This window comes from Schistosoma haematobium, chromosome 2, assembly GCF_000699445.3.
Source record: "Schistosoma haematobium chromosome 2, whole genome shotgun sequence".
In the NCBI taxonomy this organism is placed as follows: Eukaryota; Metazoa; Platyhelminthes; class Trematoda; order Strigeidida; family Schistosomatidae; genus Schistosoma; species Schistosoma haematobium.
This window is the reverse complement of record NC_067197.1, coordinates 27,280,250-27,402,145: the sequence shown is the minus strand read 5'-3', so window position 1 is coordinate 27,402,145 and position 121,896 is coordinate 27,280,250. Positions and strand designations below refer to the sequence as shown.

General features: G+C 31.4%; 1 protein-coding gene across 2 annotated transcripts; it reads left to right on the top strand.

The window, feature by feature from the left end:
* Window positions 1-2,655: 2,655 nt before the first annotated feature.
* Window positions 2,656-71,313, top strand: CLSTN1_1 (Calsyntenin-1). 2 transcript variants are annotated; one of them, XM_051214777.1, is made up of 15 exons: window positions 2,656-2,737; window positions 2,769-2,915; window positions 2,953-3,136; window positions 38,463-38,677; window positions 43,571-43,726; window positions 50,701-50,925; window positions 52,251-52,565; window positions 54,699-55,026; window positions 57,182-57,347; window positions 58,980-59,164; window positions 62,503-62,855; window positions 64,785-65,173; window positions 65,515-65,727; window positions 67,973-68,200; window positions 69,920-71,187. In XM_051214777.1, exons 1-15 carry the CDS (start codon window positions 2,707-2,709, stop codon window positions 70,460-70,462), a joined length of 3,678 nt encoding a protein of 1,225 aa, XP_051067962.1. In that variant the 5' UTR covers window positions 2,656-2,706; the 3' UTR covers window positions 70,463-71,187. The 2 variants fall into 2 exon arrangements, with proteins under 2 accessions (XP_051067962.1, XP_051067961.1); XM_051214776.1 differs by having other exon boundaries at window positions 2,656-2,734; window positions 2,769-3,136; window positions 69,920-71,313.
* The last annotated feature ends 50,583 nt before the right edge of the window (window positions 71,314-121,896 follow it).

Here is a 121,896-nt window from a genome sequence, read left to right as displayed (position 1 = left end):
CTATCACACTGCCCTCCATGGATTAATAAGGAAACCCGGAAGCTGTTAAAGCGTAGGAAACATTTCTGGGACTTATTCTTGTTGACAGATCATGAACCTTTTAAGCGTGACTACCAAAAATTCCGTAATTACTTTAAGAAAATCATAGCCAAATTTGGTACCACCTACAAACGACAGTTAGTATATGATAGCCGTACTTGTCCGAAACGATTGTTTTCGTATGTTAAACGGCGGACGAAACGTAGTGATGGTATTCCCCCGTTACTGTTACACGAAAATTCAGAATTACTAGCTGAATCAGATCGAGCAAAAGCTGAGACTTTTTCAAACTATTCTTGGCGAAGTCTTCTTTACGTTTATTATAACAAATACTTGACCCACTCACACAGAGATACCAACCATGGAGTCTGTACAGGTGACTGAGGAAACTGTCCTTCCACTGATAACTAACCTCAAACCGAGTAAGACACCGGGCCCTGACGGGTTACATCCATGGTTGCCGTCATCTCTTGCGGACATTATTTCAAAACCGCTTGCGACACTCTTCAACATGTCCCTTTCAATCGCTCAACCCCCTAGAGATTGGAAGGACGCTATAGTCAGTCCTATATTTAAGGACGGTCAGAGACATATAGTATCTAACTGCCGGCCTGTTAGTCTAACCAGCATAGTCGTTAAGTTACTTGAAAAGATAATTCGGGTTAGGTTACCAAGCCACATAGATTTACACAATCTGTTAGCTCCCGAGCAACACGGATTTATAACAAGTGTTCATGCTTGACTAACTTGCTTATTGCGAGGGAGGATTGGACAGCAGCTCTAGATAACGGTCTGTCTGTCGATGTGATATTCATATATTTTAGCAAAGCATTTGACAAGGTGTCACACGTAGGTCTTATGCAGAAGCTCACGAGCTTCGGAATAATAGGTACTGTACATGAGTGGATAGGAAATTTCTTATGTGACCGCAGACAGAGAGTGAGGGTCAACGGAACGCTATCCGATTGGAAGCCGGTCAAAAGTGGTGTACCCCAAGACACCATCTTAGGCCCTCTGCTCTTCCTTCTCTACGTTAATGAGTTACCGCTGTTACTTAGGTCGTCGACATTATTGTTTGCGGATGATGTAAAAATCTGGAGAACAATAAAAAGTGCGGCTGATCATGTGGATCTTCAAGCTGACTTAGACGATTTAGTTAGATGGGCTCGAGAGTGGGGCTTAGAAATCAATGCTAGGAAGAGTGTGGTAATGCACATCGGTCACGGTAATAGTTACTGTTACACTATTGAGCGTAAACCTCTTCCATGCGTTCAAGAGCATAAAGACTTAGGAGTAGTATTAGGTCATGATTTAAAAACAACTACGCATTGCAAAGCAGCCTCTGTCAAAGGTTTTCGTACGCTATGGTCACTTCGCCGAACGTTCAAATCTTTTGACGAGGAAACGTTTCGAAGTTTATATCCCATATATCTTAGACCACATTTAGAGTACTGTATCCAAGCAGCTAGCCCGTGTCTTGTAAAGGATACTAACTCCCTTGAGCGTGTCCAGCGTGTGGGAACGAAATTAGTGAATTGTCTTTCTAGACTCCCTTACGATGAGCGTTTAGAACGCCTAAATCTTTTCCCCTTGTCGTATCGTAGGACACGAGGTGACCTTATACTGGCATTTCGTATCTTTAATTATGATTTGGGTGTTAATATGTCTTATCTTTTTGCCCTCTCCAGCACTAATAATCTCCGAGGTCATAGCAAGACGGTTCATAAACCACGATCTAATAAACTTAAAGTGGGGTCCCGTTTTTGTCATCGAGTAGTCAATGATTGGAACGCCTTACCCGAACAAGTGGTATCAGCCCCATCAGTGAATACTTTCAAGGAGAAGCTGGACTTTCACTGGAAAGCAATGTGTCAGGATTAATACAGGTTCATCAACCTACTATCCTTATCACTGAAGACTGAAGACTGAACCTTATAATGACATGTATATTTACTGCATATATTTGACCGAAAAGTACAATGCTTTCGCTCTTTCTAGAAACTCTAGAAACGCTGTTAAAGTAATACTTTTCTTCTCTTTGCCGGCTTCAAGTACGCAAAAGAATATTAACTACTCTTCTTTACAGATTTCATACTCTGCACGCACTCCCGAGCATCCAAAGTGCCTTCAAAACAGATGCTATTAGGAGGGACATAAATATGCATAGTTTAGTGACTTAACAATTTTACAATAAAAATAGATAGTATTAGTCTATAAATGAACCTCGACAGTTAGCATTCCTTATTCTCATCAGGATATATAACGAACAATTTAGCTTGCAAATATGAGAGAAAATTCACCAGTGACCCTCAACAATTCATAGCATATGATGCCAGAATCACATAGAAATCTGGTCAAAAAGCATTATGACGACCTTTTCAGCCACTTGTTATTAAGTCAAAACACGATACAAGTAATTTTATTACCTGACTATTATTCATGAGACACGCTCAAAATGTACTGCTTCGGACGGTAAAATACATCTGGAATATTACTTAAAAAATATATAAAGTTAGCTAACATTAAGATATTGTAAAACCTTCAGGCTTTTTATTTCGTTTTGCTTGTGTTCATGTGGTGTGTTTATATACATCATTTCAATTTATTTCTGATCAAGTTCTTTTTTGACCTAGATTTAGCTGTTGATGCCTGTTAGCGCGAGGAAAAATGCTGTTAGCTGTTTTCTTTGCTTTGAGTAGTGAGTTCATAAATATTTTAAACTCTGTTAGTTTTACTTGAATCCGGCAGCTGCACTGAGTTCGTATTTCCATGTGGCCAACCAAAAATATACATTGGATATTTATGGATTAACGCAACAGTTGTGCATGTAATTCCAAGAATTCAAGCAGCCCCTGACAAACCCAACGATAATTTTGGTATAATTTTATCTCTTACTAACGTTTTAAGGAAAAGTTTGTCGTTTCAAAGTACATAGTCCTGAAAGCTCGCCATTTTATGTGGAATTACTGGATCAAAAATATGGATTCGCTGAGTTGCGTGTCGATCCAAAAGTGTCATCTAATATCACAAAAATGTCATCATTCATTCTGGAAATAGAAGCGAGCGACTGTGATGAACATTATCGTACAACTTCACGGTTTGTTTACGATATTTTTTAAATATTTCACTTTACTTTGGATTTTCTTATTGACACAAGTAATAGATTATGAACTTCTTAAGCCTTTACAAATTATTGGCATGAGTTAAAATAATAGTTTGCCGTCAGGTATCAACTTTATTTGCTAAAACCAACCTTACAACCTTACTCCGCAAATTATAACATATCTAGCCTAATTTTCAAATCTTTCCGTGTCTATCCATGTTTTCAGTCAGGTTACATGACAAAAGTGCTGTCAAAGTGCACAAAATCCGCTACTTTGTCTTGAAAATGGAATGAATGATGAGTAAAGTTATGCGTTTGAGTGCATTTGTTCATGATATAAGAATGTTCCTATGTAAATATAAAATTTATTCTTGGTTTCTACATTTGTATTTCTTGCGGAAACGATTTCTTAGCTTTCTGTTGTATGCACTTAATATTGGGCTAAAATAATTTAGCATCTAGGGAAAAAGTAAGTCAACACAACGATCATTCATCATTGTTCGGAACTGATATTCTTGAATAGTTAATAAAGCTCACGTCTAAAAGAGAGGTAGGATAATTTATAGGCAAAATAACAAAACTTAATGACACAGGCAACATTCAAGTAATCGTTTCACTCGCTTGGCAATTTAGGAGCACTGAAATTCATAATTCATGGGTTTAGAAGTTCATATATGTTGCTGAATTATTATAGACAATCTTAAAATTCACTTTTCCGTGTTACATTAGAATTTAAGTACTGATAATGCCGATCACTATCAACATAACAGACCTTTTAATCCAATAGGTGACCCTTATATTTAGTTTTCAAGGCTTTGAAGACCACCATTTTCAAAAAAAACGTAATTGCGCTTACATCGGTAGTGATTTTACGACTGAAATCCTGTTGGCTCAAGTTCTCAAACCTGTCATATCTGTTAATTATCACTTCGGCAGTCTGTTGAAAGTAAATTATTACCCGTTTGAAAGTTATGCACCTTTTTTTAATTTATCCTAAAATTTACACCCGACCCAAAAAAATATATATTTATATTTTCTTTCTTATGGGTCATGTTTGAGAAACCTTATGCTGTGAAAATTAACTTTAAATAGTGATGCCATGTTATTGAGTTATGGTAAACAGCTTGCTGTTCAAAATGTTTTCCAAGCGGTTGACGTAGGCTACTGAAAGATTTAAATCAACCTTCCAAAATTGTTACGTTATCTTCATCTTTATTGTTATTGTTCCATCAATAAAATCTCTTAAAATTTTCACAGCAACTAGTAGTCTATGAAGATCCTCGATTGCCTTAGTCAAAGTTTTAGATTGTTCGATTAATGTTCGTGGTTATTAATTGATTAAACGCCACATGCTCTTGACATTCCGTAACTAACCAAGACTATTAGAAGAAAACTCAACAGACACTACCTTAAACATGAAAATAGTGCTGCTAAATATTGTTTTTCTAACCTCTTGTAAATATACTAACTATCTTTCAATGTACTTTTGAATCCTATGATAATAAAGATACAGAAGAGACACTATTCACTTATGCAAAACGTTATGCCGCAAGCTTTTAACACTTTTGAGATCGGATGGCTTCTACCTACGTTTAATACCAAATGTTTTCTGGACATAAAACAAACCTCTAGGCTCGATGTAACTTCATGATAACTGCATATTTGTTAAATGATTAACTTAGGTCAAAGCCAGCAATATGTAGTTTTCCCAACACGCTTCTAGGTGTAATGAACTAATTTTTAGCACGCTTGATGAAAGTACCACATATTTTTAGCCTAAAGTCATACACGTCTTTGTGATCACGAATCGATCTTAGCGAGACCATCTATAAAACCCAAAAGCATTGGACGGTCATGTTGTCCAATTATAGGGCCCTTCAGCATACCAGATCCACGATTCTGCGCTCAGAAATCAAGCTCTGGGTTTTTGATCTTGTGTCCGAATGCTTAACCTCTAGACAACTGGGCTGGCACATAACAGCATTCATGTCTAGTTTCAATCAATCCACGAGATTGAGCAACCCTTCGTTCATTGCCTGTAGTGGATAGCTGTCTCACACCCGAGAAGGATTAAACTCCACTGATCATGGATTCTCACTCAAACTTCAAGAGTTACGTATCGACGTTAGTAACTAGCAAGTGCCTGACTGTTAGTAGTATAGGGGATTTATGGAGATCGTAAAATTTCCACGTTTCACGTTACTACCTAGAAGTCTCATACTAGGATGAGATGATTTCCCAGTGCTTCCGGCTTTTCAACGGTGGTCTGCCTAAAATCACCGTCTCATTTCAACGGTGAAAATATCACAGTCTTGATAAATCCCCTAAAATCAACACGTCATCTAGTGATGAAGATGATGACTTAATAGGGCTTAACGAAAAAAGAAACATTTTCACCTCTTTTCCACTGAGTACCGGAGTTGTTTTGCAACTTCACATAAACTAACAATGCAAGATCGTTCTGCTCATAACATTCAGTATCACAGTAAGAGACATTAAGCATCTCACTGTTAAGCACTTTTGTATCTGCAAGTGACAATGAGTATTGTACGATTTGAAAAAAATGTGATATTTTCGCTGGGCTTTTTACAACTTTCAGTCAGAAAAAATACACTTGTCTAATCAAAAATAAGCAATCAAGGTTTTTAAATCAAAGATGATTAACAAAGAGATAAAGTGTCCTATCTCACAAATGTTTTGTAAGCTATTTAAATTTGGCTCAGGAGTAGTATAATAAATAATATTTATCAATAAATTTACAGTTCAATCCCAATTCTTACGTTAACTTAAATAACTGATAGTTGACTAAATACCCCAATTAATTGATTGAACAAACATAAGTTAAAACTTGATGCTTAATATTTGCGTGCATCGGTCTAACAATGTGCTCAAGTTTTCAGAATACATGGTTATATAACGACATGGCTTTATCTGTTATTCAAAATCAAGTTTCTCGTTTGTATATTCGGTTATATCTGTATTACTTTGGGAGAGTTTATGTAACGTAATAATATACGTGTCTGAGTTTGTTTATTTATATAGCATACTTATAATATTTCCGTAATTTTTCTGATATCCTTGTTCAGTATTAAGAAGAAAAATAAATTTTGTTTGTGGCTTCGGTAGATTAATGGCTTACGCCTAAGTAGGTAGTTTTTGCAAGAGCTTACCATCAATTTGGGAAAGATTAAATGTCATCTAAATGCAGTTAATGTCTTAGGTATAAACTTACATTTCCGGGCTATTTGCACCTTTAATCTTTCCTAGGATGAAACCAAGACTTACTCATTTCTATAACCAGCATGAAATCGTTATGTCATCACATTCAAGTGAATCCATTGACATTTTATAGCTCAGCAATCTGGCGTTAAAACACTTTTTCGTGATGAGAAAATCTTCCATTACAATTAATACTGTCAATACAATATTCCTCTCTGGCTCGTTCCTAAAGACTACTGCTTAAACATAAACTTAACATTGTAAAGGATAAATTTATATATTTGGATGAAGTGTCGAGAGAGATAATGAGGCACTTAAGTTCTGTTATTAAACTATTTTAAAATTATTTATAATCTACGTCTTCTATAAACCTACCCACTAAAGTTTTGTATACTATCACGGATATATTCAACTGATTATTTAAGGTCATCTATCTATTCAAATGATATCATTGTGTATTTCGCCTCATTGTAAGTGTACCACTCACATTAAAATTGTAGTTTTGAAATAATTCATTATTTAAAAAAGTGATATTTTACATCCCAGCAAACAACAGTTATGAATTGGTGGAAGTATTTTTACTCATGCTCTAAATATTTCGTTAATGTAACGAAATGACGTTAGGTAAGAAGTTACTCTGTTAAACATTAAACGCTAGTATATTCATTAAAAATCTTCATAATGAAAGTATGATAGTACAAGTTGTTTTTCTCGTAAATGTAATGGGTAGATTTGTAGTTGAATATGATTTTTCAACCAGAATTAGATGCAAATTATCTAAATACCATTTAGTTAATCAGTTTACTTGTTATTTTTCATAAATTGATGTCAACTAAAATAATATTGGAAAACTAAGAAAATTTGAGTGCATTTATTTCTTTTTATTTAAAAACGTTTTTGATACACACCAACGATGCCACGTAAATTCAAGTCAGTGTTCAGTATTTAGTTTCAGTTTATCACTGACATTAAGGAATGTAAAAAAGAATCAGATAAAAACTGTATATATGCTTTCTGTCGATGTGCTCATACGTATTCAAAGTATACAACAGTTTACTTACTTGAATTAACTCACATACAACATCTATCTTCAATCAAGACGCCTATGCTTCCAATTTTAAGCAGTTGATTTGCAAGTTGCGTCTAAAACTTATTATTAGTTGTCTCTAAGTAAATAACGATAAATAAAATGACTTTTTTCCCGGAACCTTGATGATTTCAATTGTCCCGTTGAATGAGGACTCAACACAGAGGTTGTACAGTTGTTATTTTATAAAATTACGCCAACTTATTTATGTTAATTAAGTGAATTTTAAGGGTTGTTTGCTTTTCTAAAACCCTCTTTGGCACTTTTGAGCATACGTACCTATTAAAGAGAAGTGAGCTGTTTTTTGCTCGGAGGTATTCGTTAAAAAAAACTCTGAACATTTTCTGTACTGGTTGAAATACATCAACAAGGCAAACTTGTAGTCTTAAGGGGATTGATGCTTCTTGTCAAGTTCAAACCATTACTACGCAGCTCTACTGTAAGTGAAGTTACCGTCGAGCTATTCAGTGATCAATTGACCTGAATATCCGAATCTTCATCTTATTTGCCACATGACCTGTTTACCAATTACATTATATATATACCGTAATTCATTAATATTTAGGTTATAATCCTAGTTTAATAATAATTTATTCTCCGGACAAGAGTCACTCATTTTGCAGCCAGTTTATTCTGTTCAGCTAAGTAACTTACAGGGATTAGTTAGTGTCTGCCATGAAGCAACATTAGCTGAAGTATGGTTAAAAATTGCAAGAAACCGTACAACCACCATATCTTAATTTGAGAATTATAAGTAATGTAAACTTCACAATGTATCATGTAAAAGGCATTCAGATCTTACGCATAAACCGAAATTTTAAATCCAACTATCATTATGGATGGTCCTATCAGTTGCTAAGACCACCGTTTAATATTTATCGAGGAAATTCCTAAAACTAGAGTAGGGTAGATTGGCCTACACTTCAAACAATACTGTCTGTTGTCGAATTCCAAAATATGTGGATAGTTTCTTAATGAAAAGTAATGACGCTGTTTTATGACATTATAGTTTTAAAATAAATAGCATAGTCACCATAATCATTTAATATATTATGTTAGACAGATTCATTTCTGAGAACACAAGTGACAGAAGTTAAGTGATGAATTATGTAATCTAATTCTTAGAACATATTGTCATTCACCCTAACAAGTGGTGAAATAAAGTACACCCTTTTTTGATTGGTCATGTTTTTATGGCCTTATAAGAAGACAAATATCGAATTTTCATAACATAAACCATGGAATGATCACCATTTGAACTAGGAAGCACTGGATAGCTATTTCGTTATAAAATGCGATTCCACAGCGGTACGCATCCAAAACAAAACTAAGGATCTAACTCAACACAATCAGTTTTCACCTGGCCTGACATCCAATGGTGTACATCGATAATTTCGACGTGCTCAGGCATTCGCTCCATCAATAACAAGTAGGTAATTGTTTTACATCCAACATGTGTTGATCCCCCTATCAGGGCTTCCCGCTAGAGTTCCGGGAATTCAACGGTCACCATAAAACCCCTATACTGATAAATATAGAATTAATAAACTTTTTCATTTTTAGTGGCTGGCTGAATCTTCAAACATTTACTTTAGTTTACTAACAGTTCACTAGTTCATGTATGATTTGCACATAATATGTCTGGTGATTCAGAAGCTTCTTTCACATATTCTATTCATTTACAACACTTTATAAGCTTTCGCTCTCATTACTCCATCATGATGATACTTACCCATTTCTACTGTAATAACAATGTAGACTTTACAGTAATTTTGATTTTTAAATATTATAGCAGCTTATGGGAACCTTACGTGGTGAAATAAATTCATGTTCTTCTTCTCAGTTCTTTGTTCTTGCTCTATTCAAGATATTGATTGAGGTCATGAACCGATTGATGTTAGACCACCGTTGGAAACCTGGAAGCACTGGACGGCCGTTTCGTCCTATCGTAGGACTCCTCATCAGTGCTCATCCACGATCCAGCTCGCGGAATTCGAACCGAGGGCCTTCAGTCTCGCGTGTGAACGCTTAACCCACTGAACCAGTGAGCCGGCATCCAATGGTATTAGCGTCTAACATCAACCAATCCACTCTATTCAAGATAAATAGAAGTGTAAATAAACTACTGATGTCCTTAGGTCCCTTTCCTTCTTTAGCATTACTTTCTTATTTGAGATTGACAAATCATAATAATATTTTACAAAACTTGAATTATCTTTCTAAATTGATGTTTAATAATACTCGTCATAGTTTTTATTTAATTATCTAGTTTAGCCTGTTTTCGTAAATTAATATGTTTTGTAGAAATTTCATTATATTGTATAATAAACGAAGTTTTATTTCATTTTGTTTTCTGAAGAAAAATAAAAAAATTATAGATTTTTATTCTCCCTTAAAAGATATTCATTATTCTACCGTTTTTCTAACTAATGTCGATAATGATTTCGTTTTATTTCGAGTTGTTTTTCTCTACGTGTACAGATTTATGTTATTTTGCCTAAAGAAATCTGAACACTTTTATATGTGTCCACAAGGTGTTCAATGATTTTATTTTAAATGGAAAATCTGTTCATTATTACATTTACATATTTATGAAATAATGGTTTATATCAACCATATAAAAGAAATCTTATTTGATAATAGATGTTTTTTTCTATTAAATCCCTTGTTATTAATCTTTTTGAAATCTATTGAGAAAAAGAACTAAACATCCATCTTTACTTGTAATGCTTGTGACTTAAGGCAATATCGAAACAACCAGCTCAGGGTGCACAGATGCCAATAAGTGACTGATCATTTTCAGTCTTACACATCAGTGGGAAGATTTAAGCAACCAATACAAAAATGAATTAAAATTCATTCCACAATTTGGTGGCTGTCAGGACTCGGTAGCTAAGTGGATAACGCGATGGCATTTGAAGTGAACGGTACTGGGTTCAAATTTCAGAGTAAACACCAACTCTAGTATGCAGGTATATCACGCTGGTGAGTACCAAATAGGATGAAACACGCACCCCGGATTCCACTGCAAGTCATCAACTATCTCCACTCATAAAGAACTAAGCAGTTTGCCAAATGATGGTCATAGATTGTTTAATTCAAAAAGTTTAATCACCACTTTTTAACACTAAACAAATATATTTAAATTTATTCATATTTGTAATGATCAATGATTACTTTTTAAGATCAGTAGTTGATAGACTATTATAAATATTCTAATATAACATTATGTTTGAACGTCTTAAAATCAGTTTAATTATAAGTGTTGTACACAACCAAAACAATGTAAATGTAGTTCTTAAGTTATACTACTGATACTCAGTCATTTAAATGGGATAGTTGTTCAGATGCATGATAAAAGCATCTATTTATAGACACTGTTAATCTTTGAATAATAATTAAACTAGTTGACACTTTACCTAAGGAAGCAATGAACAGTACGGAAGTTCTCACAAATTGTACACTTACTGATTTGATCAAGAGTTATTCGAAAAGATTATGAATATAAAATAACTCTGAAAAACAGTCACACATTTTAATTTAATCAAATACACTCTGCATAAGATATCCCCATAACTAGATATTCCTAATAACTAGTGAGAGTACGAAGTTGATTGGAAGGTGTGTAGTGTATTTAAGCAATTTTTCATCCATTTTCATGACAAGGAGTGGTGTAAAAACTTGAAATTCTTTTCATATTATACTATTTTTATTTTGTACATTTTTAATTATCACGTTTTATTAATCTGATCTTTTCCAGCTTCATATAAATTAGTTATGAAACAAGTATATAATTGAAATACAATGAGTACAAACACTATATTTTGCAGATTGTTTCTGTTCTTTTACTACACCACTTTGTAATTATTCTAAATAGAGACCAATTATTTTAAACCATGAATTTTCCAAACAAAAATACACTAAAAAATAAATTTGAAAGTGACTATATATTATCACGTCTTGTTATGATACTCTTGTACATTATTCAACTTAATGTTGATGCTGTTGAAATTTACAAGATGGATCTGTAATAAACATGAAATGTTTGTATAATTACTGGTATCTGTTATATATATATATATATATATATATATATATATGTATATATATATATATATGTATGCTCGAATACAAACGTACACATGATTGAAAACTTTACATCTTTAAATAAAGTACATATTGATCCGAGTATGATCGAAAGGAATTCTCTTTTTTCTATGTAAATCAATAAAGTTTATATTTCTGTAAGACTAAATACTATTATCTCGAGATTTTTATTTCATACATAGGACTATGTGAATATATACGTAAGTATCCACATAGTTTCTTTTTAAATGCATCTGTAAATGACCTTAATTTAATGAGTAGTGATGCGACATAATCAATAAATTCAACATTATAATCTGTTTTTCATTTCAGTATTAGAAAATATTTTGGTTTCTGAGTTTATTGTTTACTTTATTGATTTTGTGACAGGAATAAAGGAGTTATGATGTTTTGGATGATGTCAGATTTCTTTCAATGCCTTTTTGAAGAAATTTCTTTTATATATTAGGAAAACAAGATAAAATTCTATTACGACACCTAAAAAGTTAACCATGAACTGAAACGTTTACCTTTCGGAGTGAATTCCTCTTAAAATAATTATTTGTTTTTTTTCCACTTAGATAATCAAAACAAATTCTAATATTTCTTGATTTCAAGTACTGTTCTTTATCGTTTAGATTCTGTAACCCGTAAACTACAGTTCACATTGTTCTAGTTCATTAGTTTGTTTAAGAGGTTTATAAATTACATTAATTGTAAAAAAATTGAATATACTAACTAAATGCTGAAATAGAAGATGGATCTAAGTGCAAATTAACTTTACCAGACTATAATGAGAAACTCAACTATTTAAAACATCAATGAAATATGTATGGACTTTATTTTTCGATAAACTCAATGAAAAGACTAAACGTAATTAATTCAATTAATTTTGGTTTGTTGTTTATTTTTGTTCATGTATTTTCTAAAAATCTCAATAATTTGAACACATTTGTTGTTACCGAATGTTATTCATTCTTCTAATGTCTCTTTCCTATTTCCTGGCGCAGTGTGTTCATTAATCTTCCTCTTTTCCAGTTACTTTCAGGATTCCAAGTTAGGGCGTGTTTTGTGACTTAGTTTGATGATTTCCAAAATGTATGCTTTATCCACTTCCATTGCCTATCCCTAATTTTCTTTTTAGCTTGAATCTGTTTTAATCTCTGTCATAGTAAATTGTTGTTTATGGTATCTGGCCAACGGACATAGAGCATCATCCGTATGCAACTGTGCTTTTTGATGATGGTTGTAGTAGTTTTCTAAGTTTCAGTTCCGTACACTAAAACTGTTTTGCAGTTTGTGCTGAAAATTCTGACTTTGACCTCGGCTGACAGTTGCTTTGAGTTTTATATGTTTTTCAACCGTAGGAATGCTATCGTTGTCATACCGATCCTTGACTTCACATCTGCATCGGATCCTCCTTGTTTATGAATGTTGCTGCTCAGGCACGTAGAACTTTTCATCTCTTCCAGAGCTTCTCCATCAAGTGTGATTTGGTTGATGCACTCTGTGTTATATTTCAGGATCTTGCTTTTTCCTTTGTGTATGTTGAGGATCACTGATGCAGAGACTGCTGTTATTCTGGCTGTCTTCACCTGCATTTGTTGGTGTGTATGCGGTAGAAGAGCTAAATCACCTATGAAATATGAACTGTCTGGCTGCAATCGAGCTGTCCGTTGTATTGTGTGCTTCACCGCTGATGTCAAAGTTTTCATAATCCAATAGATTACCAGAAGAAAAAGAAGGAGTGAGAGTAAGCAGCCTTATATGACACCGGTCTTCACTTGGGATGCATTTCTCGGCTGTTCTCCATGCATGACTTCGCAATGTGATCCATTGTATGAACTCCGCATGATGTTGACAATCTTCTCAGGAACATCATATTGTCGAAGAAGGCTCCATAAGGTTCTCCTGTCCACGCTGTCAATTGCTTTCTCATAGTCAAGGGATTTGATGTATATTGATGTGTTTCATTCAACTAACCATTTAACAATGATGCGGAATTTTGACATTTGGTAGGTACGTGAATAATTATTACGAAATCTAGCTTACTAGTCGCCAAATTAAACGATTTGTAAGTTCTGATGAAATAGGTGGATTTTGAATTGTCATAACATCTAGAAGCAGTGTTTCCTTGGACTTTGGACTCTTCACCTAGATGAACTTGTAACCCAGTGTTGACACACACATCTGGACCCAACTCAAATACTTTCATCCTAAATGCAAATGAGTTGTTGGCTGAGTTACTGGGTTCAGATAGCCACCAACTCGTTCAGTGTATTTTTTTTCGTATTACACTTGCAGAAAGAATGTTTGTGGAATCTGACTTACATACATACGCTTGTCGCTTTCAGATAGTTATATGGTGCTCTATCAACTAAATGTTTACCTAGAAGTTGTCTAAAATCTTTGATCCACTTGGTTTTAAATATTACAGTTTCTTTTCTTTTTTCGGCCTCTGAGTTCAGGGTCAATGTGCAACACCATTATTTACTATGTGTATTGAAACTAATTTATCAACAATAACGTAACTACATTTTTATGCTGTGATCATTACTGCACTGATATATTTTCCCATTTTCAACAGGGAATCTTAATGTTCAGATCTAGTCGTTCTTGAAAGAAAATTATTTTTTTTTTGGAAGATACTTAAATTATATTAGAATCGTCGAACGTATTTGTAAAACAGTTGTACTATGTCTTATTAAAAAAACACAGAGTTTAACGATAAAATCATTTTGTTGTCGATATTAACAACAAACTAATAGTGATTATGATAATTCAGAATAAACAGCTATATTTAAATGAAACCAAATCTTGAACATATGGTATTAAACAACCTTTTCGTATTACTCTAGGTTATTTTGAGTGTGACTGGAAGTATGTAGTCAGTTGAGAATATCAATTTACTACGAAGACCAACATTTCGGAACTGAATGGATTTTGAAAATGAACAATTATTTTAAAGGTGTTGTACAAGTTTTCGTATGTAGATTACTTTCAATAATTTGGATCACAAATTATATAGTTTTTGATCGGGAGAGTGGTTCGAACTGCTAGAATATTGACTGAAATCCAGGTATTTACTAAAGCTAATGTTTACCATTGAATGATTATTAAAGCGGACTCCAAATAAAATGCTAATTTACACGTTTTAATTAAGCAAACACAGGTAGAAATAACTGTTTTTTCGGTCAACGTTAAGCCATCATTGAAAGCGCGGAATCACTGAACAACCGTTTCGTCCTAGTATTGAACTCCTCAGAGGTGCACATCAACGATCTCCCGCACAAACACTTAGCCTCTCGACCACTGAGCTGACATCTAACGGTGCTAATGTCTAACTTCAACAAATTCATGATATTGCGCTACCATCCTTCTCTGTCTTCAGTGAGTAACTGTCTCACGTCCGACACGGTCGAACTTCACTGATCACGGCTTCTCAGTAAAACTCCTAGAATTACCTCTCGAAACTAGTCACTAGTGAGCACATGATAATTATCAGTTTGTGGAGGTTGTTGAGTTTTAATTGTGATCATGAACCGATTACTGTTAGACCAGTATTGTAAACCTCCACAACCCTATACTGATAACTGCTTATTCACCCATTGATTGAGAGCTTTTTATAGCTTTGAAACTATTTATGACTTTTTACAAAGTCTCATAATTACAATTTTTAAAACGCATACTTATGTTTCTATTATTCCACTGTCAAATAATTTTACCGTAACTTTTTCTTTGCATTTAAAAAATTAAAACTATGTACATTCATCATACGACTTTAATATGACTGAGTTCTATGGTAGACATATGCATGGTTAAGAATACTAACATTCAATTCAAGAAATATGAAAATAAGCAACGGCAATAAGAGTATATCACTGTTAGAATATAAATAAAATATATGTATTTTATTTTGAGTGGTTGGATACATTCCATCATTAAATATAATTAACAGTACACAAGAAATCAATCAAATCATTTTGATATGTTACCATTAATTCATTCAATGTTCATTTATTCTTTTATTCATTTGATTGATTGATTAGTTAATTGATTGATCTATAAACGATTACTAATAGTTACTCTTTTAAATGAACACTGTTTTATTGTTAATTTTTGTAAATAAGTTATTATTATTATTATTATTACTTTTTATTTGTGGAAACAAAATTACTACGTCTAGCGGTGGTATATATTTGTAACTTTAGACTTTAAAATTGTTTTGACTTTAAAAGTTTGAAGTATAAATCAATCAAATTGAATTGAATGGTTACCTGATAAATGGATTTACTTTTCATGATCAATAATTTCAAAATAGGCTGTTATTGTAACTTAAAACTAACGTGTCTATTAACTAGCGACATCATATTTCACATATATTTTAACATAAGTGACTATATTTCGTTATTACTCACTATATTTAAAACAGTGTTTCTGTGAACAACTGTTTTAATTGAGACATTGGTTTCACATTTTTTGGTCATAGATTTTTCGTACTTAGCAAAGATAATGTTAATTGAATTAAAGCTTGTACTAATATTATTATTAAACATGATAATATTGAATATTTTTAAACATATGATAGATGATAATGTCAAACATTTACTAATGGAAATAGATTCACTAGATAGCTGCTGTAGTGTAGTATGGGACTCATCAAAAGTGCGCATCCCCAACCCCACTGAGACACTTTTCTGATCCCTCTTAATTTTCAGTAGTGGTCTAGTTCAAATCAGTCTTTTCTGCTAACCATGAAGATTCAAAAATCCCAACTGAGACTTATGCCAATGATAGTCCTGCGCCCACGAGCGACTAACTTCTAAAGATAACTTCAAATTTTTAGTTGTGTTCCACTATATCGAGTGCGAGACAGTTAACCACCTCAGCTAAGGAAAAGTGGTCTTAAAGTATCTCGACTAGATTTGAGTTAAGAATATAAATCACTGAATTCCGGCTCAGTGATCTAGTGCGAAACCGAAGTCCTTGAGTTCAGTCCCCGATGGTGGGGTCGTGAGTGGGCACTCTTGTGGATTCTGATACTTGAATGAATCAGCTATTCACTCCTTCCCGTTTTTCACTGTTGGTCTAACGAAGACAAGTCCATAATATAGACTATAAAAATAGGTTCACTCATTTTTGTTATTGTTGACGATGGTGGTGTTATTCTTTTTTTATTAAACTATTGAACAGTACTTTCACTTTGTCTCTTCTTCCACCTGTTTTGTTTATTTTACTGTCAAAATTTACAGTAATTTGGCAATGAAATGAATACTAATAAACAGAATGTAAAATAGTTGAGTGTTCTGTAGAAGAAAAAAACACTATATAAGATATCCACAACGGAATGTATATATTCATTAGTATTATCAACAGTGGGTAATTTTAGCAAATTTTCTATTAAAAGCTGGTAAGTTATGTACTTTTTCGTAAGAACCATTTCTGAGTAAGAAATGAGACGTATGGCACAATAAAAATGATGTGGTGAGACAAATATTGCGTTATTTTGCCATCAGTTTTGTTAACCTAATTACCAGACTATAGGTGATTCATGCAATGGCAGTTACTCATAACTCGACATTCAACTACATAGAAAAATCATTTCAGGCCGTAAAATTTAAATCCGTGGTTTTCAGCTGAGCGACATAATATTATCACATTCGTTGCCAAAGCAGAAAGTTATACATTTAAGTCTTATTTATAACGATAAGTACAAACTATCGACAGATTGTGAAACTAACATAAAATAGTCATTCTGTGTTTTATGATTTTCGATGATTACCGAACTAATCAGTTTTCGATTAGAACTATCTTTAATTTGAAAACTTGAAAATTTTGATTGCTGGCCTCGATTTTTAAACAATACTTTGGGTCTTTTTGAGTAAGAACTTAAATAGCCACCTACGTTATGGTACATTTTACAGTTTATTAGTTTATTGAGATACAATTTATCGTGTTCTTCATAAAATATGTGTACCTTAGTGATTGGTGTATCATAATTTACATCATCCACTGATATGAACTATTTTATCTACTGGTGACGATATTGAATTGTCCTTCTTTAACTTTCGAGCAATCATGAGTAATAACCAAGTTATTTTATTTTGAATTATACAAACGATGGGTATCATTTATTCGAATACATATTTTTAGGTAAACATACATCACAGTCGAGGAATTTCAAAGAGACAGAGAGTGCTGAATGACTTTTAGACGAGTTTTAAACCATTCACGTTCATAATATGGCATGGAATAGGACTCAAGAATTGACAAATTTTTCAAAGCAATCACAATACTTTCGTCGACTTAAAACTTAATAATCTGTATTTTCTAACCTGGTTTAATTTCTGATACAGCATGTATTGTCGGAGTCTTAAAATGAGAGGAAGAATTCGTTAAGTGCTTCTTACTTTTCAGTGGTTTTCCAGAAAATACTGATTTATGCATAAAAACTAGAAATCAGTGTGTAATTATATTAGCTTAAATGAGAAATGTGATTTAATACAATATTGTAAAACCACACTACACTAACTACGGTTTGTTGTTTAGTGTTTAACGTTTTGTTTGAATTTCGTTTTAAAAGGAAGACAAAATAATAAGTTTTGTTAGGTTAAAGCATTATATGTATTACTACACACAGTTTTGTTCAATTAGATGTATTCTGAGTGGTAACGAATAAAACCATGCTTCAACGCCTACCAGTCAAACTACAAGACACTGAATGGCTGGTCTTTGCTTTCTTTCTTCTATGATGTTTTTTTGGAATAACCTTCAACTTTGAAATGTTGACAGTGAAATGCACAATCATTATATTAGATTCCCCTCTCTAACATGATTTACAAGGATCAATCGGTATATTCTTCATAGTCTCATTGAATTTCTATTGGTATCCGATCAAAATAATGTGTTATCTCAATTTTGCACAAAGTAGTTCGACATCATTCATAGAAAAGTAGTGAAGGAAATCAGAAAATTTCAATTTAGTAAGTAGTTTAAAAGCATTTCATTTAGGATTTATGGGAAAAGCCTTGTTTTCAAGTGAAATTTAGTTTTAGCGAAAGATTAATTTCTTTCTCCAATCCTATACAAAACGCTTCTGTTTTTCGTTATACTGATTAATTGATTAGGGGTATTTTTTCTCCTCTTTGTCTTAATATTATTAATCATAAATAGTGAATGTCGACCTTCTGTATACATGTGAATAGAAACTGTCAGAACAAATTGCGAAATAATACAATGTCTTCACATAAGCATATCTGATTTTACTAATCGGAAATGTATGAGAAAAGTAGAATTGTAATTAATTATTCGTTTATTAATTTTTATATGAACGCTTACATGTATACCTCAGTCTAACTTTCTTTACGTTGAATGGAACTTCTATATTAAAAGAAATGTATTTTATGTAAACTACCGAACTTTTCATTTTATAAACTGTATTTAAAATAATGCTTATTTGTTGTTAATCATGAAAATGAAAATCATTCGAAGACTTTGATTGTATCAGTATTACACCTGTTATCCTATTTTATACATTAATTTAAATACAAGAAATCCAACATTTATAGTTTATATCACGAACCGACCTATAAATCATCATTGAGAGCCAGGAGTTCCATACTAGGGACAACTTGATTAGATGAAAATGAAGTCGAAAGAACAATGATATCAGTGGTTGAGGAATACTCAAGGTCAGAAACATAATTAAAAATTAATCAATGAAATAAAAAGTAGATGCTATATAGTTTGAAAACTTAAGACGCAAACCGACGAATTGATAAACGAGGCAATCTTCGTTACAACGACTGATCTTCAGCCATTTCATTTATAGTCTTTAGTTATAGATTCCATTTATACAATGAACCTCTGAAAGTAGGTCTACACCTAATTCATCTTAACACTCATTGACTTCAAAAACTGATGTCCCAATATATGACTTCTGGAAATTTTTTACTTTATTCTCAGTAATCATTATCAAGACATCTTAAAGAAAGCTAAACCTAAGATTATATGATCAGTTAATTATTTCTAGTGGATAATTTAGTATTAAATTCATTCGATTTCTTTCCATAATATGTGTGTAAACGAGTTTTGATTAAATTTAAGGTTGATTAACTTGATAACTGATGATATCAACAATGAAGTTAAAACCATGTTACATGTGTTTTTAAATGCAAAACTCTCCTAAATTGAGAAACATCATTTTGAGCGTAAACAACGTAAAGTTACTAAATTTCCAATTTTTCTTAATGATGATCTATACATTTGAAGCCTACTATTTTAATAAGCTTTCATTCATTAATCTATTTCAAATATTTCACTTCTCTACACAAATATTAATAATATGTGTACCTTTTATAACAGTTAACTAATCAACCGTAATGTTGATATTATATTTATTCAACTCTGTGAAGCATGAAACTATTATGTCATGGATAAGTGGGTTAGTTGCTTCTAAGTTTTATGTTTATCATCCCGAGTTTAGATGACTATATATATATATACTTAATATCCTCCATATAATTGGTTGTATATAGCCATTAAGATTCTTACAGATATAAGAATATTTCATGAACAGGCTGCCACTATACTCAATGACTGATATTTATCTACAGTCACACTTATTCCTCGGTTGTTTTTTTAGTTGTTCAATGTATTAAACGTTTATTTTTTCGTTTATACATCTCTTAAGATAGCGTTGAAACTGATGTCAACTAAGATATATTCCTTCATAAAGACATATAGCTTATTCATATATTTGTACAAAATAAAGGTAGTTTATTTATTCAAATGATAACAACTTAGTACATTCTTCTAAATGGTAAATTTAACAAACTTTTAAACACTTTGAGATGGTGGAGAAGATTTGTAGCTCAGGTGGATGATTTTGGTGGAGTTTTGTTCTCTGAGCTGGATGGTTTGGTCCATCCATCCAGCTCAGAGAACAAAACTCCACCAAAATTTAAACACTTTATTACATATTATTAACATTCTTAATACACGTTTAAAGTAGTCAGTATGAAAAAAAGAAATAAAATTATACTGTAAATATTTCTCAATAACCTTTTGAATCACACTAGAAACAGGTTATACATACAAGCTGGATGGTATTGATAAAACCACCATAAGGAATTGTTCATTTTTAGCTATTCACTGATATATCAATTTATAAATCAAATTATATTTACTACAGCTGCATTGTATAGTTCATCGCTCAGATATGTTCTCTGTTATGTTTAACAAATTACATAAATGTGTCAAGATTTTATCTAATTTCATTTTAGATAGGGATTTTTCACTTAAGAAGAATATTAGTAAGATAAGTAAAATCAGGTGATTAGTTTTTGGTCTTTAAATGAAAGACATCAGTTCATTTTAGAAATGCTAGTTGACAGTGAAATCCTACGAAATTTAAAATATATAAGACACCGTTCAATTATTTCTTTATTATGTAATTTTCATGACTGGCAAGTGAAAAGAAAATAAAACTTAGGCAAGACTTTTTCATATCAATTTCTATTTTATGTTAATAACTTAGTCGAGAAAAGTGAATTACATTATTTTGTTGTCAAAATAAGGTGAAGCTAGTTTACGATGCATTATGATTCGTTTGTTTATTGGCTGCTTAGTGAACTACTAAGATAACTTGCATTATTCACTTCACAATTTAGTAATTACTTTATCATTCATTCATATGTGTAAACAGGTGAAAACTAGTGTCTACCTACCTGAGCTACAAATCCTCATTATTTTACAATTTTACACGGTAGATTCCATAATATTTCTTTAATATTCATTCTTTAATAAAAGAATAAAATGCATTCTGAAATGCTCTACAGATTGAAACTTGAACACGAATCAGTGGTCAAGAAATGCTGAAAAGTAATAAATCAATTTACACCTTTTGGTGACTTCCAGTGTTTTACTAATCTGCTTGGTTAAACTTACAGATCATCATTGAATTTACAATCTTTTATTGGTTTTCAGAATCCTGATACCTTTCATTATTGCATTCATTAGTTCTGGTTTCTGGATGAAAGTTAATTCTAAATTATATTTTGGTTGTATGAGCGCCGATTTTGTCATTCAACTATCGAAATTCACAACATAATGAGAGTCAAGAGATCAAGTTGAAAGTCATTATCTCTAGAGTTCAGTATTCATATTTTAAAGATTTAAAGCACATAGTAGTTATGGCCTATTAACTTCACGATTTTCAGGTACTATGTTTGTTACATAATTTGAAATAAATTAAGCAAATACACCGGTAACTGGAAAGCATCTTTAGTTTGCCAACTGCAACAGTACACTTTCCATACTAAAAATTTAAGTATTCTAGCTATTAAAACTTGATTAAAATCATTCGTATTTCAAGTCTTGCTAGGAATATTTCTTATACTGTCCTTAACACTCTGGCATTAAGAGCATTAATCCCATTATAGAACATTTTATTGACATGTATGCTCATAAACTTCAAATTAACACAGAACTTAGTGATCATTAATGAGTACTTAAAATTCTCTTTTATGCCGTTTGTTAAGATATTTTTTCTATCAAGTCTATATTGTGATAATTGGCTGAAGTCTGACCACCAATAATGAATAAACACAAACGAAGTTAGACATCTATTAAAAAACAGGAAGCAATGAACAGCTATTCCTCCATGGTATAAGGCTCCTCAGAAGTGAGCATCCACCATCCTACCGTGAATCGAACCTAAAGTCTTCAGTTCTCATGACAAGAAGTTCACCCTTTGACTACTGAACTTACACCCAATGGTTTACGTGTTTAACTTCAATTAATTCGCGATCTAACTCAACCATCTTCTAGTTTGGGAATATTTCTAACTTCATTGTTAGCTTAAGTTTGCCTATTCCCTAAAAACATGAATCGAGTTTAATAACGTTTCAGTAATTTATGAAAACGTTACCAAGATTTACGTTTACTTTTTGACAACTACAATTGCAAACGGCATATAACAAAAACTGGATTATATCTGTTAGGTTTGCCGATAAAAAATACATCGATAGTCCAGAGTGCTTTCGATCTATTCGAAAATAATTAGATTACTTCTTCAACTTATAAAAAAGTTTATGCATTAATGTAGGTCAATTTATGCTACCAAACAATCACTGTATAAATCATAACGTGAGTGAAAGTAGTTACTACTAAGCAAGCAATCGTTTACAAATAACAGCTTATTAGATTACATATAAAATAAGAATGTAAACCGCCATATTAATATTTCATCTTTGCTGTCATTATAATGGATCTATTATAAAAACGTGATTCAAGGAAAATTTCATTTTTCGTTGATTGTTAAACTTTTGTTGGAGAAAAAAGTACGTGTCAACACGGAATTGTGGAGATCGTCAAATTTCGTTGAAATCGTGATCCGGTCTAAGTTAGAAAACCATCGAAAACCTGGAAGCTCTTCACGGTCAATCCATCCTAGAATAGCACTCGTCAGAATTGGAACCGGAAATTGAGCCCGGTACCTTCAGTCTCTTGTACGAACGCCTAATCTTTAGACCATTGAGCCGAGATCTGATGGTTTACAATATTACGGCCGTCCAATGCTTTCAGGTTTTTATGCTTATGTAACTTAGATTGGCTTGTGGTTTCAATGAAATAAAGTATGTTTTACTATTAAACTATAAAATTTGTTTATTAAACTTTTTACACATAAAATATAAAATGTAGAAAGCTCCGTTAGACATTTTTTCTACCAGTGCTAAAACACAATAATATCAAAATGATAAACACTCAACATTGTCAATCAATTTAGGCTAACAAACACACTGATAGTCATAATCTTTATATTTTACGCTAATGAGTGATTAGTTTTGTCGCTACAGAATTAACTACATCAAACAATTTTTGTTTATCTTAGAAATATCACTAGGTTTGTGCATGACTTTAACTATACATTACTTTAATTTAGATAATATATTTCCAAAATACAAGATACGTCTAGTATAAATATGCTTATAAACTTAAAATTCAAGTCTTTTATACAACATTGGTTTAATCTATCCATTTACCAACTTTTAAATGCGTTATACGATAGCATAAACTATATATCTATAGACTGTTTATGTCAGCCGTTTGTTAATAATATTTTTTTTAGGTATGTTGATGGTATTCGTATAAAATTTTAGAGTTATTGATAAGTTTTGAGGATTGAACGCTATATTCGTCTCCTCGGCTATTCTGTAACCCCCAAGCTAGAACTATACAGTGACTTGAACACGAGTGAGAAGACTCAAAGTATGTGTGAAGTAGTCTACTCCAAGGTTCATTTTAACACAGAAAATATAGGGTTTTATAATATTTTTAGATGTCCTTGGGTTGCTCGAAGATTCTAGAATGCTACTAAACATAGTGGCAGTGTAGCAATCAGCCAATCAAAACCTCTGCATGTGACGTTTTGCTTCCTTGATATTTTTGGTCAAGACTTCAAGTGGGCGCTGATTAGATGAAACGCTTCTTAGTGTTTCCTGATGCTTGCTTGTCTTTTGCAAGCAATTTTCTGGATCGCTCCAACAGTTATAACTATTTTAATAAACTCGGATCAGACGTAGACCTTCTGTATCTAGAGAGCAAGTGACATAAATCTCCCAACATTTAGTAAAATAAGCATATTTTCTAATCACTACTAGCTAAATGAGAACGAATTTGTTCTGAAATGAATATTTCTTCTACTGAAATTATAAAATGAACACTAATAGAAAATAAAGATAAAAACACCTAAGTAAAGACTAACCATTCTCTTGCAGTTTACGAGATTTTAATGGTTAACTAAATGAAAATACTCCCCAAATCATAAAATATTAAATACCTGGGTAATTAGATAACAAGTATGACCTGTACAAGAGACCAACTTCAATAACCAGTAAATGAAGAAAACAAATGGAATGAAATAGTTTATTTCTAAGGTGTTGGCAAAAGATTTGTCAAGTACTGATTGTGGAAAAACAAAAAATCATTCGTAATCGCATCAATGGTCATTCATGATAGCAAGATAATAATTTTATTTTCACTTAGGAACCAAGTAACGTAGAAAAAACAATCCAGATTCAACCCACAAAGTTATATTTAAATCTTCGGAAAACACAAATCACTTAATACACGTCTCGCTCTTTTAAATAATTCAAATTATTTAACAGAAATGTCAAACTCATGCTATGATTTGATATTAGTGACTTGGCTTAAATAAATTTTCGTCCACGGCATTTATTGTCAGTTATACGTTCTGTTATCGACGACAATTTTAATAGTGCATAAGTCTTTTTGTTGTCGATCGGTTTTTTATAGAACTGGACAGATTTACTATTATATACAATATGACTATCCATAAACTTCCGGGAACCATTAACCAGGAGGCTTATAGCATTGTTTATTCTTTATTTATTGTTAATAAAAACATTGAATTTAGGATCTATTACCGTAAACAAATATGGTTTATTATATATGCATCAATTACAAGACGTTGAAATACAACCAACAGGAATGAAAGGATCTGTCTATTTTTACTACTTAAAAGTCTCCTAATGAATATTATCAAATTTAAGGGATTACAATCGCATTGTCATGTTATCTTGTTTCCGGAATTTTTGTCACAGACTAAACCAATAAAAATCGAAGAGTACTGGACTGCTGTTTCAATCTAACTTGCAATTTATTAGTGTAAAACAACTATCATGTCAAACGGAAACTGACTCATGATATGCAAATGTTGCGGTAAACACACTAACTTCAGATCAATAAAATCGAAATTCAATGGTTTTTATTTTGATTTACCATCAACTCGACTTATTAACGAACAATGATTTAATAGTTTAGATTACATACGTATTGCTTTGTAAATTACCAATAATTAGATGGATCACAACAGTAGTCGTTGGTCCACTAATTGATGGGTTTGTACCGTTTGGAAGTCAACACATCAGGAAGTCAGGCACTTACGTACCGGTTGTGTCACTTGACAGTCGCGCTATATCATAAATTGACATTCAAAATCTATACTGCCAGATTTTAACCCGAGTAACTAAAAATACAATGATCAGAGAATCACCCGAAGACACCGTACTCCATTTAGTGAGTAATTATGAATGAACACTCCATTGAAAGTTCAAAACTATGGTCAATAACTCTCTGAAGTTGTCTAATTCCAGTGACCTCAAATGTTACGTCACTGGACTGAATCTACTGACCTTGATTAACCATACAATAAAGTCTGTTCAATTGTTAAAATAAGACAATTATCTTGAAAGACAAACTTTCTCGATATCTTTATCATTAATGGTCCACCAGGGTGCTTGGTACCTGTGTGGTTGCGCCACAGGATTGAGCTACACTATTCAGATTGTAGCGTTAAAGCCTTTACGGTATGTGGTTCTCCAGGGAAGCGGGATTGAGCTTTACTGCTCGGTTTATAAGATTTAAGTCTGGGTGGTGTCTGGCTCTCCTGTTAAACGGGGTTGAGCTGTATTGTCCGAGTTGTCACGTGAAAGTCCAGATGGTGTCTGGCTCTCCTGAAAACCAATGTGAAATTACCTTGGCCCACAAGGGTATATTATATAACTATAACTAGAAAAGGATTGGTAATTGAGTGTTTGATACACGTTTTTATTGTAACTTAGTCTTCATAACCACGTGACTATACTTTTATTTTATATAAAATCAGCCTTATGTAAATTACCATCATTTTTAAGCTGGATTCATTTATATTCAGTTAAATAACGTGAAAATATATAATCTATAACCTATAAATCTATAGTTTCAGAAATAGATTGATATAAATATTTTCGGGGTTATTGTCCCTTGTAATTCCATGTATATGACATAGTTTACCAAAAATAGTGCTCATTTTTCAGCTATTCTCTGAGATTGCTTCAAAGTACTCACGACATACGTTACAGCTTAATAGAATATCATAACCTATCATCATTTTTACACAACCACTTAGAGGGTTCCATTCTAGTTTCGCCATCAATATATTCAATCAACAAACTATATGATACGATTTCTCCTCAAACTGAAATATGTAAGGATAACTTCATTACAACACAAAATTTGTCATGAATTTAGTATAAATTCGTATACTGTAACAGATCGATTATATATCATCCAGAATTTCTGAGAATTCAGTCTATGGATTACTGAATTTAAATTATGCTAATTACTAATAAAGTTCCATTCATCTACTCTCAGTAGCTACAATTGAAAAAGGAATATGCATATGGTTTAAAAATATTGTATCCATCCTTACAAATAAGATCACATACATCTAATTGAGAAGTATACTAATATCAGAAACCTGTTACAACACTGGCTCTTATAAGATTGGTTGACATAATCAATGTATCTCTAGTAATTTCGCTTTGTCAACAAATAGTAATTTTATAAGCAAAGATGGTTAGTGACTGGCAGTGGAATCCAGGACGCACGTTTCGTCCTATTTGGGACTCGTCAGCTGAATGTACCTGTATGCTTAGTAGTATACCGACTATCAGGGTAACAGTTGCAATCTTTCCTAATAATCCTTGTAGCTAAACTAAATTACCTAACAGTTGGTTTTTGACAATTTTAAAAACTGATAAAGAGTTATAAAGTTTTAATCTTATTTTACCTCATTGAAATAAAACAACATGAAATAAATATGAAATTGTTTTCAGTTTACAATAAGACTTAAAATTTGTATTATGTTCAATATATTCGTACATTCACAAGTCAGGTGAACTCATATGATGTATGCATAAGACTGGTTTTACACACACATAATATCCATTCATCTAGAAGCACTATATACTAGTACTGAACTCAAATGCTAGTATATTTTAAACTGGTAAATATTTAGTAAATGTGAAGACAATGGTAAAGATGGTTGGTGTGACCAGTAATCTTTTTTTATTTGTTTTCCTTGTGGATATTTTTTTATAATTTATCACCGTGAATTTCAGTAAATTGATGTTAGGCATGTCTTATATTTTAGAGTAACTAGACGTCAATACTTTTAGTTCTGTTAGGAGACTGATTTTTTACTTGAATTCTATTTGTTAAATCACTAAAAATCTAGAAGCATTGTGCGCCTACATATACACTTTGACTGATTTATGGGCTTTCGTTAATTCATAATCTCACACAAGATGAAACCTACGATCTTCAACTGCGTCTGTCAATACAATATTTTTAGAAATATGATTTCGAAATTTGATTGTCCAGCACAACTTTACTAATAATACATGGTGAATGTTGTCCAATACTCTTAATCAATAGCTGTCTTATTTCCGACCTCGTCATCAGATTTTTATTGATTCTCCTTCTATTGTCAACCCAAGACAATTTCAGAGATTTTATTATTTGACAATCGTTGACTGAAAACATGTCCTAGATATGTTATTACTGTAACGCTCGTCAACGTAATGCGTTCATATGCTAGTGACTGAACTCTTATTATCAAAGTAGACGATCTGAAAAATAATATTCATTTTCTTGAACTTAACACTAGATAGTTTTCGATATGAATAAAAATTAGTATAGGTCAATAGAAAGAAATAATGACTAGGCGACATATGTAAATAGATAAAATAGATCAAAAAAAACTACATTTGAACATGAGTTTCATATTACTTTATTTACCCTGATTATAGGTCAAGTTTTGGATAAGTTAAACTGAGTAGTATACGACACTGGTTAAATGAGTGACTTAGTTTATAACCTCAGCTTATAATGTCATAAGACTAAACTCCTACTGTAGTGAACGAAGACTTGGTGGGAGTAACCGACTTATTATTCAGTGTAAAATGACACAGTGTGTTGATAAATTGTGAAAACCATACATTAAATACGTTATTTGCATATCCTCATTCAGTTGTCCTTTACATACTTCATGATTCTTCCAATCCTGTCGTTATTAAAATTTCTCTCTGTTTCCTTTCTTGTTCTCTTTAACTCAGTCTTATTCTGGCAAACGTTCTACTTTCAGTTGTTGTTACATACCACATGTACCTTTCAGAATAAGTAGCATACACCACACTAGTACTAGATAATTCATTGAGTTGAACAATTACTCCTTAATTGTTATTATTTGAACTACTTCAGTACAAGTGATATTCAATGTAGTCATAGTATAGAAAGAAAGAAAGAAATAATATTTTGGAAACAATTACAGATTGCATATTAAGTTTTAGACAGGATGGAAACATAGACATAGGACGCTTTACTTTTTTGGGATTATTGCAATGAAATTCAGACCAAGTATATCTTACTAGAAGATAGATTATCGAAATAACTTGTATACTTCACAAGAACGAGATGAAGCATCCCAGTAGGTAAGTGAGAATTAGAGTATGAACAGGAAAGACTTGAATAGAAAACTATTAAAAGTTGTTGAAAATTCAACGAAATTTATTTAGGTTAACTTAATTATTTACGAGTCATGACACTTATAAGCAACCTTTGTCCTACTTTATAGTCCTTTATGTACTTCGATATCAGGCTATTTAGGATAATGGATACTCTGCGAATTTATTCACATATTTTGATCAGTACTAAGAATTAAAGAATAATTACATGGGTTACAGCTAAAGAATCAGTTAATACAATTATTGTAGTCCTAGAAGTACCACTAGCGCAGAAACATTTTAACGATAACATCTCTCACTTTGACAAATAGTGAGATGAGTTGTAGTTTGAAGGAAAACATCACTGTTACTTAGAACTTCAGATTTGCCTTAATGTTAAGTACCAAATAGAAAAGACATATCCAGGGCTCCTCACTGGTTTCTCCAGCTATCAAACGTATTCATAATGTTCACAATTAAACTGCAGGGTGCACTAATGAAAGTTGAGGAGGACTAGACAGCTTTCTCGTTTCAGTATATGATTCTCCATGACCCCACCGGAGATCCAACCTACCACTGTCAGGTTTCGTGAAGGGCAGTAAACCATATGAATAGCTAAGTTAGCGTCCAATTTCAACTTCAATCAATTTATGATATAGATCAACGATTATCCAATACCATTTTCGACAATTATTTGACTCGCCATATGTGTGGATAAGCTCTTAAAAAGGCAATACTTTTTCTTAAAACAAATGATGACATTTGACTTACATTTATATTGACTTTTTTCAAAAAAAACTAATAACTCTTTCATTATGGTACATTCATATCATGTGTATGAAAACGCTACAAATGCCTTTATGCGTACTCAATGTTTTTCCCATAGGTTCATTAGATCGATAGTTGTACATTATTTCATTTTACTCTACTTAGATGAGCTGTTTTTATAATTCTGAGAAATTCAAGTTAACGTTTTTTTGTATGCCCATACTTGTATCTACATGTGTGTGCTTCCGTACATACAATAAAGTCGATCAATGATCGAAGTAGAAATTACATTGTAGTATGGTAAAAAAAATCTATGTGTATAATAATAAACACTTAAATTTGATCGAAATTATAACAATAAAAGTAAACCTCTACTTAGCAATACAATCTTTTTACAAACAAGCAAACAAATTCAATTTGTGTTTATTTACCTATATTAGTCATTTTGTGTGTGTGTGTGTGTATCTGCGTTTCTATATTAGTGGTAATTAATAGTTACGAGTATTTTCTGTATTGTCATTGTTATCATATTAGGTAAAACTAACCTATTTTGTTAAGGAGTTATTCAATGAAATTCTAATTTATTATTTTCTGTCTTTTATTAAATATCTACACATATTTCTATGTGTATATGGATATATTTATATAAATAATTATCCATGAACACTGATGACAAGTACTAAAAACTATATATATAGATTAATTAATTCGAGAAATATTCTCATGACAGAACACAATCAGCTTTTTAAGTAACCATTACTTGTCACAAACATTTTAACAAACATTGTGATAATCACGAAGTAATGATATAAAGTCACGCAACAACAAACGTAGGAGAAGACGACCAGTGTAGCAGCAGCCTCAGCAGCACTAGGTCTCAATATACACAAAGGGATAAGCAAGATTCTCCGATACAACACAGCATGCACCAATCCAGTCACAATTGACGGAGAAGATTTGGAAGATGTGAAAACCTTTACATATTTGGGCAGCATCATTGATGAACACAGAGGATCTGATGCAGATGTGAAGACGCGGATCGGCAAAGAAAGAGCAGCATATCTACAACTGAAGAACATCTGGAACTCAAAACAACTGTCAACCAACACTAAGGTCAGGATTTTCAATACAAATGTCAAGACAGTTCTACTGTATGGGGCAGGAACTTGAAGGACTACAAAAGCCATCATCCAGAAGATACAAGTGCTTATTGACAGTTGTCTAAGCAAAATAATTCGGATCCATTGGCCGTACACTGTTAGCAACAGCCTACTATCGGAAAGGACAAACCAGATGCCAGCGGAGGAAGAAATCGGGGAGAAGCGCTGGAAGTGGATAGGACACATATTGAGGAAAGCACTCAACTGCGTCACAAGACAAGTCCTGGCCTTGAATCCTGAAGGCTAAAAAAAGAGGAAGACCAAAGAACACATTACGTCGAGAAATGGAGACAGATATGAGAAAAATGAACAAAAATTGGATCAAACTGGAAAGGAGGGCCCATGACAGAGTGGGTTGGAGAATGCTGGTCTGTGGCCTATTGGGAGTAACAGGCGTAAGTAAGTAATGATATAAAGTGTTTAATAATTAAATTCATGAGTCGATATAAGCTAGACCATCACTAAGACGAAACAACCGTCCAATGTTTTCAGGTTTTCTATGGTAGTCTAGCTTAAATTAACTCATGAATTCAACTATTAAATTACTACAATCTCCATAAATCCCCATTCTGATATGAAATGCTTATTGTTGAAGGAGAAAAAAACAAAAACGAAACAAAAACAGGAACACTTATGTTAAATCTTATTTATCTTCATTTTTGTTAAAATTATTTTCTATGATCAACTTTTATTTTGTTATTGTCTTTTGTTTTATATTTATAAATAATTCCCCTATAAAATTAAATTAAGAATAAACTTTCTTTATTCTCAATAGTTTTTGTCATTGAATCATTATTTAATTAAATGATTGTAAATTATTAAATAATCCAAAAAAAATTTTGTCCAAATTGCTTTCTGACTATTAGAAATCATGATAGAAGATTTATAGTTGAAAAGGATTAGTAAAGCTATCTTGTCTAAAATGAAGATGGTTCAACAGGTTAAATCATCTCTAGTTAAATAGATGCAACTTTATCAAGATTCATTTATTATTTAAAGGTAATTTGTCACATCAATACTGACATCAAATAGAGAAATATTTTAAAACTAAATAGTATCAAACCGCTAATTTGTTTTAGTTTAACTCTGTTCAGTATAATGTGAATATTCCATGGTTTTGAAAACTTCTCTAACCAGTGTTAATTCAGAAACAGTAAAAATTACTTTCAGATGATAAAGGCAATTTTCTGAAGACCATTTTTGTATACGACTATTAATCAAAAAATAAGAATTGAGCAGAGACATAATTCTTGTTCATTAGATCACTATATTGGCTTGGTAAAATATATATGATCGGTTAAACGATTATGCTAAACATTATTCATAACTGGCGACTGAGTCATTATTAACAATAACTCACTTCTTCAAACCACAACGTTTTTTAAACTTTAAAGTTTACCCTTTTTATGCAGCTGAAGTCATCAAGAATTCTCGTGGAAACATCCAGTCTTTATGTCCGGAAAGATCTACACTGGTCTTTTTATACCCTGATCATCTGCTTATATCCCAAGTTACATTTACGTTATTTAATTTCATTCTTATAACTATGCTTAGTTTTGATAATTAGTATTTTTTATCGCCTGCATACAGTATTTATAGAGATTATAGAGTTTCCACAGTTTCATATCACAAACTAATCTTAACTAAATCACTACTGGAAATCTAGAAGTACTGAATGGCTATTCTATACTTGTGTAAAACTGCTTAGCAGTGCGCATCCATGACACCGTTTTCGGGATTTGAACTCAAGGACTTCAGTTTCGCGCGCGAATGCTTGACCTCTAGACTACTGAACCACCACCCAGTAGTGTTAATGTTTAATTTCAATCGTTTGACAATATTGCACGATCCTCATCCATTGTCTGTGGTGAATAACTGTCCCACTCGAGACATTGATTGAACTACACTGGTAACTGCTTGCCACCAGAAACTGTGAAAATTAATCATTTGACTAATAATAACTTAATTCAGTATTATTTTGACAGTTAACCCTGAAGTCAGATATATACACAACTGATTTTTCACTGAAAAGTGGTCAGTATCATGTTTGTGTCAACCTTTAGTATAGACCGAATTCTATCTACCAAGTTGAAATATGGCCACTAGTCTGAGTGAATCAATATCGCGTGCATTATGTTGAAATGTTAAGTGGCTGAAAGTAATCATGATTTTATTGACCGTGGAATTAGTTCCTGTACAAGTTTACATTTGCTATCAATACTTTGATGTCGGCTAGTTTCTACCACCTGACGTTTAAAATCAGATATATACTGCTAAATTAGACTGCCCATATTTAATTGTAATCAGTTATTGATGGAAAATTAAATCAAAATAAGAAGTAATTGGTTACTAAAAAATTAATCAGCTTTAAAAAATATTTTTTCCCAACTAGTAATTAAATCCTTCGGTGTGGCCAGTATTTTTTATTTCCAATGTTAAAAATCATTTGTAAATTAATTTTCATATGTCAATATATTTGGTTTTTGTAGTAAATGTATATTATAAGTATCAGTCTTTTCCATGATGCTTTGAACATGTTTTTTATTGACCAGTGATAAAACGTTTCTTACGACATGTCGTCTGAATCTCAATTTTAGCATTAACACTGAATTTCTGATCCATTCACAAATCTCAAATAGGATAAGACGCACCACATCTCGAACTCCACTATTAGCCACAAACTTTATATTTTAAATCATTTCCTGTTAAGCTTTTAATACCTTCTTATCTTACACCATAGTATGATATAAATCAAATTATAATCAGATAATTAAGTAATCCCTTGTTATAGTTTACTTGATTCAAAGAAAAATTAATAATATGGGGTAAGTATTTCTATTTCGAGTTTTCTTCTACTTCTAAATCAAATAATTATTGATAAATATATATTTTTGTTATATCTTAATGAGTAGAAAAATTGCAGTTCTAATATTTCGTAACTTAATGTAAGCCACTTCTTCAAAGTGAATTAAGTTAACTTTTATTTTCTTTCTTCAATAAATTTATTATAGAATAAATGAAAACAATTAATTAGATACCTTTTTATTGTATTTAAATAAAAACAAGCTAGAAACAATTTATTTATTCAGTGAAATGTTCAAACATACATTCATATATACAGAGATACACATTGTGTGTGTACGTTAGATTCATACACTGTGTGTTATGGCATCTTAATTGATTAAGTTTATTGATTCAATATGATTCACATTTTGGTTTCTATTTGTTTACTCATAAACGGATTTTTTTTGTTATATATTGTTTATGAATAATGTATGTTGTTTTGTGATCTGATAATCAAACTGAAAGGAGTTTTGCTTTAAATCATTATTATGTTTTTATAAAAAAAATAAGTACTTAGTATAGATGATATAACTTTTACTGAATGTAATGACTTTTTATTGATAACTCTTGACATAATAACGAAAAGTATATAACAATAATCTGAATTCAATTGACCAATATTATCAACACATATCAAGTTGATCGTGTTCACAGATCATGACTAATTTAATTTACATGAATGTGAAGAGGATATGCATGTTAAGGTTCTGGTTTGTAAATTAACTACTTTGGAGGTGCATATTTTAATATAAAACATTCACACCGATTTATCGATTGTTATCTGACTGTAAAACCTCTTACGTACCAATAATTAGTAAATTCAGCTTTTCTATTTATTTATTAAATCTCTGTTTCATCAAGGAAGTCACTCGAACACCACTCTACATCTGATTATCAGTACTATCATAACAGTAGGTAGACCTTTGAAACGCTAGAACACTATTTACTTAATCATACTTAAGTTTATTATTCACCACGTAGGGTTTCCTTAACATGAACATGTTCTAATGTGATAATAACCAGCTTTTTTCAGTATTCATTAAGAGGTTCAAGACATAGAATTTTCTATCATTATCCTGTTCATTTACTGGATCGATACTTCACGGAAGAGTAATTCACTATGAATGTTTCATTTCAATCATCTAAAGTTATCTATATATGACTTTTATGAACACCCCACTGTATTGTATCTCAAATCTCCAAGTGAAAAAATAAGGCGAAAATTAGAGCGTGAAGTAAAATCCTTGGTGAAAATTATGCTTTTATATGCAGCATCTGCTTATCAAGTAAAGCAAAACAGAAAGATGCCAGATGCCACTCATTTGATGAGCAATGAAGAACAGAAGCGCTATGAATCTACGTACACGTACCCTACCCATATGGTTTATCCATATACCGTTTGAAATGATTTCATATTAAGAATAATTAGCCAATGCAAAAAATGTTTACTTCAAATACAATGAAAATCTTAGTGCATAATACATATTATTTCATAGATTCAAACACTGTTCTATCAACCTATCATCTGGTAGCCCATATAATAAGCAAAAACCAACTGAAATCTTACAACTAATAAGCTTTAGCTGTCGTCGGTTATCACAGAAAAATAGATGAATTTGACTTTGTATAATGGTGTTATTTTCATGTTTTAGTTTTGCATGCAAATATGTATTTAAATACATTAGATCTCATTTTTCAAATGAATTTTACCTTGTACTTCTGTTTATACTTACATTTGATGATTCTTCGTTGCTTATTTTTCTTATTTACATAACTTAATCATTTATGATGTTTAATACACACAGAAAAAACTATTCATGCATTGATTATACACAAGTGTGTCTTTTTATAGGAACTTCATCAGGCTTTTGATTAACAAACAGGACTGAAAGAGGACAAATAAAATTTGTTCATTTTAATTTCTTATAGTTACAGAAGTTTCATAACTGTTACCTGGTTTTATTGACACGGAAATCATTATCCTGTTCACTTTTCTGCAGTTTGTACAGGGAAGAATTAGACTAATTAGTAAAATGGGAACATTTGCGACTTAAAAAACAAATATTGCCTTCTTGTGAGTACTTTGATGTAATAAGTAAATATGTCTGCTGATAACGATTTTATTTTCTAATTCATTTTTACATTTTTACATCATTTCATGTTGAACAACGTCAAACTGTAAAATAACACAAGACATTTAGCATTCTATTTGTGTGTTTTCTTACCATAAACGAGTTTTCTTGATCAGGACCAGTAAATCGAAATTATTTGTATTTCATTTTATATGACATTTTCTCTCGTAATGGATTGTTTTTTATCAGTTTCTACTGTCATATGGATAAATGAGACAATGATAAATTTATGCTATAAAAATGTAGATTGTTATTCAGTTTATTCATTACATTTGTAAATAAATTGTGTTTCATTATTGTCGTTGCATAGTTGAACATGAAGTCCAGAAAAAAGTGGATCAGTAAATGTTGTAGGCTGTGCGGCGAATAAATTATAGGTGTATTTCTTGTTGAATGGAGGACTAAATGTGAATCAGTGGTAATTTTTATTCTTGTTGGACGATGTGTATCTAAAATAAATACCATAAATGTAATTAAATATGAATATTTGACAATCTCCTCACTTCAGAGGATCAATCCAATCAAGCAAATTACACAATCAGTATAGGTTTATATAGGCATTAGAATTGACTTGAACGAGGCTTGAAAATTGCAAATTACTACTTACAGCAAATAAAGCAGAGTATGAATATGAAACTTATAAACAAAGAAGAACTATCACTCTTAGCTGACCCAACGATGCAGTTAGATTGTATTAATGAAATGTACAGTGCTTCCTTGTTAAAATTTTCAAATATTATTTATTTATAGTAACAACATGAATTTTCATTAGCCGCCCAGTACAAACATATGAACCAAAAAAGCCGTAGTTGTTTTACTTTTCCCCAGGTCACTCACTGATCATTATTAACTTCACAAATGATTCATTATTCAAGATAAAATTGTTAATTAACTACCTAGAATGAATAGAATATTGCTTGCAGTGTAAACGAGGATGTACATTTCACCCTATTTAAGACACATCAGATGGATGTACCTGTATTACAGAGTTAATTTTCAAGCCAGGATTCTAACCTAGTATCTTGAACTTCTAACGACAACATGTTATCAACTTAACTACTGATTTCAGATAAACAGTAACCTGTTCAACATTTATGGATTTTATTTAATATGTAGTGGTTTGGACTGCTTCGTTTTTAATATTTCGACTGCATTTCTCTCACTCTTAGTTGGGATATGTGCATCTTGTGCGGACTGCCTCGATATAGCTATTATATACCGATTTTGTATGAAAGATATTCAATCAAAATATCAACACTGAGATAACCCAAGCCATTTCAAATTCAATTTCAATGTTACTTAACTAGTTTGATAGGTCGATTACGGCCTTCTAAAAAAGTTAAGTAAGGATTTGTTAAGAAAAATCTAGTCTTAAGAAATGTCAATATACAACAGAATTAACGGTATTTTTTCTGAAAATAATTTCAAATCATAAATTTTTTCAATGTAGTTGTATGTCGTTTATTTTTACTGAAGCTTTTTCAAAGAATCAGTAGGAATTAGGCCTATCACAGTGTGTCATACTCAGAATAGGAATTTCGGGTCAACTCAGTCTATTAAGTGTAATAATTGTACTAAACAGTTTTCTTAAATAATCGTAATAACCATTATCGTAAAAACATTGGAATTCTATAAAAATTAAAATTCTGCACAGATATGTAAATACTCAGTGTTTTGCAAAATGAATTTCTCAGTAGCTGTCATGTTGTTGTTAGTAATTAACGGAAGTTTCACATGAAACTCAAGAATTTAGAGGTTGATAAGAAAAATGAAGAAACCTATACATCTAGGTCAATGTTAGAGAATTTGAGCCATGTCATTTGAAGTATTTTTAATAAAACTGAATACAAACGTATTTATTAGTTCGATATTAATGTTTGCGAGCTACATATTTCAATGTGCGTATCGGGATGTATATAAACATATATACCATTCGGTTTAGAGCCGATAACAAGACCTGTAGGTCATATGATAATGAACACAGTAGATGCATTAGCCCACATACATTTAATTTCCTTCAATACAGGATATAGGAAGTTTTCCATACAATATTTTTAGTTGGTAAACATTTTTACATAATTAAAAATTATCAAAAAATAATCAGGTGTTTATTCAATTCCAAAGTAAAGCTTTTTTGCTTATTTATTCGATGATAATTATCTTTGATCAGAATTCTTTGATTAAAATCTGTTTCGTTATCATATTTACCCGACGATACATATCACACAGTTTAGATAGTAGGTTTAGACAGTATTATCAATCATTTATAATACTATTCGATTAATAGAGTTTTCTGCAAAGATCATTTGTGATAGTCCTATGAACTATTTACCTTAAAGAGCTGTCTGTATATTGAAATAAATCGAGAAATTAAGTCTCTCCACATTTGTATGTTTTTTTTTCTCAAATACACAAAAATAATCTTTATTCACCGAATGCTTGGGTTAAAGTTGCTTTATCTTTGTCTAAACATTGCACTCACTGAAGATTATCTGAAGAAATATATTTTTTCCTCTGTTTGCCTAAAATGAAGCTCATTTTAATGGTTTTGCTGTCAAAACTTTAATTTTTAAATTCTTACAATGTTATCAAAGCAAAGCAACCTATTTTTACTACAGGATTTATTCAGATTTGTGTTCTTTCCCTCTTTTATATCTACCCTATATATGTATGTAGAGTTCCCATTCAAATACGAGTTATAGATCGTCATGGACCTGTTTTTGATAAACCTCACTATAATTTTAAAATTGGTCAAAGAAGTCCAATCGGTAGTATAGTTGGTCAAATCCAAGCTATTGAAGAAGTGAATCAACCAAGAGAGTATTCGAATACTGCCATTTGTAGTTATCGTCTTGAGCCTGTTGATAGTCCGTTTTCTATCAATAATTATGGTGAGTTCATTTTATCCATTTAATAAAAACAAGCGTAATTTTATTTTACATTAACTATAAAAAGCAAATGATCTTTATAACTACTGATTCATATTTTCCTAATTATTATGGAACGTTATATATGATGATGAAGACTGTGAGTCAGAATTAGAACTCGACATAATATTGACTGAGTTGATTAAAAGGAAAACAACTTTATGATGAAAAGAATGCCAAAGAAAAAAGCAGAAGTATGGACAAAACAATCTTTAACCAACTTTATTATATGTGTTGCTTCAGATTCTTTTACAGTCTGCTTTTCATTGATATACTTTTGCATTCCTAACTTTTTCTAATCTTTTGTTAAAAAAAACAACGCTTACATCACTAACTTTAAATTATATTCTAGCATTTAAAATGTACCCAAAGCCCTTGAGTACCATAATATAGAAGGCTATGGGAATACAAAGCAGCCACAGATAGTTGTCAGTATGAGTGGCTAAAGATCAAGGAGCACATCAGCACAGATATGATATCAAGAGGGTTTCACAAGCAAAATTTCAATAAATTTCTAACTAATTAACATCATTTATGAATGAAACCAACATCTGTTGAACCAATAACAAACGTTAACAGAATTAATTTATCAGTAAGATAATTATTAGTATCTATATTTCCTTATCAGTGTATTGTAATCAAAAGTGATTCGTTTATCTTTATACTGTATACTGACCATAAAGTTACATTTCATGGTTATGAATTGAATTAGGACTTGATGGGATTTATGCTTAAAAAAGCTTGTTTACAGACGTAATAGTGATACTAGTGTGAGTAATAATAACAGCAGTCAGTAAATTAAACTGTAACCCTAACCCTTTAAAATTTTGAAACTCCACAAAAACACACTCTTTGGTACTATAATCTATTAACTATATTTTTGAACAGATCCTGTAGAGATTAATCTTCGTGCCCCTTTTCAGCAGATGATCTCAATGGAGTTCACTAATTTTTTCAAACGGTAGTGTTCATTGGATTTCAAGCACCATTTCCTAACATTTTAACACGAAATGTCACGTTCCTCTCGTTTTTTACGTAAGCAGTGATGAACATTTCATCTTTTTCGTCAGCTTGAGTTAATATTCGACACTCGAACCTGATGTAAAAAAATAGCTATCTCTAAACTTTATAAACCCATGCGCAAATTTCAATTTTTAGCTAATATTTAAACCCACAAAGCGACTATCATCTAGAAATAAATTTATTCAATCTACAGATAGCTTTCTGTGTGAGCTGATTTTGTTAAGAAACCGATAAAAACGAATAGGCACTGAGCTATTGTTTAAAAATTTACAGCAATAAGCAACCAAAAACCAAACCAGGAATAATAACTCTGAACCGATAGTTAGCATAGTATGCACCATACAATTGTATATTGATTCATATTTGGTTCGTTAAGTTGTCAATAACAATAAAGCTTCCAGTTATTTTACATACTGAAGGTATATTAAACATTAGCGAATTTCATATTGTTGTCAAGATTATTAGTTGTGCAACAGTTTTGCTCATTATATTATTGCAATTTGAAGTAGTTTGGATTTTCCCGTTGTTGATATTTTTGACTGTAATATAATTAGTCCTGGCTGGTATATGATCGTCCAATGTGGATTGCCTCAATTTAACCACTGGATACACATATGCTAACCAAGATTAATCACATTTCAGTCAAAAATATCAACAACGGAGTAATCTAAACCATTTCAAGTAGAATTTTAATATCATACCAGTCACAAAAATGAGTGGCTATCTGGACTTAGTAGTTAAGTGGATAATACGGTGGCATTTGAAACAAATAGTATTTGTTTTCTGTCCCAGAGTAGACATCAATTCTGAGATGCAGGTCCATCCAGCTAAAGAGTCCTAAATAAGGGGAAACGCGCAAGCTATATTACACTAATAGCTATATTTCATCTAATCTACGCTATAGTTATGGTTATATTTAACTTTCTTATTTAGTATCTACTATTCTCCTCTAGTTTGCTACCTTTTATTTCTTCAAGGCAATTAAATTCTTACAATCAAATACTTAAAAAACAAAAGCCTTTTTAATAAATCTAAAATTAGATTCTTATTTCATAGTCTTTTTTGTCTGTATCAAAAACACCGCTACTTTTAATTTCTTACTGAACAATTAAACAAACTTAACAAAACATAGATCTGATTACAAAACATATTCCGGATGTAATTAAAAAATTTACATATAAGGTAAAAATTTAATTAAACCTTGAAAATGGTTAAATATATATCTATATATATACACTTAAACAAGCAGCTTGAAATAGATTCTATGCTGTACATTTTCTATTGTTTTTCTATCCTTTGAAGGAGAGTAGAATAGTTTTTCTTTTTCAAGAATTGTTATCTATGAAAATGACAGATTTTTTGGATGTGCGAAGCTCATTTCTAATATCGATTTTCATTATGATTTATTGTTGCTTTTCTTTAAACGTATTATTAAGGAGACACTCCTCCCTAATTTATGCTTAACTGGTCACCTTCTAAATGGAAACACTGAATAAATGATTTGGTAATTTATTTTCAGCTTCTGCTCTATTGATGCTTTTTCTTAACATTCAGTTTAGTTTTTTAAGTACTCACTTTTTATCCATACATTCCCGAGAATATATATATTTATGCATCCTTTTTCACCCATTTATTATATTAATTTACTCGATAGTTTAACAGAACATAATGCAAATAGCAAATAACGGTAGATTCTTATCATGACAAACCCTGTGTTACTGATCTTCATTGAATGATACATTCCATTAGTTCTATAAAGTTTATAATTATTTATCATGTTTTTATGGATGATACTTTTGACAATTCATGTAATAACGCTGTATAGTATATTTTAACATTTAGATGTTGTTTGCAAGGAATCAATAGTTAAAAATTATGAATGGACTTTTTTTTAAAACGAAGTTTTCGACATGAATATCAATAGAAGTTTATTAAATAGAAGGTTATTTCGCCAAATGAACAGTTTAATATTTATGAACATTCTTTCATACTCTTACTATGCACTTTCGTTAGTCTAAGTGTAAGGTGGTCATTGAGAGTAGTCAACGGGAATCCTTGGACCTAGGTTTGAACGATTGAACTCAATCTACACTGAGAAGGACGTGACATACATGATATTGTCATTGTTCGAGCATCAATCAATTGTAAATATATCTCAGTTATATAGGAGGTCAGTCGAGAGTAAGTAGCTCATTGATAACGTTTCTGACTGTAACTGAGTAGCATGGCGTCGAATAAACTATAGATGGTCAGTTCCCTCAAGATTACAGGTTTACGTTGATGATGAATGCCAAACAGCATCCAACTTTAGTCCAGGTTTTCCCGTCTATTACTTCTAGCCACCTAGCCTCTCAACATGGTGAACACAATGTCAAGTTGTTTAGACTACCGACCAGGCTACAACCTGAATGACAGAATTCAATGAGCATTAAGAGGGAGTCGATATATGCATGACAATTATCATCGCTAAGTGATCAACTAGTTGTAAACTATAACTAGTTAGCTCTTTGTTACTTGAAAGCATATGTTAATAAGGTGTTTTCAAATAAAAGATCTTAGGCTAAAGTCTCCCCTCCCAACGATTAATTTTGCAAACAAACTTTGATTTCTACTGCTGAAAAACATTGATTTCTATCATCTTTTAGAGATATCATTGTAGAGATGGAATATAAGATAACATTTAAGAAGTGGCATACTATATCTCTTATGTTTTCGCATATCTATGACATCTATGATAAGTTTTATAACATATTCAACAATAATTTACACTACAAGTTAAAACAATTAAACAGGTGTCCTAATGTATTCATTAGTACTAAAATTTGACCAACTAAGTTCATGAAATTGTCAACTTCAGTATGACTAAATAGGTTTAACGGAAATTGTTGTATTTCGTAATATATCTCATAAATAACTATATGAACAACCATTAGTAACCAGGGATCACTTTAGTATTAGTTGAGTTAAGTTGAGAAATAATGCAGTATGTTTGTAGAAGGGAATTTACAAGTTTTTACATTACAATTGATTGATCACTGGGTGGTGATCAATGTCATGCTTGTCTAGTCCTTATTAGTGCAGATCGAATGCTATCGATCATGTTGCAATGCGGCCACCAGTCTAGGTGACTTGACACTGCGGGCACTATGTATTGAGATTTAGATGGTGGTTGGAGGTAGTCAACAGGAAACCCTGGGCCCAAGTAGCACGAAACCCGGGTCCAGGGTTTCTTGTTGACTACCTACTACCACCATCTAAGTGTTTACATTGTCATACTACGCATAAAAATTCATTTCTGTCAATAAAATATTTCATTTCAATTAGTCTAAAAATTATTCCATATAAACAATTTTCTAATGAGTAGTATATTTATTGTAAATATTCAAAATCAGATTATTTTGACAGTAATTCGTTAATAAAATATTTGAAATTTACTTTCAGAATAATAGGAAACTTCGAATAAATTGGAATGATGTAAAAATACCTTGGGAATCTTATCCATTTATGGAACTTATCTGATTGTAAATTGTTATATACGTTCTGTTTTAAAATACTCATATTGATACCACAATCATAACAACAATATAACTTACCTAACATAAATTCATTTAATTTATATTGAATTACATTGTCTGTATATAAGCTTGTAATATCAGACCACTTTCACAAGCTAATCTCAGTAGACCGGGATTCAAACTGCAACCTAATATTTGACTCTCATGGGCCAGTAGTAGGGATACTACAAATGACAATGAGCATATTGTTGTATGAAAATGTAATAGATACTAATTTTATATCATATCATACCTACACTTTTGACATTATACTTTTTAGGTGTTATACGTGTACGTGAAGCACTTTTATCTCTTGCACAAAGACCTTATTCACTACAAGTTATTGCCGAGGATTGTAGTCGTCCAGTACCACATAGAGCATCAGTCAGTGTAACAATTGAACAAATTCTTCTTGATTGCAAACCAGGCTGGAAAAGTAAGTTATTTTGTTCTTATGTTATACATTTGTTGGTATTCGTTATGGTCATTATCATGTTTTCAGTTGACTTTAAGTTAAATAATGCCTTCATATCATTAAATTTTGTATTATAGACTGTTGTGTTTCTCTGTATATTTTTATCTTCTTATAGAAATTCGTTATAAAAATGGCTTTAGTTATCTAATTGTAACGTTAAGAAGTTATCTAAAACTAGTTTTTCTCTACTGATCTCTATGTCGTGTTTTTTTTTAAAGCTTTTATTAAATAAACTGGCTACATTGAAAATGTCAATCCTGATTAATTCAGACATTACGCATCCTTTAGTTATTGAATTATACAACCATTAGAGTTACAACTGAAATGTTATCATCGAATATATATTCAATATTTCTATTATGTCAACAGATTATACTTCAGAAGTGATTAGTAAACTTAGCAAGATATGAATAATCTATACTAACTACCTACCTTTATCGTCATCTTAAATTTGACAACAAAATACTTTTACATTATTACAAATAAACTTTTGACAAACGATAGTAACATGTAGTTGCAAATCAATCCTTTTTAAAATTGTAGAAATTCAAACTGAATCTAAACTTTATAGCCATTTACAATTTATACTGTACGCAAAACAAAATAAGAACTCTACTAAAAATAATACCTAAAGTATATACTACTTGGATTAAAGACAACTATGATATAACACTCCTAAAAAAATAAAACATTAAATAATAGATTTGCTTATGTTATATACTCTACTAATATCTACTTAAAGCTTCAATTCTTTCTCTCCGCTAAGAACTTTTTTTATAACTGAAATAAAGGTCATTCACTATTCCATTGGCAAGCTTACTTTAGGCTGATTAAATATTGGTCTGATATTTCATAATTTAAATTTAAGATAATTATTTTATGTTCACAGTAGAATGTGTTCATTATATTTGTAGATAAATAATAAAAAGAACAGTGGGTGAAAATATAATTTATGGATGACCTTTGAGAGATGCTAAAGTGACCTTGAGAGTGTTCACCTAATAACCAGGACCAAATGAGGGTTATAAACCAGCTTGAAGAATTAGTTATGATTTACAGTTGATAGTTAGGGTTAGGAATTAGATTTAGGGTTTTATATCTAGAGCTTATATTCTTGATATACCGCGTATAACTTGAGCACTAGAACACTAAAACCTTTCCAAGTCTCAATGAGAAGATCGAAGACTACTGAAGGGAATTTTATTCCAGACAGTGCCAAATTACACTACAAAACTGTCAGGTATTTATAGATTTTAGTAAGAAACGAAATCATCATTATAGCTATTCGATTCGCACACAGGGGGTTATTAGCATTGTGCAATCGGGAAGCTACACGTAGAGAGTCTATAATATTCTTTCAAAAGATGATTGAATAGAATATCTTCGGCTCTTTCTGAGCTTTTTACAGCTTCCTCGGGTTCACCCATGGACCGTCCTCACACATTACGAACTGAGATCAGCTATAACACGAAAACTCCATTTATTCAAATGGATGAGCGAATTTCGCGCCAAAATCCGAGACCTGTTATCTTAAATCTGATTGGTTCGTCCATAAATTATAGTCTCGCCGAACAGTGAATTCTTAATAAAGTTTTGTAGTTTCCTGTTGTTGTTATTCAAGACTACAATTCATAAGTCTATGTTTTTATATTTTCATCTATATTGGGTTATCCCTATGCAGCCTTTAATCACAATTCTCAGTTTATTTGGTATTTGGTTATCAATGTTAATATGGCTGACCGGTTTCATCCTTGAATGTTAGTAACAGGAAATTACAAACTCTTACCAACACCTTCATTCCCATTAAATAAGTTATTGTCTACCGAAACTCTTGAGTTGAAAACTAATAGGTTTGAGTCCTATTGTGAATATCAACAGTAAAGTGCAATCATAATCCATTGATAAATCTTGAATAGGATGGAACACACATCTTAAATTTAATTGATAGCCACATCGTAAATACATTGAAAATAGTACTGAGTAGTTTTTTTGTTACGAAACCTGATATTTATGAATATGTGCACGCACAACTACCTTTTTTTATAGAACGTACTGTTAATGAGTAATTTTTGTTGGGATAATAAATTCTGAGTAATAAACATTGAACTTTCAACATTTGAAAGGAATATTACGTAATGAAATGGATAATTTAGAGTATGGGAAGACAACATAGAACAGATAAATAAATGACATTTATTAAATGTAAAAAAAATTTCTAGGGCACTAAAACTGATAGATGTGGTATTAACTTCTGTCAGACTGATAAGATTGTCATCTATTAGGTAATAGAAAGACACAATCATTACTAATTCTAGTAAGGTCATTAATCTACATACGTTCTTTTCTAGATATTAAAGTAATCTTATAGGTTATACAAAGCATATTTGATCACATTTATCAACTAAGGTACCAACATTTGTTAAACAAACTGAAATTTTAGTAGAATTTGTTTGACTAAATCAGTTTGTATCAGGAATATTAGTTGTACACATAATACGACAGAATAATACAGTAATTTATCTAAACAAATGCGAAGTTACCCATAATGATATCTGAGATAGAACAACTAAGTTTGTCCAATATTTTCAGATTAAGCCACAATTCATCAGTTAGATTCGTTTGAAATTCATTTAACTATAGACTTGGAATTCACTTTAGTTATATTGCATTCAAAATTGCATATTTATCAGGAAGATCTGACGGTCATTAGTTTAATCCTATATGTTATTATTTCTGCTTATAACAAAGGAATTCTATACTAATATGAAACAACTGTCGAACTGCGCTTGTTTCTCATTTGTTCTCCAAATGACGTCATACATTGAAATCCACTTTTGTATTGTAGAATATCACAACAACATTACTTCATTAAATGATATTTCATTTGTAAATATTCTATTGACAACATCTTATGATATAAAAATTAATTTATGTTATCTAAATTACAATGTAATTAAAAATCATAACATTCGTTATTATGGAAACATTGTTTTGTCTCTATGCATGATGTGATAAAATGCACATTGATTTTCTATAGGTGATTAATCATGTGTTCGAAATAATTTTACACTAAACTATTAAATTTTCAGCATTTTTCTTACAGTAGGATAAAAATGAAAAGAAAACATTTTTGTATTTATTAACGAAGTGTATATGTATAAAACTTCTATTCTCTATCCCATTGATGTTTGCGGATAAATTAAACTTTAGTCATGCAATAATTTTACGTTTCACTAACTTAATTGTGTAAGTTTTTTAGTGTCATAAAATTATTTTTACTACAATGTAGAAAAATTCTTATCTTTTGATCATGAATGTCTACTTATAATTGTTTGTTTAAAACACAGTAACCAGTTTACATGGATTATGTGTATAGAACACGCTATTGACTACTGTAGTGTCGGTTATTATGTTAAGCTCATATACCTTATTCTGGCTTTCGAACAGCCCATTCTATTCATTCCACTTGAGTCACATTCTGACCTTGTTATTTATTCGCTTATCAATCTTGACTGTTTTTATATGAGAGCGTAGGTGTGTGCACATTTCTTATTCTATTATTCATCACATGTCTGTAACTTACTTTTGTGTAACTATAAATATTGATTAACGCTTGGTTGAATGGGAGTTGGCTTACCAGCCATCGGCACTCTGCGTTGTTCCTCTTCTCTCTATTCCATTCGCTTTATATAAGAAATACATGTGTTCACAAATCCATTCTCGTTATTCGACTTATTCAATTCCGTTATTGACTAACGTAGTTTAAGTCGATGATTATATGCGAGAACAGGCGACATATATATTTCAATAACAAACATTCATTACGATCTTCTTGAAGTCAGATCCACGAGCCACGAAACTACTCATATACTTTTAGTATTATATATCGTTATCATATCTTTGTGTTTCTATCCCAAATTCTTTCAGAGAAAAAGTTTTTTTAATTTTTAACGATGAGTTTTATAAAAAAGGATTAATTAGATGGTTCAAACCATAAACTGAAGTTTATTAAGTCATATGAAAACCCATGTGATGAACTGAACATTTTTTTTCTCTTATTCTTAGTTCAGGATTGGTTGACAAAACTCACTCACAACAAAATATGTTTAAATTCTTTTGTCACGGTAACATTTGTAATAACTCATCAGATTAAATTTAAGATAATAATTAATACAGACATTCGCACACTTTTATTTACAATGTTCAAATAAGATTATGTACAACAATTTGATTCAGAGTATATTAGCCGTACATATTATAAATAAATGTATTACTTCTTAAAAGAATCTCAGAAAAATAGGGTGCAGTAAAAGACTCACTTTACTAAAAGCAAATATTGAGGAGTGACAAGCAAACGTCTTATTTAATGAATCCGCTTCTTTATAAAGAAGTAGTTAAATTATCTCCGATACTATAATCTTGTGTTAAGCAGTAACTTACTGCAAGTTCAACTCTTGAAGTTCTAGTGAGTCACTCTGATTTCCCTCATTCCGGGAGTGAAACAGTCATTTTGAATGGCATCAGATCGTCAAGTGTTTCACGTCGAATTATGAATCTTCGTATGTTGATCAAGTGTTTTAGTGAGTGATAACTTATTGAGAAACTTGGAGGTCCTGAAATGTCATATAAGGACAATGCTAGAGAATTTCATACTGGAGAAAAGCAGCTATACAGTGTCTCTTGGACTTCGGTGGTATCCCAGCTGTGGTCAATCTATGATGAATATCATCCGCAACCTAAATGAATCTCCGGAAATTCTCTTCATAAGTGACTTGAAGCCATACTTCGATAAATTCACTTCTGTCTAGCTTGATTAGATCAATACTTAATCGGTAATTTACATTATTTTTACCTCCACTTTGATTATACTTGGTTTTACTACTCATATCGTTATTTCATGACCCCACCTGAAAGATTATCTTCATTTTCTGTTAGAGAATGATCACTAACGCTATATATATATATATATATATATATATATATATATATACTGGTTGCATTTTATTATTCATGAACCTATGTATATGCATATGCTTAAGGTATATGTATGATAGAAATAGTTTACGAGACATGAAAAGAATAGTTGTACACAAATAATAGCTCCATTGATCTATTTTGTAAGCCTTCTGGTTATTCTCATCATAACTTACAAGGTTATACCAATGTGGTTTTTTAAACTGTGAGCCATCCATTTGTTTTGTTATACTTATCAGTTTTAATTTCTGACACTTTATACAGGTCAACTTTATCGGTTGATGAAGTCTGAAGTTTTGAAACACCAATAACGTCTTTTTATATTCACGTTTACACTAACCATTTTCAATAAGTTATTATTAGAATAAATTAAAATATCTTATCATAGAATGACCTTGGTCAAGCGACCAATGAGAACTAAGAATTACTAAACAAATATTTTATCCTATTATGAGATGCTTACTTCTAAGGAGCTTAATATTAGGATGAAACAACTGTTCTGTGCCTCCTCGTTTTTTAGTAATTGTTTAACTGAAGTTAATCAGTAATGTAAACTATGAAACTCAATAATCTATACAAGCCTCTTTTGGTAATAAATATGAATGATTAATCTGATTCAACTTTTAAATGTGCTTGATTTATCCTTCTACTGTTGTAAAAATTAACTGTAACGCTCGACTTTTTGCACTAATCTTTCTGTGTAGTAAGTGAGCTTAAATAAATTCAAAATTCAAATACCACCGTATGTATGTATCATTATCCTTTGAATATTCGTTCGATAATCAATAAATACTTATTCTGATATTTCAATGAAACAGCACCTTACGTACTCATATTGTAAAACTAAATGCACAAATTTTTCATACAATAACAACATTATTCAGTAGGAATACTGGTGCGGCAATGTGTTACCACGAGATTCTGATGCACTCAACTTGGTGTGAATTGATATTTTTCTAAAACTGAATCATTTCAACTATATATTATGAATGGGTCAGTAATGTAAAATTTCCCCTATTTGGTGTAGGCATTGATTTACATTGAGTGCAAACTATACAATCCAATTCCAGGGTTTTCCGATTGATTGTGCCATAATGGAAAAAAATTAATTGATTCTTAAAGTACAAAATTCATTTTATGTTCAGTGGTACCTAGGCGAGATTGCATATCAGTAGGTCATATAACCAGTAAGTTATAATAGCGTTTCTCTTTATTTATGCTTCTAATCAGCATCCAGTGAAAAGTTTACAGAAATTCTTATCAAATGATCAGTTTATTCGCTACTGGAATCCTCTAGAATGTCATGGCCACCCATAAACCCGTAAGATACCTTGATGTCTCTATATAAACTAACCCTGGAACCAGAGTTTCTGTTCATACATCCTTATATATTTTGAGTGACTCAAGTCTGGAGAATTCTGAGTGAATAAAAAGCTCTCAAGAAGTCATTATCACGCGTTCTAGTGGTGGACATGTGATTATCGAGAGAACATTCGATTCAGTAATCAATCAGTAACATAGAAGATAAATAGCTGTTACATATTTCACTAAAATAAATCTTTTTTTGAATTAAACTAATGGGTACCTTAACTAGTCAAGAGAATAATTTTGAATATTAAATACAGTATAGAGCTAGTCTTTGTTCCAAAAATTATTACTCATAGTCAAGGTAAACCAGGTTATGGCATATTATTTTGATTATAGAGATCAAAACTATTATGGGTGTGCAATCTATATCTGTCATTTGAACTTTATTGGTCTCAGATGGGTTTATAAAATGTTATATAGTTTGTGAAATACATCATATTATTACAAATTAATTGGTATCTGCATAAGTAATTAATAAGAAGTTCCTATTAATTTCATTGTATATACTGAATCCTAATTAGAACTTTAAAGACGTAATGTGTTCAGTAAAATCTATTCTGTGAACTACATTTTCCATTGTTTTTGATGAATAGATTTACCAAGTGATATTGAATTTCTTGGATCTGAAGAAAAACCTGAACGTTTATTTATGCATTCGAGTTTACACCTGGAGACATGTACTGGTCCATGTGCTAATCCATTTATAGAAGCTCGGTTGGAACTTAGATCGCCTGTAATCGGTCAGAATCTCGTTACAGCTAATCCACAATCCTGTCGACATGAACCAACAAGTATAAAAAGACAGCAGAAATTTTGCGGTAAATTCCTTTATAACACTATACGGAGTTTAAATATATTGTTTAAATGATACAAATGACTTTAATCAGATATTCTGTAATAAAATATTGATCTACTTCTTCATCCTCGTTGAATAATTTGTTTATGTACCTATGATGATCATTTAATTTTATATTTATAAAAATTTTATATCCTATCTTACCAGTTCGCATTTATTCCTAAGGCAACAATTGAATAATGTGACCATGGATCATAATTAATTGAACATCGTTTGGTAACAGAAACATTACAACATAAATAATTCAAACTACTTTGCAATTTGGATCAAAATAGTTCATAAAACTGACAATTATACTTTTAATTTTTTTTAGATTACAAGATATATTTTTCTCTAGATTTTATTTATTGTTGATTGAGTAAAAGATATTTGGTAAATGAGTCATGTACTATCATATTATCAAGTCATATGGCGTCGTTGACAGGATAATTTGTAAAAATTTCTTTCTAATAATACCAATAGAAGCTGGATATATAAAACGTTAGTTTATTGATTTAGATTTTATTTTCAAACCATTAGTTCATAGGTTGAAATCTGGCTCCGCCTACTTCAAATTGATAAGTCAAGTAGGATCGTTAATCTTATCACAAACAGTGTTTCTGGAAATCAAATAGTTAACCCCTCATTTGATAAGATGATTTACATAATATCATTATATATTCACTATTCTATCGTTTGAAAGCTAGCTTTATATTCGCGTCTACATTAGATCGACTTGGAGAGACTGATTTTTTTTTATAGTAGATTAGTTTTGACCAGCTAATCACGATTTGCAGTAGACTGAAATGTATATAATTATACAACTTTATAAAACTTACAAAATTCGACTAATTCGTCTGGAAATAAAAAGTATCCATACTGAAGTTTGTGCTTTGCGTGAAATAGTTGAGGGTGTTTAGTTCCTTAGAACAAAAGCCTGGAAGTTACACTTATGGTTTATAGTTCTGTATCATATTATCGAATTTTCAGTTTTGCAGACTTTTGCTCAATTCTCTCCGTTTTTTTTAAATCTTTTGTTAAATTCCAAGTCTTTAACTCGGTTTCAACTCATGGAACGTGTTTAATAACGGGAATAATGTTTATCATTTTAAAATGTTGCATCCATTTCTGTGTTTACGACCGACGATTATAAATATAAATCTTTATAAAAAAAACACTTCATGACATTTAAATAAATGTGTAAATAATGATTACCTACAGTGAAATTCAGTAAGTATAATTTTACAGTTAAAATGTTCGCTTTGGACCGAACTCGTCTACAAAAATGTATAAATATATTACATTTAGGTCTCGATCCAACAACCATTACAAATCTCCTTCCTGATCCTGAGTATGATTTAGTGAACCAGTTGATTGGACCAGTGCTGAATAGTCCACCACGTTTAATTCCATCAGTGCTTGCTTGGCGATTTGATCCAACCTTATCGACTGTATGGGAGATTGATGCAGATCGATTGTTCAATAATACAAGATTACCAATTAAGTGGGATTCAGATTTTACCATATCATTTTGGCTTAGACGACATCATTCTCAAAACAATTTGAGAGCATCAAATAATGACGAGAATGAAGAATCAATACTTTGTAGCCATGATAACATTGGTTAGTGAATATAAAATAATCACTTTGTATGGTTGTCTAATCTTTAGATGTGATTCCAAATGTAATTTTATAACTTACCAAATTTTATGTCTAGCAAAAGTTGAGTTAAAATAGAAACTGTGATCATTTTATTTGCAAATGATTATTAATTAATACACAAATGGGATAGAAAAGAGAAGACATAACTATCAGGTGTGAATTGATTCGTTTACTGGAATTTGTTGTAAAGATATTTATTTAGCTTGGAAATTTTTCCAATCATAAACTAAAACTGGCAGTAGAACCATATCTAACCAGTTAATTAATCTATACTAGTTTGAGATTCGTTGGTGGTGTGCACTAATGATTTGATTTAGAATCGATCATAGGATCTTTAAATCTATTAAGGATAATGATACTAATGAAATAATCAGTCATGACAAGCGAATGCAATCATGTTGAAAGCTACACAGATATTAACGATGACATTGAACAGTGGTTGTGTTGTATCGCTAATAGTCCGAAGTTCGAAGTATGGACTACCAAATTCTGGCTCAGTGATGTAATGATCTGTGTGTAGCTTAAAATTTGAAAGTCATGAGATAGATCTCAATCAAGATCCTGAGTCCTAACCGCTGGAATGCCCGAAATTACGACAAATCCTTTACTCATTTTTACCTAGTTAACACAAATTCTCTTGCTGATACTAGTTTGCCAAGAAAATCACATTCAAAATACATGTTGCTTCGGTCAATTTTACTTACCTATTCTTTGTCTCATAATTCATTGATAGGGAATAGTTCTCTTGAAAATGTGCTTGTTGTGTTCAGACGAAAGTGCCATTAGAAGTAGGAGGCACTTTTTGTTGATCAACTTATCAGTAACACCTTAAACATACTAAATAAAAGATTACTTGTGTGTTGGCATTTTTCTTTTATGACATCGTAAGATAAGTAACACTGTTCTTAAGATTCAAATTTAGTTTCATAAAGGCATTATCACTATGCTTTTTGGTCTGCAATCTGCATTCTCTGAGACCTAAATATTCACACTAATCGATCCCTTAACGGTAGCCAGCGTCGAACTTGCTGGACTTAACTGAATTTATATTAGTCAAATTTGAAGCAGCTACCAAGCTGTATGGTTGTACCACTAAGTGTCACATGATTGAACCCTGAAAGGAATACCAGTTCTGTTAAAACTATAGATACTTTTCACTTATTAGCGCTAACTGGTCATAAATTCGTATTCATGAGTTTCTATCAACTGCTTCCAAGTACATAATATTTAAGAAAGAGAATCTTGATTTCAAGTTACTTCATAGAATGGACAAGTTGAAAGCAGATCACTAGCTTTCTATCAACACAGAATATTGACTGGTATTAAATAACTAATTTATATACATTTATATGCGAAATTATCTTGTGTTCAATGATATGTTCATATATATTCTCCTGAAAAGAGCGTGTCAAATTACCACTGGACACTCAAATAAGCATTACTTTTCAAATCTATTTCAAATAATAAAGCCAATTTATACACATATCTGACAAAAAAAAATAGGAATCATTTATTCTGACTGATATGCAACAGATGAACTTTCAAACCGTTCAATACTAAACCAGTCTCATACATATCATGAACACAGACATTATTTTGTTAACTGTTCAACTGAACATACTTTTTACAGTATTTTATATTTATCATTGTCTTAAGCAATCTCAATCAGATATGAAACTGTGATTTTTAAGCTAGGAAGTTCTAAGATATCTTTTTTATACATCAGCTTTAATTTTCGAAATATAATTCAATTTATTAAAAAAGACTTGGAATTAATAACACGATTCACTTATTACTGTGTGGTCTTTAGTTTTATTCTCAAATGTATAAAGGTATATTATATTGATTAGTAATGAAAAAGATTGAATTAATTTTATTCATTAACAATTGTTTCTCACTTAACAGTTCTATAGTTGTTACTGTCAAAAGTAAAAATGATTAAAATGTGTTATTCTATCTGTATCACTTTAAATGATAAATGTATCTAGTGGATTAGTTTACTTTTTCACTTGATGTTAAGTTGAGTTGATAGAATAATTTACGGATAAAGCATAAACTGAGTTAATATAGACTACGTTTTTTTTTGTGTTAAAGAATCCGAATGGAGGTATTTGTCGATCAATTTACATGGATGTCGATTTATAGTAAGGATTATGTCGTCCACAAGTAGTGAACTGAAAAAATCTACACTTTTTATATTCGATCCGTTACCAGAAGAGATTTGTTCTCATACTACCGGTCATGATGATGGAATATGGCATCATTATGCAATCACATTCAGTTCATCGTCATCATCTGCAATAAACAACGATCCGATTACCATTTTAATAGATGGACAAGATTTGGATATTAAGGCCATGCCTACTGTTTATGAATCCTTACAAACCGCTTCAAATCCTTTCGGCTATAAAGGAAAACCGAGGTATGTTTTAAATGAAATCTAAGTCTCATAACTTAAAATTTATTTCAACCGTTAAACATGTTAAATTCGCTTGGTATTGTTTAATTGAATTTTCCTAATGATATTTGGGACTACAATTGATCAGTCTCTTATTGGCACATGTGCATACTGTGTGTATTGCCTTGATATTGCCTTAATTCACAAGTAATATAAGCAAAGATGGAAAGTGGCTAGCAGTGGAATCCAGGACGCGCGTTTCGTCCAATTTGGGACTCATCGGCTGGATGTACCTGCATCTCGGAGTTGATGTTCACTCTGTGACTCGCACAAGTAAGTGGTTATCAGGACTTAGTAGCCAAGTATGTGACGCAATGGCGTTTGAAGTGAACACTTTTTGCTCGAGTCATGGAGTGAACATCAACTCCGAGATTCAGGTACATCCAACGGACGAGTCCTAAATAGGAAGAAACGCGCACCCTAGATCCCACTGCTAGGCACTATCCATCTTCGTTCGTCATGTTAATTTATAAGAAGTATTAAAAGCATAGAAAAGAATGAAACTAAAGTTGTATGTAATAAATAAACGGGAATAACTTCAGTCTTCAGAAGCTAAAGCATTATGAACAGATCTGGATGGTGGCTAGCAGTGGAATTCAATACATTTTGGACCTATAGGCTGGGTGTAGCTACATTCCAAAGTTGATATCCACTCCGGAACTCAAATCCCTTTAAACCCCATCACATTATCCACTTAGCCACTGAATCCGGATAAACAGCGGCTTGTACTATCAGTATGTATGAATTAACAGGATAGTGGTTTCAGTAACTCAAAACTGATCACTTTTCTACTGTACATTCAAAGATCAACTATTAGCCATTTCAGTTATTTCTTCAATAATATTTTGTTATCATACGTTGAAGCATGGTTTTAAAATAAATAATCAAGTAACGTGATATTTTGAAGAGCTACCAATAAATAATAATATCAATAAATTCACTTGCTAAATCCACTAAAATGAACGAAATCACCGTAGATATAACAAAGCTATCACCTTTTATCTCTGAAACCTCATTTAGCTTTTCCAAATAACTGATTTTCGTTTTTTATATTTATACGAGACTACTCAGTTTTTCTCAGTTAAAGAAAACATAATTTATGTGCAGCAGTAGTCCTGGTAACATATAACCTATTAGTATATGACTCCATTTTTTCACATTAAAATAGGTTGAAGTCGGCATTTGTAACCTTCTTTATATGTATAAAGATTCCTTATTAACAGATGAGAATATGATAGAGATAAATGGGAGTGAAAATTGCAAATTAAGAAGTGGTCTTTTTGCAGATTTGAAATATACGCTAAAAGTATTACTTTCTATGAATTTTCGACAACTTACTAAACACTTTTTTGCATCCTTTTTGTATATCTCAGTACATTTCACAGATAATCGGGTTACTGAGAGTCTGTTCTTACTTATTTTACTATCTCTTAAGTCTTGTTACATTACTTACTAGCTTTGAGAAAAATAATCAAAAACTACATCGTACTGTAAGAGTTACTGAGATGTCGATGGTAAACCTAATTAAGGAAACAAACTAAAATAATTATCGTTACGAGATGAATTATTTTACCAGATCGCTCATTTTATTTCATACTGTCTTGGAAATATTTCCTTCATGAACTAATCCATTCGAAGTGATAAATAAATAAATAAAAATCAAGAATAGTATACAAGTAACCGACAAATCCTCATTAATTTGTAGTCTTTTTCCAAGTGATATTGTATAGAATAATAACTACTACAACTGTAGTGAACAAGAACACGGGTGCGGACAAACGAATGTATTTAGCACAAAATTACAGACTATCTCAATAAAATGTGAATACCATAAAGTCAATCGTTAATTTGCAAAATATCATTCCATCATATCAAACTGTACTGTTCCCGTTGCAAACACTAATCCATTGTCTCCCATTCCATTGTACATGCGTTTTCTTACAAATTCCATTGTGCTCTCGCTCTTCCTTTCTTGATCTTCGCCATCTTCTGCTGCCGGACATTACGTTTTTAACTCGCGTCATATACTACAAACATCAATATAAGTAGCACGCACCACACTATCACAATTATTATTTCACTTTACTAAATATTATTTATTTGCCTTAAATTTTTACAGACTTACAATTGGTGCATGTTATGATCCTCAAACACATTTAACAAGACAACATTTACATGGTGATTTAACAGGTTTCACATTATTACGTGGAAAAATTGAATCCCCGAATACGTTAAGATGTATTAGTCAATGCGGTGAAGCTTTATTCATTCCAAATGTTATGGAGGTAACTTTTAATTCAATCTTATTTAATTTTCAAATATTATACTTCATTTATTCTACAACCGATTAAATGATTGTAAATGTTGCAATATTTGTAGCATGATGAAAGCTTAAATTTATTCTAACAGTGTTTTTTCACTTTAGAAAAGAGGAAATTTATTAGATAATTTTCTTACAGAACACAATATAGATTGACCTTAGTTAGACAACCACTGGAAATCAGGAAATCATGAACAGATGTTTCAATATTGTATGGAGCTCCTTACCAATAAGTATGAACGAAATCATCATCGGTGATCGAACCTAGGATATTTAGGTTTCGTTCCGAAACCTTAACCTTAATTCCATTTACTGGACATCCGATAATGCAATACTACAACGCAACGAACCTCTACACTGATAATTTCTTATTCTGATTTTTTAATGGTTATATTTATGAACTATATTATGTGACATAACCAAGTTCGATAATTTGGACTTTGTAATTTAATCTTGTGAAGTTGGAAAAAGTTAACCCTTAACATATCAGTCTTAAATTACTTGAAAAAATCATATGACACTAGTACAATACAAAAACCGATAAAATCCATTAAAACTATTAAAATTAACTGGTGAACTTATTGTAAGGAGTTCAAATAGAATTAGCGACTTGCTATTGGGTGGTTCGAACAGAAAAATTACATTTATTTAATGTTGTGACTCTATCAATAAACATTGGTGAATACTAATGACACTTACTACTATGTCGAATAGATCAATACCGAAAAAGGATCACCGGACGGAGTAAGAATTTACCGTAGTGTACAACTGCAACTTTTCACTGAAGAGTATCTCCCTAGTGTTCATCGTTTCATCACCTGAATTTAATTTACTACTTAAATCAATGTATATCGATTTGGCTAAGAAGAAACAAACCTTAATAAATGTGCTTTTTACACTACACAACTTAATATCATGAATCAAATCTAAATGAAGTAAAAGCAATCGATTAATGTTAACTTCAATTTATGTAAAATTATCAGTCACTTATTCAGTCAGACATGTACATCAATATGAATATCATACGACGTCGAAGCGTTAATAAGAGAAAACTAATAAAATTAAGCAAAAACACTTGATTAAACACTACTTTTGAGAAAATACAAACATTTACCTGTCATTTATTCACCTAGCTAGATGAGAGCAATATTCGAACATTTATATAAGATCAAGAGTTGTTTTATTATATAATGTGTTGTGAGTCAGTAGAGTTAATTAATGCAAGGGTTTGTTTTCCAGTTCAAATGATACAATATTAATTTACTGATAGACAACCAAGTTTGTATGATTTAACAACAAATCTTTAAAACCACCAATTGTTTTAATCCCTTTCTGTATTGGTTGTTTGAATCTTCCCATTGATTTTTAGGACTTCAGTTTGTCAGTCTCTTATTAGCATATGTACATCCTATGTAGATTACCTCGATTTTGCCTTAAGTCACATACAGGTACATCCAGATGATGAGTCCCAAAATAGGACAAGACACACGTCCTGGATTCCACTGCTTACCACCATCCATCTCTGCTTATTAATTATTTTACTACTTTTGTTACATTGTTATAAATTTGTATATTTCTACAAATCACCTTTTCATAGGTATTATGTCCAGATATTGACATACATTTAGAGAATGATGTAATTACCGTGAGCGGACAAAACACAATCCATTTGACTGATGTACTGACTTCAATTTCCTATGCTAGACCACAACCAGGAGTTAGTGTGAATTATGTACCTAATGTGGCACAATCTCGTCTATTGAGATTGTTAACATCATATAGGTAATTGAACTTTATTTATTTTGTTTAAAGTTGTTAACTGAATAAGTTTTGGATGAATAAATTTCTTCTCAACTTCTATGTAGTTGTCTAAAGTAACTTATGACAAGTCCCTTAGTCCTGGAAATGATCTCTTTCAGAAAGCTTAACTCAGTGGATTGCATTCTTAAAATATTCTAAATTCTTTATGCTTATGTTGTGGTGTGGGCTACTTATATCCACATAAGTAATATATAACGGTAGTCAGGCATAGAATATGTTTCAGCAGAAGATCGATAAGGAAAGAACGGAAACGGAAGGCAATTAGTATGAAAAGGCATGAACAATGAAATCTGAGACAATGGACTGATATTTGCAAAAGGAACAGTCAAGTTTGAGACGATGGGTTGACATTTTGCAAATTAACTATTTACTATATGGTTCTCAGATTTTAGTGAGATGATCTGTAATTTTGTACTCAAATACATTTGATCGTTCCCATTGGTGTTCTTGTACACTACAATGTAGAATAAATTAATCAAAAGTGTGAAAAACTGCATAAAATTGTCCTGTTAGCTTGAGAATATTAACAGCTTGTTCTACTCAAATCAAATGTCGCTTAAACGTGGAAGTATGCGATTTCTCATTAACATGTTGATGTTTATTTACGAGGAGCACGTTTCAATAGGAAAGTACAAATAAATATAGGATTTCTTTAATTTGAAAAGTCAATAATCCGTCATAAGACACTCAGCAGTCATATTTAAACAAGGTTTTAATTTGATTTACTTTATTAATTGTTAGTTAACTCAAACATATACCCCACTTCACTGACGTAGTTTATACGACTTTTTTAACCTTCCAACCTTCTGTGAATTATTTTTTCCTTTCAATGATCTATTCATGATTTCTTTCAGTCATGAGATTAGACATAGATCATGTATTGTTATAAGTTAGGCAGAAATTTGCCATCCTGATTCTATATTGTTTACAAGTAAACTTAATTACTAATGATAATTAGTATTATATTCGACCTAATGAGTGAATCAATGTGATGTTAAATGTTATTATGATATCTATTCAAATATTGTTTAAAATGTTGCTGTAACCAATGAGTGACTAATTTACATCTTAATTATTACATCATGATTTTTTAATTAGTGAGTTTTGACTTTATTCAGTCATGTAGTATTGTAGTGAAGGCGAACAAAAGTGGGGACAATCGAAAGTATGTGAACACAAAATTATAGAATATCTTAATAAAATCTGAGAACCATTCAGAAAATACTTCATTTGCAAAGTATCAGTCAATTGTCTCAACTTGACTGTTTCTTATTTTCCATACCAATCACTTTCTGTTCTTGTTCTCTTCTCTTCAAATTTTCTTAACCTTCTGCCACTGGGTATTTCATTTTCGATTGATCATTTATACTACTTATATCTGGTGACATCAGTAGCACACACAACAGTATAACAAATCTATCATTGAAAGTGTTCCATAGGAATAATACGTTTTGTGTATATTTATTCAGAAATCTATTAGTAGTCATAAACTGCATTTACAGTAAATCAAAATTGGATATAACACTTGTTAAATTATAGAGATATTTATTTTTAAACCGTTCGACGTGTTCAATAATGTGACTAGATGTGTATTAATTATAGGAGTTTTTGTCAAGATTATTTACATTAAAATTGTACCCAGTCTAAATGTACGTATGTAGTGTAATTAGATCTGATATAAATTGAGTAATGCATGTTTTTATTTGAACTTGTCATTTTTAGTTAAACATATGTGAAGATGGATTTAACACTAGAAACCTTGTAATTAAACAGTATCATGCTTATTGTCAATATGGGACATTCTGAACATTCTATGACAATACAAGTCAACTATGATAAACAGTACTCAAATACTCCATACCAGGATGTAATATGACCAATTGGTTTTCTAACCATTGTTAAACAAATGCAACTTAATTTGTTTAAAGATTTGTTTTGTCATATTGAAAGATACCTAGAAAATAAGTATGATAATCCATTAGTCTTTCGTATGGTATGCTTCTAGATTTTCAGTGGTGCTCTAACATTGATCAGTTGATGATTTCAAGGAAATTCAACAATTTCTACAACCCCGTACTTAAAATTACTACAGTTGAATAATTTTTCTTCAATATTATCAAAATTATTTGATAAAAATCTATTTAGAATGTAATTCGGCTTCTAAAATTATACTGTATATTTTCTCATCACTTAAAAATCAGTTTTGCGATAAAATTGATAGGAAATTACAACTGATAAATATTCTCATGTATTATCTTAGACATTTACAGTAGATTTTTAATTGTTGCTTTGAGTTTATATTCTTTTCGGATAACTTCAAGTAACTTTCCACATGTGCATAATATATGATTTACAGTAGCATGATGAAACTATTCCATGTTGACGACGCCAACTACCAGTTTTTTCCTGCACAACCCAAAAACTAATACTAACTGGCCTTGACCTTATAAAGATCTATATAAAATGTAACTTGTTTAATGGTTACATTGCTTAAGACTGATAAGAAAATGTTTAATGGGTCATTTCTCAGTTTGAAATTACATAGTCTGATAAAAAACTACTTTATCTGATTTAAATCCTAGACGAGACAGTTTTAATTAATATATATTCTCAAAAGGGCTTTGTGGAGATTTTAGAAATTTCACAGATTGAAATCATGAGTCAGTTGAAGTTAGACCACCATGGAAAATCTGGAAGCACTTGATGGCCGTGGAGTTCAACCAGGTCTGTTGTGAGATATCAGCTCACTGAAGACAATGGTATACGGTGGCGTAACTTCGTGGATTGGTTGAAGTTAGACATTAACACCGTTGGATGCCAACCGGCCCAGTGGTCTAATGGCTGAGTGCTCGCGCGCGAAACCAGCAGGTCCTGGGTTCGAATCCCGCGGGGTGCGGGGTGCGCACTGCCGAGGAGTCCCACAATAGGACGGGAAGGCCGTCCAGTGCCTCCAGGTTTTCCATGGTGGTCTAGCTTCAACTGACTAATGATTTCAATCAGTAATATATATTCCTTTTCCCCACTGTTCAAGATAAACAATCAAATAAATTATTTCATAATTAATGTACAAAATACCAACTAAGATTGTTGTGTACATACGTTTTAAAATATAAAGAACCTTCGCCTACGTGGTTCTTATATTATGGTCACATTACTTCATTAGTTGATCTTCCTGTCAGTCTGCACACAAATATTATCGAAACAGTACAAATACTTAATGAGGAACACAAATATATCTTTTTTGACGTAACTATTTGAGATTTTTCATTTGTTTTTTATTCCACTGTTAACTAAATCAGATGCTCAGGAGACCAGTCATTTGTCATACCAACTGCGGAGATCAGGTTAAATGTTCTACCTATGACGGTTACGGACATCTTAAGAACATCTCATCATGACTTATCCGACCAGATCTCTCAATCAACTAAGGATACTTCTTTATGGGTTCCTGCTAATATGCATGTTCTTGATCGCCCAGGTCTATCTCAGGCTATAGTGGGAACAAAAGCCAATTATGATAAAAATTCAAGACCACTTCAACCTCCATCGTTAATAATTCTTGGGTCAGACATTGTAACCACTGAGCCACCTATTAATCCACCTGGAATCCCTTTATTTTCAGACCTTCGTTTTGGGCTTCCAACAGAACAAGGTAATTTAATAACATACTGTTTTTCTTCGCACTAGTATAAAATGCCATTAATTTAGCAGAATGACAGTGTACTATAATTTATGTGGTCGTACTAAACAACTTGACGGAACAGAGTTTACCACTTCTCTCATTTTTTTTATTTGTTTATCATTTCTTCTATATCTTTGTAGGAGTTTTTTGGTGAGTGTTTTACATTCTCACGATGTACATATTCGCCACATATTACAATGCAACTAAGATAATGATAAGCTCATTTAGTCCAATTGTTAATCTCTTCTTTAAAAGGAACATTTCGTATTTTGTAATTCCATTTGACTAATTTCTATGTTTGGTTTAATTTTTACTTAAGTGATATAAAATCTTATAGAGACGTCAATCTACCGTAATCAGATAGTTCCGTTGTTATTTATTAGAAAATATAAAGTAAATTTATGGTTGACTATTGATGTGGTATATGCTACTTATTCTGACAGATATAATTGGTATATAGCAGTAATCAGAAGTGGAATGCCTGCCATCAGAAGACTGAATTAAAAAGAAACAGAAAGGGAAGGATAGAGTAATTGGAATAATAACAGAATTGAAAGAATCAAGAAGTAGGTAAAGGACAACTGAATGAAGATGTGCAAATAATGTATTTAATGTATAATTTTCATATTTTACATAGCTATGGTTTCATTTTGCCCTAAACAATAGATTGGCTTTCCCTACCAGATCACCGTTCATTAAATTAGGATGTTTTCATTAAATCGGAGTGAACATTGACAAAGATGTTAAACGATATAGCACTTAACAATTAAAAGAAAATGGAGTAAATGAGCATCTGATTTGATGATTTTTTTCATTTCTATTGTATTACACTGATATGTTAAGAGCATATCCAAACATTTCGGAAAAGTGATTCACAGCTTCATTTGATTACTGTAAACTAACTTTTTTTAAATCACCTCTTAAAGTTGAAAAATGTATGCCAAAAAGTATACATTGAATGAACAGCTCTTTTGCATATAGATGTTGGCAAATCATTCCATATTTGACCTTATTTATTTCCCACACAATCTACACACACACACAATTTCGACCTCACTGCTTCACACTACAAATGCATACATTTTCATACCCACGTTCTGACGCAAAAATTAATACTGTGACAGGTCATACAAATCCACCTTGACCAACAATCACTTGACGTTGACACATTCAGACCCCTTATGATTTTGATTGTACTAAAATATTCTGCACTATTTCCTTTGTACTATTTAAGTTCGTGTTAATTTCATTAGGCTATTTACTTACTCTGAAGAAGTGGCTTACATTAAGTCACGAAACGTCGGAAATAAAATTTTCTACTCGTTAGGATATAACAAAAAATATTTTTTGTAACTAGAACTATTCATTTAATCGTGCAGACACATGTATTAAAAAATCAAAGTTTAGTTTACTATCAGATTGACGGTCACCGCATTAAATATGACTTATGAACAGTCCTAGAAACAGTTGTGTACACATCGGCTGTCTTTAGTAGGATGTTGAGGCTATCAGATTCAACTAAGCTTGGTCTTAAGCAGTAACTCACCGACAAATCGGGGGTAGGAGATCATAGATTGATCGAATTTAAAAATGTAGATCACTGAACCTCAACTCATTGAATTATTTTTCGAGTGTTGGCCTCGAGACCTTCAGGTCTTGAGTTGCTAAAGTCCACTGTCGAAGGGTTGCAAATCATAAAGAATTAATTTTCTAGAGCTCTCTGCATTTTAACGTTTCAGCGCATGAAATCATTCCATGAGTAGGAATATCTTTGAATTAAACCGTACTTTGCGAATCAGTAAAACTAAACAATTCATTTAAATCTCTGACTGCTATCAAAATGCCTAAAGTCTGAATTTATATTTACCCTTTTCTTCGATGTTTATATTTATTTTTCAGTTTCTGATTCATCGAGTTCTTCCCAGGTTGCTGCAGGTGTACCACTGGATGACTGTTTTGTATGGCTTATCTCAACTGGTAATCCAATCAGTTTAAATATAAGACCAAAATTATATGAAGAATATGGTGCACGTATTGACTGGCCTGTAGATGAAACTCAATCAAGTCAATTAATTGGTCTAGCAGATCGTACTGGGATACAATTGAGAGGGCGTAAACCTGCTTTAATCTATGCTAATCTATTACAGAAATTTCGATTTTGGCCACCAAAAAATATTCGTTCAGTGCAACTAATGGATACAAATAAAGAAATAATTTATATGGCCAATATTGGCCTAATGTGTAGTTTAGACAGTGGGAAGCAAACAACACCTGAATTTGTTGTCAAAGTATGTTGAGAATTAATATTAGTCATTCGATATAATTACTATGTTTACACCGATCAGTCAATTGATAGTAATCAGTGTTATATATTTTTGCCTTTAATACTAATTAATTCCATTAATAAACTGTAATCTCAGGTTTACAGGGCGGAGAAAGTACTATAAAATAGACAATCAAATCATTCTAAGCACAATTACGATACTAAAATTCATTTTTTTCCAAAATATTTTTAATAACATTATTTACTATTGTTTAATCAGTTATCTTATATGAATTAGATGAGATGAAAAGGAACTTTAGTTAACTGTGCCAATTTTTTTTCTAAAATTACTTCGTTTCTACTTAGATTATTATTCAAGGCAAAGGGTCAGAAACAGCATCGCTTATCAATGAAGTAGGTGCATTTATTTCAAATCAATCTTTGTCATCTCGTCCAAATCCTGATGCAGTACATTATGTACTATCCGATCAAGAACGTATTGAATCTGGTGACAAATCGTTAAATCGTCTACGCCTTATTAATCCAATTGATTATGAATATGGAACTATAGATAGAAAGGTAAGATTATTTACAATCTTATATATTTGTTTGTTGGAGTTGTAATCTCAGACCAATAGTTTATTTCAGCTACCATAATACTTTCAATATTCTAATCCTGAGCTACAAATATTCTTGATAATCTAATACACCAATTTGTTCGCCTTATTTTACACATCTCACATTTTGATCATTTCAATAAATTCCATGCTTTCGATCAACAGAATATTCAATAAATGTAAACCTATCAAACTACATTAACTGGATGTTTTATCTTTTTCATTAGGAGAGATTTTACAATGAATTTTGTACTCATAAAGTTATTGTTTGACTTATTTTTATTCTCATCAGCCAGTCGGCAAGCAGCCAGACGAATGTCACAATTTCTTGATGATTACTGACTGTCACCAGTCGGTTCTTTTAAAGTGAATGATGATGCTTTTAGTTTCAAAGTAATCGGGTTTTAAACTGAAAAAACTTCTTGGATCGCCAATTGTAGTCATTGGAACAGCAGTTTCAATTTGTTGATAAGTAGTTTGAAAAGTTTCACTATAACTCACTCACTAGATTCCTGTGTTCCTTCCAGTTGTAGCCATTATTCTTACACATTAGAACCAGTCCACTAGCCAAGAAAGAATGAATAATGTATGCGGTTATTTGCTATGAATCATAAATTTAAAATATAATAAATCTTAGTTTTTTGAGCAGCATTTATAGGTTAAATCTTTACAGATAGTCGAATAACATAGGTGAATAGAAGTTTTTGATTCACTTAAGGCAGCCTGTTTGAATATCCGGGCTATCTGCTCCTTCTATCCGGATATTTCAGCAAGTTATTTTTCTTGTAATCGACATATCATTGTGTCAATTAGTCTCATAACCTATTCAAGTGCGTTTGTGAAAAATTTACAACAGTTCGTTGTACAAGTTACAAAAAAGCCCAATCAGAGAGGCCGTGGTCGATGGCAATATACATCGAAAAGAATATACATAATCCAGATGTTGATTCCTGAACTGCTAACTTCTAACTAACGACCACTCAGTATGTTATAGTCAGGATCGATCAAGCAATAAGAAACGGAAACTTGTTGAAATGCTTTGTGCTGAGAATTTTATATTCTACCAAAAATATAATACTGAGTAAAGCCAATAATAATAAAATTCATCTGTAACGCTTATTCAACAGTACTGAGAAACTGATTTTCTATTTCAAAATTAAAACATAACAGGATGCTTAACATATTTATCATTAGCAATCTTCACAGTCCCATAGTGGGACGGAACGTCTATCCAGTGCTTCCAGATTTTCAGTAGTGGTCTAGCTTAGGTCGACTCGTGAATTTAACTGTGAAAAATTAGATTAGTTGAATGAATCATTTCCCAGAAGATAATTAATATAAACTTCTTAATCTTTTGAACTTATATTTATTTTTCTTCATTAAATTAATCTGATTATAGATAGCTGTAAAACGCAACCACATAGCCTGATTTGATTACTGAGCATAATGCATAATAGAATTTAGCATTCTGGCTAAAATAAGAGCGTGTTGAACGGAGGTTAGGAATTATCAAGGCAAAACATAGCGTCAAACCATAAAGTATTCAACAACTTTTCTAGGTCGTTTCAAGAGGTATAGATTTCTTGATTCAAACACTCGAGATAATCTCACTAATTCTTCCGATCTGTCTCTCCTGCTCGCCTCTGATATGAACTGCGGAAACCTTTTCGGGTACATATTTGTCCCGAATTTATAAATGGCTGGCTAGTTGTGAATTCAGCTAACATTTAAGCTTGAAGTATTATTTCATTATGAAATATTTCACTGTAAGCTTACTTATATGTCACAACCTTTTTGAATTTGATTTCATGATATAGCTTTTGATTTATAAAGGTTGATTGTTAGCCCCGCTAAGAATCGCTTACGAAGTTCTATACCTTAAAGGATTTTTTCGTTTGAAACAATAAACCACAAATGTTATATAAAAAAATACACTCCATTTTATCAAGGGATTTCAATTTTATCACCCATGTCAATAAACATAGTCTGTGATTTTAACATGTTTAATCGGTTATCTTCACTAATTACACGATAAATCGACAATGAACCCTCAAAACAAATCAATTAAAACTTTAAACTACTGAAAAAGTTTCAAAATGGTAGTCTATAAATATTTACCATTTTTTACTCTGCTTCTTTAATATCAAGCTTTTCAGATTCATTAAATTAAAATTTGTTTTATTTCTATCTTCACGACAAAACTTTAGCCTCAGTACAGTTATACTGGATTAGTTATTGGTTTATCAGTTTCTGCTATCATATTAGGGTTATTAATTGGTACAGCTATTTGGTATATACGAAAAAATAAACCGCAACATCATAAGAAGCCAACGCGTCGTAGAAGATTTGCATCACAACCTGCTGATTTTGGTGGTTCTAATTTAAAAACAGATCCAACTCTTAGACTTACAACTAATCCCGTAAATGATTTACAGGTTAGTTTATGAATTGATGTTTAATTATGTGATAGAGAAAGAATTTGTGGAGTTTTGTAAGAAAAAAACACAAGACATTTATAATCACTATTCATTATTATTATATTTGTACAAATTTATTCCGAGTGATAGTGCCCCTGCTTCAGGAAACATTTATGCATATGAGACCTACTGAGTACTTGCCTAATTCACTTATATTCACGTCAAATCAACACATTTTTGGACAGACTTACGAAACATCATTAAGTCTGGACATTGCAAAAAACATTGTGCAGTATAGCTCGTGGTTTGTAATTTCCCGTTTTTGAAATTTCTGACTAAATTTGATATGTATCTATTACCGTATATATTAACTAGGCTGATTGTCTAGAAATCGTCTCTGTAACAGAAAGTTGAGGGCTACCTGAACTTTGTAGCTTAGCGGATAAATCCCGCGAGCGGGGTCGTGGAGCCGTGATCAGTGGAGCTAATCCATGTTGGGTAGATACAAGTATCTATCTCAGTACAGTGGAAGTTGGTCGCACGATTTCGTGGATTGGTTGATGTTAGACACTATCACCACTGGATGCTGGCTCAGTAGTCCAGTAGGTTAAGCGTTGGCGCGCGAGACCGAGGGCCCTGGGTTCGAATCCCGTGAGCGGGATCGTGGATGCGCACTGCTGAGGAGTCCCACAATAGGACGAAATGGCTGTCCAGTACTTCCAGGTTTCCAAAGGTGGTGGTCTAACATCAATAGGTTCATGATCTCAATCAAAAACCTAATAATCTCCGCAACCTCTATACTAGTAACTCTATTATGTTAGGAAGGCAACCTTAGGTACGTTGAATAGAATTCAAGGAGTGATCCCAGTTATCAATCTTAGTATAAAACTATTTTGTGATGAAGATATTTTATATAGTACACAGAAAGTTTACAAACAAAAAGAAAATGTTTTAATGTAATCACCATATATAGTGAGAATTATATAATGTGGAAATAAAAATATTAGTAAATTCTTTGTACTATTTATGTTAAATATTGTATAAGTAAATCAATGAGCTTTTGTTTTACTCATTGTTTATTCACAATAAACAATTAGATAAACCAGCTTATTACTTATTCACTGAATGTTAGGCATTTCAATTGAGTACAACTGTTAAAATAGATTATCAATATAGTCCATGAGTTTCCTTAATTGTTATTTCATGAATTTATTTCGTCTAATTTATAAATCCTCTGAATTAGTTAGAAAATAATGTGATGCTATTATAGGACTGTTCATAAAATTATTTATAGCCTTATATACAGACGAATCACTTTCTACGATGAAAAACTACAGTATTAGGATAGAAGGAATGGTAATGGTGGTTTGTGAAATGATTAGGTTTCTTTATATTCCTAGAGAACTATCCTTGAGTTATGCTATCTATTCATCAAATAACAAGGAGCAAAAAAATCCCAAGGCCATGTCGATATCGTTCAAGGTCATTGTTTTCAAAAAGTTTCATTCCCAATATTGAATAAATCGTCAAAAACAACTTAGATTTATACGTGATAACTAATTTCGCACTAACTACTCACTAAGCAATCAGTACTTAACACTACAATCCATGTTCCATCTCATGATTTGAGTAGATTTTAGAAATTTATTTCATTATTATTACATTCATTGGTCTACTAGACTGTAATAATATATCCCACTCATGTCATTATTTATTCGTCCTTTGTCTTTCAAAAAGTTAATGAGTATGAAAATTAAATCTATGCATGGACTAGATTATTCACTACATTCAACACCTACACGAAATCATTGTATTTATTCCCCACCATTGACAACACAACGAGTTAATCCATTTAATAATACATCATGTGATGAATTATCTGGTTCCATGTATTCACTTCCAAATCAAACACCAAGGCTAGCTGATCTTGAAGAGTTTGAAGATGAAAATTATGAATATGATGATGAATTGGGTAGTGTAGATCAAATTCACAATCCTAAATATTGGATTACTGGACAAATATTAAAAAATAATTCTACTAAAACTTCAATTATAAAACCAAATGTTGATCAAGAACAAATAGGAAATTTAAAATCTTTTTGTCCAAATAATTCTCTAACAAAGTCAGACCGTTATGAATGGATTGATAATGAGTTGGATACAAATTGGCATGAAAAAATTCATGAGAATCATAAACATGAATCAAAATCCACCGAATTATTTACTCAAACAGGTCAGTTAAATCAGAATAAAAATATGAATCAAACTGTTCATGTGTAAAAAAAAAAGAAGAAACAATTTCATTTTCTTCAAGAAATGACATATTCCTCACTTGAATGTGTATTCTCAGCTTTCATTATAGTAAGTCTGTATGTCTATACAGTTACTTTTACAAATACCGTTGTAAAAAAAAATGTATACGCTGATTTATACGAGCCTATTGACAAATACTAGAAATCATTTCTCTATGCATCCATGCTAGTATACAAAAAGACATCCATATAAATATGATACATTTTTTCCACTGTCTTACCTGTCCAAAATATTAACCCTTCCTAGTAGTTATGTAACTTTATACACTAACACCTATACATGCTAACAATAGTGATTGTTCCATTCTTTTCTCTGTTAGGTTTCTTTTTCTTTTCATTTCTTCCACCATATTTCATTTGCTACCTTATTTACCTAGTCATATGCTTAGACATTATAAATATCCATTTTATTTTTAAATGCAATTTCATTTATGCAAATAGTTACATATACAGTTTCTTTCTCTTTCATTTAAATAAACAATAAACCTTGTTCAGTTCTATATTTAAAGACGAATTAAACTGATCTATATAGTGGATATCATTTTGCAAACAATTTCATTTTAACTATTATGGGGTAAAATGTATTTCTATGGCCGCTATGTGTCACTATTTTATTTTATATTAATAATATAAATAAAAATTATTTAGCAATGTTATTTCAAAATATACACTCATTGTCTACTTATTATGATACTTTTTTCCCTTGGTTTTTACTACAGTAACAGAGAACAAATAGAGAATATGTTATATAGTTCATGAATATTATTTTAGAAAAATTAAACTAAGTTTTCTTTTTGCCAAATAAATCTCTTATTTAATATTTTCACCAATATTCTATTTAAAACGTATTCGTGAGTGTGTTTTTTTCTCAGTCAAGTTCTTTTTTTCGGTGGATACAATTGTTAACCCCACCTCTAACCATTCTTTTTGGGTTGGAAATGGACAATGTCTGTGGAAGGGCTCCAGGACAGGTTAAAAAGTATATAGACTATGTAGATTATGTACAGTCCCGGAGTGGACATCAGTGGACATCCAGCTGACGAGTTCCGAATAGGATGAAACGCGCGTCCTGGATTCCATCGCTAGCCATTATCCATCTTTACTTAAAAAGCTTGTGACTTAATGCTATATCAAGGCAATGCGCACAGGATGTACTTATGCCAACTAGAGACTGACCAATTGCAGTCCTAAATAACAATGGGAAGATACAAGTAAAACAACACCAAGTGAATTTATGTAGAATATGATTCAAGAATCTTGCTAGAAAGAATAACAAATGACAGTCTTTCTTAAATCGCAATTTATCATTATGCAGAATAACTGAAGTTTTTTTCCAGTATTTTAGTTACATATTACTCTTTGGAGCAACATAATTATTTGTTTAATCACATTTTAAAAGTTGCCATTTCTTTCTTGGTTTAGATTGCATTTTTAGGACAGAGAAATAGTTTACATCATGGATTTTTTTTACATTGTGTTCATTCATTACTAAAATATGATGAACCAAAACCATGAACTTCCTGTTGTTATAGTGACTACAAGATCATTCAACTACCTAAATTATATAAATATTTATCATTGTATACTACTCATGTGTTTTATGATTTTTCACCACACTGACAACAATATATTCTCCTAAATATTTTACATTCATTCTACGATAAAATAAAGAAATTTGAATTAAAATATTCAAGTGATTGAATCATAAACCAACCATTTGGTTATCATCACCATGGTTGAAATTAATTTCTTCAATTCTAATTTAATATGACAATCTATACATGATTAGTTGGTAATAGGTGACTTACTTCTTATCTGTGACGTGTACATTGCATTCAGATATAAAATCGCTTATTTCAGTAAATGAATCCTACTGGACATGAGTTAGTTACTATATAATTAGTTAGATATTACCAAAGATATTAATGGCTTTATGAATAGTCAGCAAATAAACATAAAATGATTCATATCAAACGACTATCACAGTTAAAATATGAATGCAATTTTGAAGTATTGATAGTTTGTATTCAAACATTTAGGTTGGCAATGTTCGAAATACAATGGTTACAGATTTCAAATCTCGATACCAAAAGTGTTCTATGAATTTTGCCTATTACAATAGAAAAAAAACAACTTCATTATAAACGACAGAAAAGTTTTACCAATGCCTGATTTCTGTGCAAAATAATATTGTTTTGATCTATAGGTTACACTAATTAATTTTCAACCGTTTTTCTACATCTTTTGTGATGACAAGATTTTTTATGAATGGTTTTTCTCATAGTATTCACTGACTGCGTCTTGTCAATCGAATATTCTTAGAACTAGCCAAGATTCCACACATTTGTGATGTTATTACATTCTCCAAAGCACATTGGGACATCTTCTGTTTTGTTTATTTTTGTATCAACTAATTTGACTACTACAAATTATATCGAATATTCACTTGGTATTGTTTGGTTTGTATCTACCCATTGAGGTTTAAGACTGCAATTGATCAGTCTGTTATTGGTATATTTGCATACTATGCGTATGCCTCGATATTGCTTTAATTCACAAGCTGATGGATAATGACTAGCAGTGGAATCCAGGACGCGCATTTAGTCCTATTTTGGACTCGTTAGCTAATTGTGCCTGCATCTCGGAGTTGATGTTCACTCTGGGACTCGAACCTAGTACCATTCGCTTCGAACGCCATCACGTTATCCACTCAGCTACTGAGTCCTGATATTATTATTTTAGCTACTCACTAGCAGGCAAATGTCTAATACACAATTTAATGTTCATAAAGAAATAATTTTGAAAACATATTTTATTTCTTTTGTAAAAATCAAACATAATCAGTTCGAATATCTGAATACATTACTCAAGAAACTCAGGCACCATAACCTGTGAAGATATTTATTTGTGAAATAGATACTAAATAACATGATTTGAAGTAGTTATATGATAGAATACAATTAAGAAAATGTGAACCAAGCAGAGCCTTAGTACCAATGTCATCAAACACTGCAGCATCGCATATTTCAACTACTGTTACTATTTGTTATCTATCTATAACTAGTGGTGACTGCATAAACCCTGTTAGGACGTTCGCATATAACAAAAACAGAAAGCCTTAGACCACTTCTAGAAATACTTCACTATCACTACATTCCATAAGCAAAGAGTACATATAGAATTTATGAACATTTTCGGCGACTTAAAATCACACATCAGCTTAGGACTAAAGATTCATAGATCGAACTAAAGGCCAACTCACTAGAAGGATATGAAATTTATTTTCATAATACAGCGTTATAATAAAAATTAAAAGTGTAATGAATTCATTGAAAGAAGTAAGAGTCTATCAATACACTTTAACTGATTTATTTAAATAGCAGAAAATATCTTTACGCTTGGTTCATACTATGTTTTCAACTTAATGTTAGTGACTCAAATCTTCTGCAAACATCACCGTCAATAGTGCTTTCAAATAAGGCCATAGCTAGACTGTCCTGTTAACCTTGTTTTTGTGTGGTTTCTCAGGTAAGAAATTTTAAAGTGAATTTTTGACCAAGTTAGGAAAATAATGCTAACTTATTAATGTACGACTTGCGGCATTATTATTCGTCAGTTCAAAACCTGTCAGTGGTCTGAAGCATTCACCATGAATCCTGAAAGTCTTATGTTCATTCCCTGATGTATTCGTAGGCAGCTGTTTCTAAGGAGATCCATATTTGGGTGAAATATATACCTAGTGCCTAATCAAAGTCAAATCTTGATGTACAACTTTAAATCTTTCAACTTCCACAACACCTTTAATAACTATTTACTAATCTTAATAGTTGAGATCATGATTCAAATGAAGTTAGACCGTCATGGAAAACCTGGAAGCACCGAACTAATCATTTGCAAAGTAACTGTCTACAGCTACACAAGCAAAGTTAACACCATATCGCTAAATTCAAACAATTACAACTGAGCGAATTATAATTTTAACTACTTCCAGAGAAGTCTAACGATTTATTGAACTAGGAAAATAACGCCTTGAAATCGATAAATGATTGAGTGGACATTTCACAGGGATAGTTTGTCTACTCATTAGTAGCCAAAGTGTATTTGTAAAATTTCAAGGTTCAATTTTGAAGTGAATCACCCTAAAAAGATTAACTAAATTTTGGTGTTTGAGCATAAACGTTGTTTCTCCCATTAATGCACTTATCATAAGTTTTCTGCAACAGAGAACACCCACAGTACTTCCATGTCTCTTTAACATCGTCTTTGGTGACCTAAATGCTGATATTGTGCATCTTCTGTTAGTTTAAGGGACTTGTGGATAATTACGAAATATTCTTGATTAGATCACAACTCGAAACCCAGAAGCTCTGTAAGGCCGTTTAGTTCCAGTTTAAAACCAGTCAATAATAAGTTATATTGTGAAAATTATATAATCTTCACAAATCCCACACAGTCATTGTACTTATAAGCTCACTGGTGACTAGCTTCACGATATAACTTCTGGAGTTTTAGTGAGAAATGAAGTAACCAGTGGAGTTCAATCCATGTCGGTTGTGAGATAGTTTACACTAGAGGCAATGTATAGGGGTTTCGCAATATTATGGATCGTGGTTGTGCATTGCTGAGGAGTTCCATAATAGAACAAGACGGTCGTCTAGTGCTCTCAGGTTTTCTACAGTGGCCTAGCTTAGATTGACCGATAAATTTGACTGTTAAAATACTACGATTTCCACAAAATCCTGTACTGAGAAGTTGCAAAATATTTACATATTACATTCACATAACCTTCAATAGTCCAATTGTATCTTTCTGTACGTTCTGCCATCTGAACTGTATTGTTGTCTGGTCTCGAAGTGTTCCGCCAACGCCGTATTTTCTATGCACTGAACTTTTACTCCATCTGTCAATTATTATAACTTCAATGCCACGTTCCTCTACACACTACTTACAAACATCCTTATAATTAGCGTCCACTACACTAATACCATTACGATTACCATCAATACAAAAATAAAATGAAAATATAGGTTTGTATTCTGTCTTGATGATAAAATGGTGAATAAATAGTTCATGTTCATCAATTTTAAATAACTGAGTCATAAATTTATACAGGGTCACTCTATTCTAGTGATAATAATGCAACGGAATTATTGTTGTGAACTGCATTTTGAGTTTAATACACAAATCAGTACATGTTAGAAAATTGAGGGCAGTCTATAGGAAATACCGAAATTAGGTATCTTGTTAACTGAGAACTTTTCAGCACTCCTAAAGGAAGTGATGCTTTCAATTAGATGCAAATCCGTATGACCTATTGTAAAAGTCGTTATTTGCTTATCCAGTTAATATCATTAGAATCGTAATGGGGTTGAAAATATTGGTTTTGAAAATCAATTTTGCACTGTGTTCAATGAACAATCATGGTATTCGTTAGAATTAATTAACGCCGATTGATTTCTATAGATCAAAGGTGGAATGTAGTCACACTGGTTTAAGTGACTAAAAAGTGCACAGGAGTAATAGCCACCTTAAAATGGTAGCTATATCTTGCCAATAAGTACCAGTTAGCGTGAAATGTGGATTTAAGAGTTCCTGTTGACTGTTTTCAACCACCTAATACCAAAATAAGTGCGGAAACACATCAATATATTAAGTCAATTAGACTGGTAGCTGAGCTTCAACTGAGGACAAACAGTTTTTCCAGCAGTCAAGAATATAAGACATGACATTATTTGCGATTATCAAATAGCTGGTTATTATAAACTAAAACATGCTCATGTAGAACAATTGGCCTCATTTTTTTACTTAAAATAGATAAATTTTAGCTAATAATGGAATGCAAAACAAGAGTTTCGTCCTACTTGGGAGACGTCGACTGGATGCATGTCCATTCGTTTTTATATTCACACCAGAACCCTAATCCAGCACCTTTAAATTCAAACTCCAACGTCTTATCTACTAAGCTACTAAATACAGATGCCTGTTTGCTTGTCCAAGGGGTGTAATATTTATATCATTAATAATGAGGGTTTAAATTATCCTGACGGTGGTTAGCTGGTACATTTAGTTGACGACTTCTAAAAGTAGACGAAAAGTGCTTCCAACACTCCACTGCTATTTCAGTTCCATCTGTTTCAAGCCAACTTTGGAATAATTGTAATAATGAGACAATCCGTACAGGTTGCACATTTCCCTACAAAGACTGATTAAAATTCGGTTAGGAATATCAATAACGAGAATATTCAAGCTTACTGATATAACCATCTTTGTTAAATTAGTTAATCCCGATTACCTTCAGTTTTTTAGAACATTGTAGAATTTAACTCGTTCTATAAATTTTTGGTATTATTCCCACTCAATGAAACCAACAGTAAAAATCAAAATTAAGATATTGATAACCCTGTATTTATTAAACTTAACCATGTTACTGATTTGAACTATTTAAGTAGTAGATATTTTTAATAAAAATATTATTGATCCAAGATGAATTGAAATATATAATTGAAGTTCAAACTCAGTACTCAGAAATAGCACTAATTTTATGAAATATAAATATTAGTTTTGATCTGGACGGTCTTTGAACAAAGCAGCCAATAGCCATTCAACAATTTCTTGGTAACCTACCTGTACCAATCTTGTCAAAATGAAACTATATATAGTTAGAGAATGCATAACTGATACGCATACTATAACTTAAAATTCAAGACATCACGATTGGCGTTGATGAACCGCTATTCTTCACCAACTTAGAATCCACAGTTAATCCCTTCACCAAGGATAAAGCACTAACAAAGGAAAGAAATATTTCAAATCTACACTTATTCCTGTTTGTTTTTGTAAAGATTCAGTTAAACCTTTAGAACATTAAACGATATGTATTATGATTTATACTTATTAATTATGCCAAATATGAAGCGGTTATACACCACAATATTTTTAAAGACCTTGAAGTACTGGCAGAAAATATGTTTGGTTGATGATAATTCTATTCAAATTTTGTCTACAAGTACCTGTACGTCTTCATTAAAGTAAAAATTAACCTTTGTCTAATTATCTCCCACGTACACCCCTCCCTCAATGATAATCATAATCGATAGTCAGTCCCAGCATCAGAGCAACTCCCCGAGTGCGCGGAGCATTTTTCTTCATGGCCAAAGCACAACAGCATCTCTCGCAAAACTATCCTTTCCTATCCAGCTTGGGTTCAATGGGTTTCACGTATTCCGAGAGCCATCAATTTGTAGCTCCTCATTGCCATTGCTACTTGATTGGTCCTCCCAGTTACCCATGTTGTCTGAACGTTCCATGTATCTATAGTAATTGCTGCTCTGGTTGTTAGAAGGGACAGTGGCCTCGTGACTTCCAAAGAAACTCGGCTTTCACCACGAGGCGTCATAATCCTTCTGAATGAAGATCCTTCAACTCGGAGAGCAGTGTTTAAATTTTTTCTTGTTAGCGTTTTTTGGCAAGGTTATTTTCAATGGGACGGGTTTGTTGATACCATGCCTAACCCCCTTTGTTTACCTGGGCTTGGAACCAGCAGTAACCCCAAAATATCTACAGGTAAACCCTAAAAAACAACCCTATTTCTATCTGTTTGTTAATGTTTTACCCACGAATACTATATTCTCAATAATATTTTTTTGTTATGTTCATTACATCATAATGAGTTGCCTTGGAAAACAAAGTCCTTCAAATATCAAATTATCATTTATATACATTTTTACTTACACTATTGTGGTCATGTGCTTAAGCAGCGTCTACGTCAATTAGTTAACATTTAGCTAATGAAAAATTCATTGTTTGGTTAATTTTTCTCACAATTTATGATAACTGGAAAGGCTAACTTGTGAATATGAGATTCTATACAATTTTTTTTCAAAACAACAATGTAAATGGTTAAAGATCATTAGCGTTTGGCATATTGATGTAAAAATTCGAATTCCAGTCCCTGTGTGAATACCAACACTGGGATCCAAGTACATTTACCTGACGAGTCTCAAATAAAACGAAACATACGTCCTAGACTCCACTGCTAGCTATAAGTCATTCGTTCTGTAAAGGCAATATAAGAACTTTAAGTTTAGGGGCAATCATTACTAGCATTTAGTTTTGAGATATATTTCTTAAACTACCAAGGTGTAACTAAGTAAATTTAACAATGAAACAGTTTTCCACTGTTCTAATTGAATAAACATTCTGTTTTATAGCTAAGTTATTGAAAAGTAATGAGAAAGGAAGTTCAGTCATGTAACAAATGAGTCATTTACTCAGTAATGATTTCCCGTGATATCATTAGTTATTTGAATTTGAAAATAAGGACCATTAGATGGGAACCAAACAGTATAAGGTTTAAGAGCTTGTTGAAAAACCTTAAAATCCGATTTCCAACCTATGACAGGGTTTTTGGTAAATGCTTCTGAAGATTCAGACACTTGAACAAAACAGAAATCTAGTCCTGTCATATTTTTATGGTGCTTCAACTGATAACGTAAAAAAAATCAACTCCACAAAAACCCCAACTCAATAACAACTGGATGGAAATTGGAAGATGTGAAGTATCAATCATCGTGTGAAAGTCGTCCCATTCACTAATAGATCTAGAGGTTTAAAGTGTGACTTCGCATTGTTTCGTGAATGTATACCGTTGATTTCTATAACTGTTATCAATTCATAATAAAACTAATTTGATGATTATCTCATATATATTGCTTGATTGTCACTCATCCATCAGTGAATTCATACATCTATTCATTCTTTCGCTTCATTCATTTGTTTGTTATGTTGTTCGCTGTCTTTTTTTACCACTGTCAATCTGTCAATCAAAAATATTGAATAAAAAAACGTGATTACAATATTAAAATTAAAATGTATATTAGAAGTATACTATAGAGGATGAGAGTAAGTCGTTTGGATAGCTAGAATTGATGGGGAAAAAAAGAAGAAAACTGAAAAATCCCACGTGTAATTGAGCTTACGCTTACACACAGAAACACATACATACGTACATACATACATACATACATACATACATACATACATACATACATACATACATGTAAACCTGAATACACATGTGTATATTCATGCATGAAATGAATTTTTTTCTTAGTTGAAAAATTGCGTGACATTAATTTGAAGAGAAAAATAGAAACAGTAGTATGGTAATAGTAGTCTCACTAGTGATAATGATTATTAATATTTCTAATCTAAGTTCCAGTATAATGATGATAATGATAATAAATTTATTCAATTATATATCAATGTGATAATAAATGAATGAGTTATTGTGTCTTTATGAGATGATTGAGAGAGAATTGATAAAATGAAAAAGAAAAAAAAGGAAAAAGGCCAACTACCCGTATTTTCAATAGAATTGGGCTGGAGTAGGTAACTTTCCAACTGATTTAATAAGGCAGCAATAATAATAATAATCTACGCCAAATTTATAAATGATTAGATTTTTTTTTTAAAAAAGAGGGGGGATTAGAAAATCTATGACCATTCTATGTTATTGCGTTCCTTATTTTTTGCCATTCATAAGTGAATGAATGATTAAGTAAATAAATAAAATAATTCACTTTTTCTGTAAAATTAGGGAAAAAACCTATTTTTGTAAACAAATAAATAATCTATAAAAGTAAAGGGTCTATTATCATTAATATTACTATTATTATCATTATTATTATTTATTGGTTTATTAAAATAGACCTACACTTTATCATCATGATAATTATTGCTAACCAAACATTCACACAAAAAAATCCAAACATATGAAACAGAAAGAAAAAAAACAGAGGAAGTAAGTGAATGAAAAGAAAAGGAGGAGAGTTTCTTCCCCCCCCCCGTCTTTCCCCCCCCCGCACCACCAAAAAAATAAATAAATAACTATTGAAAAACAGGTTAAACTAGTTTCTTCTTTTTCAACAACAACAACAAAAAAAAACAAAAAGTTTATTCCTTTTTTTCCCCCAGAAACTTATCTATTTATCCATCTGAAATTAATTTGTTAAATAAATAAGATTAGATGATTCTTTTTAGAAGAAAAATTGGCGTTTATTTATTTGTCTTAGTCAGTTAGTTAATTGTTCAAATTCAAACTATATAGTGTCAATCATGATAAACTTTTGCCATGTATACTGTATCATTATTATTAATAAGAGTATTAGTACTATTATTATTAACAGTAGTAGTATTAATATTAGTATGATTATTATTAATACGACTTGTAAATGGGTGACTTTTTTTCCTTCTAAAAAGTATAAAAACTTTACCCTCATTCTTCTTGACGGCAAAAAAATATTCATTTTTTTCTCTCTAGTTAAAACGGGAAAGATTAAAACATTAAGAAATAAATAAGAATAAGAATAAATACAATAGGCAAGAGAAAAGGAGTAAAAAGAAAAGAAAAAGCCACTTTCTCTCCGTATACGTGTGTGTGTTCACTTTGCTATTTTCTATAAAAATAGTTTTATATCTGAAAAATTTCAAATAAGAAATGAGGGGAAAAAATCATTTTCATTGTTATTTTTCCTCTTGAGAAACAATCATATCAAATAGTTTTGTGGATAAGTTAGTGTTTTCTGTTTTCTCTGGAGTTTAGTTTTCGAGTTTGAATAGAGTCTTTCTTTAAACAATTTAAGTCAAACTGTTTGCTTATAATGGTTGTGAATTAAGACAATATCGAGGCAATATGCACAGTATACACATATACCAATAAGAGATTTATCACTTTCAGTCCTAAACACCAATATGAGAAGATTAAAGTAAACAATATCCAGTGAATTGAAATGTCACCTTATTGCACAAACAAGTGGCTATCAGTATTCAGTAGCTGAGTGGATAACGCATTGGCGTTTGAAGCGAATGGTACTGGGTTCAAGTCTCAAAGTGAAAATCAACTCTCAAATACAGGCACAATTAGCTGACGAGTCCCAAATAGGACGAAACGAGCGTCCTGGATTCCACTGCTAGCCACTATCCATTTTTCTTTATAATATTTGAATAGTAGTTTAAAAGGTAGTCAAACAGAGAACATGCTATGTAACTGTGTCAGTGTATTTCATGAATTTTTCCAACAGTATATTTACAATTTACTACCTCGTTATGATTAAAAAGTGTAGGAATATATTTTAATATATAAATGAACCATAATTTTAAAGGCAATTAGTAAGGATCAGATTTAGGATCATTTAATACCGTCAGCACCAAAAGAACTAGGCAAACATGACATCGGTCACTGCTCAGCGATGGGTCAGTTGCACATGTGATTTAAAATTGTAACCAATCGGAGATTTAATAATTTGATACTACTCTAGTATAAAAGTCGAACGATGAAGTGTGGCGCATATATATTTAATGCCCCTTTGTACCAATATTTATGTCTTAAATATGGTCATGAATGTGTATACCTGCAGAGTTTCAAAATGATATGAAAAAGCCACTTAGTATTAGTCACTCGCTGGATAACGCGTAGACGTTTAAAATTGGAATATAGTTTCAATGTAAATATCAACATATAACTGCCGAGCGTCATATAAGATAAAATGCCTATCCTGAATTATACTATTAGCCATAGTCACTTCAATTCATGAAGCTATGAACTATTCCCTATAATTTTTGAATGATTCCATAACGTATTTGATCAACAAAGACAAAATTAAATTAAACCTTGACAAAACACCTTTTCGAATGATTGTCAAAGTCAGATTAAATATTACTTTTAGCAGTTAATCAATTTCAGTGTAAACCTCTGATTATTTTACTCTTATATCAGTTTAAGTGTATAATCGATCCATTTCCATAATTAATCATGATTTATATGTAATATTTCTTCAATTTATCATATAAAAATTCAACAGTTGAGATCATGAGTCAGTTGAAGCTAGACCACTATGAAAGACTTGGAAGTACTGGACAGCCGTTCCGTCCTAGTATGGGACCCCTTGGCAGTGCGCACCCACAATCCCGGATGTGGGACTCAAACCCAGGACCTTCGGTCTCGTAAGCGAACGCTTAACCTGTAGACCACTGATCCGGCATCCAACGGTGCTAATGTCTAACTTCAACCAATCCGCGAAGTTGAGCCACACGTTCACCATTGTCTTTAGTGAGTTACTATCTCACAACAGACCTGGCTGAACTCCACTGGTCACGATTTATCACTAGAACTCCAGAAAATACTTCTTGAAGCCAGTCAGAGCGTTTTGTGGAGATTGTCGTAAGTTTAATAGTTGAATTAATGAGTCGATTAAAGCTAGATCACCTTAAAAAATCCAAAAAAGATATCAAAAATCATCTCTCATTTTCTTTCATTTATTAAAATCTAATAAAAGATTGTAATATTTGTATTGTTAATCGATAATTGTCGATTTTCGCCAGTTCTTTTCTATGTAACTAAATTACTAATGATTAACAATTCACTTTTTGAAACTGAAATCTGTTACTGTGAAAATCTGTTAAATATAAGTTATGGTAATCTACTTGTCTTTGTGGGCGTATTAAAAGATTTTGTAAAACTGGTTGGTACTTATCAGCTCAACTAACTGATCCTTCATTTATAAAAAATGTATGAACGGTAACCAGTACAAAGTCCATGAAGTATCCTCACTTTTATTTTTTATCTAAAATAATTTAGAAGTTAAAATTAGCCAAGATTTGGAAATGGTGAAGTACTTCTGCATAGCTTTAGCCAGAGTTTTTAGGACCTTGTGAGACTTTTATATAAATATCTTCAGCGACATATCCAATACCTTTTTCCAAGACATACCAGTCTATTAAAACTTCAGCATGAATAATTGTTTTTTCATTTTACAAAATTATATAATTATATGGTATACGATATTGAGAAGTAATTCTAAATCTTTTCTCTGCTCTCCTTTTCTTAAGACTTGTGAGAACATAATCTTGTTCTGAACAAAGTAAGCGATTCTTAGAAATTCTTAACTGAGGAGTTCTCTCTATATAGTTAGCTACTTTATCTAAGAAAGCAATGAACAAATATAGAAAATCAAGAAAACGATTTTTCGCCCTCCTACCCCTAAAAGTATAATCCTAATATTCCAGTATATTGTAATAACAATTTTGCTATCGTTCGATTCTAGCTTCAACTACGTATTTCAATCTCAACAATCTTACATTGGTTGTTTGTTTTTACTAAATAAATCTTACTACTTAAATAGCTGACAATAGTAATATAGTTAAGTCGTTTCATAAGTTTTCTTTATCTTAATGAAGAATATACTATTTTGGTATTGCTTCATTTTCCTAATGTAGTTGTACATGGGTTAAACCCTATTGTTGATCATTTCTTAACTTAAAATACTTATTAAAAACTGATCAATTGATTAATTATTTATTATTATTGAATATTGTCATCTCGTATAGTCCTGAATGGTAATTGAATTGTATCATCTTCAACAGATAAATATTAATGAATCTTAATGATTATATGAAATACCTTGTTTACCCTTCTTATTTCTTAACTTGTTTCAAACTAAACCTAATTGGCAAAAAAAGACGAACACCAAATTCATCGAAGCAGTTACTTCAATGGTAGTAAAAAAATATTTCATATAAGGATATGACGTAGGGAGAAAGAATTATTTCGCAGAAAGAACGATATGAAGTAATTTTAATCTCATGGTCTAAGGGAAGAAGAAGAGTGTATACACCTATGCCATTGTGTTTGATTTCAAGCCATGTCACCCAGAGTCTCCGACCATGGATTACGATAGTTGCGTGGACCCCAACCAAGTAGTTTACATCTACAAATATGGCTCAGACCAGAAGTTGATGATTTTAAGGACTGATACGAAGTTTTGGTTTGGCCACCGCCAACCAACCCCAACACTAGTCAGTATTACGTGTCGTTGTGTTAAGTGGTTGAGCATATGTAATACGTGGCCCAACCATCTCGGTCGATGAAGATTCACAACCTTATTAACTGATTTACTGTCATTCCCCAATATCCTGCGTCTAACCTCACTATTACTTACCCGATGATCCCAGCAGATACGAGCAGTATTTCTAAGACATCTTTGTTCATTACTTGTACTTTACGAGTATCTTGCACTCTTACTATCCACATTCGCAGCCATAAAGTAGAACAGAACGAACTGCTCAGCAGTATATTCGTCTCTTAATTGCTGGACGGATATCTCACCTTCGCCATAAGTCAAATGAGTTTTTTGAATCCTTGCAGTGATTTCATCAGACACCAACCCATTGGGTTTAATCAGACTTCGAAGATAGGTGAAGTTGTATTGTATGCAATAGACTTTTTTTTATAATAATATTACCACAGTAAATTTAGATCGTTTGCAGCTGACTAGAAGCCTTGAAATATAATAAATCTTGATCTTCTCACATTATTTAAATGTATCAAATAAGTTTGAATTTAGTCATTAGTCTAAGTGACTTAAAGTAATAATGTGTTTCTGCTTTTATTTTAAAATTAGGTAATCAGAGACAGTCATCAGAAATCCTTGAATCTACAATTCATGCTTACTAGTACTAATCGGAGAGACCTACGTAACAACTTAAAGTAATTGTTTCTCTTATCGTTACCAAGTTATTTAGACCAGTATGGTTACATTTCACATTTAATCAACGTTATGGATTACTGATTGAACTTTTGGTTATTGTTTGAACACATAATCTAAATTGATTTTCAAAATAGGTACTCTCCAATCGATTTTAATTCTAATGATAATTTACCCTGAATCAACAATTGTGAATAATTGGCTTTCTCTCCTCCTCATTCCCATAGTCATTTATAGTAACTGACCAACTTTCATTTGTAAAATAAATTATCTTTTCCTAAAATGTTATATTCAACAAATAAATTGTTTATTTGTTGATTTTTCTCTTTTTTTTCAAGAGAAAAAAGGAGAAAAAGTAACAAAAGAAGTGTGGGAAACAAATAAATTGATTTTCTTTTTTCAAATTTTCATTTCAAATATAAAAAATTAAATAAGGGAAAAATGATTTTTAACTGTGAAAAAAAAAGAAGAAGAAGAAATGAGAAAGAATGTCAACAACTCATTTTTCTATTCTCATATATATAGGTCATTTGAATGAAGTTTATTTATTATTTCTTTATCAATTTTGGTCAAAAGGTCACATGCCAAACTATAATGAAGAGTAAATTAGTCATAGGAGATTGAATACTCTTACTGAGTATAGACACTGGTGAGTCCAGTTGTATGAATGTATGTATGTAAGTTTGTATGTGTATGTGTGTGTACATGTATTCTGAACATCACATGTGCAATAAATGTTGTTATTTGTTGTATATACATCATAAATAACCGATATTAGATGGACAAAGACTGAATATTTGACAAATGAATATTAATAGGAATAAAGAGAGTGACGAAGGGAAAAAATTATTGATTTTATGACTAAACAAAAAATTAATCTAATCTACAAAATTATCAAAAGTTGGAAATATAACGCATTAAATAACAACTTAATTCAAAAACGAAGAATATTTGAGCGAACAATTGTTTTCAAAAACTTCATCATATTCTTCGTTTTTGAATATTCTATGAGGATTTTTAAACTGCTGAAATCTAGTGAGCACCCAGTTGCACTGAAGGAACTCAATGAGTTCCTGAAGTATAGTGCGAAACTTACAGAAGCGAAAACTAATTTGGATTTTAACTGTAGAGTCTGATGATGAAGTTATTGAAAACAATTGTTCGCTCAAATATTCTTCGTTTTTGAATATTCTATGGGGATTTTTAAACAATTTAATTGTTTACAATTTAAGCGTTCTCCGAAAAAAGCTTGAAATTTTTAATTTTAATCTCTAGTATGGTTGTAGATTGTGTAGTGTTTAGTAGTTCAATACTGAAACGAAACCGGTATTCACTGTTACCTCGTTTTCAATGGATGTTAATTCTATTGAACCTTTAAGAACTAGACAGTAGTTTATATAACACTATTTAAGATAACATTGAAAACTAGAGAGATATCATGTGGCCGTTTCTAAATAATCTGGAATTTCTCAGAAATACTTATCTAAGACCTTATATATAACTGTCAGACATCAAACTCTACAAAAATATCAGTAAGTTACTGTTTCAGGAACTAAAGGTCCACATTTTCGTAATTCTGTTAGTTAGCGATGTCGCTAAATAGTCATCTTGTATCACCGGTAAGTAATAAGCTTATATGCATGATTCCATGATTCGGAAATTCTCATTAGAACTCACAGAAATTTGCCTAAACTTTATTTTCTTAGATTTCTAATTGATTACCTCTCAGGATCGAGGCTAAACTAACGAATTATGTGCTGAAACCACACTAACGCTATTATTGTCTCGACAATCGAGTGGTATAATCAGCTCTCATCTGATAGATTTGATTGTAAATGTCAAGTTCAAAAAGGAATATCACTTTCCCAGTATTCTAGTTTATATCTCGTAAGTAAGAATAAACATGAGCAGATGTCTAATTAATCGAGCACTCAACATCAATCTTCTATCCTTAACAGTCAATTCCTCTAAAATCTTTCAGAGTAGCGATAATAAACTTTTTGTTTATACATATGTATAAATCCATAAGAAGACAGAGCCAAATCAGTTCGCATTATAAATCATCTGAAAGTTGGCAATTGAATCTTCTAATGAGTTAGTCAAATAAATAACAATAATGACACGAAAAATCTACTCGCCCTGATTACAATAATTTTGAATAGATCTTATTACTTGAACTCCAGAAGAACAGCATTTACAAATATATCACTCTATAAATACAGCTTAACGTTATCTGTCAAATACATTGAATACACTGTAATTAAAGCATGTATAATACATTTTTAATGTAATCCTATGTCAGTTGAAGTATTTGCATAGTGAATGAATTTTGAAATATGCATTTGAAATGTATTTTATGATTTGTTAATGTTGATAATGACGATTTAGTATGTATATAGGCTTGTGTACGGAATTAATTAACACGAGTTATACTCTTTCTTTTTTTCTATTAAAATAGATTTCTCTTTAAACTTACCTTTCATCTATCAACTACTTGTTAGATACATTTGCATAATTAATCATACAAGATCACTGATTATCATGTGTCAAGAATAATATCAACCTAAATGATAACTGAATCGTTAATAGTGTATGTTAATGCGTGTTTTTATTGATAATGATGATGAAGGTAATACAAATTATTCCATTGAACTACAATAAGTAGCATGTAACCAAGTAGAGGTTAGAGAAAGAATGTGTATGTGTAGTTGTGTATGAAAGAGAAAGTGAATAAAAGGTGAAATTAAGTTGTATTACTAATGGAGTATGACTGTGAAGAGTGAAGTTAACTGAATTAACTAATTAGATACAAAGAGTATAACACTCATTAATGTAATCAATTACGCACATTAAGTTATATAAGTTGAAACATATATACATGATAGTTCAGTGGATACTACACCTAATAGTTAATTGAATAAGATGTTAACAAAAAGATTGGTGTTTAAATTTAATACTTAACTATTCACTAAGAAATTATAGAATCATTTTTTCGACCCACTTCAACAGTCACTGTATAATAGGATGTCACTAACACGTGAATTAAAAATATAACTTAAAGTTGGAGAATGAGTTTCTTCGACATTATTCACTACTTTTCCTTTAAATGAATACAAATAGTAATCTATCAGATTGACAAAATCCAATAAGCAGTTAGAAATATTATCAGTTTGAAGATACTTTAAACTATACCCTGGCTTTAGTCAGAAAACCATTGAAAAACAGAGCTTTCAACGTAGTGCGAAATGTCCCATTAATCTGCACCTACAAATCGTTGCAGAGTGAAAGCAGGATCTTTAGGTCACCCAACTAATTTGCAACGTTTTGATCACTGAACTGTCATTCAATGGATTATATATTCAATTTTAGTCAATTCTTAATATATTACGAGATCACTATTCATTAACATTGTTGTTGTAAACTATCGTTGAGTAAAAAGACGTCTACAAATTTCTCATACTGATAGTACGTTTATGATAGACGTTTATGTTTATCAGTAACATTGTGCCTATGGGCTGATGAAACTAAACTAAGTGAAGTAATGTTTTAAACCTACGACATACTAGATAAAAGTATTTAGAGATTTGATTGTACTTAATGAAATATATTTGTCATTGAATTTCAAATGAATCGTTTATTGGTGGGTATCGTGATCTTCACTAGACCTGAAGATTTTCATGACCGACAATGTATGTGGGAATGGATGTTTACTGTTTATTTTGTACATACAGCACTCATCAATTCACTGAATGTAAATACTCTCAAAAGTACTGGTTATCAAACACTTATTGGATATTGAGAACGTTGTAGTTGATCTCTTTCTCACATAGAAACTCTCTCTGTGCAAGTGTCTAAAAGCATATTGAAACAAAAGTAAATCTATTCATATAGTATTGAACTAAATGGAAAAAATTAAAATTGTGATGAAATATTGATAATTTTAATTATCACAACATAAAAGCAAAAAAGCTGTGACCATAACAAACCCGCATCTTTAAATATCATCATATCTCTATAAAGAACTGATGAAATGACTTCTTTAAAGTTTAAACCACGAACTGCTGTTAACTAGACCACCACTAAAAACTTAAAGGCATTGAACAGTCATCTTGAACGAGTACGAGGATCCTAAACAGTAGCCATCCACGACCCCCAGAATCCTCAGTTTCTCAAGCCAACGTTTAACTTCCAGACAAATGAGATAACATCGAACGGTGTTCGTGTCTAACTTCAACTAATCCATAATATTACGAAGTCCACATACATCGCCTTTTGTGGAGAACTATCTCACAACCGACATGAACTGAACTCAATTAGTTACTCAATTTCTCAATAAAACTTCAGAAGTTATATCATAAAGTCAGTCACCGGTGAGTGTACAATTACAATAACTGTGTGGGATTTGTGAAGATTATATAATTTTCACAGTATAACTTACTGTTGACGCGTCTTAAACTAGAACTAAACTGTCGTCTCGTGCTTCTAGAGTCATAATCTTATTAAGATATGTTCGTAATTTAAACTGAGAATTCTACAGTCTCTAAAAATCCATCTGTGATAAATCTCTGTTTTTTCGTTTGAAACAGGTTCGTTTTTTTTAGAGAAAAAAAAGAATATAAACAATGCTCAATGTTAATATAATGATGCCACAGGTATTCGGAGTTTGACAACGCTTTAACCAGTAACACCTAATATGAATCGTACCCACAAAGTGAAATCAAAAGACAGAAGCGAGGAAGTTCGAAGATATATTTGATGGACTATCAATATATCGAGAATCGTCTGGTCTAATCTGGCTAGCGATTGCAGGGGTTGTTGAGCACGGTGTTCCCACTCGTGATCTGGTGAGGATGCATGACCGAACGCCTTCAGCTAGGTGAGTCCATTAAAACCAATGTGGTCAGCATCCAATGTTGAAAACTTACAGAGCTATTTATTTTGGGGATTTATTCACCGCTACAATATCCAACTGATGACAACAATAATAATAGTAATGTGCATTGAAAATGCTAATGTACTGATTTCAATTAATTTTTACTTTACCTATAATTTATCTTTTTGTTTAAACTGTACGCCAATATATATATATATATATATATATATATATATCCATGCTCAAATCTACCATCATTATTATATTTAAATATAGCCTCTGCCAGGGAAGTCCTATTCACTGCCTTCTCGTGGCGGGGGTGTTGTTTACAAAAATGAGAGGACGAAAAGCGAATGTCCGGCATTTTAACCGGATCCCAAACCAATGGTGCATGTGGGTTGCAGTATCCTGAAGGAACAAATGGCGTATGAACCAATTATTGGTCACCGGCTAACATGGGACTGCATCTTCCCATGATGCTCCATTGCCTTGTGGATCGGACCTTCAGGTCGAAGGCTCCGGGTGCGGCCCCCTGAGAAAACCACCTACTTCGGTTTGGGCACCCGATCAGTGCCACAGCCCTCACACATATCAAATGAGATTTGTGTGGCGCCTATGTATTTGGTGCCTCCTTGTACCGATATCTATGTGTTTAAATAAATAATAAAATCATTATCATTATTATATTTAAATAATAATTATTTTGCTAAAAACAAAAATGACCAATGGCGTTTTTTTTTAAATAAAAGAAAAACAAAAAACAAAATTAACAGAAAAAAAAACAAAAAAATTTACAAAGAAAAAATCCCCACAAAATTACTGTTATATGAAAAATATTTCAATCATTAACAATGGAATTCATGAAATAACTAAAGTGTATATATATAAACACTTTTTTTTGAAAATTGTTACAGTTTATTTAAAGTTTAAAAAAAATCAATTATTATTTAAAATGTTACTTTTCAATTATTACATATAGAAATTGTACATTGAATTCAAATAAAATAACCACTCCCAATTAAAACAAATGTGCCAATATAAACATGCATATATATATATATATATATATACTCGAAGCGTAAACAGACATGAACTCGTTTATATATACCGATAATGGAAACCCACATATAAATTGAAAAAAAAATTTTATTCATTATAAAATGGTAAATAGATAAACAAAAATGAATTACCAATATTGGCGCCTATAGTTTAAATATATGTGTATACACCAGTTGACATATATATATATATATATACATATAAATGCAGGCATAGTCTTATCAACACGCACACGTACGAAATTTATGGCTAATCTTAGATTATATATATATAAAATAGACCAAAAAGGAATTAAAACCCAAAAGTCATTGAGAGAGATAGAGAGAAAAAAATTAATAAATATATTTGACACTTGAAACTTTTATTCCCTCTTAGAACTTTAAAATGAACAAAATGTGAATTAAAATCATTTATTCGTCTTTAAACGAGATTATGATCGGTTGGACACCATGTCAATGTGGGTGTAATTAATCAAACATACATACAAGTGCGTATGAGTGACAGTAATTCTCTTAGTTAAACTGATTACAAATTATGTGTGTGTATTTATATAGAACAAGTATTTACATGGATAAAATACCACAAATACAGTGGTAACAAATTTTTTTTGCTGTGGATATGGCTAAACCTAGATCTGTATATAATGAAATTAAAATTGAAAAAATCAATATCTCAATATTCTTTTAACTTCCGTTGTAATTACTGTCAAAAGTTGTTTTAGTAGTATATTCTATACTGTTCCAATTAACTCATAGTCAACATAAATCATATCTGAAATAGGCCATTCTGATCAGATGACATAATAATAATAAGAATATGTAAAGCATTTTATTATTGAAAACTATAACTATCAGGGAAAGATACCACCAATTATTTTATTGAATGTTAGTGAGTTTTTAATGTACAAAAGTAAAAATATACGATACATTGATTTGTAATAATTATGTCAAGTTAACTAGTGAAACAATTGAAATGACTATTTATTCAGTTTCAATTGTAATATTATTAATCTTGTTAATTACATTGTATTAGATTAGTTGAAATACAAAACCAAAGACCGATAGGTCCTGAGTTTGAATCTCATGAGGTGGAATCGTGCATGCGCATTGCTGAGTAGTCCTACAATAGAACGAAACGACCGTCCAGTGTTTCCAGGTTTTCTATAGGGATCTAGCCTCAACTGACTCATGATCTCAAATATTAAAATAAATTCTGTTGTTACTTTACTGAGAAGTATGGTTTCAATTTTGGTTCAATTTTCTTCAAATTAATTGTTAGTTATAGAAAGATTATAAACCAGGATTTACCGTTTGTGTGTTTCATCCTGCACTGGAGCTGTTTAATAGTGCACAATCTGTATCTATATAAAGTGGAATCCCGGTTATGGTCTACATTTTAGTCATAAACAGAAAGTGAAAATTGAATTCATTTGGAAAATCAAGAAAGCCAGGGGACTGGAAATTTTCAGATACAATCTTTAGGAGAGGAGGTCATGAGTGTGCATTGACATGAAATCACAAAACAGTGATAAACGAGCATTCTAGTACTCCTTGCTGTTCTAGCTGGTGTCACTTCTTTAAAATTCTATAGTTTACATCAATGACTAATTTCCATTAAACTAACACAGAAGACTATAAGGCATCGAACATCTATTTTTAATTAGTATAGTGTTTTTTAAAAGTTCACATTCACATTCACACCAAGAATCCAATACATAGCCTTGAAGTGTCACAGTCAAAACGTAGTATGATTACTACTGATTCAGTTCTATTCCGAAATTAAGAAAAAAGGACTTTTTATTTACAAAACAAATAAAATAATGAAAAAAGAACATCCGAGTGTACAACGTAAAAAAAGAAAGAAAAATTAAGGAAAAAATTGTATTCTTGTTTATTTAGTTTGTTTAATTCATACAAACAAATCATCGAACAAACTATATGAAACATTACTGATATCAAACTAATAGCTAATAATAATTGCATTGTAGAATAGATGATTACTGTAATTATTACTATTGAATACATTATGTATCAGTTTGTATCCTATTCTGTGATTTTATGAAGATGCAGACATGAAATCATCCACATTCACACATATGCATGCATTCGCATATGAATAAACACAAAACATAAAATCATATTAGTAAACAGTTGAAGAGATTGTTGGAGGGACGTGAAACACACTCTATCAATTCTATCTCTTTCACACACTATTAATGTCCCTATATTTCCTTTATATTGTGTTTACTTATGAGTAAACAACAACAAAAAAGAAAGAAAACAGCTTTAGCAACAAGAATAACAATTAGAAAAATTTTGTGGGAAACCGAAGATTTTCCTTTTTTATCACTTCATTCACCCCCAGAAAAATTAACCATAATAATAGTAATAATTACTATTATTATGAAGCAATGTAACGAATTGATTATTATTATTATTATTATTATTATTATTGTTTTTTCAGGTGAAACACAACAAATTTTGGTCTTAGGGTATAATTTCCCCCACTAAACGTAATAATAATAATAACAAAGGTTACTTACAATCACACATGTGTGAAATACACTATAGGAAATAGAAAATAAAGTAACCCATCATTATACATGAAAATGTTACATTTATTCATATTGATTTCTTGTATTAAAATCAATAGCTGAACTATTCTTCTGATTAAAAGAGAAAAAAAGATCTAACTTGATTGATTCACAATTTGGTTTTAGCTTATTTTAAAATGATAACTCTTGATTGATATTACTTACTTACTTACTTACACCTGTTACTCCCAATGGGGCATGGGCCGCCAACCAGCATTCTCCAACCAACTCTGTCCTAGGCCTTCTTTTCTAGTTCCATCCAATTCTTGTTCATTTTTCTAATGTCTATCTTCATTTCCCGGAGTAATGTGTTCTTTGGTCTTCGTCTCCTCCTTTGGCCTTGAGGATTCCGCGTGAGGGCTTGCCTTGTGACGCAGTTGGTCGCTTTCCTCAATGTATGGCCTATCCACTTCCAGCGTGTCTTCCTGATTTCTTCCTCCGCTGGGATCTGGATTGTTCTCTCCCATAGTTGGTTGTTGTTGATAGTGTTTAGCCAACGGATCCGAAGTATTTTGCGTAGACAACTGTTAACAAACACCTGTATTTTCTGGATGATGGCTTTCGTAGTTCTCCAGGTTTCCGCCACATACAGTAGAACTGTCTTGACATTTGTATTGAAAACCTTGATCCTGGTGTTGGTTGACAGTTGTTTTGAATTCCGGATGTTCTTCAGTTGTAGATATGCCGCTCTTGCTTTGCCGATCCGCGCTTTCACACCTGCATCAGATCCACCGTGTTCATCAATGATGCTGCCCAGATATGTAAATGATTTTACATCTCCCAAATCTTCTCCGTCAATTGTAATTAGATTGGTGCATGCTGTGTTGTATCGGAAAATCTTGCTTTTCCCTTTGTGTATATTTTGACCTAGTGTTGCTGAAGCTGCTGCTACACTGGTCGTTTTCTCCTGCATTTTTTGTTGCGATTGTGATAGAAGGTCCAGATCATCTGCGAAGTCTAGATCGTCCAACTGCATTCTAGATGTCCACTGTATTCCGTGCTTCCCTTCAGATGTTGACGTCTTCATGACCCAGTAGATCACCAGGAGAAAGAGGAAGGGTGAGAGTAAGCAACCTTACCTAACAACGGTCTTCACTTCGAAAGATTTTGTCAACTCTCTTCCATGCACGATTTTGCAGTTTAATCCATCATAGGAATTCCGTATGATATTGACTGTCTTCTGAGGCACGCCGTAGTATCAAAGAAGCTTCCATAGTGTTGTTCTGTTCACGCTATCAAATGCTTTTTCATACTTGATCAATATAAATATAATTTATTTAACATGAACATTAGTAAATTTAATGTATTTCTAAATTATGATATATGTGTGCTATATTTGATCCCTATATAATAATGTTATGTTTGTTTAAACCTTAGTGTTGATCATATTCATGTCGATCAAATTTTTTTATAATCAATTTTAAAATTAAATCAACATCTCAAGTCACTTTGTTAAATGTCAGGTTTCTTTTTTATATTAATCGATACTTGTCACCAGATTCTGTCTCCAATTATGCGTAAACTAATATTTCACGTGTTAACAAATACTAACTAACCTAAAATGTTGCTTGTTCGATTAAATACGACCGGTAATAAGGACTAGACTAGATGAAACGCGCGTCCTGCATCCCACTGCTAACCAACATCCATCATCGGTTAATCATGTTTACGTTAGTGATGACTTATTTTGTGACAGTAAAATTGAAATCTTTTTGCCTATGAGGAAACGATAATTTTATAAATTAATTGATTTGATCAGTTAGAACAAATATCTCGGTCTTATAAGCAAAGATGGATAGTGGCTAGCAGTGGAATCCAGGACGCGCGTTTCGTCCTGTTTGGGACTCGTCAGCTGGATGTACCTGCATCTCAGAGTTGATGTTCACCCTGGGACTCGAACTCAGTACCGTTCGCTTCAAACGCCATCGCGTTATCCACTTAGCTACTGAGTCCTGATAGTCACTTGCTTGTGCACAGTATGCACATATGCCAATAAGAGACTGATCAATTTCAGTCCTAAAACATCAATGGGAAGATTCAAGTAAAAACAATATCAAGTGAACTAAATATCTCGGTCCTTTGAAAGACGGATCTCGGTTTGAATAAACTAGTTGAAACATTTATGACTTAAATGTTGAATGGCTTATGTCCACAACAATTATAATAACCTGATCACTGTTAAATGGGACGAGATTGATAACTACCGTACAAGTAATTTGTGTTCAATTATAGACTGTGTCGACAGTCTTAGACTATAACTCATAATAGTTAATTGGTTAACTAATACAATTTGTACAGTATGTTTTAGTTTATCTTAATTCGTTATTAAAAATATACTAAATAGATACATTAAACAGTTAGCCACAATTATTTTTCTCTTAAAAGGATTAAGATTAATGATGAAGAAAAAAAGTAAGAAAGGAGGTTCGAAACTGCAGCATGCAAGTAAACATGTAACTGAATCTGCTTAACATCGGTTGATTCCATCTAAATGTTTCGTAAAAAAGATGAAATACTTTGTCTAATTATAATATTATCTTAGTTATGAACCGAAACCAAATAGATTGAGTGGTTATATCTTTTTAATTTAGACAAGTTGGCAGTGGAATGGCATTAATTACACTAGATAAACAGTGTGGTCTATCACAAGTAGAATGTAAACTATAATATTCCAACCCATTAATCTAATAGCATTATACTCACTTCAAAATCTAAAGATCATAATTTCAACCTAATGTTTGCTGAGTGTGCATAGCGCTTAGGCAAATCAAATTAAAAAGAAACAATTAATTAGTCCTCTGTCATTTTCAGTATTCACTAAATAATGTTAACTAGTATCCGAGACAAACTTATAACTACACAAGTCCTCAAACAACATATGAACAGATATTTTGTTACTTCTCCAAATAACCACCAATGAGCACATCAGTGAAATACCCCTGTAGTTTGAAAACTGACTTCAACTAGACAATTAATTACAAACAATAAGTAATAGACAGTCGTTTCACTTAAGTATGGGACTCCTCCGGAAATCACGTGTGACTCTCCAGGATCAAAATCAAGGCATTCAGGTATCTCATAGTGACCTTGATCTCTTATACCACTGAGTCGGCATTCATTCGTTTGCGTTTATAACTCTACTCAATTCGTGATATTAGACAGCCACCGTTGGGTGTTATATTTGTCTGCTGTACGAAATGGTTTAACTCTGTTGATCAAAGCTTCTCCCTGGAGCTCGGGTTATCACATCTTGAAGTTAGTCACTACAAAGCAAATGATGAGTTTTTTAGTATAAGGGATCGTGAAGTTCTTTATTTCCTACTTAAGTTACCATTGATTAAATAAATTAATTTGTAACATTATCGTTTCCTCATGGACAAAAAGATTTCAATTTTACTGTCACAAAATAAGTCATCACTAACATAAACATGAATAACCGATGATGGATGTTGGTTAGCAGTGGAATTCAGGACGCGCGTTTCGTCATATTTAAGAATCATCAGCTAAACGTGCCTGCATCTCAGAGTTGATTTTCATTTCGGGACTCGAACCCAGTACCGTTAGCCTTAAACGTCATCGCGTTATCCACTTAGTTACTGAGTCCTAATAGTCACTAGCTTGTACAATGAAGTGAAATTTCAATTCATATTGTACTGTTTGTTTGAATCTTCTCATTGATGTTTAGAAATATAATTTATCAATCTCCCAAACATCAATGAGAAGATTCAAACAAACAGTACAATATGAATTGAATGCAAACATGATTACTATATTCTATAACTTAAACTTATCAAGGTATCTATCTAAATTGAAACAGAAGATATACGATCTATATTTGAAACTTGAAATCAATTATTAAATGAAATCTTTTATTTCACCTATTTCTAGTTATTTATAACAACAATGAATGTAAATCATTTTGATTATACAAACTGATAAAGTTTTTTTTTTTAAATTCTAATTCTTTCGTATATCCTTTACGTTTTTTCTCCTTGATAAGTAAATAAATAGGTAATTATTAACTACTGATATGTATAATAACATAGTAGTAAAGTTATTTGTATGTATGTCTAAACTTGACAAGTAAAACAGATTCTATCAGTAACATTGTCCTCTTTGATGAACTCATACATTTGTACAATATATTGATACAATCAAATAATGATTGTATTGTGATTTATATATGTATATATACATGGTTCAACTACTTCATTCCTCTTTATAATAGATTTGGTTAAACAACTAAAAAAAGACATTAGTGTAGTTCTTTTACTCTACACTAATCTACCTATATAGTTATTTATTGAAATTATCCGGGTGTTTATTTTAACTATAGAATTAATATAAATGAAATGTATATTTAATGACTGAAATAATTCTTATTCAGACTAGTCAACTATACTTTATTGGTTTACTAATGATTTTATTTATTTATTTGGAAAACTCATTATTGTTGACCACATTTTTTGCTTGTGAAATTCGACATTGAAGTATAGAAACAGACAATTGAATAGATACATTATAAGATGTAAAAAATAAATCATTTAAGAGTTGTTCACCTTTGTTGTATTCTATTCAACAGAATTCTTTTAATTAAATAAAGTATAGTAATTAAAGTATCATTGATCTGTCTGAGTACCCCCCTCCTCTCTCTCTTTTTGTCTCCCACATACATATGCACACGAGAAACTTAACTTGATAACTCATTATTAAATTTAAGATGAATTTTCAGAAGTTTTATTAAGAATCCCATGACGCATAGAATCACTTCGTTTTAGGCATAAAAAATTGGAGGGACAAAATGACAATTGAACAACATGGAACATGAACAACATGAGTCACGCGAACGAGATCGCGGATGCGCACTGTTGAGGAGTCCTACAATAGGACAAAACGGTCATCCAGAGCTTTCAGGTTTTTCATCGTGGCCTACCCTTGATCGACTCATGATCTTAATCAAATACTTAATAATCTCCGCAACCACATACTGATAAAATTATAAAATTTAGATTTTTAGTTAGTTATACTGTGTTTATTGAATTTTGTATAAAATAATACATAATCATTGGTGCCTAATTCCAAAACAAGAACAAAGTATTTTTTATTATCCTTAAACTTTTGGTGATCATTTGATTGATTTGATGAAGATCCACTACAAATCAGAGTGATTCTCATAAACAATTGTATTTTAGATATCCAAATTTCCTGTTAATTTGCACATTAGCTAAGATAAGAAATGATTTCCAACGTTCTTGTTTATCAGGTAATCAATAACATTCACCTATGGAAAACTGTGATATAACAAGTTTTTTAATAGAGTTCGAAAAGTGTCACTATTGCAGTTTAAATATATTCTATTTAGGGTAAGCAATATTCCTTATGTCACACAGAAAATGTATAATCTTATATTGTTCAATAAAAAAAGAAAGCTAATATATTAGGCTGATAAGGAATGTTCAGCTACGAATAAGTCAATTAAAGATCTTTCAGTCTTTGATAGACTTATTCTTGTGTCAGTGGTATCAAGTTTCACAGAGTTTGAATAAAATCATTTGGGTCAAATAGGACAATACTGAACTGTTTAAAAATGAATGCGTATAATTCTGTGTAGGTGTATGAATGAAAAGATTAGTTACAAATAAATATTATCATAGTTTTGATAATATAAATGATATGAAAACGTTATATCGTATCGTTACAATTTTGAATGAGGAGAGAAAAATTATTTATTTTTGTCACAACAAACAAAAACTTGACAAACTAATATACTCATAACAAATAAGAGCCTATCTTTCAGGATGGGGTTGTGGAGACCAGTAAGTTTTTGATTGACAGCATGAACCGATTGACGTTAGATCACCGTTATATACCTGGAAGTACTGGACAGCCGTTTCGTCCTATTGCAGGACTCCTCATCAGTGCGTATCCACGATCCAGCTCACGGGATTTAGTTTAATCTTTTGAGAAATATTTCATGTAAGCAATGTATTTTTTGTAGGAATTACTATTGGCTAATGGTATAGTGGAAATTACAGATCATTATTTGTTTCATTTTAGTTTATGACAACTCAGCTGAACACATTAACAATCTTACACTGATGTGAAACAGTCACTAACCAGTGGCGGTGGAATATGTTTAATTCATATCACTAAACGATTAGAGCTAGAGATCCAAACCATTGATTGAAAAATTTATGTTCTAAAATCTGAACGCCAGTCGCACGACATAATGATTTGCGATACGATACCTGGTGTAGTCGTCAGTGCCCGCATTTTCGAAATCTCATACTCGTATAAACCAATTGTCCAACAGATCCTGGTTTCAAATAGTTGACTAGTTAAGACTATTCCACCATACAAACTACAAACTTCTTACACAATCGGACTAAAAATCTTTGGTGGTTATTCAACCAACGCCAGTTTGTCTTTTTTATAAAGTTAGAAATTGATACTAGGATATTTATAAATTTTTAAATCAATAAATTCTATACTAGGATTTACATAAACCATCTATCTATTGGTACCCAACATAGAATGTTGTAAAATGAACAGATTATATTGGCATTTAAGTGTAACATGAGTTCAGTCTTTAAATAAACTATTTGTTCTAACAATTTCTCTAAAGGTTACCTTTTTTATAAAAATAAGAAAAATAACACTAGATAATGAGAAAATTAGTTCTCACTATATATTCAATTGTCCTTTTGCCTAAATACAATTTCATAACCCTGTTTTCAGTCTCTTACCTAATTGTTCACATAAAATTTGTTTGTCTGTTTGTTTCAATCCGTAATTTTCGATTCAAACTAAATAAGCACGAAGAAAACAAAAAAGATAAGTAGGTATAGAAAAGAAAATTAATAAGGCAGCGTAAATCTCAATTCAATTCATTCTCATTTCGTCCTTCTCTAGTATAATAGAACGGTGAAAAGAATGAAAACAAGGAATAATTTAACATTCAAAAAAAACAGAAAAAGAGTGAATCTCAAAATAAAAACAGTAAGATAAAATTTAATTTTTAATTGTTTACTTTGAAATTTTCCTCTTCTTAAAAACTGAGCTATTTTCCAAGTTGTAACTGACAGTGAAATCTAAAATGTGCGGGTGTGTGTGTGTGTTATCTTAATTTATACTTGTCAACTAGATTTATCTCTATACCAATATTGATATTCACATTAAGATGAATTAGAATATTAAAGATTCTCATTGTGAAAATTAGAACAACACATATAAGCGAACAATATTGTTTTCAATTAGATCGTCATCAAGCTTTACTCTAATATACATGAATATTTATACAAAAATGTTAAACCAATCAAGGCAATTTGGGTCAATAATCTCAATGAAATAGAATAAGTCTCTACACATAATACGTAAAAATACAAGTTTATAGTAGGAAGACAGGTGAACTGATAATAGTGAGAATAATAAAATACGATAACAAAAGTCTTATCAATAGTTAAATGTTGGAAATAGAAGGTCAAATATTGGTAAATAGACTTGGAATAGTCAACACAAAATATTAAAATCATTACGTAATTATTGACCCATATTGCCTTGATTGGTTTAACATTTTTGTATAAATATTCATGTATATTAGAGTAAAGCTTGATGACGATCTAATTGAAAACAATATTGTTCACTTATATGTGTTGTTCTAAGATGAATTAGTTAACATATGAAGTTTATTCCCCTGATTTTTTTTTATCAGTTCGTCAACTGTAATTCATTTTAACCCAAAAAATCAACCAATTAACCTAAACAATTTTTAAATTGTTTATCATTCATGAAACAAAAGAATTCAATGAAATAATTACTATACTTAAATTATAATCATAAACCAAATACAATAAACATTTTTTTTTCTAGATTTTACTTGTCTACTATAAAATAATTGTCAATTGGTTTATTTAAAGGACAATTCTACTTTGTCATTAAAAATAATAAGAAAAGACATGTGTTTTTCAGTTGTAACAAACAAAAAAACAGCAACAACCCAATTTACCTGAATATTGAATAAACAACATATTAAATGATACCGGTATATTCTAACAATGAATTTCCCTTTAACTGGTTATTCTGTTGTTGCCTGGATTGATCTGTCGTTTTACTTTTACTGAAGGTGACAGAGAGAAAGAATAAGAAGTGTAGTAGTAGTAGTACTAGTAGAAGAAGAAGAAAAAGAAGAATAGAAACGGTTTGCCCGAATTGAAACTGAAAAAAGAAACAGAAACCATTAAATGAAAACCAATTTATAGAAAGAAAGAAAAAGCGTTCGATTTGATTTCCCTTTGAAAATTCTCTCGTATATTCGTGCTTTTATTTTATAATGAATTAATTAGAAATAAACAAATGAGAAATCTTTTCTTTCAAGTGTTTACAAATTTAACAGTAATTTATTATTAAGAATAATAGTAGTACTAATGACTTTTTTTGCTTCCCGATACAAATATAAACAAAGAATTTTGAAAATTTTATATTAAAAAAAAGAAGAAATCACAAAAAAGTTTGTGGAATATACAACTTTCAAAACTTCGTATAATTGTAGTAACTATTTATATGAGATCACAATCATTTCCACTTTTTTAATGTTTCTATAAATCACTCGTTAGTCTTTGTAATTGATCAGTATTTGAATTTTTCCATTAATATTAAGGATTGTAATTAATCAGTTACTTATTGCATATGTGCCTTCTAAGCAAACTGCTATGATTTACTGGATATTTACAAGTATTTTATAACTGGCAACAGAATCCAAGATTCATCAGCTAGATGTTCTTCCGTCCCAGTATTGAATTCACAATGGGACTCGAAATGATTTCTATTAAATTATTGGGTAGGATTAGGAGGGAAAGTTGAACCGAAATTCAGCTGGTAGCCGACGTCGAACTTAACCGTAAAAAAACTTCATTTTATTATGATCGATTAAATTTCAATAAATAAATTGCAAACTATATAAATATTTTAAATTTGTTTAGAAAGCGACATTCTTTTTATTTATCTCTTTCATGTAATAGGCGGTCTTAATTGAACATACATATGTGGAATAGATAAACATTTGATACGGTATAAACTATCGTATGAAAATTTTAAAAAATATACTTCCCAACTGCCAACTGATCAATATAAAGTAAATAAACGAAAAATAAATAAATAAATATTAAAATGAAAACCGGATAAGCATTTCTGTGGGGGAAGAGAGGGAGTTATTTAATAGAATATATATATATATATCGCTTTTCACTAGTTGTTCATTCGCTATCTTTCTCAAATCTACCCCCACAGTCATTTATTTTTCTCAACAAAAACACAAAACTATAAAACTGTCAAAATAAAATCTTTAAAAATAATTTGCCTACAACATAAATATTCATGATTTTGAAATATTGGCTGCCATTTTGTGGTTTTCTATTTATATTATTCATTAGATATTTCCATTACTACCGTCAACAAAATCGATCCGAATACAAAACAATGTGTGTGTTTCTCCATGGTTGTTGTTCATTTCAATAATGATGATGGGAAGGAGGAAGAGTAGTATGAACAAAATAAAACACTTTGAATGATCCATTCGCCCATGCGTTACAATTTTCCGGTATCAACTATTTAAATATGCATATATATATATATATATATATATATATATATATATATATATATATATATATATATATATATCAGCACAGCTGATTTTAAAGGAGTAATATGAATGTTTCAATTGAGTTTTCCATACTTTAATTTATTGCCAATAAATGATTTTATAAAATACAAAAAAAATAATTTAAACTTTGGTTAGATTTTCTTATCCGAAAGGGAATACCATTTTGTTTTTAAATATGTCCTTCCTCCCTCTTTCGCTCTCTCCGTCTCTCTGTGTCTCTTTGTAGTGTTCTCATTTCTCTTAATGTATATGTATAATTATTTAAAAGTTGTCAATGCTACACAGACACAATCAAACATCTATAAATACATACCTATATAAATACTTTAAGAAAGCATGAAGCACGGTACAATCATATCACCTTTCTTAAATGACTACACTATTTCCCCTTTCCATTTTTCCTCATATATTATAAAAAAGAGGGGGAAATTTAAATTTTTTTTTCTATTTATTTCAACTCAACATTGATTCACATTTATATTAGTGTTTTCATTGCTTATTAGTGTTCTTTACACTGGGTGACTGTGTTTATTTTTAAACTTTCAATAATATATATCTACCTAGTAGTATTTTGTGTATGTATGTATGTACGTGCACGTTTGTTTATCTTCCTTCTTACAGAAAAAGAAAGCTGAAAATAGATTCAGTAGAGAAAATGAAGAAAAAAAGAAGCAAAACGACAAAAAGTAAGTAGTAAAAATAAAGTATAAATCAGACAACGATAATGATTGTAATAACATAAAAACCATACATTGATGTTAGAGATTACCATTTACAATTTATGACTTTCTAAGTTAAGGTAACTTAAAGATGATTAAAATAATTAATATAAATGCTCAGAGTAAACTAAATAAATTAAGTATATAAACATTCTTTACAACAACTATACACTCATATGTAAACATAGATGATATGCAAAGAAATAAACAACTTTCTATTCCCCACCAATGTAAACTATTAATTTTGAAGAGAAATGATTGTACTATTATTAGTATTATTATTACTAATACTACCGGTTGTGGTAATAGTACTAACAATAATTAATATAAGTAGTAAGAAATGAAAGTAATAGTGTTGTTATTCATTAAACTAACTAGTCAATAGATGAGACTGTCAATTCTTGAATGATTTATAATTGAAAACTTATTCGAATGTTTGGTTTTCAAGTGCACTGACCCATGTACATACATATATATGTAAATACTATATTACAAAGATTCTTTTTCATTAACTATTAGCTGACACTACTTAAATCATTTGCATAATTTAAATAATGGTCGTTTAATCCATTCATTTTTGTTTCGTTCTTTTAAACAGAGACAATCATTTGTTTAAATTGTTAAACTATGTTTATTACTTTGAAAAATTTATATTACTATGTTATAAAGTATACACATATAAATGAAGAACTTTGTTCCCCATAGAAAAAAAGAAAAAGAACATAGAAGGATCAAGACAACTAACTATGTAAAGATAGATAATTAAATATCACTTTTTAGGAAAAGTGATTCTATCTTATTTGATTTATATATTCATTTATTTACTGGTTAAAACTCATCTATCAAGTAGTCTATAGTCATATTAAGTATATAGTTAAAAATAAATGAAAGAATATTAGTTCTAAATGAAAATTGTAAAGTGAATCTAAAATGAATGTAATTTAGAGTTGGAAGATGTTGAAAAAGATTCATTTATTGTTGAACAGTTATTTTTTTAAAATATATAGATTAGGACCCCACCAGGCGGGATTGTGGATGTGCATAGCTGAGTAGTCCTACAATAGGATCAGACGGCTGTCCAGTGTTTCTAGGTTTTCCATGGTGGTCTAGCCTCAATGGACTCATGATCTCAACAATTGAAAGTCAGAAGGGTTTTTGTGGATATTATAGTAATTTCAATAGTTGAGATCATGAGTTAATTGAAACTAGACCACCATAGAAAACCAGAAAAGACTGGACGACCTTTTCTTCCTATTGTAGGACTCTTCAGCAGTGCATATTCACGATCCTGCCTCGCGAGATTCGGACCCATGACCTATCATGATCTAAAACATTGATATTGATAAAGAAAATAACCACTTCAATCGTTTCTGATCATTTTTATTGATTCTTTTTAATTTATCTTAAATTTTTTAATAGCTGGATTTATAAGTCGATTAGAGCTAGATCATCATGGAAAATTTTGAAGCGCTGGATGGCCATATCGTTCTAGTATAGGACTCTTCATTAGTGCACATCCACGATCCCGCTCACGGGATTGGAACCTAGGACTATCGGTCTCGTGCATGAACGCCTAAGCTCTTAAATTGTAATGACAATCATTCTTACATTATTAATTTTTTGTTTATGGTATCTCATTACTTTTAATTCTAATTACTAACTTTAAACTGTAATTAAATTAGTGCACATCTCCAGTGTTAATGATAAAATGAAGGTCAATGAATCTACATTATTAATGGTGAATTTCTCAATTAAAATAAATTCATGCTAAAAAAGAGATAAACATAACTCATAGTGAGTCTGATAGCTTAACCTTAGTATTGATTAATTCATTTTGTAAGAAGGAATTGTAAAACAATCTTGGTAACAACAGTTATATAAATGATTCAATCTTAAATTAGTCTTTATGATGGAACCATTTAAACAGTAGATAGGTATGTCATCATAACCACTAGTAGTAAGTTGGACCATTGAGTAATTATTTAGTTCAAAGATGATGAGCTTAATGAGGAAACTTAAAGTATTGAAATAGGTTGGCGATCAAGTCGTGAGTATGCATTACTGAGGAGTTCGAAAATAAAATATATTAAATAGAGCAAGAACAAACACTGATGCAGAATAGTATGAATTCATATTATTTCGAGGTTTCTCGTCAGCTGCTTACAAAACAATTGACATAGGTGAGTGTAAATAACTGGATTATTGTTTTCACACTATCTCAATGTAAAAATTCTATCACATTTTTGGTTTGTAAGCAGCTAACGAGAAACCTCGAAATAATATGAATTCATAGTATTCTGCATCAACGTTTGTTCGTGCTCTATTTAAATTCATAAAGGGAACCAATTGCATGAAAAATATATTAATTAATACTTGATTTTTAGTGATCTCTCAGCTTCAGTCAGTCCATAATTCAAGAATATGTCGTCATCATATCACCTTGATGGAATGTTTTGTTTCATCAATAAAAGCTTTGATTACCTAACACATTCAACCGTTCAATACATTGATTTGAGATACTATCTTATGAAGTCTATAAATTTAGAATTAAAGGATTGAGTTTTCATATAAATGATCGGTTCCACCATCTTTTACTGATCCCAGTAAAAATCTAAGATACGAAGAATAAGCAGTAAAGTTAATTCTTAATTTCTAGCTGCTTTTATCAATAAACATCAAGCAAACTGCCTAAGATCATTACCCATGTTTTTAATGCTTAACTAACATGATATATCTATCACTTCCGGTCATTTTATATTCTAATAAGTGGATGGGTATTACTTACTATAGTGTAATTTTCATCAAAGATTTCATTAGAAGCCCTAACTTGCAAAATAGTTATATGTTTCACTCTGTATATTGGTTTAAGCCACACTGACGTGTTCATAGTAAATAGTCGCAGATAACTCCAGAAATTCGGATTATAACGTTTAGTTAGAATTGCACTCTAATACGTAACATTCACCTATTATGTCAATGATAAGAGTTGCCAAAAGTGCTGGCTACAACATATTACTTGAACATCTGTCATAATACTGAACTACTTGTAGCAACAAAAGGATGAACTGCATGTTGTCAGCTGAGACAATAAATCAAAGAATGGAATTGTACATGACATTATATAGAATTTAATATTGGTGTACATTGAGAATTAAATTATTCCTTTTTTACGCTACTAACCTTACATGTTAATTGAACTTAACTGATATATGAAATTGTAAATAAAATAGTATGGAAATATATGATCTAAATGAAAAACAAAAATACTTTTAAGTTCTTGATTGAGATCATGAACCAATTGATGTTAGACCGCCGTTGGAAACCTGGAAGCACTGGACGGCCATTTCGTCCTACTGTGGGACTCCTCAGCAGTGCGCATCCACGATCTCGCCCGCGGGATTCAAGACTGAAAGCTCTGGGTTCGAGTCCCGCGGGCGAGATCGCGGATGCGCACTGCTGAGGAGTCCCACAGTAGGACGAAATGGCCGTCCAGTGCTTCCAGGTTTCCAACGGCGGTCTAACATCAATTGGTTTATGATCTCAATCAAAAAGTTATTATTTGACAGATTGAAGTAATACTTGTGAATGTATTATTGAAAGCTCCACTAAACAATTTTTGAAATGTCAATGAATCAGTTATTAATTCTGAATGAAATCATAATTAAAATATCTGTTTAATATCAGATGGGTTTTTGTGGAGATTGTGGTAATTTCAGTGGTTAAGATCATGAGTCAGTTGAAGCTAGACCACCATGGAAAACCTCGCAGGGGGCGAGGTCGTGGATGCGCACTGCTGAGGAGTCCCATAATAGGACGAAACGGCCGTCCAGTGCTTCCAGGTTTTCCATGGTGGTCTAGCTTCAACTGACTCATGATCTTAACCATTAAAATATCTGTGATATTATTATTGTAAGTGATTGAAATCAGAACTAGGCCACTTTCATGCCAATCAATAAAAATATTATATATTGTGATGGTGGAGAAGATTTGTAGCTCAGATGGATGATTTTGATAGAGTTTTGTTCTCTGAGATGGATAGTTTGGTCGTCGAGCTTTCATCATTCTTCTGAACGACATCATTGTTACAAACTTCAGGTAGAAGTGAAGTGTTCGAATTTCTCTACCTCGGTGTTGATTATGAGATACAACAAAAACAAAGAAGTAAAAAATGACAGATTTAAGGTCAACAAGAACCAATCAATATTGAGGTCTTCAGGATAATTTGTGAACCATATGTAGAGAAATTCGAACACTTTACCTCTATCTGAAGTTTGTAATGATGATGTCGTTCGAAAGAACGATGAAAGCTCCATGACCAAACCATCCATTTCAGAGTAAGAAACTACATCCAAATTGTATATTGTAAGTTTAACTGATAGGTTTTACCCAGTGTAACTAAATATGCACCGATATATTGTATGCTGTGAAATAGTTGATCTCATTTAAACAAGCGTTTTGAAATGTTATCATTAGAGTGAAAAAGATCATATTGAACATTTTTACTCCTATTTATCTACTAATATGAAGTGTTAAGTAACTCAAGTACTGGCGTATACTCTTAACACTTGATTAAGTTAAGAAAACAGAAGAGGAAGATAAACTGTGTCGTTAGTTCTTATGGAGAAATAATATAATTCATAGTTCACATAAAATTATAGGTATTCAACATAGTTTTTGATTAAATGAATGATTCAGTAACATATTATAGTTCACTCACATTTGTATCTCAGTTATCTTTTAACCTTTGTAAATTATTTGACTCTAAAAGCCCTGTTTAATCAGCACATTGTACTACACATTTTAACAAGTATATGTAAAGATTCTCATGAACCTTGAAATTATAGAATGTCAAATTTATTCAACCACTTAGAGAGTAAATTTAAGTTTTATGCGTAAATAATAGTTTCAATAGTTGAGATCATGAGTCAGTTGAAGCTAGACCACCATGGAAAATCTGGAAGCACTGGACGGCTGTTTCATCCCATTGCGGGACTCCTCAGCAGTGCGCATCCACGATCCTGCACCTCGCGAGACTTGAACCCAGGACCTATCGGTCTCGCACGCGAGCGCCTAACCTCTAGACCACTGGCCCGGTTGGCATCCAATCGTGCTAATGTCTAACTTCAACTGACTCATGATCTCAACCATTGAAATTACTATAATATCCACAAAAACCCCTTCTGATAAGAAATATTAATTGTTGGTGATCTTAAAGTATTCTGGTTCCTACTTCTTACTCTCTATTTTCTATTGTATGTATTATCCATCTCTAAACAATTGATATCTTATGTCCCTAACTAAGTATATACAACAGAAAAAGACAAATATTTTATTTTTGTGTATAAATTAAAAATTATTTGAATTTGACGCTTTAAACCTACATAACTTAAGGTTTGCAGTCAGTGTGATAAATTGTAATCTAAAAAAAGGTTTATAAAGAGTGTTCATTTTGAAGTTAGCACTCATTAAGAACTGATACTAACTAACAAACTACTCATTACAAAAGAGTGTTGGATAGATATTACGTTTTATTTTCAGATTCCTTAAAAATGAGCACCGATGACTTTACATTAGATTAAACCTACGGCTGTGGGTACAACATTTTGAGTATCCAATAGTTAATATTTCCAACTTCAATAAATTCAAAGATTATTGTATCTAATTCATTCTCTAAACAGTCGAAATTAACCTGTTACATGTTTGTGAACACATACTACTGAGTATTCTAAAACGTAAACCAACTTATTGTCCCTTGGTTTTCAACTGTTCTTCAATTGATATCTGTTCAAGATGAACAAAATCTCACAATGAGTGTGATCACCAATATAATGATCAGTTAATATCTATGTATTTAAATCATAATAATTGTCTGAATAATTTATTAATAGCATCCATCTTCGTAACACGGTTTCAAACCATACATTCTTTGATTATCAAATTATGCCAGGAAATAAGATAACTAAGTTCATACTACATTTTATACCACATATCTCTCACAATCAATTTTCTATGGTTCTTTTTTATGGTAAATGTTGTTTTTAATTATGTTGTATATATATAATGGATCAGACTCTCATTGATATATTAATATATGTTTATAATGTTTCCTTATATTTGACTGTATATTACTACAGAGCGGTATACATGTATCTGGGTATAAACGAAGGGGAACATGGAGGATAATGTTAGGATGTGATATACTCAAAGGAAATAATGCAAAAGACAAACACTTCCGTCCAAATCACAAATAATTTTATTTTAATTATAATGAACAGATTTTTATACATAAATATTTACAATTAACCGCTGTCAATAATCCTCTTGTAAGTTATCTATTCAACATTATGTTTTGTGTATGGAAATTTTAAAAGAAATTATGAAATGGAAAGTGAGCGGCATAGTTTATTAGTTTTAAATAACAGTAATAGTAATAATAATATTATTTATATATATAACCGAGAATCAAGAGCCTACGAATACTAAGACTGGTACCAAGGATATATTGTTTTAATTAATATGTAGTGTGGTTTGTCCTTCCTATGTTTCTTTATCAAGCTTAGTGAATATACACGTAACCAAGCACATACAAATCTATCATAAGGTTTTAACATCTTTCTGTACATATGATAATCTCTATAATATAAACTATTTCATATTGTTAGTATAAAAATAGCTTTTTCACAAATATATGTATATAAAGTAAGACATTAGACTAGGTAATAAAATGTGTCAAAAATGAGTGGCAATTAAACTTTAGTCATAAGTTTTTCAAGGAGTGTACAGCTTTTACGCATATTATCAATGTACATATACAGTATATTCCTGTAATGTATGTGTGTACGTGGTGGCAAATAAACATATATTTTCGCACTTCACAAGTCACTAAAATATTGACAATAAAATGTAATATTGTCTACAATGAAGGCTATCAATTGTCTGCATAGTAAATATACTATATTCTGTTAATACTAAACAGTAAAAATAAGTATAAGGAATCTTATTTCAATGTAAATGACGGATTATTTTAAGTTAATTATAAGGTAAACTTTAATTTTCCAATTAAAAGTGTTCCCACTAAAGATTAAGAGCATAGGCAGTATAGTTACCTTGTTCATATAATTAAATCTAATATATACCTACGTATACACACGTATTCATAAATGTATAAATTGTCTCCACCGTGTAACGCTTGTTTAGTCTAATATATATAGTCAGAATAATCATAAAAGTTTCTAGCTTGACAGTAGTCAAAATTTTATGATCCTTCAATCTAGTAATAAAACTGTCTTTCAAATACTTGAATAATAATAATAATAATGATAATAATAATAATAATCATACGAAACTAGAATTTTTACGATGGTTAGAGAATGTAGTCATTTACTTCTGTTTACTACCTTATTCTGTCTCTCTATCTCTCCAGCTTCCTTACTAGCTCTTCCTCTTATATACATATACATACTGTTTCCTACTTGTGATTAATACTTTTTTATTATATAGAATGATATTACTTTAAGATAACAAGAGTAATATTAGTAACAACAAGCCTATCATGAAAATAGTAATAATCATAACAATAATGTCATAGACAAATGTATATTCCATAGTTGTCTGATGAATCTTTAAAAAAACTGAATTTATTTTTCTCCATTACTATGTATATATATTTGAAGTATAGAACTAGATATATTACTGAGACGACCATATATTTATATTTTATAATATTACACTCCTCAATCAAGTTGTTGTTTAAAATATAAGACGGTGATATTTATCTAATACACAGATCATTAAAAAAAACCCAACTATTTGATGACAATTTTTGACATACTTGATTGATATCTCATTTGGAAGAAATGAACAGTGAACATTGATATATCAATTGATCATTTACAACTGAGTGATCATCGGCTAGTAATCAATGTCATATTTGTCTACCTCGTTAGTGATGATCAATGTAGCCATTAGTCTGAGTGACTCAACATTGTATTAACCATAATTTGTTGATAGGTGATATGACATTGAATGATGGATAGCTGATTAAATTAATTTGATTACTTGTAAAAATTTAATTATCTTAGTTTATTCATAAATGGATGTTTATTGATTAAATGATTAATGAAGGGAGGAGACGATATATACAATGTCTTATACCAGAAAAATGCCTGTTAAAACAAAATGAATTTATTTGGATAACTTATCACTCACTGAGTAATAACCAGTGTCATATATCTCAATTTCCTTTTCGGTACTGATAAAATTCGTAACTCAGCTCACGCAATGTCAATTCATTGAGAATAATGGAAAAATTGTAACCTCAGTCATATAGTTCAATCAACATTGAGGAGTACACAAATAACACGCCAGTCACCACTCAGTGATCATTCATTCGCAAGTTGGTTGACAGAATATCGAATCGTCCAGAGAGCATCAGTTTATTCAATATTACATATACACCTTACTGTTGAGTACCAAATAGCACGAAGCACAGGTTAAATGTCCTGTCGACCACCTCCAAGAGTTTAATATCTAGGGATTTTCTGTTATTTGTCATTCTAATTCAATACCTCAATATGGTCCATTCCACATTCAGGAATTAAAAAAAGAAATTTATGATAGTTTTATATACTTCATCACTCGTATGTTCAGGATTAGACTTTACATGCATGTTCAATTCAAGTATTAAATACTAAACACTCAGACTATTAAATCATAATTGACCATGAATACAATTTTACACTGTATATCGTCCCAGTTATTGTACTTGCATATAAAATTTGACAGGTAAAATTGTATAACAGAGAAATAAGTAAACAAATGTTTACTTTTTTCTTGAAAAGTGAAAGTTAGGTGTAAAAAATAGCTTTTATGGTTTGTGTAAATCACTGGTCAATTATTTACTTACGTTATCTATCTAATATTATAAAGATTTGCGGTAAGAGAAAAAGTATTTATTTAAAAACCAGGAATATGCATGTCTTTAACTGAACTTCTAATATATACACCTCCCATAATCTTTTCTTCATAATCTATTAGCATGTGTAGTTCATTTGATCTATTATGTACACCTATAAATATTGCCAATGACAATTTAAATATATATTGGTATGTGGATGTACAATTGAGTGAGAGATGGAAATATAGTGCAAATTACACTTTTATAATTGATTAGAAGGATCAAACTTATATAAGGAATTTCAATTTACATTATTTAATTGCTAAGTAGTATTTCAATTATATTTATCACCCCCTTAGTACCAGTTCAATTCAATAGGTTATGTTGCTATCTGACCACTAATTCCACTAATTCAGCATTACACGAATTATATTAGATTTTTGAAGTCAGAAAAGGCTATAAACTCAGGTTGTAACTAATCAACAAAATGTATTTATAATATTGTGAAAGTGATCTTCATCATTCATCCCCGTAAATCAGTGTTCAAGGTTGTTGGGTGAATTGCAACTTTGTTCGTAAGATTCAGTCAACACTAATAACTAGATTAACACTAAATTGTTTACCATTGAATAAACAGTAATTGTTTATAACGTAATCTTCAAGAAATAAATTTACAGTCTAAATAGCTCACTTGTTAAGTGTCACTATGCAAGGGATTAAGCTTAATTTGTCTTGATTTTCAATGATTCATTTATTGACTTCCATTTGAAGATGAAAATATCTATCCATATATTGCCAGTTTTAATTTAAACGATCGATATTTAGAACTGACTTTAAAATTAAATGAATAAATTAACCATTTCCATTGGTTTAAACAGAAGGTAATGAAGCAAAAAGTGAAATTCAACTATCTTTTTAAACCTTACTTTACTAAGAAAGTATATTTGTGCTATTTGGTACTCAACAGTAAGGTGTATATGTAATATTGAATAAACTGATGCTCTCTGGACGATTCGATATTCTGTCAACCAACTTACTGATGATTGATCACTGAGTGGTGACTGATGTATTATTTGTGTACTCCTCAGTGTTGAATGATTTATATGACTGAGGTTACAACTTTTCCATTATTCTCAATGAATTGGCATCGCATACACTATATTTAAGTGTTAGATCTTTAAGATAGTCACTGACAATTTACTCAATGATCATTTGGTATATAAATTTACGTGTTTAACTATTTCTGTTTAACATCTTAGAAATATACCGACAGTATAGTTTTTAGAATTTCGGAAACCTAGAAACGTTTTGATGAACATAATTTTAACTGAATACTTATCGTTAGAACATGAAGAGTTGAGCAATCGATGATTGTGATTAGATGGTGGTTGGAGGTAGTCAACAGGAAACCCTGGACCCGGGTTTCGTGCTACTTGGCACTCGTCAGCAAGGTGTACCTGTAATCTTGAGGGAACTGGTGCTCCCTGACTGTGAAGCTGGGTGACACGAGATCGAATCCGCCAGGGAGCACCAGTTCCCTCAAGATTACAGGTACACCTTGCTGACGAGTGCCAAGTAGCACGAAACCCGGGTCCAGGGTTTCCTGTTGACTACCTCCAACCACCATCTAATCTCAATACATAGTGCCCGCAGTGTCGAGTCACCTAGACTGGTGGCCACATTGCAACATGATCGATAGCATTCGATCTGCACTAATAAGGACTAGACAATCATGAGATTGATCACCACCCAGTGATCAATCAATTGTAATCGATGATTGTGTTTGTCACCTGAATTTTAATTTTTTTTTTATTATTTATTTGTTTGTTAGCTGTTAAGTTGTTTACTACTATAGCATACTAGTTAGTTTCATAAATTAGAGATTCATACATATATATTTAGTCAATTGGTCAAAGGTTCCGCCATTTAAAATCAATTTTCTTGATATTCAATTATTAATTTTGTGAACAAATTATTAGTTAAGTCACTCCAATTAAATCAGTATTTCATCATGAGACTTTTGAACATTATTCTGAATACATTACAACAATTCACTTGGTATTATTTGTTTGGATCTTTTCATTGATGTTTAGGACTGCAATTGATCAATCTCTTAATGGCATATGTGCATACTGTGTGTATAGCCTCGATATAGCCTTAATTCACAAGCATTATATGCAAAGATGAACAGTGGCTAGCAGTGGAATCCAAGATGCCCGTTTCATCCTATTTGGGATATTAACTCCGAGGTGCAAGTACATCCAGATGACGAGTCCCGAATAGGACGACACTGGTTCATGAGTACTCAATTCAAAGGGGATGTGGTTGGAGATAACAAGAAACTGACTACCAGAATCTTTGAAGAAGACCTTTCTATTCAAGCATGTTATGAGATGTAGTTTTTAACATATGCCAGATCTAAAGATGTGTTGAAAATAAATCACCAATTTGGGCCAACTCAATGTGTGTTCATTGAATTATTTGCTCCTATGGTACACGTTATATTGACTGTGAACAATCTGCTCTTTCCAAAACCAAAAGACTAATTACACCGAAATAGGTTCATATAATGTTGTTCTAAAAATGATGAATTCTGTGTCGCTAATTACAATGTCAGTAGTTATCGCATTTAGGAACATATAACAGGCGTATGTAAGTAAGTAAGTAATTAAGTGACATTCTAAATATATATTCCACATTTAATAAACTAATGCATTCCTTTCTTGCATTTTCTTTCCCCCTATTAACTAATTATTTTTAAAAAAAAAATGAAATTTACTTCTAACGTTTAGCATCTTATGAAGTATTTCTAGTTAAATTCAACAATAACAAACGTATCTGTCAATTACTTCACAAACAAATACATGTTTGTCACATGTTCCAATAATAAAAATATCGATCTGGTTCTTGTTTCAAGATGCATGAAAAGTTTGTTTTCAACTAAACTTCATCGTAAACAAATAAACTTAATTGAATATAAATAACACGACTAGTGGAAAGTCAAAGAAGGAATAATGGAATAGAGAGGAAAAAGTAGATGAAAATGATTGACAATGAAGAAAGATAAATAAGTAAATAGACCACCAAAGATTAATCAATTATTATTTTCACAAGTAAATACATTAATATCAGAAGGGGTTTTGTGGAGATTGTAGTAATTTCAACAGTTAAGATCATGAGTCAATCAAAGCCAGACCACCATGGAAAACCTGGAAGCACTGGACAGCCGTTTCGTCCTATTGTGGGACTCCTCAGCAGTGCGCATCCACGACCCCGCCCCGCGGGATTCGAACCCACCACATATCAGTCTCGCGCGCGAGCACCTAACCACAAGACCATTGGTCCAGCATCCGACAGTGCTAATGTCTAACTTCAACTAATCCACAAAATTGAGCGACACACCCACCATTGTCATCAGTGAGGTACTATATCACAACTGACCCAGTTGAACTCCACTAGTCACTGCTTCTCACTAGAACTCCAGGATATACCTCAGTGGTCTAGTTGGTTAAGCGCCTGGCGCGAGACCGATAGGTCCTGGGTTCAAATCTCGCGAGCTAGGATCGTGGATGCGCACTGCCGAGGAGTCCCATAATAGGACGAAACAGTCATCCAGTGCTTCCAGGTTTCCCATGGTGGTCTAGCTTCAATTGACTCGTGATCTCAACTGTTGAAAATACATTAATGTTTATTTGTATGAAATATATACAAATTGTGTACGTTTGATTGCTGAATGTGAGTATAATGTTAAAAATGATTTGAGGTAGTCGGTAAAAAAAACTCTGGATGTAGGTTTCATGTTATTTGGTACTATTCATTAAGATAGATCTGTAATACTGAAGGTATTGATTCTGTCTGGATTTATTGATGAGTGTAAGTTAGCATGAAACTTAGGTTCAGTGTTTCTTGGTAACTACCCCTAAACACTATAATTTGTGAACAAACCAATCACGTATAAGATTACAGATTACAAATTTTGGCACGAAATTCAGTCATCCATTTGGACAGAGTTTTGGAACTATAGTTGATGTCAGTTCGTGATGAAAACCCTAAGTCTAATTTCTAACCTTAATCGTCAACTGTAAATCATAATTCTAATTCCTCACACAGATTTATAACCGTCACTTGGTACTGGTTATTAGGTGAACACTCTCAAGGTCAGTTTAGCTCCGCTCAAATGTCGTCCATAAATTATAGTTTCATCAATCTAGTCCACGCTAGGTCGATTTATGTAGACTAATAACTAAATTGAAACTTGGTTGATAGAATTTAATGAGCACAAAGAACTAGACAAAAATGACAATATGAAAGTGATTAATACCGTGAACTGATATCAACTGACGGACCATTTAAAAAAAATAAGACAATAGGTAAATATTCTGTGCCTATATTGTTGGATTTCCGGGCATTTCACGTTAAGAAACCTATACATACTTAAATACTAGAACTTACACCAAACACAAGAACAGCGAATAAGTGAATTAAAATCTAGTGATTTATACTTGAAATGTTACCTAATTTATAATATGACACATATTTTCTAATGAAAAATAATATGATAACTATGAACTCTCATTATCAGCCTTATAACCATTGAAATCAAGAGAAAATAAAAAGTATAATATGAAATTTGTTAAATTCATTGTCTACTTATCAATAGATATTGATTTAGAATAAAGATAACTTTTATTATCACACAGGCAGGATCGTGGATGCTCACAGTTGAAGAGTCTCATACTAAGACGAAATGGCCGTCTAGTGTTTCCAGGTTTACCATAATGGTCTAGCTTCAATTGATTCATGAATTCAACTATTAAAATTACTAAAATCTTCACAAAACCCTCTTCTGACAAAAATCATAGTCAAATATATATTGTTTTCTAATTGACTGATCAATCATAAACCAGGAAAAAAAATTTTTTTCGTTTAATAAAAATGTAACATTCAATCAATCAAGAAAATATCTGCATAGAATAATTGACATAAGATAATTTCAATGTTGGAATTTTAATTGACAAGTTAACCACGGTGTATAGACATTATTCAAAGGAGAAATAATACATATTATCTATGTATATAATAATTATGGTAATAATAAACCTGTCATTTTACTTATTCTGTGTTCTAAAATATCTTGTTACTTGTATAGTTAGTTATATATCAAATAGAAATTTAGACAGAATATACACAACTAGATTAGTTGAATTTATACCAGTAAAAATGTTGTGTGTAATATCGTAAGAATTATTCATTTCACGTCGTTTATGTTCAGAAATGTAATTAATCTGTCAGTTACTATTCCTATACGTGTATACTCAATGGATGCCCCCAGATGCTCTGATATGCCAGAGAGTGAGGAGAGTTAACTCTCCCTCTCGAAATACTCTCACATGGCTACGTGCATACAACCACTGTTAGAGAAGTTCTACTTACTGACTTTTCGTTGTGGGATTGTTGTTTGCGAAATTAAGATGACGAAAAGCAAATGTTCGGCGCTTTAACCGGGTCAGTGGACACGGAGAGTCCACCTAGGGGAGTTGAAAAACCCTGATTCCAAACCAATGATGTACATCAGCTCCAGTATCCTTAAGGAACAAATGGCATATGAACCAATCGTTGGTCACCAGCTACCATGGGACTGTATTTCCTTACGATGCTCCACTACCTTGTGGAATAGACCTTTAGGTCAAAGGCTCCGGGTGTGGTCCCCCAAGAAAACCACCCGCTTCGGTTTGAGTACCCGAGCATTATCCCAGCCCCCATACAAATCGAATGATTTGTGTGGCACATATCTATTTGGTGTTTCCTTGTACCAATGTTTGTGTTTTTTAATAAAAAAAAGTAAATTGTCAATGAATTGCCTCGACATAGTATTATGTCATAAAATTTAGTGCATTTGCTTTTGAGATAACAGTGGAATTCAGGAAACAGACTTTGTCTGGGCGTGAATATTAATGTTGAAGTGTGAGTACATAAAACTAACAGGTCCTAGATAACAAGAAACAGGAGGCCTAGATTATACTTCTATGATGAGTTTATGTGTCATATTTCCTCACATTCCTATACTCTTTAAAGAAAGAAAAATGATGATAATACATTCACACTGAAAATGAGTACCATTAACATTCAAAAATCCGATTACATGGGATCCTAGAACTTTACGGAATAAATACAATTCCTGTACAGTAAACACTAAGATTTCTGTTTACCTACTAAACAATTTAAAGGTTAAGTAGTCGCTACGAGACCTGAAGGTTTTATGTTAGACATCTTTTATGGTCATAGATACAGAATATCAAGTAGTCTCAAACTAGAATGAAATAATTAACCATCGATTCCTGGTTCCAAGTGTTTGTCTAACTAAAAGCAGATTGTTTTATAAACTATAGAATTCAATAACTTATAAAAACTTCCTGTACTCACAGTTTACTTCACTATTTCATTCAATAACAAACAAAACCATTAATTTCAAAGTGAACAAAAAAAATATACGTATATCAAAGGTATTTCACACCGCCATAATTTTGATCTCTCAACAAATATAAAAACGAAATATTGTCAAGTTTAAAACTTGTTTATATGAACGTTAAGAAATTGGGTTCAATATTCACGTAGTTTATTGAGTAAATGGTCAAAAAATAATTAACATTTAAAATTAAATTATTCATAAACGTAAGTATAAATTAAATTCATTGAAATTTAAGTAATTTGTTTTAACATATCGACAATTATCATAGTTTGTTTAGGAGCGTCTATATCATCCTGTTGTTGATGTTAAGGACTTCAAACAATCAATCTCTTTTGTCATATGTATATTTCTGTTAAACGAGCTAGGGACTATCTAAATTCAGCAAGCAATTGGATAATATCTTGGTTTTTGAAATGATAGTAACTGAGTTTTAATAACAATGTGAACATCAACATTTAGATTAATGTACATTCAGCTAATAAGCCTTAAGTCAGGACGAAATGCATGTCTTTGATTCCACTCCTATCTGTTATTCGATTTAATAATAATTCATCGTAATTTTCATTGTTTACTCACTGCTGAAAAGTTCAAATTTATTACGAAATACCCATCCCATGTTCATTGAGACTAATATTTTTACCGATTTCATTGAATTAGATTTTCCATATTTGATCTGAATGGCTATAAGAGGTTCCTAATTATAACTCCTTTATTTTAAATTACTTTAATCATTAAGTATTGGAAAGTAACATACCATATTAGTTCTAAATTTGCTTTGAGAATATATATATATATATATATATATATATATATATATATATAGTGAATTATTAGTATTAATTTCTCGAACATAATTTAGACTAGGTCAAGTTTACAAAATGTAATAAATTCTTACCAGATATAGTTACTGATTTAAGGTAACACTTATAGAAACTTCAAAATAATAATAGTAATCACATCGATACTAAAATACTCCTATAGGGAATTGAAATTGACTAGAGAATAATTAGAAACCAGGAAGTATTTCTTCAATTGATTCTTAAACATTTGGAACACCTAATTAATAGTATACTCTCAACTTGTATATGGAGTCTAACCAGAAATTTCAAGAAGAAATGAAACGACAACAAAATTATATCATTCTATTTAAATCCAGTGACTTAATGGTATCTTACTCTCTACGAAACTTCAATCTGAAGTGACTAGTATACATTGATAAGAAATCCAAAGTTAAGATGAAATATTTATTCAAACCACTTTAGTTTTAATGCTTCACTGGAATATTCCTGTTTGTTATAGAAATTGCTACTCACACTACTACCACCCCTACTACTGTGGGAAGGTGACGTCGAGTTAATTTTTCTGGGGGCAGCGTTGGTTGTGATAGTTGCCGCTGATGAGGAGAAGCAGTAGGAGCTGCAGCTGTTGGGCAGACGTCGGATATAGATGGCTTGGCGAGTCGCTGGAGCGTAGACGTTATAAGTCCCAGATGCTGGGCCAGCATTGGATTTAGACGGCCTAGAGGGTCAACGTTGTTACAGAAATCAACGCGGCGACGAACTCGACATTTTGACGGGGAGTGTGGCACAGAGTGAGGCAAAGAAGTAAGTGGTATGGCCGACAGAACAACCGCAAGAGCGACCGTATAAAGGGGGGACGAGAGTGGTGTATGTTACTTATGTTGACAGGTATAAGTACTAAGTAACATCGATCAAAATTGGAATGCCTATCAAAAGAGGGTTGAGAAGACTGAACTGGGGAAAACAGGAATTGAAACCTGAAGGAATTGAGAATTGGAAGAATTATGAAGGATCTAAGTGATTATTGGTGAAAGATTTGCAAATGAAGTACTTAATGTATGGCTCTCATATTTTGCGTAAAAAATGTAATCTAGCTTTAAACAATAATTAGTTATCACCACTAAGTTTCCGTTCAAAACACTGCTACTACTAGTACAAATTACACGATTTTTAACAAACAGTAAATTGTATCTTAAAATATTAAGTATTCATATTGTGTTAATTATCTTACAATATATGACTTATATGAAGTAGATATGGAAGTTGTTGAAAATGACTATGAAATTTCTTCAATTAAGCCATGTATTTCCAAGAATAAAACACCCTCAAAAACATTCACCTGATCTACGAATCTTCTCACTTATTTATCATTACTTCTAAAAATGAGTGAGAATACATAATATTGGTATAATGATACTTTTTGTGAAAAAGAAGGAAGAACTGTTTGTTCCATAATATACTAATGCAAATAGTTACAAATCAACTATATATATATATATATATATATATATATACCGAAAGAAAAATAAAGGGAACAAATGAATAGATTAGTACAATTATATCTCATGGGATAGCTACCTTAGTTACAAATATAAACTAAACAAAAAGCAGAGCAAAGTATCAATTATTTGAAAGGGGGAACCTAATATTTATCATACTAATAATGATAATAATAATCATCATAATAACTATGAATCCACGAGAATTTATTCGCATTTTCTCTGATATATATACAAAACTAACTAAATATTAAACAATAATGTGTATTACATAGTTTTGTAAATTCATT

Coding starts and splice junctions, on each gene's coding strand:
- CLSTN1_1 (XM_051214777.1), top strand. CDS start 2,707: ATGCTGTTAGCTGTTTTCTTTGCTTTGAGTA. Junction 59,165..62,502: donor AGATTGTTAACATCATATAG/GTAATTGAACTT, acceptor TAACTAAATCAG/ATGCTCAGGAGACCAGTCAT. Junction 62,856..64,784: donor TGGGCTTCCAACAGAACAAG/GTAATTTAATAA, acceptor TTTATTTTTCAG/TTTCTGATTCATCGAGTTCT.